This window comes from Somniosus microcephalus, chromosome 8, assembly GCF_052327205.1.
Source record: "Somniosus microcephalus isolate GS21.2 chromosome 8, FLI_Smic_1.0, whole genome shotgun sequence".
In the NCBI taxonomy this organism is placed as follows: domain Eukaryota; kingdom Metazoa; phylum Chordata; class Chondrichthyes; order Squaliformes; family Somniosidae; genus Somniosus; species Somniosus microcephalus.
The window spans coordinates 22,664,853-22,809,031 of NC_140994.1; the positions used below are offsets into that span (position 1 = coordinate 22,664,853).

Sequence of the window (144,179 nt, forward strand, 5' to 3'; positions counted from 1 at the left end):
TTGTTTAATACTCAGACCAAGTGCCTCGTAGTTTTCTTATGTCACTTCCCTTATTCGGAGCCATGATTACTGATCCATTTTTAAAGTACAATAGATTAGTATATGTTATGGAAGACAAATTAATTAAACTTCAGGGTTTGATGTTAATATGTAGTGGAGGAATGGCGGTGCAGAATGGCGGAATGGAATTGTATGATACAATGGAATGATCACGGTGTTGTAAATGTTTTTAATGTTCAATAAATAATATATTTTTTAAAAGTTTGTAGCACCCTTGCCTCTGAGTCAGAAGGTTGTGGGTTCAAGTCCCACTCCAGAGACTTGAGCACAAAACTCTAGGCTGATACTCCAGTGCAGTGCTGAGGGAGTGCTGCATTGTCGGAGGTGCTGTTTTTCGGCTGAGACATTATACTGAGGCTCCATCTGCTCTCTCAGGTGGATGTAAAAGATCCCATGGCGCTATTTCTAAGAAGAGCAGGGGAGTTCTCCCCGGTGTCCTGGCCAATATTTATCGCTCAATCAACATCACTAAAACAGATTATCTGGTCATTATCACATTGCTGTTTGTTGGGAGCTTGCTGAGCATAAATTAGCTGCCGGGTTTCCCACATTACAACAGTGACTACACTTCAAAAAGTACTTCATTGGCTGTAAAGCGCTTTGGGACGTCCAGTGGTTGTGAAAGGCACTATATAAATGCAAGTCTTTCTTTCAGGAGAGAGCCCACTCTAGAGGCCGGGTACTTTCCCCGTAGGACGGGAGAGAATACCAGAGATGGCACCACTTGGGCCACTCGATTGATATGCAAGACTGGTTAATAAAGAACAAGTTATTGTGAAACTGCTCAAGTTTATCAAATTCAGTTAAATGTCCTCAATTGCTAAATAGAACAGGGACAACGAGGAAGGAAGGGCGGCTTCTTTTGCCTTTCCTCATGAACAAAAATGTAGGTAGCAAAATAGATGTTGTGGTAAATTTTCAACTGATACTCTGAAATACCAGGAACAGCAAGAGGCCATCATACGCCATCCTTCTGCACAATAGTATGTGCAAGTGTGAAATGTGCAACTTGCAATATGCAGTTTTAGTCTGCAGCCAACAAAATGGATGCAGTCACTTTAGTGGAAAACAATGCAGAAGCTTCTTACATATAAATGTATATATAGATATGGATTTGATAGTTGTTTTTAGCAGTTTAATAATCAATGGAAACAGGAGATTGTATGAGCATGACATATTTGGCTCACACACACACACACACACACACACACACACACACACACTTATGCAAGAATGACTGGATAGCGATCAAGAAATTTTCTCCTTCCGCCGTGACCAATCCAGACAAACATAGAAGATAGGCGTAGGAGTAGGCCATTCAGTGAGATCAAGGCTGATCATCCAAATTCAATACCCTGTCCCTGCTTTCTCCCCATATCCCTTGATCCCTTTAGCCTTAAGAAATATATCCAACTCCTTCTTGAATATATTTAATGAATTGGCCTCAACTGCCTTCTGTGGTAGAGAATTCCACAGGTTCACCACTCTCCGGGTGAAGAAATCCCTCCTCATCTCTGTCCTAAATGGCTTACCCCTTATCCTTAGACTGTGACCCCTGGTTCTGGACTCCCCCGCCATCGGGAACATCCTTCCTGCATCTAGTCTGTCTAGTCCTGTTCACTGCCTAGACTCGTACATGAAGAGTGACCCACTTAGACAAGGCATGGATGACATCTTTAGACTGTCCCCAGATCATTCAGAGGAGCAAAGAATGGAAGAAAGTTAGTGAAAAATGAACGAGAACTATTTTTATGGCCTGCAGCGACATAGCTGTATTATTACAAAAAGAAAATACTGCAGATGCTGGAAATCTGAAATAAAAACAGAAAATGCTGGAGAAACTCAGCAGGTCAGGCAGCATCTGTGAAGAGAGAAACAGAGTTAACGTTTCAGGTCGATGAACTCTCAAGTGGACGTAAAAGATCTCACAGCACTGTTTCGAAGAACAGCAGGGGAGTTATCCCTGGCATAACAACAGAAAATGCTGGAAAAACTCAGCAGGCCAGGCAACATCCGTGGAGAGAGAAATAGAGTCAACATTTCAGGTTATCCCTGGTGTCCTGGCCAATATTTATCCCTCAAATCAACATCACTAAAACAGATTATCTGGTCATTATCACATCGCTGTTTGTAGGAGCTTGCTGTGTGCAAATTGCCGCGTTTCCCACATTACAAGCGCACTGAGACGTCCAGTGGTCGTGAAAGCCGCTATATAAATGCGAGTCTTTTTTCCACTAAAAGTGGAGAAAATAACTCATTTAAATGGAGGGTTTTGGGGAAGAAAGCCTTCTTGAAAACATCCACTTCTCTAATTCTACTGTATCTTACTGAACTCCACAAATAAACTCTAAAGCCTGCACATCTGCCAATGCACTTTATTATGGTCATATTTATGTTAATATACTGCAAGCCAAATGTATGTTGAATGTTTAAATGTCTTAATCCAAATGTACACTCTCGGGAGCCGCAAGCCTATATTTCGTTGTACTGCACTTGTGCACTAACAATGACAATAAAAGTTGATTTGATTTGATTTGATTTGATTATGTACAGCATTTTCATTTCCCCAAATGTTACATGGTACACAACAATCAGTCAAGAGTCAAGATTGCTACAATATGTAACAAATGTGTATATATTGACAGTTAATAGTCTTTACAAGTGAGACTGCGAGCCTAGTTACAAGTTGCTGAGGTGAGATTAAAGCCAGCAGTTAGGTAGGGGAATGAGTCAGTTTGCAAAATAAAGATTACTTTTTAACGAAACACAGGTGCCTTGGAAAAAAAATGTTTTAAAATCACATACACTCATTGTTTCACTTTAGTCAAAAGATACATTTTATACATTGACCGTATGAAACATAAAACTAATGTGGGTGAGCACGAGAGCTGGAGTTGCAGCGAGAACCGGGATGATCTTAGACTCCGTTTCCAAACTGTGCCAGTGAGTGGGATCCGTTGAATGCTCTGTCTGGGTGAGTTGAGACATGGGCGCTTAAATGACACAGAGCGGCGCGCTGCGGTCTACAATTTAAAAAAGAGGCAGGACCGCTCCTGGAAGCATTTTCTGCTGGATTGGATCAGGCGCTGAGACCCGCGGGAATCGCTCAGTAACTCTATTCATCACCGGCACCAGACACAGACAGGCTGAGCCTCACATGTGAGAGAGAGAATGGGAAAACGCGGAAGGTCCAGGAAAGACGTGCAATTATAATTGCCTGTCATTTATCTCCAGCCCTCTTGATCAGCGGCAAGCCGCCTGTGTGACTCGGCTGGGATCTTGCAGCCATGTCGCGGTTCCCTCTCAATAACATCCTCAACACAGAAGAGACTGTGCAGCAGATCAACACTTTTCTGCAAAATGTTCAAATCCTCTTGGAAGCAGCCAGTCACATAGAAAGGACCGAGAAGGAAAACGAGAGTAAGTGCGGGGCATTATTCCCGATCGTCTGAAACTTACATGGAAATATACACGCGTTAGTTTTTTTTTAAAAACACACCAAATGTTCTACTGACTCTGTGCTTTTAGATGTGGCTGGACTGCAGAACGCAGGAGAAACTGAAGTTAACTATTTAGTCATCGACTGAAACTAAAGTTTTTGTGGGATTAACGTGTCAGGTTTTTATCCTCAGCACAGGTGTGTGTTCCACAAAGAAACCAAAAACATAGATCAAATATATTTAAGAGAGTTAGGAGAATATTGCATTGCACTGTGTTTTCGGATATAAATATTTTGGAGAAAAAAGCTTAGTTTTAATTGGAGGTGAGCGGTATAGATTATTATATGAATATATAGACATTCTAAATATAATTTTTACACTATGTATTGGAAAGTTCGAGTATTTAAAATATATAATAATGGAAGGTAGAAAATAAAATCTAGGCAAGCTATAGAAAGAAAGACGACACTCCGGCATGATGTGGCCTGTATAATTAACATCTGGTCACTTGCTTTTAGCCTTTCAATAGATCAAATGTGACCAATTAGTGATTCCTATCTTCGAGTCACTGTTCTCCATTAGCGTAATGATAATATTCACAGTAAAGATTTTTAAAAATGGTTTGGACTTCTAGATCTGTTTGAAACCAGCGAATAGAATAAGGTAAAGTAAAAGCTCATTTGCTTTCGTAACTGAAAAAAAAATCACAAAATCAGCCTCGTGTTAATGTCCCGTGCTTTTTAATCTCTGAAACGTGGGAAGGCAATGGGACAAACATCCTCTGCTGTTAAACTCCCTGTCCTATCTCCCCCAGACAATTCCGTGTATAATTACACAAGAGACAATCACACACAAAGTGCAGCCCTGCAACATGAGGTGCCTTTCCTTCGAATTAATCAGGATCCCTTTGATACTTGTTTTTTATTTTAATAAAAGAAAATGTTTGGGATCACTAGCCGGCGACTCCCGCCGTCGTGTTGAATATGTGATGACAGGTAATTTTTCAGTGCAAGAGGGCATAAAATACTTGACCGCCACGTGCTTTGAAAAGCACGGGCAAGTGATACAGTCAACCAGACATGTGTTGTGTTATAATGTGCACCAGATGTCTGGGTCTCTTCCCCCCCCCCCCCGGGTAACAATGTACCCATAAACAGTCACATTTATCTGCATTCTGCACATTTGATTTTTTTTTTAAACAAATTAATTCGATTGTTTTTTTTCCTCAGTAGGACGTTACGCTTTAGTAAAATGTCACAATGACAACAGGCTAAAACAAACAATAACGCTTTTGTGCATTTAGCCCCCGCTTAAAGATGATGCACGGGAGAGATCTTTGTACCAAAAGTGCTTACTGCCCCTGGTTACCGATGAACACAAGCTTAACTTAAACCGACTCGGGCCAGTTATTAACACACAGAACCAGTGCTTCCTGTTCCTCTCAGTCCAGTCGACTCCTGATAGAATACACAATTTACTAATAACAAAGGTTGCTATATGTAATTGGGTTGGGTTGGGTGGGGGGGAAGATATATAGAGTACATTGATATATGTTTAGTGCCGTTTAGAGTTATGCTTCATCATCAAGTATAATCGGACTTCACCCAACTAACCAGGTTTTTTTTGCTTTAGCTGTTTCAAAATGACTACAAGCTAATTGCATGATTTTTCAACTGTTCAATTCTTGGCAAGTTAAAATGGTAATTGTATGCATCTCAGAAGATTGCTTCCTTACATTACATCATCAACTATTAAAATGATCCTAATGCATTAAATGTGTCATGGTAAAAAGGCCATTACTATTGATTTTGCTAGAATTCAATTGAGGAAAACAACATATTTTTGACATAATTTGTTCTTGCAAATATTACTTGCCCCCCTCCCTCCATACACTGTCCAGTCATCTCACCAGGCCATCATTTAAGTGTCTGGTAGTTTGCTTACTAGTGAGGCTGCACAACCTTGTGATATTCTGTAGATTAGCAGGCAGGCCAGAGTGTAATGGTTTTCATGCCGATTTGTGCTACTTAGCAGCGTGGATGAGAGTTGACCAAACCCAATACGGGCAGTGTTCAAGCTGGAGTACTGACCACCATCAGAACTTCACTCCAGCGCTAGGGGTTTATAAATCCAGCATCTGTAGCTACCTGGCCTCGAATATCAAAAAATATGCAACTCAAGTAGGGCATTGCTTATTCTTTATTTTTTCTTTACGTCTTGATCTACCTCTTCTCTCCTACTCTCTTCAACCTTGTTGGTGCACTACACGGTGGCCCTTAGCTAGGGGTGCATTTACACTAAGTTTAGCATTGGTGTGAGGCAAATTTATTTTTACACTAAAGCTGCATAGTGTAAGTCCAGAGTTAAGACTAGGCCTGACTCCAGAGGGGAGCATAGTGACATTCCCTATTCCAGGATTTAGGCTGCATTTATACTATATCCGTAATGTGGGTGAAGCAAAACGACATCGCACTTGCAATATAATTGAGAAACCGAAGGTGTATTTACAAAAAAAAAATATGCGCATTGGTGCCAGTGTAGTAACACTTGGGTTCATGCCTCCATTCTGAGGTCAATGGAAATAAAACATTGGGAGAGATATAGAACGGGCAGTGGGTTCGATATTGCCCAAAGTCAAAGTTTAAAAAAAAAAACTGTTTCCCCACAGAGATGAAGGGGGGGGGGGAAAGAAAAGAGAAAAATTAATCTAGGCCAGGCTTAAAACAACTCCTAGTGACTGCTCCTGAAAGCCACAGGCCGAGGCCTACAGCAGGTGCTCAGTGTCTGCAGGGCCTGAACAGACAACAAAAATGTATTTAGAATGGGAGACATAGTGTAATTGGTTGACGCACAGGTTGAACTGGTATTAATAAATCATTGTCTAAATTAGCATTTTTATTTCCTTAATTCTTCTTCTTGAAAATTCAGACTCACGGTAGGACAATACGTTCGTCAATGTGGCTAATTGGGAATCCAGATGTGGATAATTGCTTTTCTGATTAGTAAATAAAAAATGAGTAATAGACACTGTCGTTTGGCACGTGATCTCAATACTCATATTCACATAGTATACTCACGTGAACTTTAATTTTTTGTGCATTTGTTGGTAAAACGAGATGAAAAGCAGTGTGCAAGTGTTTTTTGATCAGAGTGCTTTATTTCCATAGTTGCTGAATGGTGGTGGATGTTATGTAAATATACACGTGAAGCACATTTACCTGTATTGTGTGAGTGTGTGTGAGGCATTTTCTACTAAAATTAGTGCATGTGGCTAAAGCGGTGTAGCCGTAGGTACAACCTCTGGTTAGTCAGCAATTTCTATTGGACAACACTGTCCTAGGGCACACTCCCACAGGAGCTGGCAGTCAGTCATTACTTCATCCAAGTGGCCATTCATGCAAGAGCCTGGAACGTGAACGTTGGCAGGCTATTTAACTGGAAGAGGTATTACCGCAGAGCCTGATCCTAATAAGGTTGTGGGTTCAAGTCCCACTCCAGATACTTGAGCACAAAAATCTAGGCTGACTCTCCAGTGCAGTGCTGAGGGAGTGCTGCACAGTCGGAGGTGCCGTCTTTCAGATGAGACATTAAACCAAGGCCCTTTCTGCTCGCTCAGGTGGACGTAAAAGATCCCATGGCACTATTTTGAAGAAGAGCAGGGGAGTTCTCCCCGGTGTCCTGGCCAATATTTATCCCTCAATCAATGTCTAAAAAGCAGATTATCTGGTCATTATCACATTTCTGTTTGTGGGAGCTTGCTGTGTGCAAATTGGCTGCCACGTTTCCTACATTACAACAGTGACGGCACTCCAAAAAGAATTTCATTGGCTGTAAAGCGCTTTGGGATGTCCGGCGGTCGTGAAAGGCTCTATATAAATGCAAGTCTTTTTTCTTTATTCTCACCCAATATCCACACGTACGCAATTTTTAGCAGAAGTCACTAGGTCTGTTTTTTTCCTTCTCCTGCATAGGGACAGTGAGGTTCATTGTAGTACCCTGATTGCCCATTATAATGTGAAAATCTAACTGCATATTAACATGTTTAAAAAAATGAAATTGCTTCGTCATTCCCATTTTTAAACATATTTTCTCATCCTTCAGTAGGCCAGACTAGTGTCCTCCTTCTTTCAAACCTCCAGTATTGCTGCTTCTAAAGCAGCCTTAGGAGATTTGCAAGAGTGTTCTGAAAATTGGCTTAATCCTGCAAAGAAATTGGCTAAATAGGCACATTGTGTGGCCAATTAGAGGCTAATTGCTGAGATACGTGTCTACATTGACAACTGCTTATAAACCCCCAGCTCCTGCCCCTGGGCTAAGGCCATGTTATCAAGGTCAGAAAAAACAAGCAGGACATGTCTGGCTTTCTATCCCATTTTTAAATACTTTTTTTCCTTTACATTGTTTTGGAGCTAAAGAGTGACATCTGACATATACATTGTTGTATAAACTGATTATGATTTATACATAATTTTGACAATCCATATGTACTGTGATAATAACATGAATCACAACAAAATTAAGTAGCTATTCAAATGTACATGCATTTCATTAATTAACTTCCTGGATGGAGGCTGAAGAATTACACATAACAAGAGGGCTAAAGAGCACAAATATCCACTGTGCTCCAAAGAATATCTAAAAATCACTTCCAACTCTCCAGCTAGCAAAACTTCCCATGCCATAGCAGGACCAATTAGCGAAAATATGGTTGAAAAGTTTCAATTTCCTATTGAAAATACATTTGCAGCAGGACTGGGTACAGATACAAACATTTGGAACAAAATAGTGCTCAAGAGCTGAAAACATCTCTCATTTTCTCTGCGTACACAAATAAAAATCAGTTCTGTTGTGTTTTTTTGGATGTGGGTAGTCATGGGTCACTGTTGATGATTTAGCTTTTATGTAAAATAATAATAATAATGCCTTTGAGAAGTTGTGGCTCAGCACCAGCCTGTTGACATCAAAGACACTTCCAAAAGTAAAATCAACATTTAAAATATTCACAACCTCTTTGTTGTTCATTGATTAGGTGCTCTCTTAACTATTGTAAACAGGATTCCAAAAACCACCACCAACTATGGGCTACAAATATCTTTAGAGATCACTGTCTGAAGACTTTTGTAGATATACATCACATCTCTCATACATCGCATATCATGTACGCAAACACAACATAGCATAGCAATGAGATGCAGGACCAGTTAATCTGTTTTTGTGCTGTTAGTTGAAGTTGGAATGTTGGCCAGCATCCAGAAAATGTCACAGGATCTTTAAGATCTACCTGAATCACTGGAACGGGCATAAGAGTGGTTCAGTTTAATATCTCATCTGAAGAAAAGTACAAACCTTCTGTCTAAAAGGCAAGAGTGCTGCCAATTGAGCTAAACTGCCAAATGTGCATTAGCATCAAATTTAATATAGAACTGGTATTTCCAGCATTTCCTATTTTCATTTTACATAAACTAGTGGTTTGCTTCCAGTTTTGACTAAGTAACTTTCTTTGTGTGTCAGCTGTGGCTCAGTGGGTAGCACCATTGCCTCAGAGTCAGAAGGTTGTGGGTTCAGAGACTCGAGCACAAAAATCTAGGCAGTCATTCCAGTGCCGTATTGAGGGAATGCTGCACGGTCGGAGGTGCTGTCTTTCAGATAAGAAGTTAAACCGAGGCCCTGTCTGGCCTCAGGTGGGTGTAAAATATCCCATAGCACTAATTCAAAGAAGAGCAGGGGAGTTATGTCTGGGCCAAAAATGTATTCCTCAATCAACATCACAAACAGATTACCTGGTCGTTATCACATTGTTGTTTGTGGGAGCTTGCTGTGTGCAAATTGTCTACTGCATTTTCTACATTACAACAGGGACTACACTTCAAAAAGTACTTCATTGGCTGTAAAGGGGACGTCCTGTGATCGTGAAAGGCGCTATATTAATGCAAGTCTTTTTTTCTTTTCTTATACTGATTATAAGGATAGTCCAGTCTTTGTTTTGACGGATCTAAAAATCGAGCTATCCAACTTACTGCAACAAAGTTTTCAATATTAATGCGATAGCAAAATACTGTGGATGTTGGAAATCCGAAATAACAACAGAAAATGTTGGAAAAACTCAGCAGGTCAGGCAACATCCGTGGAGAGAAATTTGAGTTGACGTTTTGGGTCGAACCCTTCTTCAAAACTGGAAAGAAAAGATAGGTCGGAGGCAGCCCTGCCTCCGATCTATCTTCTTTTCTTTTCAGTTTTGAAGAAGGGTTTGACCCAAAACGCTAACTCAAATTTCTCTCCACGGATGTTGCCTGACCTGCTGAGTTTTTCCAGCATTTTCTGTTGTTATTTCAATATTAATGCATTCGTTACCTTCAGTAACAAATTGTATTGTAGACACAAACTTCCACTTGTATAAGAGTGAATGGAACCCACCTGTGCACCCCGCAGCGTTGCTTCCGTGCAGGCTGGCGCCGCCTTTGTCTTTTAAATTTCCCGCTGCCGCACGCACGCCAGCGTCCCTGGTGACACCCGGATGCGCTCGCCGACATGTGCTTTTCACATGTTTATAGAAAAAAAAAGCCGAGCCACCGATTGGCGGCGGCTGGACCTGCAGACGTCACACAGTTGACCCCGCCCCCCATCTCCGGCGGAGCTCCACCAACCAGAAAAGCCACACGCCTTCTGTGACGTCACGTGTTGCCGGGTCGCTGGCAGATCGGGCGGGCCGGCGCGATGTCATTTGCGGGGGCATTGTGGGAATTGCAGTCCGCCGACCTCGCTCGAGTCAGCGGACGGGCGTGAAGAAGAACTACATTTCCCGGCGTGCTCTGAGCGCGGGCGGGCGAAGTGAGAGAGGGAGGGAGAGCATAGCGGTGATGGACGCCTGCGCAATGGAGCGGCTCTATGGGAGCCGTCCTCCTCGATATATCCTGAGGTAAACAAACTTGGACTGAGAGAGTGAGAGGAGGCTCGGCTGATCGCACATCGCTCGCTTTTTTCCCCCTTTTTTTAACCTTTCATTTTTTAATTTAAGTATTTTTTTTCTCTTTAAAAAAAAAATCCACCCCTTTTTACTTTTTTACATGTATGTGTGTGTATATATATAAAAAATTATATTATATATATCTATATATATAATACACACACGACCGAATTATAAATAATGAACGCAGTACAATTAATCAACATCCAGAGACTGATAGAAGCAGCCGACTATTTAGAGAGGAGAGATCGAGGTAAACAAAAAAAAACAAGAACATGCCCGGGATTTGCGAATAAAGAAATCCGATAAATTATTATTTATTTATTATATTAAAAAAAATTCAAATCGCCAGGAGTTCCAACTGCCATTAACCGCAGTGGAAGAAGCAGCAAACAGCAACAACCCCCTCCCCTCTAACGTGTACAAAAAATATCGCTCGCTCTAAATATTTACATTAAAAAAAAATAAACTGCAATAATACATCTAAAAAAACAAAAATACGAGCGTGAACTTGTTTTTTGTTTTCCTTTCAGAAGCTGAGCACGGATATGCCTCGACGTTACCCTGCAATGTCGAGGCGACGAGGAAGAAAATGAAAACCAAAAAGAATTCGAGCAATAGGTAAAACAATATATATTGTGCCTGTCTATTTAATTTCTTGATAAATATGCGTGTCATAGAAAAAAAAAGTGGATTGAAGTCGGGGGTAAATGAAAGCCCAGCGCTGTTTATGTGGTTGCCACTGACTGTACCCGCCATTTTATATATTTTTTATTTCTTTTTCAAACCCGACTGCAGCTGTGACTGAAAAGTACATCAAACTTTTCAAATACACGTAAAGGTTTTCCTCTTGCAAAAATGTGTGTGTGGTGAACAGTGCAAAGTGTTGGAGGGAAAAGAAAATGCAGTGCTAATTTTTTTATGGGGGGGAAAAAAGGGTTTCGAGCGCCATCTGTAATCAGCTGATTGTCAGATTTACAGTTTTGAAAACAGTGATGTGAAGTGTAAAAAGGGGGGCCACGGAAATACCGATATATTTCACAGGAATCTGAATTTTATCTCCTGTCCTTTTACCTGTAAGGATAGTTCATCAATTCCACCCCCCCCCGCCCCCACCCGTGAACTTGCAATGTACAGTAAAATAATTTACAGTTTAAAAAATTTAATGTACATAAACTATTAAAAATTCGAAGAGACCTAATTATTTCAGTTGTAGTTTCTTGTATGCGCTGCTTGTTAGGGAAATCGTGCGGTATAATTAATTGCAGGATCAGGGCCTTGCATTCAATTCTTTATATGTTTTAACTAGTTCTGTGGTCTCGAGCAAAATAGACATTTTATGGTTGAGGTCATGGAAATTTGTGAGTCAAATTTAATGAACCCTCATTGTGATGCACACAATTGTTTTGCTCCCCCTAAATAATATTTATTGTTTCATTCAAATAAACACAATTCAAAGAGTGGCTTGAAACTGGCTATTTTTAAGTAAACATTCAAACTGCTCACCTGTTCAATTTCTATTTGTTTAATTTTTTTGGAATCAGATGTTTCTTGCTACATGGTGTAACATAAAAAACATGAAGGAGCGTTTATGACTAAATAATCATTACTCTGTGGTATGTAGATTATGGAAATGTTTTGACTACATGCTCAAGATGAAAGGCAATATTGCAACTAAAAATAATCTGGGTTTTTTAAATTAGAGGTTTTAGTTTTCAAATTGCAATATAGTGCAAACTCAGTGCTTTATAGTACATGTCAAGACATGCATGGCTAAAACAGGTTGTGGTGTGTCTGTCCCTCCCACTTCCAGTATAACAGAGGGGTTCATTTTTCTTGGTGTAAAGGTGATGCCAAAACTTGCCAAACTCAAAATAAACACAATGCATAAGGAGTCTCACTAGTCAGGTGTCATTCACGTATGCATTTGATATTTTTCACCTCAAATTTTGCCACTTCTCCTGGGGCAGGCACTAACTTCTGCTATGGTACAGTTCAATGGGGGCTAAGTCTCATCTAAATACAGGAAACTCTCTTTTACCCGGCACCTAAATATCCGGAAATCTCTCTTAACCGGCAAAATTCAGGAGTAGGTTCAGGTAAGTTTTACTATATATTAGTAGCCATGTAACCGGGGTTCCTGGCTCTGTGGCCGTGTAACCGGGGTTCCTGCACCTGTGGCCGTGCAACAAGGACTCCTGGATCTGTGGCCGTGTAACCGGGACTCCTGCACCTGTGGCCGTGTACGGGGCTCTCGTACCTTGGTTAAGTATGCCCCTCTGTAATCCGGATTTTTTGATCAACCGGCGTCCTGTTGGTGCCGGATAAAAAAAGAGTTTCCTGTACCTCATCTGTGACCCGAGACAGTAAATGCTGTTCGCCAATTCACTGTGGCTGGTATCGTAGTTCAGATCAATCCTGCCCTCACCAAACATCCACGCAAACACTTTTCATTGAAAAACTTGAAAGCAATCAAAAGCAGCAACCACAGCTGATTTTATTCCCCTCCCTAATCCAGCTCAATTGTAGCACACCTATCAGCACCACCGTTAAATCTGCTAACTCAGCACAGAACAGAAACTGGACCAGGGATCTTCTCATCTGCAGTATGCCATACAGTGCATTTAAGTGGTAGGTGAAGCCTCAGATGATTATTTTTAGGTGCCAACTAGTAAAGTTTGAGTTCATTGCTAACTAATAAGATGGCTAAACTGATGCCTGATTATCAAAAGCTATTAGTTCAGCGTGGAGTTCTGTTGTTTTAGTTATGTATTAGTTATTCCACTGAATACTTAGAAGCTTTATGCACCATGTTCTATGGCATGACCTTTTAAGCCATTGTCTTTGGTCCCCGTCACAAACTCTAGTTCCTAGCCACCGACCCCATCCCTCTCCCTGGCCACTGTCTGAGACTGAACCAGACTGTTCATAACCTTGCCATCCTAACTGACCCTAAGCTGAGCTTCTGACCCCATATCCTCTCCATCACCAAGACTGCCTCCATAACATCGCCTGTCTCCGCCCCATCTCAGCTCTGCTCAGCTGCTGCTGAAACCCTTATCCACACCATTGTTACCTCTAGACTCCACTATTCCAACGCTCTCCTGGTCGGCCTCCCACCTTGCACCCTCCGTAAACTTGAGCTCATCCAAAACTCGCCCAATTTCTATCCTGCACCAAGTTCCACTCGCCCATCACCCATGTGCTCGCTATGGCTACTGGTTCCACCAATGCCTCCAATTTAAAATTCGCATCCTCATGTTCAAATCCCTTCACGGCCTTGCCTCTTCCTACTCTGTAACTTCTTCCAACTTTGGCCTCGTACGCAACCCCACTTCCTTCAAACCATTTGCTGTTGTACCTTTGGCAACTAGCCCCTAAGGTCTGGAATTCCCTCCCTAAAACTCTCCACCTCCCCTCCTTTAAAACTCTCCATAAACATACCTCTATGACTAGGCTTTTAGTTGCCCCTCTTCATATCTCCTTCTCTGGCTCGTTGTCAATTCATTTTGTCTTCTCTGAAGTGCCTTAGGACATTTTTCTACATTAAAGGCTGTAGAAATGCAAGTTGTTTTTCTTGTTGTTAACAAGAGACTGTAAATTTTAAAGTGAAATGCAGGTGCTTTAATGCTAAACTAATAAACTGAAGAATTGAAATAAGATTTGTTGGCTAAATTACTGTACATAAATCTTAGGTAGAGTAGGTATGGATTGGCTAACAGACTGTACCATATTATGTCTGTTATCGACAAGAAAGTATTGGGTCATAAATTCAACAACATTGCGCCAATTTTAACCCCATAAACCAATTCAGCAGAGCCTGTGCCCGATCTGCACCTTCGGGCCACTGCTAAATTGGTCGAGGCCTTTTGTTGGTGGCCTAACTCAATATTGAAATGAAGCTCCATTAGTCAAAGTTCTGACTAGTATTTCTGAGTCTTGAGCGACGTAACCAATGGTCGTAAAGGGACAGCAGGAGGCCGCTCAAAAGTCTTTCAGAAATGTTTTGTGGAGTTGAAAGGAGCTGGAATGCTACTCCTAACTCCACAACACAACTGCGGGCCATTGCTGGTCAATTGCCTCCCCCCTCCGGACTTGCCTGTGGGCCTCAGCGCTGGCCGAAATTGGTTAGCACCCGACAGGTAAGCTGCGTCTGGGCACCTGATTGACACTCGTAGCTTGCCTGAATTATGACGAGGCCCAGGAAGAAGTTAGGACGGTTCTCTCTGTTCTGAAGCACCGTTGGTGCACACCGCCAGAATACCACCTGGTTTTGGACGCTTATGAATTTAGACCCATTGAGTCGTTTATTTAATTTTCAGTCAGTTAAAGAATTTGAATGGGCTCCCCCACCCCCAGTGTCAGCCGTGGCTCAGTGGGCAGCACACTCGCCACTGAGTTAGAAGGTTGTGGGTTTAAGTCCCACTCCAGAGACTCGAGCGCAAAAATCTAGGCTGACACTCCAGTGTAGCACTGTCAGAGGTGCCGTCTTTCGGATGAGATGTTAAACCGAGGCCTCATCTGCTCTCTCAGGTGAACGTAAACGATCCCTTGGCACTATTTCGAAGAAGAGCAGGGGAGTTATCCTGGTGCCCTGGCCAATATTTATCCCTCAATCAACATCACTAAAAACAGATTATCTGGTCATTATCACATTGCTGTTTGTGGGAGCTTGCTGTGTGCAAATTGGCTGCTGCATTTCCTACTTTACAACAGTGACTACACTTCAAATTGGCTGTCAAGCACTTTGGGACGTCCTGAGGTCGTGAAATGCGCTACATAAATGCAAGTCTTATTTTTATGGCTCAGCAGGTAAATTCACTAGTGCGGTACTGAGCTGTCCAGACCAGAAAGATTCCACATTCCATCCCAAGACTGTGATCTCAGTAAAGGTGGTATTGGGATTGCTGCAGTTGGACTCCGCGCGCCAAGCTAGGAAAGGGTGAGAAATCATTCAAGGTACCTGCTTCTGAGCACTGACCAGTAACCAGTGCCATAATGAGCTTGTATGTTAGATATCAAGTGAGAGCAGGATAGGGCTGAGCTTTGATGACTAACACAAACAAATAATCTTTGCAGGCATTAGGTGAGGGCAGGATTGGGCTCAGCTCTAAAGCCCTCATCCTTGAATACCTGCTACTCATTATCAAGATTCACACATGAAGCATGGTCACAGGCTAGGTACCAGAGAGCTATTGGTGCCCTTGAAATTGTACCCCACCATGGGGCGATGACCTTTTTGTGGTGAGAAATTGTTGGAAAAAATGAATACATATTGCTTATATTGAAATACATTCTTAAAGTTCTGTTTTGGTGCACTCTTTTTTGATAGGTGATAAGTAGAGTTTATTTTGTGATATTCAACTTGTCATCCCTCAGATATTAGCTAGTTTGAACATTTGCTCAAATGATACATTCATGAATTCATCCGTGTAAGTGAATGTTTCACTTAAGTTACTTAAATAGCTCGAAGAAATCTATACATTGCTTTGTGTGTAACTCTACACTTTTGCTGCAGATCATGATGTTGTGGTCTAATCGAGGGGCGGTATGTAGCTAGAAGCCTCCCTGCTTGTTTTTTTGTTCTTGGAAGCCTTTCTTGATGACGTTCCCATGCACATTCAAATGCAAGAATGTTTTTATTCTACTGTTGACGTCTTATTGGCCATTCCCCCTGTCGCCAGGGGTAGGTGTCTTTCTCCCATGATTCGCAGCGGGACTTTGGAATTCACAGATTTCTTTTGGCATTTTGTTTCTCTGGCTATTTTGTGCTTTTATAAAAAGGAATAACATTATTAGTATTAGATTCTAACCATAGCAAACCATGCTCTTTGTATAAATAAATAGGGAAATCAACTCCCACTTCAGAACAGGAAGGTCCCACATTCAATCTTTGGTCTGTGATGAGTTATCTGATCCCAGTTGCAGCACTCCACCTGGCCTCAGCATCCCTGGTTTAGGGACAGAACAAAAATCGGTCTGAATTCCTGCCGATGATTGCTGTCCAGTGGCTCCTGCACGCGTAGATGTTATGTGAAGACAGGATCAGGCTCAGCAGTGGTGTCTCCCATGATCCAATAGCCTACTGACACTCTTTAGGTATAAGAATGGCCACTTGGATAAGATCTCTTCTCTTAGGCAGTCCCTCGGAACCGAGGATGACTTGCTTCCACATTAAAAATGAGCTCGCAGGTGACTGATGAGTCCAATGCGGGACCTACAGTCTCTGTCACACGTGGGGCAGACGGTGGTTGAAGGGGCGGGTGGGTGGGGTGCTTGGGTTGATGCTTGGCTTCCGCTTGCTCCCGGCGAAGAGACTCGAGGTGTTCAGCGCCTTCCTGGATGCTTCTCCTCCACTTTGTGCGGTCTTGGGCCAGGGATTCCCAGGTGTCGGTGGGGATGTTACACTTTTTCAAGGGGGCTTTGAGGGTGTCCTTGAAGCGTTTCCTCTGCCCACCTGGGGCTCTCTTGCCGTGCCGGAGCTCCGAGTAGAGCGCTTGTTTTGGGAGTCTCGTATCAGGCATGCGGACAATGCACCAACGTCAGTGTTCTTGCTCAGGCCAACATCCCCAGCATCGAAGCTCTGACCACGCTCAATCAGCTCCGATGGACGGGTCAGATTGGATAAGATAAAGGGCAAGTGGCACACGCGAGTCAGCACCTTCAGGAGAGAAGGGAAGAATATTGGAGGAACAAACAAAAACACAGGTTCATTAAGTTTAAATGTGACAAGTTTACAAGATAAAGATGTTTTAAAAAAGCTTTCAAAATAACTGCTAAATTTCTGTCTTGCAGATCTACACACAATGAATTAGAAAAGAACCGGTAAGTCACTTACGAAAAAGACTGTCACACACTTGTGTAAACTAGTAATGGGCATGAAGATTTTATTTTGATATATATATTAAATTGTATGTAATTTTTAATTTCTAAAACCTGAGTCATAAGATCTGACTCTTACAATACAATAAGGAAGGCGGTTACCAGTTTTAACTTTGAGAAAGGCTTTTAACTTCCCTGACAGAAGAAGCAACGTGTTTGCAAAATGCAAGTACTGTAGATGTCTGACCTACTTTAACCAGAAAATCTGTATGCAGAATACTGCTTGCCTTTTTTTTCCTGACATACTGAACTCTGATTGGGTCACATGATAGTGTTGTTGCTAAGGTGTCAGGTTACTGAGGCACTGTTAGTGAGCTCTTATAAAGTGGGAAAAAAACCTGAATGGTCACATCATTCCAGAAGCAGAATTGTTATTTACTCTACAGAAACAATCCATCATGCATCGTGCTCTAACTTTTCATTTGAATTGGTATAAGTAGAATGGTACAGAACATTGCAGTGTTCTGGGGGCCTCATTGACCTCAGAGAAAATTCACAATTTTCCAGTATTATTTTTCATTGTTGATCCATAATGTGCTGATTTGAACAAATTAACTTTTTATTCCAAATTTTTGTGCCCAAGGTGAAGGTTTTCATGCTAAGATAGTTTAGCATTAACACGCGAGCACTCCTAAATTGAAGAGTAATGCTCCCTTTATTCTGCTGCAACAGCGTGCTGCCCGTAACCCATATCTGAGAAAAGCATCCCCTGTGACACAAGATGGGATTTTTCCATTGCTCATAGCAGCCATCTTCTGGCCTCTGAGGGAGATTTTCAAATCATTGCTCATTTTTGGCACACTTGTGTTGAGGACTCTTGCTTGTTCAGACCTGGGTTGAGGCTGTCCAATCGCATTTTAGTTAGTACCAGTGCAATCACAGAAAGAGGAGACTTTCATCCAGTTAGTCTGCACACTATTTGAACTGTGTCCTGGAAGTGAAAAGGCAATGTACTAAGAGACTGCCGTCCAGTCTCTTTGGCTTTTCTATTTTAGTGAAAAATAATCTGCTGTGTGAATGATCTTTTAATAGTATTGCATCACTCACTCCCCTGCTGTGACATTTATTCATGTTCTTTAAGATTATCCAATGTTTATAAATATTTTGTTGCGGTGATGATTGCATACAATAAACATTTGGTGAGGGGTTCCATATTTGCACTCTAAATTTTAAATCATGCATCAACTTCTGCTTTCCAGAATGCACTTTGTAGCTGGGTATTTTCACAGTAATTATATTTCCATAGGCCAGTTAATTTCTATAAAAATGAAATTTTTAATGTGGAAAATAACCAGTTTTACATTATAATAAAGACAGACATGAGGGCTGGGAGAAAAATTGGTCGATAAATTGCAGCACACATCCTGGAATAAAACATTGAGTTACATATATCACACAACTCCTGATGAGTGATTTTATTTTCTGTAATTCACAGCTGAAATATAATGGGGCTGATTTTAACTTCCAGTAGTGGCGGAAAATGGGTGAAAGTGGAACAGTCGCCCATTATACACTCCGCCTGGCTTTGATGGAAAGGAAAATTGAGTGGGGTGTATAATGGGCGGCCAACAGTTAAAATCAGCCCGACTGAATCTAGCCCTAGTTATTTCATGCTGCTCTACATTGCGCAGCGGATGGAATGGTTGGTGGTTTGACATGAGTGTTACTGTGTTCTGAAGTGTGCTTGGCTTAGGGCTGCATGTGTTTGTGCAGTGCTACATTTCATCTGGTTTAAGTCCTAAACCTGGCTTATATATACTGGGGATGACTTTTCTTCTTACTGCTTAGGGGCAGTTTGCCATTACAGGTGCAAAATCCCTAACCACCAAACTCTCAAATGTTCCACTTGAGCTGGTGCAAAATGTATTATTTATTTATTTAGTTATATTTATTATATATGTTAATGACTTTACATGTTGGATAAGTCATTTTCATGAGTGCTGTAAAGTGATGGTCTGGCTATCTGAGCTGCATTTGGTCCAATCTGGAGCTCCATTACAGAACTTCATTAGAATTCCTAGGTAGTGAAGTCTATGCTTCTATTGAAAGAAAGACATTTTTTTAACAGTACTCAACCAAGTAAAGGGATGATGGATGGGTTGCAAAGAATAATGACCTTCCCTCAGCATGGTGGTAACTGTCTATTGTCAACTAACAAGAGGTAGAAAATTGATAACCTGGGTATACTTTTTAAAGCATTAGAACCAGGTAGTAAATGTATAACAAGAAATATTGCAGTATTCAGAAAGGTTACAGATACCTAATTTTGTTTTAATTAGCTTGCCTCTGTTTCCATGAAAAAGTACAGATAGTTGTAAATGTGGATTTGTAACTTCAGTAAATTATTGTATTATTATAGTTACAAAAATATTGAGAACATGGGTAGACAACCTTGTCTTAGACTTCTGCCTTCGCCACTCTCAAAGGTTGCAAGAAAGTAGCCCGGTGCATTAATGACGTGGAGGATTACATGTTCTCCATTTTACCTCTTTGCTTGGGGAAGTATCTTAACTCTGCTTGGTGCTCCCTTCTCACAAACTGATCAAAAACAGGAACTTGCCATGTGGGCTATCCTGAGTGTAACACATGCGCTATCATTGTATAACATAGCAGGGTGATTTTAACTCTCCCCAATTGGCTCCACAAGGAAACTCTAGGTCTCTGCTGTCCCAGGGCTCCTCAAACACCCCCACTCCCAGCCATGAGACCCTGCAAACGCATCCCCCCACCCCACCCCCCCCCCCTTTCCCGGACTTACCTTTCTGTCAGCAACCGTCTTCCAATGCTGGCGGGTGGCCTCTGGGTCACCTGATTTTCCTCCTTCCCTGCCGACCAGCTGCTGCTTTCCAATGGAAACGGCCAAGCAGCCGACCAACATGTGGTAAACCACTGTTTGTATTCCTGTTTGTCCTGTTTGTATTCCACTGTGTACATGCCTGGACATGCCTCGGCTGACTCCTCCCACAGGTCCTAGTATAAAGGTGACTGCTCCCCAGCCCTTTGTATCCTGGACCGGTCGACCACTCGAGGCAGACCTCCATTCTGTTGTTAATAAAAGCCTTTAGTTACTCTTCTAACTCTCAGTCTTTTATGAGTAATTGATAGCGCATCAATTTTATTAACAACATTTTTATAATGGAGAAGATCCTCACACCAGCATGCCTGGACTTAGATCATCGGGAGGCGGACTCATCCACCAAGTTTACTCACTGGCTTAAGTGTTTCGAAAAATTCCTGACCGCCTCCGAAGCAATCAAATCGGACGAGGACAAACTGGATGTCCTGACCTCCAAAGTGAACCACCGAGTGTACTCGGTCATCCAAGACGCGACCTCGTACGCGGATGCTATCAAGCTCCTCAAGGACCAGTACACGCGCCCAGTGAACGAAGTGTACGCCAGGCACCTCCTGGGGAGTCGTAAACAACAACCTGGGGAATCGACCGTGGAATACCTTCAGGCACTGTCTGTGCTTGGCCGGGCCTGTGGTTGTAAGGATGTAAAGGCCGCCGTGTACACAGAGGAACTTATCCGGGACGCTTTTGTAGCGGGCCACAGATCCAATTACACACGACAGCGACTGTTGGAGCAGAGTAACCTCGACCTCAACAAGGCCTCTGAACTCGCACTATCGTTGGATGCAGCCTACCAGGGCATGGATGCCTACTCCTCTGCACCGTGGACGCCGCGGGGAATGACAGCCTGGGACACGGTAGGACCGCCTCATAGCGCCGTGCCACCCCAGCCACACCCCAACAACGGCCCAACTACCGCAGCAGTGTCCCAAGGCCAGACAGCAGTGCCCCAAGGCCAGAAATGCTACTTCTGTGGCCAGGCAAAACACCCCAGAGCGCGCTGCCCGGCGAAAAACGCGATCTGCTCGGGCTGCGGGAAGAAGGGACACTACGCTAGCGTCTGCAGGGCCAAAGCCACCCCGAACCCCAGCAGCGCCGCGTGTGGGCCATGCGGGCCGCCATTTTGGACCTCCCCGGCCGTGTGCGAATCACCGGTTTGGCAGCCATTTTGGACGCCTCCAGCCACATGGGGATCATGGACGCCGCCATCTTGGACGACAGCCGGGACGCAGCAGGCCCCCGACACCGCCTCATCTGATACCCGCAGCGACACACCGACCCCTACGCTGGCATCCGTTACACTGGACCAAGCGAGACCGCACCAACTGGCCAGTTCCACAATGGACATTAAGGTAAATGGTCACGATACAATCTGCCTTTTTGACTCTGGGAGCACGGAGAGCTTCATCCACCCCGACACGGTGCGGCGTTGCTCTCTCCCAGTCCTGCCTGCGCAACAGCGGATTTCTATGGCCTCCGAGTCCCAGTCGGCGGACATCGGCGGCTACTGCGTGGTGACACTCGTAGTAGACGGGACCGTGTACGATCATTTTAAACTTCTGGTCCTGCCTGACCTCTGCGCTGCCGTCCTGCTGGGGTTAGATTTTCAGTGCCACCTTAAAAGTGTTACGATGGCGTACGGTGGACCCCTACCCCCACTCACAGTCCGCAGCCAGCAGCTTCCAAATTGCCCGCCGCGCACCAGGTGCAACCTCTCCACACTCAGAGTCACCCCCCCACCACTGTTTGCTAACCTCACCCCCGACTGTAAGCCCATTGCCACAAAGAGCAGGCGATACAGTGCCGGGGACAGGGTTTTCATTAAAACCGAAGTGGAGCGGCTCCTGAAAGAAGGGATTATTGAGGGCAGCACCAGCCCCTGGCGAGCCCAGGTTGTGGTCGTTAAGACCAGCGAGAAGCAGCGCCTGGTCATCGACTACAGCCAGACAATAAATCGCTACACCCTGCTGGACGCCTACCCACTCCCCCGTATAGCTGATATGGTCAACCAGATCGCGCAGTACCGCGTCTTCTCGACCATTGACCTGAAATCAGCGTACCACCAGCTCCCCATCCGCCCTGAGGACCGCCAGTACACTGCCTTTGAGGCAAACGGCCGCCTCTATCACTTCCTTAGGGTTCCCTTTGGCGTCACCAACGGGGTCTCCATCTTCCAAAGGGAGATGGACCGGATGGTAGATCAAAATGCGTTGCAGGCCACTTTCCCATATCTGGACAATGTGACCATCTGCGGCCGTGACTTGCAGGACCATGACGCAAACCTCGAAAAATTCCTCCGCACCGCCCAACTCCTAAACCTGACATATAACAAGGAGAAGTGCATATTCCGCACAAACCGCCTCGCCATCCTTGGCTGTGTTGTGGAACACGGAGTCATCGGCCCCGACCCCGACCGGATGCGTCCCCTTATGGAACTTCCACTGCCTCAAGGCCCTGAAGAGGTGCCTAGGGTTTTTCTCCTATTACGCCCAGTGGGTCCCCTACTATGCGGACAAGGCCCGTCCGCTGATCAAGTCCACCTCTTTTCCCTTGACGGCAGAGGCCCGCTTAGCCTTCCACCGTATCAAGGAGGACATTGCCAAAGCCACCATGCACGCAGTGGACGAATCCATCCCCTTCCAGGTGGAAAGCGACGCGTCCGACTTTGCCCTGGCCGCTACCCTCAATCAGGCGGGGAGACCCGTGGCCTTCTTTTCACGAACCCTCCAAGGCCCGGAGACCAGACACTCCGCTGTTGAGAAGGAGGCCCAGGCGATTGTGGAGGCTGTGCGTCATTGGAGGCACTACCTGGCCGGAAAACGATTTACCCTGCTCACTGACCAACGTTCAGTTGCTTTTATGTTTAACAACAAGCAGAGGGGCAAAATCAAAAATGACAAGATCTTGAGGTGGAGAATCGAACTTTCCACCTACAACTACGAGATCTTGTACCGGCCCGGGAAGCTAAATGAACCCCCGGATGCGCTATCGCGTGGCACCTGCGCCAGCGCGCAGATCGATAGACTACGGGTCCTCCACAATGACCTCTGCCACCCGGGGGTCACCAGGTTCTTCCACCTCATCAAGGCCCGCAACCTGCCTTACTCTATTGAGGAGGTCAGGACCATGACCAGGAACTGCCAAGTCTGCGCTGAGTGCAAACCGCACTTTTATAGACCAGACAGGGCCCACCTGATAAAAGCCACTCGCCCCTTCGAGCGCCTGAGCGTTGATTTTAAAGGGCCTCTCCCCTCCTCCGACCGCAATGTGTACTTCCTCAATATTATTGATGAGTACTCCCGTTTCCCGTTCACCTTCCCCTGCCCGGACATGACCAGTGCCACGGTCATTAAATGTCTGAACAACCTCTTCACCCTGTTCGGCTTCCCCAGCTATATCCATAGCGACCGGGGCTCATCGTTTATGAGCGACGAACTCCGTCAGTACCTGCTAACTAGGGGTATTGCCACAAGCAGGACCACCAGTTACAACCCCCGGGGGAACGGACAGGTGGAAAGAGAAAATGCGACAGTTTGGAAGGCCGTCCTGCTAGCCTTAAAGTCTAGGGGCCTTCCAACCTCCCGCTGGCAGGATGTGCTCCCCGATGCGCTCCACTCTATTCGGTCACTGCTCTGCACTGCCACTAACGCCACCCCTCATGAGAAAATGTTTGTCTTCCCAAGGAAGTCCACATCAGGGACATCGCTACCGCCATGGCTGACGTCCCCAGGGCCGGTCCTACTGAGAAGACACGTGAGGACCCATAAAACGGACCCCCTGGTCGAGAGGGTCGACCTCCTCCACGCCAACCCCCAGTATGCTTACATCGCATACCCGGACGGGCGGGAGGACACAGTCTCCATAAGAGACCTTGCACCCTCGGGGACCACAGTAACCCACTACCCACTACCACCCCCCCCCCCACGATCCGATATCCAGCCCCAGCAGACGGCAGGCCTGGGCCCCGCGACCCGCTCGACATCTACGAGGACGACACGCCTGTGCCACAGCCTACGCTGGACTCGACGCCGGAAGCTTCACTACCCCTGCCGTCGCCACGCCGATCACAGCGGCAGACAAGACCTCCGGAGAGACTCCAATACACTAACTTTTAATACACTTCACCCCGCCGGACTCAATTTTAAACAAGGGGTGAATGTGGTAAACCACTGTTTGTATTCCTGTTTGTCCTGTTTGTATTCCACTGTGTACATGCCTGGACATGCCTCGGCTGACTCCTCCCACAGGTCCTAGTATAAAGGTGACTGCTCCCCAGCCCTTTGTATCCTGGACCGGTCGACCACTCGAGGCAGACCTCCATTCTGTTGTTAATAAAAGCCTTTAGTTACTCTTCTAACTCTCAGTCTTTTATGAGTAATTGATAGCGCATCACAACAGGATTCAAATAAGGCACAGCAGTTAAAATCTGCCGAGTCTCCGACTCACGCTTCTGGATGGAATTGCCGTCCATTCCTGCTGGGAGTTCAAATCAGCTCCAGTAAATTCAAACAAAAATACATTGAACCAATTGTGGGTGCAATATAATACGATTTTACTAAAACTAATGTGTGACTTCCAGAGATTAGAGAAATAGAGATAAAGCAAAGGACTTTATATATATCTGGTTGCCAATCAGATTGGTGTTTATAGGGATGGGTATAGATTTACCATCAATCCATTTGATTTTAATTGAGTTCGCACCTTACAAAGCTGCCTTAAACTTACTTTTCTGACCACGCTTTCAATCCACTTCCCTAATTTTCCCTTCTATTTGGGTATGACATTGAACTGTGAAATGCCTTCGGAGATTTTGCTGTATTGAAGACATTATGGCTGTGAACTGTTGTTGGCAATAACTGTGGGGTCATCAGAGATGTAGATGCAATGGTTTGATCCATCAGCTAGAAGAATACTTGCAGATACCATGCAGCATAGAGCTGGCATATTCAGTGACCGTAACGGTCAGCTGTGGCCTGAAACTTGACTTCACCTCTTTGCATTATTATGCAGCACCATCTGGACTTCAGCCATAAACAAGTTTGGGTGCTGGGCTCATGCCTGCACCTTGGGTTTCCTTTTCCATCCTTTTTACCTGTCTCAGTCTCCTGCCCCTTCAGTCATGGCACAGACTGCTAATGGATTGAGATGCCGTTTAAGGCTCTAAAGTCTTTCAGAAGTTTTGCCTCCCTGTTGTGACGCTCCTCTTGAATTAACCCCATCCCTTTAAATTTGATTTGCATGCAGTTTTCCTCTCCCATTACTAGACCCATCTAAATCCGTACCTGAAAATATGATTACAAGCTGATCTTGGAAAATTGGGTGCACTTCCATTTTAATCTGTCTAAAATCTCCCTGGGAGGCTATGCTTTAGTTTCCTACCCCTCTGTCAGCACTAGACCCTACCAGGCGGTGAGCCAGCATCAGGAGTGCTCCCAGACCATGTTAATCCTGGTGCTCCTGGACACTTACCCCTGTAATCCCTGAAAAACAACCTTTCCTGTAGATTTACCAGCTAATGCAAAGCTAATTGGTTACAGTTAGCATTGTATTTGAATAGACAATACAATATTTTCTCACTCAATATTTACCCTTCTTTGGTTAGGAGGGCAGGTTGATTCAGCACATGAAGAGAAATGCAGTGTATAAGCAGAGGGCAACACTGACATTTTTTCGAGGACTTCAAAACTCTTAAACTTGTTATGCCCCTCAGACCGCCCTTCCTTTCACAATCTCGAGGCTTTTAAAACTTAAGCTTGGCATTACTTAATCATTATTTCCTGATTTACCATAGCTTTCTTCTCTTTACTATGTTCAACCATGGTAGTGTTGTACTCTACAGGCCTTGGCCCTTCACCTTGGCTTCTCAGTTTTAAAAGATGAACTCCACAGAAAGCATTGGAGCTACTCCTTGAGCTTATAGGATTTACTGAGCTATTTGGAAAGGGACCCTTTTTCACCAAATATCTTTCAGCTGAGAGGATAGGACAGCTTGAGATTTGATTTTTTCATTAAACCCTGTTGACGCTGCTTTGTGACTGGTTTAGTAAACATTGCAACTTGAACAAATGACCACAGCAATGCCTATTTTTCCTACCCTGAGATGAAAAACGATCAGAGTGCTACACAACACTTGATTAAACAACCTGGCTGATAATTTGACATTAACTGGAACTTGAACGTATACCGCTCAGCTTGGGAATTGAATGCTTAGCAACTTCTATTGGGGTGCTAGCGTAGTTGAAAGTTAGTTTCTGACCATAAGACTATATTTATGTTAATAAGAAACGCTACCTTTTTAAAAAGTATCCTTCTAAGTGTAGCAAAGTAGAGTCTGTTAGCTTTTCAGGAGGGCTTGTTGCCGTGAGTTGAAACTCTCATTGCCTCATTGATAGCATATTAAATATATGCTGCCATATTAAATTATAATAGAGACTGAAGTTGATGGGGATGGTCAGGATTATGGGAAGACCTTGTGGGTATGTGAGCTTGCATCTGGGGGGAAATGGAAGATGCCGTTTTAGACCAAGGAATATAGAAGTGAGGCTGCAACACATGTTCATAATTTGTCAGAGACCAACTTCAGAGGTGCGTGTTGAGAAAAACTGTTGACGTTGACGAGGGTTCTGCTCCTGATCGCTACCCACTGACCCCTGCTGGAAGATATAAAAATCAGGAGATCAGTTGGCTCAGCTCTGGTGTTCCCCATAATCTAAGCTTGCACTTGAAGAATGGCCAAATGCACAAGTTACTAGAGGATTGCCAGTGCCCATACCTGATAATCTATACCTCAGTATGACCCACCACCTTCAGGACAAGGAGGTATGAGTGGGGAATTGGAGGAACAATGTAATGTTACTTGGCCTTAAGTATAATTGTGCAAGCGTTTTAAAGCTTTACATTTGGTTTTTCAAAGAGCTGTCTTAAAGACTTCATTCTAATTTTGCATGTCTAGGTGAGGCATAGAGAAAAAAATAATTATACACACTGAGAGCTGCTTAGTTATTTCCAGGATGTGGTCATTGTGGTATAAACATAACAAGCAACTTAGCCCATATCACTTCCTCTTTTAAATCTTAAAGTGGGTATTTTGGTAGACCAGAACAACACAATTTGAAAAATACGCTGTCAGTTTCATGCATAGTTGGCAGGTTGGATTGCTGTCCTCTAGAGGCCTTAAAATCAGCACATTGAGCACTCTATAATGCTGCCTCTCAGCTGTCAAGCCAGTGGGATATATATCATTTATATGTTTTAGTTTAGCATTAAAGCTACAATGCACCATACTTCTAGTTTAGTTCTTAAATGCATCATTCACCAAAAGTGATGTTTTGAGCTGTTTTATGCATTTTAGCTAAGGAATTGTAGCACCATGTGTGCTATTGAAATAAAATTAAGATATTCTGCAATTGCATTTCCTGGCTTTGTTAATAAAATTTTAGCCATGACTCTGGCTTGATAAGGTTTGATCTGATGGAAAAAAATCTAAAAATCAACAATTATTATTACTGCACAGTCATTGGCCATTCTAGGCACTATTGGCAGAAGCCTGAGATCATATGCCACCTTTCCTTTTGGCTGTCAGTTGGTGTGGAGCCTGGAAAAGCCAAAAGGGGGGGGGGGGGAAATAAACTGGAGTTAATATGGGTTTGTATGCTGTCCAAAAAGCCTATGAGAGATGTTCTGGACCTCACTCCTTTGCTGGACTCTCTGGACTAGAAATTCGCCTCACGCGATGGCGCTAAACGGGTGGTATCTGATCGGCCGCCCGTTATATGCAGCGCCCGATATTTTATTCCATTGACTATAATGGAACTGAATATCCGGTGCTGCGTATAACGGGCAACTGATCCGATACCGCCTGTTTCTTGGCCCTCTTGTCTTAGGCCTAGGATTCCTGAAGTAGATTTTCTCTGACATTCAGAACTTATTATACACAATTAATACCTGGATGAATGCTGGAGTAAAAACTGTTAATTCAGATCATTGCGATTGTGCCGTTACACATTGGAAACCAAATAGCAGTGTGCCTATGCATACAAAATCTTTGTGAATCATTTGAAAAATGTCATCTAAATCACAATTTAGAAACTTCAAAGATTTATTGCTGGAAAGAGTCACGGTTGTATGGTGACGCGGGATTTTCCTCAGTTGGTTGTATCTTGTCTTCCAAGACAGAAATTAATGACTGCAATGCTCCTTTAAAATTGTTGTTTTAAGTTATATTTACTTCCTGCTGACTTTGCATAGTTTCCATCTCCTGTACTCAAGTGGCATTCATGACTTTTTCCTGCATTTGGGTTAACTATGCAAATTTAGAAACTGTTAAAAATAGAATGCTCATGTTTTGAGGCACATTTGAAAGTCTGGCAAATAGTTAACAGTAGTGTTTAACCATAGGTTTTGAAAGGACTACTGTGGGTGCTAGGGTAGCAGTCTCAGCTGTACTGAGTTGAGGAAATACTGAGTGGTAGTCAGATTGCTCCCCAAAGGGAATGAAATAAGGTGAGAAGGAGAGTCACTCCTGGCTACTTTCACACAGCCCAGTGGCTAATTTCAGGGCAACCATAACAGCAGTAACGTGTTTCTAAAGCATTCCTTATGCATAAAGAGATGTCTCTGAGCTTTACAGGGTGGTGGACAAAGAGTGGATGTTGATTAAATGGGAGAAATTGAGGGGAGGAGTTAGAAGGGGCCAAAAGCATGGTTATAGATGAGGCTTTTGAAACAGGAAGGCAGATGATAAGGCAGAGGTACTGATAGAAAGAATTCCAGAGAGTCGGGCTTGATGATTGAAAGAGAGCTACTGATATTGCTGAGGGAGTGAGGAACGAGAATTAGGCCACTGTCTGGAGCATAAGAACATACGAAATAGGAGCAGGAGTAGGCCAATCGGCCCCTCGAGCCTGCTCCGCCATTCAATAAGATCATGACTGATCTGATCCTAACCGCCAATCCACTATCACAGAACCATCTCCTGAATCTAACAGAATTAGACACACGAAATAGGAGCAGGATCAGGCTACACGGCCCCTGGGCTCGCTCCGCTACCCACAGGGCCATGACCGATCCGAACCTAGACTCATGTCCAAATTCCTGCCCGCTCCCCATAACCCTTAATTCCCTTTACTTCTAGGAAACTCTCTATTTCTGTTTTAAATTTATGTAATGATGTAGCTTCTACAGCTTTTTGGGGCAGCATATTCCATGGACCTACCACTCTCTGAGTGAAGTAGTTCCTCCTCATCTCAGTTTTGAAAGAGCAGCCCCTTATTCTAAGACTATGCCCCCTAGTTCTAGTTTCACCCATCATCGGGAACATCTTCCCCGCATCCACCCGATCCAACCCCTTCACAATCTTATATGTTTCAATAAGATCGCCTCTCATTCTTCTGAACTCCAATGAGTAGAGTCCCAATCTACTCAACCTCTCCTCATATGTCCATCCCCTCATCCCCGGGATTAACCAAGTGAACCTTCTTTGTACTGACTCGAGAGCAAGTATGTCTTTTCTTAGGTATGGACACCAAAACTGTACGCAGTATTCCAGGTGCGGTCTCACCAATACCTTGTACAACTGAAGCAATACCTCCCTATTTTTATATTCTATCCCCCTAGCAATAAAAGCCAACATTCCATTGGCCTTCTTAATCACTTGCTGCACCTGCATACTAACCTTTTGAGTTTCGTGCACCAGGGCCCCCAGATCCCTTTGTACTTCAGTACTTTCCAGTTTCTTGCCATTAAGATAATAACTTGCTCTACGATTTTTCCTGCCAAAGTACATAACCTCACACTTTCCAGTATTGTATTCCATCTGCCAAATCTCTGCCCACTTACTTAGCCTGTCTATGTCCCCTTGCAGGTTTTTTATGCCCTCCTCACTCACTACTTTCCCTCCCATCTTAGTATCATCTGCAAACTTTGATATGTTACACTCGGTCCCCTCCTCCAAATTGTTAATATAGATTGTAAAGAGTTGGGGACCCAGCACTGACCCCTGCGGAACACCACTAGTTACTGATTGCCAGTCTGAGAATGAACCATTTATCCCAACTCTCTGCCTTCTGTTAGGGAACATGCATAACATATGCTGACCGGGAACGGTAGCATAGTGGTTTGTTACTGGACTACTAATCCAGAGGCCTGGACTAATGATCCGGAGACGTAAGTTCAAATCCCACCACGTCAGCTGGGGAATTTAAATTCAGTTAATTAAATAAATCTGGAATAAAAAGCTAGTATCAGTAATGATGACCATGAAACTATCGGATTGTCGTAAAAACCCATCTAGTTCACTAATGTCCTTTAGGGAAGTAAATCGGCCATCCTTACCCGGTCTGGCCTATATGTGACTCCAAACTCTCAGCAATGTGGTTGACTCTTAACTGCCCTATGAAATGGCCTAGCAAGCCACTCAGTTGTAAAAAAAAAGCTACGATAAACAATAAGAATAAAACCGGACAGCCCACACAGCTACGACACGACAACGGCATACCTAGCCCAGTCGATCCTGCAAAGTCCTCCTCACCAACATCTGGGGACTTGTGCCAAAATTGGGAGAGCTGTCCCAGAGCATTGGTAATAATTTTCCAAAACTCCCTGGACTCGGCAAAGGTCCCGGCAGACTGGAAAACTGCTAATGTAACACCCTTATTTAAAAAGGGCAGTAGACAGAAGGCTGGAAACTATAGACCGGTTAGCCTAACATCTGTGGTAGGTAAAATTTTGGAGTCCATTATTAAGGAGACAGTAACAGGACATTTGGATAATCATAATTTAATAGGACAAAGTCAGCATGGTTTTATGAAGGGGAAGTCATGTTTGACAAATTTGCTGGAGTTCTTTGAGGAAGTAACATATAGGGTGGATAAAGGGGAACCAGTGGACGTAGTGTATTTAGACTTCCAAAAGGCATTTGACAAGGTGCCACACAAAAGATTATTGCTTAAGATAAAAAATCACGGGATTGGGGTAATATTCGGGCATGGATAGAGGATTGGCTATCTAACAGAAGGCAGAGAGTTGGGATAAATGGTTCATTCTCAGACTGGCAATCAGTAACTAGTGGTGTTCCGCAGGGGTCAGTGCTGGGTCCCCAACTCTTTACAATCTATATTAACGATTTGGAGGAGGGGACCGAGTGTAACATATCAAAGTTTGCAGATGATACTAAGATGGGAGGGAAAGTAGTGAGTGAGGAGGACATAAAAAACCTGCAAGGGGACATCGACAGGCTAAGTAAGTGGGCAGAGATTTGGCAGATGGAATACAATGCTGGAAAGTGTGAGGTTATGCACTTTGGCAGGAAAAATCATAGAGCAAGTTATTATCTTAATGGCAAGATACTGGAAAGTACTGAAGTACAAAGGGATCTGGGGGTCCTGGTGCACGAAACTCAAAAGGTTAGTATGCAGGTGCAGCAAGTGATTAAGAAGGCCAATGGAATGTTGGCTTTCATTGCTAGGGGGATAGAATATAAAAATAGGGAGGTAGTGCTTCAGTTGTACAAGGTATTGGTGAGACCGCACCTGGAATACGGCGTACAGTTTTGGTGTCCATACTTAAGAAAGGACATACTTGCTCTCGAGTCAGTACAAAGAAGGTTCACTCGGTTAATCCCGGGGATGAGGGGATGGACATATGAGGAGAGGTTGAGTAGATTGGGACTCTACTCATTGGAGTTAAGAAGAATGAGAGGCGATCTTATTGAAACATATAAGATTGTGAAGGGGTTGGATCGGGTGGATGCGGGGAAGATGTTCCCGATGATGGGTGAAACTAGAACTAGGGGCATAGTCTTAGAATAAGGGGCTGCTCTTTCAAAACTGAGATGAGGAGGAACTACTTCACTCAGAGGGTGGTAGGTCCATGGAATATGCTGCCCCAAAAAGCTGTAGAAGCTACATCATTACATAAATTTAAAACAGAAATAGAGAGTTTCCTAGAAGTAAAGGGAATTAAGGGTTACGGGGAGCGGGCAGGAATTTGGACATGAGTCTAGGTTCGGATCGGTCATGGCCCTGTGGGTAGCGGAGCGGGCCCAGGGGCCGTGTAGCCTGATCCTGCTCCTATTTCGTGTGTCTAATTCTGTTAGGTTCAGGAGATGGTTCTGTGATAGTGGATTGGCGGTTAGGATCAGATCAGCCATGATCTTATTGAATGGCGGAGCAGGCTCGAGGGGCCGATTGGCCTACTCCTGCTCCTATTTCTTATGTTCTTATACCTTTCAGCCAATGTCCCAAACTCCTCCATCACCATCCCTGGGTATGTCCTGCCCCACCGGCAGGACAGACCCACCAGGGGTGGCGGCACAGTGGTATACAGTCGGGAAGGAGTGGCCCTGGGAGTCCTCAACATTGACTCCAGACCCCATGAAGTCTCATGGCTTCAGGCCAAACATGGGCAAGGAAACCTGCTGCTGAATACCACCTACCGCCCTCCCTCAGCTGATGAATCAGTACTCCTCCATGTTGAACATCACTTGGAAGAAGCACTGAGAGTAGCAATGGCACAGAATGTACTCTGGCTGGGGAACTTCAATGTCCATCACCAAGAGTGGCTCGGTAGCACCACTACTGACCGAGTCCTGAAGGACATAGTTGCCAGTCTGGGCCTGCAACAGGTGGTGAGAGAACTAACATGAGGGGAAAAACCTACTTGACCTCGTCCTCACTAATCTACCTGTCGCAGATGCATCTGTCCATGACAGCATTGGTAGCAGTGACCACCGCACAGTCATTGTGGAGACTAAAGGGGAAAATTTCAGTTGGTTTGCACCTCCCACTAGCGCCTTAAGAGGGCGCTAATGGGGCGCAAAGCAACTGGCGCCCATGCGCGGCGATGTTTGCGCCGCTCACAAAATTAACTAGACATTTTGCGGCGGCGCTAAACACTACCGCCATGATCTCCTGCGCCGGTGACGTCAGTCGAGTGTGCAACGCCCCGGATCGGATATTGAGTGACGCCTCCTGTCTTACCGCCTGCCGCTAGCAACGACAGGTTGAGTGGAGCATTTTGCAGTCAGGAAGAGACTAGGGGAGCGCTATTTAAAGGCGACCGCTTCCTGCCTTTTTTTGTCGGTGAAATTTTTGCACCACGCATTCTGAGTTTGAGAGAGAGACCGCAGGAGATGTTCAAAGCTGTGTTAAGGAGTTTTGGGTACTGAGCAGCACTTTGCAGGTTCTTTCTGATTTTATCTTCCTTGCATCGATTTAAAAGAGAATATGGGGGCTGCACTCTGAGCTCTTTCCCTGGGCCTCTCCTTTGTTCTTTCCAACAGATTTGATGTACAGGTCTCTCCAGGCCGAGATTCAAGGCTGCAATGAGCAGCGTGTGGATGGAGAGCAAGATCGACCCTCCCCTTTAAGAACTGGCCGGCGCCAGTGTGTCTCTGTTCCATTGCTGACTGACATCACATGAGCTTCGCCAGCGCTCTGAGATAGCGCCTCGCTCCTCGGTCTTTGCGCCTTACGACAGGTGTGCAGCGCATGATTTAGCGTTCCAATCACCTCCAGGGGCGATAAAAGCCAAGTTTGTAGTTGGAGGCGATAATTAGTGGCAGGCGCTAATCTTTGCACCCGGCCGATAATTGCGCCCCAAATGGGGCGATACTGAATTTCTCCCCCTAAGTCCCATCTTCGCATTAACATAGAAACATAGAAGATAGGAGCAGGAGTAGGCCATTCGGCCCCTCGAGCCTGCTCTACCATTCAATGCGATCATGGCTGATCATCCAAACTCAGTACCCTGTCCCTGCTTTCTCCCCATATCCCTTGATCCCTTTAGCCTTAAGAGATATATCTAACTCCTTGAATATATTTAATGAATTGGCCTCAACTGCCTTCTGTGGCAGAGAATTCCACAGGTTCACCACTCTCTGGGTAAAGAAATTCCTCCTCATCTCGGTCCTAAATGGCTTACCCCTTATCCTTAGACTGTGACCCCTGGTTCTGGACTCCCCCGCCATCGGGAACAGCCTCCCTGTACTTTTGTAAGAGGCAGGAAAGATAAAATGTTGCAAATGGGAATGGCAAAAATCATACTGCATGAAAAATAGGGGCAGGGATAATTATCTGAAATTGTTGAACTCAATGTTGAGTCTGGCAGACTGCAAAGTGCCCAATCGAAAGTTCCCTCGTCTAGATCATTAATATATATTGTGAATAACTGGGGTCCTAGCACCGATCCCTGCGGTACCCCACTAGTCACTGCCTTCCTCTCGGAAAAAGACCCGTTTATTCCAACTCTTTGCTTCCTGTCTGCCAACCAGTTCTCTATCCAAGTCAGTACCTTGCCCCCAATCCCATGTGCTTTAACTTTGCACGCTAATCTCTTATGCGGGACCTTATCGAAAGCCTTCTGAAAGTCCAAATACACCACATCCACTGGTTCTCCTTTATCTATTCTACCAGTTACTTCCTCAAAAAATTCCAGTAGATTAGTCAAGCATGATTTACCTTTTGTAAATCCATGTTGACTTTGTCTGATCCTGTCACTGTTTTCCAAGTGCTCTGCTATTACATCTTTTATAATGGACTCTAGCATTTTCCCCACTACCGATGTCAAGCTTACCGGTCTGTAATTCCCCGTTTTTTCTCTATCACCTTTTTTAAATAGTGGGGTTGTAGGAACGGAGGTTCCTATCCGAATAATGAAGTCCAACGCAGTGAAACGAAATAATCAAGCTTTAATATACAAATAACTTTAACTAATAAAACTACAAGAGCAGATGTAAGCAGGTCTGTCCAGTTCCACAGCCTCTCCAAGACTGCCACTAAATACTGGAACCCGACGTCATCACGTCATCACGTTCTCCGCGCCAACTGGGGGGTCACGTGATCGGCGTCATGACGTCATCACGCGGAAATACAAGAAACTACACACAGCTTAAAGGTGCAGTCCTCAACTGCACTACAGAGTAGTTAAAGGAATGATTATTGTTCAGTGTCTCTTGGTGGCTCCGCCACAGGCGCCCCCCCAGAATTCTCTTTAACAGACAGCGTCAAACGAGCAGGAGGTTTAATGATTCTGCCCGAACGACTACGAACTTCAGATGATGGAACGTTGGAAGATGAGCCAATACTTGGTTGTGTCTGAAGCGGTACATCTGGGGTGGAGGAAACAGTAGCAGGAGGTGTAGACAAGGATGAAGCTGAAGCAGGCAATTTAATAGTAGACTGCTGAATAATTGGTCTAGCAGCCAACGGTGGTCGTCCACGACGAGGTGGCTGAGCAACAACCACTGGTTCACTCCGATCCAGATGGGCTGGTTTAAGTCGGTCGATGGAGATGGTATCAGACTTACCTCCTACTTCGACCGTAAAATATTTCTCTCCCGCAGTGATGACACGAAACGGTCCAGCATAAGGTGGTCTGAGTGTATCTCTATGAGCATCCTGCCGAATAAAAACATAATCGGAACTCATAAGTTCTGCGGAACATGAGGCCTCTGTAGGTTGTGATGCGAGGTTGGTATAGGCAGGAAATTCTTTGCCACCTCCTGATGCTGAAGGAGCTGCTGAGCAGGCGACCACGATTCTGTATGTGGAGGGAGGAAATCCCCTGGTACTCGAAGTGCTTGACCGTAGACTAACTCAGCCGATGAAGCCTGGAGGTCATCTTTGGGGGCTGTACGAAGGCCTAGCATCACCCAAGGGAGTCTATCCACCCAGTTGGAACCACGCAAGCTGGCACGGAGGGACGCCTTTAGAGACCGATGAAACCTCTCTCATAAGCCATTTGCTTGCGGATGGTAAGCGGTGGTACGGTGCAGCTTGGTACCCAAGCCCTGTGCAACTGCATTCCACAACTCTGACGTAAACTGTGGACCTCGGTCAGAGGAGATATCAGATGGCACTCCAAACCGGGCCACCCACGACGAAATGAACGCTCTGGATACGTCCGCTGTAGTAGTAGCAACCAAGGGAATCGCCTCTGGCCACCTGGTAGTACGGTCCACTATTGTCAGGAGATGCATAAAACCCCGCGAAATGGGGAGGGGGCCCACTAAGTCCACATGTACATGGTCAAACCGGCGTTCAGGCACTGGAAAAATGGCCACTGGAGCCTTAACGTGACGGTGGACCTTTGATTTTTGACAGTCCACGCAATTGTTTGTCCAGTCCCGAACGTCTAAATGCATTCCCTTCCAAACAAATTTACGGGACATAAGTCGTTGTGAAGCTCGCATCCCCAGGTGTGATAAGCCATGTATAACCTGAAAAATCTTCTTACGCCATTCGACTGGCACAATGGGCCGGGGCACTCCCATGGATATGTCACACAAGAGCGTGGTTCCTGCTGATTGGAACATAACATCGGCTACCTGCAAGCTGGAAGGCATGGTCCAATACGCCTGAACTTCAGGATCCACCAGCTGTTCTTTTCGCCAACCCGACGAAATCGATTCCCAGGTGAATTGCCTGGACTGGGGCACGCGAAAGGCAATCAGCCACAAGATTATCTTTGCCAGACACATGTCGTAAATCCGTCGTAAATTCAGATATAAATGTAAGGTGGCGCTGTTGCCGGGCTGACCACGGCTCTGCCGTTTTGGCCATTGCAAAAGTGAGCGGTTTATGGTCCACAAATACAGTAAACGGACGCCCTTCTAGGAGAAAACGAAAATGCCGGATGGCCAAAAACAAGGTCAGCAACTCACTATCAAAAGTGCTATATTTTCGCTCATTTTTACGCAGTTGGCGGCTAAAAAAGGCCAATGGCTGCCAAGTCCCGTCAACCCATTGTTCCTGAACTGCCCCGATGGCGTAATCGGAGGCACCGGTAGTAAGGGCGATGGTCGCGCCCGGGAGTGGGTGTGCAAGCATAGTTGCATCTGCCAATGCCGCCTTGGTGTCCAGGAATGCCTGGTCCATCTGTGGTGTCCAAATGATAACATCTTTACCCGACTTCCCTTTAAGCGCTTCGTACAGTGGCTGCATTAATTGGGCTGCCTTGGGGACAAAACGATGATAAAAATTTACCATCCCCAGGAACTCCTGAAGAGATTTAAGTATATGAGGCCGCGGGAATGCCGTAACGGCCTCTACCTTAGTGGCCAGTGGGACGGCGCCTTCTGAGGTGATCCTATGCCCCAGAAAGTCAATGCTGGTTAACCCAAACTGGCATTTGGCTAGATTTATGATGAGGCCATGTTGGCTGAGACGGGCAAAGAGTGTACGTAAATGAGCCATGTGCTCTTCCTTATCCTTACTAGCAATGAGAATATCATCCAAGTAAATGAAAATGAAAGGAAAGTCCCGTAACACAGAGTCCATAAGTCGCTGAAAAGCCTGAGCTGCATTTTTCAATCCAAACGGCATGCAAAGGAACTCAAAAAGGCCAAACGGTGTGATGACCGCCGTTTTGGGGATGTCTTGAGGGTGCACAGGAACTTGGTGATATCCACGAACGAGATCTACTTTGGAAAATATTGAGTTGCCAGCCAAATGAGCCGAAAAATCTTGTATATGCGGTATTGGATACCTATCCGGCATAGTGGCTTCGTTAAGGCGTCTGTAATCCCCACAAGGCCTCCATCCGCCACCTGGTTTAGGTACAATGTGTAGTGGGGAAGACCAAGGACTATCGGAGCGTCGGACAATCCCAAGGCGCTCCATAATCTGAAACTCTGCCTTTGCGGCTATAAGCTTTCCGGGTTCCAATCTTTGTGCCCGAGCGTAAACGGGCGATCCCGTTGTGGTGATATAATGCACCACACCGTGCTTCGCGACTGCTGCCGAGAATGTAGGCCTGGTGAGCCCCGGGAACTCGCCAAGTAGGCGCCTAAACCCTTCCTGCGATGGAACCGCACAGGCAACCGACCAGGAGACAGCAGTACTGCGGTGACAAGGCACCGCATGGGAAGTAGACGCATTAATGAGTCGACAATGTTGGACGTCGACCAGAAAACCATAGGCACAGAAAAAATCAGCCCCCAGGATGGCCTGTGATACTTTAGCCGTTATAAATTCCCATACAAAACGTTGACCTCCAAGAGTTAAATTAACTGTCCGTTTACCGAACATGCGAATGGCCGCACCATTGGCTGCCTCGAGGGAAGGGCCGTGACCGCCGGATTGTAGATCTAGCTTTGAAACTGGCAAAATACTGCACTGAGAACCAGTATCACACAAGAATCGTCGCCCTGTTCTGGAATCAGTAATATAGAGGAGTTTTCCTGCTGAACCGACTGCCATGGTGAACTGGGTGTGTTTGTCAGCCCCTGTCTTCTTCATCGAAGTTTGTGAGCCTGCTGGAGATTTTTTTTCAACAAAACTGCAGGGAGGACGGCAGCGTCGAGCCTTGGCGCCAAAATGGGCGTGGTACACACACCAGCCTGCTGGAGGAGGGCTGGACTTTTCTCGCATAGGAGAAAGACGCCTCGTGGCTGCGCAACTCTGCTGTGTGACCATAAAAGTCTTATCTGCCTCTGCAGCCAGCTCGGCACAGTCCGTAATCGTAGAACTGGCCAAGACTGCTGAACTGGCTCGGGTAGCTGGCAGAGGAAGAGCTCTCGAAATAAAAAACATTGGGGCTCCGAATCCAAAAGCGTGAGCATTTGGCTCATTAATTCTGATGGTTTTGCGTCCCCAAGACCGGGCATAGCGATAAGCCTGCGTGCACGCTCCGACTTAGTTAAACCAAACACCTGTAGTAAACGATCTTTTAAAGCTTCATACTTGCCCTCTACCGGTGGATTCCCCAGGATGCTGACGACCCGTGAAGCCGTGGCGCTGTCCAGAGCGGAAACCACGTAATAATAACGGGTTGAATCCGCTGTAATGTCCCGGATAGCAAACTGGGCTTCTGCCTGGAAAAACCATGCTGCTGGTTGCTGTTCCCAGAACTGCGGCAATTTAAGGGCAACGGCGTTCGTGTTCATTGTAAGTATCTCGAAGAAAGTTGTCCAACGAGCTCGGGGTCACCAATGTAGGAACGGAGGTTCCTATCCGAATAATGAAGTCCAACGCAGTGAAACAAAATAATCAAGCTTTAATATACAAATAACTTTAACTAATAAAACTACAAGAGCAGATGTAAGCAGGTCTGTCCAGTTCCACAGCCTCTCCAAGACTGCCACTAAATACTGGAACATGACGTCATCACATTCTCCGCGCCAACTGGGGGTCACGTGATCGGCGTCATGACGTCATCACGCGGAAATACAAGAAACTACACACAGCTTAAAGGTGCAGTCCTCAACTGCACTACAGAGTAGTTAAAGGAATGATTATTGTTCAGTGTCTCTTGGTGGCTCCGCCACAGGGTTACATTAGCTACCCTCCAATCCATGGGAACTGTTCCAGAGTCTATAGAATTTTGGAAGATGACCAGCAATGCATCTACTATTTCTAGGTCCACTTCCTTAAGTACCCTAGGATGTGGATTATCAAGCCCTGGGGATTTATCAGCCTTCAATCCCGTCAATTTCCCGAACACCATTTCCCTACAAATACTGATTTCATTCAGTTCCTCCCTCTCATTAGACCCTATGTTCCCCGACATCTTTGGGAGGTTATTTGTGTCCTCCTTTGTGAAGACAGAACCAAAGTATGTATTTAATTGGTCGGCCATGTCTTTGTTCCCCATTATAAATTCCCCTGATTCTGACTGCAAGGGACCTACGCTTGACTTTACCAATGTTTTTCTCCTCACATATCTATAGAAGCTTTTACAGTCAGTTTTTATGTTCCCTGCAAGCTTACCCTCATACTCTATTTCCCCCCTCTTATTTAATCCCTTTGTCCTCTTTTGCTGAATCCTAAACTGCTCCCAATCCTCAGGTTTGCTGCTTTTTCTGGCCAAATTATATGTACTCTCCTTGGATCCCAATTATATTCCCTTCCCTGGTGCAAGGGTCAAGGATGTCTCGGAGCGGCTGCAGGGCATTCTGGAGGGGGAGGGTGAACAGCCAGTTGTCGTGGTGCATATAGGTACCAACGATATAGGTAAAAAACAGGATGAGGTCCTAAAAGCTGAATATAGGGAGTTAGGAGGTAAATTAAAAAATATGCCTCATTAGGTAGTAACCTCAGGATTGCTACCAGTGCCACGTGCTAGTCAGAGTAGAAATAGAAGGATATTTCAGATGAATATGTGGCTAGAAAAATGGTGCAAGGGGAGGGATTCAAATTCCTGGGACATTGGAACTGGTTCTGGGGGAGGTGGGACCAGTACAAACTGGACGTTTTGCACCTGGGCAGGACCGGGACCGATGTCCTAGGGGGAGTGTTTGCTAGTGCTGTTGGGGAGGGTTTAAACTAAAATGGCAGGGGGTTGGGAACCTGTGCAGGGAGACAGAGGAAAGGGAAGCAAGGATAGAAGCAAAAGACAGGAAGGAGAAAAGCAAAAGTTGAAGTCAGAGAAATCAAGGGTGTAAATCAAACATGGCCGCAGTAAACAATAATTCTAATTGTTTACTGCGGCAACATACCATCCTGGAGTCTCGTTTGCGGCCGCAGAAATGCCTATCTATTCCCCTTACAATAGAATCCCCTATCACTATAGCTCTCTCGCTCTTTTTCCTCCCGTCCCATGCAGCAGAACCACCCATGGTGCCAGGAAGTTGGTTGCTGCTGCCTTCCCCCGATAAGCCATCCTCCCCAACAATATCCAGATCTGTTTGAGAGGGGGATGGCCACAAGGAACCCCTGCACTACCTGCCTGCGCCTACTACTCTGCCTGGTGGTCACCCATTCCCTTCCTGCCTGTGCAGCCTTTACCTGCAGTGTGACCAACTGATTAAACGTGATATCCACGACGTCCTCAGCATCGCGAATGCTCCAGTATGTATCCATTCGCAGCTCCAGCGCCGCAATGCGGTCTGTCAGTAGCTGCAGCTGGATACACTTCTCGCACACATGGTCGTCAGGGACACAGGAAGTGTCCCTGATTTCCCACATAGTGCAGGAGGAGCATGCCACGGGGCCGAGCTGTGCTGCCTTGACTTACCCTTTAATTAATTTAAATTAAATCAATACCACCAATTATACTACAATTAAATGATATACTCAAGGGCTCTTGTTTCCTAGCACTCCCCGCTACACAACAGAGACCTTAGAAACTATAACCACAAAATTAAGACCTTCTAAACTTTATAAACTATGAACCTTAACTGTCAAACTATAGAGTAGTATAAATACTCACCCAATCAGCTGCTTCCTCCTGCCCGCGTCACGTTTTGAATCGTGACGTGGCTCTGGAACGCCGCCGCCGGTCTGCGAGATTGGTAAGCCTCTTTAAACTCACTTTCGCGGGCTTTTTAAAAAAAATACTCACTGAGTCTCCGCTCTCACCGCTCCCAACAATGGCCTGTGAAAAAAAACCCGTGAAAGTAAGTTTAAATACTCAGAGTCTCTGCTCTCACCGCTCCCGACAATGGCATTGAGGACACCCTCCATTGTGTTGTGTGGCAGTACCACCCTGCTAAATGGGATAGATTCAGAACAGAGCTAGCGGCTCCAAACTGGGCATCCATGAGGCGCTGTGGGCCATCAGCAACAGCAGAATTGTATTCCACCACAATCTGTAACCTCATGGCCCGGCGTATCCCTAACTCTACCATTACCATCAAGCCAGGGGACCAACCCTAGTTTAATGAGGAGTGCAGAAGAGCATGCCGAGAGCAGCACCAGGCATACCTAAAAATGCGTTGCCAACCTGGGGAAGCTGCAACACAGGACTACATGCATGCTAAAAAGCGGGAGCAGCATGCTATAGACAGAGCTAAACGATCCCACAATCAACAGATCAGATAAAAGCTCTGCAGTCCTGCCACATCCAATTGTGAATGGTGGTGGACCATTAAACAACTAACGGGAGGAGGAGGCTCCATGAATATCGCCATCATCAATGATCGTGGAGCCCAGCACTGAATGCAAAAGACAATGCTGAAGCGTTTGCAACCATCTTCAGCCAGAAGAGCCAAGTGGATGATCCATATCGGCCTCCTCCTGAGGTCCCCACCACCATAGAAGCCAGTCTTCAGCCAATTCAATTCACTCCACGTGACATCAAGAAATGGCTGAGCGCACTGGATACAGCAAAGGCTATGAGCCCCGACAATATCCCGGCTGTCGTGCTGGAGATTTGTGCTCCAGAACTAGCCTTGCCTCTAGCCAAGCTATTCCTGTACAGCTATAACACTAGCATCTATCCGACAATGTGGAAAACTGCCCAGGCATGTTCTGTCCACAAAAGCAGGACAATTCCAATCCGGCCAATTACCGCCCCAACAGTCTACTCTCAATCATCAGCTAAGTGATGGAAGGTGTCGTCGATAGTGCTAGCAAGTAGCACTTACTCACCAATAACCTGCTCACTCATGCTCAGTTTGGGTTCCACCAGGACCACTCGGCTCCAGACCTCATTACAGCCTTGATCCAATCGTGGACAAAAGAACTGAATTCCAGAGGTGAGGTGAGAGTGACTGCCCATGACCTCAAGGCAGCATTTGACCGAGTGTGGCATCAAGGAGCCCTAGTAAAACTGAAGTCAATGGGAATCGAGGGGGGAAAAGTCTCCACTGGTTGAAATCATACCTAGCACAAAGATGGTTGTGGTGGTTGGAGGTCAATCATCACAGCCCCAGGACATCACTGCAGGAGTTCCTCAGGGCAGTGTCCTAGGCCCAACCAGCTTCAGCTGCTTCATCAATGACCTTCCCTCCATCATAAGGTCAGAAGTGGGGATGCTCGCTGATGACTGCACAGCGTTCAGTGCCATTCGTAACTCCTCAGATAATGAAGCAGTCCATGCCCGCATGCAGCAAGACCTGGACGACATTCAGGCTTGGGCTGATAAGTGGCAAACAACATTCACGCCACACAAGTGCCAGGCAATGACTGTCTCCAACAACATCCTGGGGGGTCACCATTGACCAGAAACTTAACTGAATCAGCCATGTAAATATTGTGGCTACAAGAGCAGGTGAGAGGCTGGGTATTGTGTGGCGAGTATCTCACCTCCTGACTCCCCAAAGCCTTTCCACCATCTACAATGCACACGGCAGGAATGTGATGGAATACTCTCCACTTGCCTGGATGAGTGCAACTCCAACAACACTCAAGAAGCTCGACACCATCCAGGACAAAGCAGCCCGCTTGATTGGCACCCCATCCACCACCTTAAACATTCACTCCCTCCACCACCGGCGAACCGTGGCTGCAGTGTGTACCATCAATAAGATGCACTGCAGCAACTCGCTAAGGCTTCTTCGGTAGCACCGCCCAAACACACCATCCTGACTTAAAAGTATATCATCGTTCGTTCATCGTCGCTGGGTCAAAATCCTGGAACTCCCTCCCTAACAGCACTGTGGGAGTACCTTCACCACACGGACTGCAGCGGTTCAAGAAAGCGGCTCACCACTACCTTCTCGAGGGCAACTAGGGATGGGCAATAAATGCCGGCCTTGCCAGCGACGCCCACATCCCATGAACGAATTAAAAAAAATATATGGTTAGAGGAGATCACGATAGGGAGAGATGAGGCTACGTGTGGATTTGAGGATAAGAATCTCTGGGGTACAGGGAGCCATTTGAGCTTGGCAAGTAAAGAGTATGATGGGGATGTGGTGTGAATGCAGACTAGAGTTCTGGATCATTAGTTGTTTATGGCGGGCAGCAGGGATAGCATTGGAGAAGTCCAGCACCAAGGGAATAATATTGGGCTTTTGCTGACAGAGGGCAGGAAGATCGGGCAGAAGCTGACAGTGTTTCAGAGGTGAAAGAATGTGTTCTGGGAGACTGATCGAATTTGAGGGAGGAAGGTGAGGTCAAGTCAAGCCGGTCAGGACGCCAGTGTTCCAAACCCCTGTGCTTGGTTGGAGATGGCATCTAGGAATGCTGATGGAGTCAAGGCTGGAGACGAAGGAGCCAAAGAGAATGGCTTCAGTTTTGCTGACACTTGGCTGGAGGAGGTTTTGGCTTATCCTCGTCTTAGTGTTGGATGGTTGTTGGAGAGAATGAAAACGGCACCAGGTTTGTTGGATGATGTGGAATAATGGAGCTGAATGACTTCACTGTATATATGAAAGCTGACCCCATGTTTCTGGATGATGTTGCCAAGGGGTAGCATATAAAAGATGATCAGGAGGGGTACAACAGAGCTGACTGTCTCCAATGTCTTCTCTTCCCATGCCTGCAATGTAGTGTCCTTGATGCAACAGGTAGGAGTGGAACCATGAGAGAGCAGCGTCATGGAGTTGGACTCGTGGAGGATTAGCAGTTCATGTAAATGACAGCTGCTGGTGGTGCTTGCTGATGGAGCTGACATTTTTGTCTGGCTGCCTTGGCACTGAACTCCCAGCCTGCCTGTAGAGGACAGCAATGTGACTTTATTATTGCTGGTTTGCACTACCTTCTTCCAGCAAATGCATTGCTAGAATGGTAAAATCACAAATGTACAGGTTATATGTTACTGCTCATCTCTGCATTGTAAATAAGCCATGATGCTGTATCACTTCTCCTGTGGCATATAATGAACCAAGCTTTCTAGGTCAAATGTCTTTGTGGTCTTAAACCAATTGTTCAGGAATTACTGTACCGTAGTTGAAATAATTACAACCTCCACTGAACCGAAGAAAAAAGAAGCAATCCTGTTGTAGGATTGCTGGGTTTTATATGGCAGCTAATTGTTTCTGTACAACATTAATACTTGATTATGGCAATGACTTGGATACAAGAACTATAAACAGCTTTTAATTTTATTTGGAAAATTCTGTAGAAATGTTCAGTTCTTTCTGTTTCCATAAAGCTAGTTTTGTAATATTCTACTTTTCATTAAAAGCTCCCTGTGTATTTCAAAAGAATATAATTGAAGGGTTAACCACAGTGTGACACTTGTTAGGGAAGGAGTAGTCTGTGCAATGTGACTGCATGCTGTTAAGCTTTTATGGACTTAGCTTTACAAGCAGAGTCTGATCTTTGCCAGCTGAAGCATATTTGAGCACACCTTTCTGAATCTAGTTCTCCTCCCAGCACCATTGTGTATTAGTGGAGTGCTGGGTTGCTAGGAAAAGAGTCATGGCAAGGCCTATTTTGTAAGATAGAATCCAGCTCTTCTGTAAAGAATACATTAAACAGTAAATGCTAAAATCTAGAAGGGAACGGATATAGGTTTGACTGAGCTAAAATGATCTGTGATGGATCTAAACAATGGGATGGGCTGCTTGAGGTTTGTAGGTTTTTTCTTGTTCCTACCTTCTTGTCATACAAAAGACTAATTATGAAACTGCAGCATAATCCTAGTCTGTGATAGAACTGAACTGGGATATTTAGCTTGAAGTTTCACCTGCTTGGAATAACAAAGCTGAAGTGGCTGCTGGTGGAGGCGGATATGTGCTGGAACAAGCATTTCAAAGGCCAATATTTAGCTTCAAACTCCAGCGAACAAATGAGCCCTGAGGCTTAGAGACTTCATTACAGCCTTAATCAGAAATTCAAACGCAGTGGGTTTCTAAGAAATGCAGGTGGTAGTATTTAATGATTTAAAACAAAAAATAATTTGCTCCTTAGTTCTACTCTCAACACTTTAGTCACTTTGTTACCTTAAAGTGTAGTTTATTATTTTCCTACAAGTACACAATATTTCAAATTGGTGTTATGAAGTCAGATTAACCAACTATTTAACAAATCAGAGCTGGACGCACTGCTAGTAATGGAGTTATAACACTGTTGCTATACACTTTTTTAAAACAGATCTGTAATGCCTATTGCATAAGGGACCTAAAACCTAGTTGGTTTGTAGAGTTCAGGTTCAGTGTTGAACAAAATGAAGAGCTGCTCTGTTTATACAATACACTTACAGGGATGTGGCTAACTGCAAACTGTGTGCAACAAAATGATACAGCTTGTATCATTGTGGTATCTTCACAGAAACAGCCAATTTTAAAAACGTATTCTCGGGGTGTGGCCATCGCCAGCAATTATGATCCATCTTACAACTGACTGGCTTGCTCGGCCACTTCAGAGAGCAGTTTAGAGTCAACCACATCGGCGTGGGACTGGAGTCACATATAGGCCAGGCAAAGTCGACAGGTTTCCTTCCCGAAGAACATTACAACATTCTCTAAAGGTTTTTACAACAATCCAACAGCTTCATAGTCACTTTTATTGGTACCAGGTTTTTATTTCCAGATTTTTAAAAACTGAATTAAAATTCTCAAACTGCCTTGGTGGTATTTGGACTCATGTTCGCTGAATTATTAGTTCATGCCTCTGCATTGCTAGTTCAGTAACATAACCACCACGCTACCATACCATTCATGTAGAAGCAAGCTTCACATTGTCTTAAGAGTTTCATTCTAAATAGTTACCATATGAAACTTGGCTCTTGGCAAGTAAAGCTTCACACCAATATCTTTAGTTTGGTGTGATTTACACTACCTTCTTGTATGGCATTGTTTGAATTTGGCTTTTATGCTTTAGTATAAAAAAGTGTTTTAATCCCTCCATGTTCTCGCGGCTCCGTATCTCCATTATCCCCTCCAGTGCTCTGTCCGACCAATGGCTGCTGTGTCTTCAGCTGCCTCGGCCCCATGCTCTGGAATTCCCTTCCTAAATCTCTCCAGCTCTCCACCTCCCTCTCCTCCTTTAAGATCCTCCTTTGTCCAAGCTTTTGTTCATCGCTCCTAATAGCTCCTCCTTTGGTTTTGTTGGGATGTTTTTCTACATTAAAGACATTATATAAATACAAGTTGTTGTTTAATTAATGCCAACATTACTGAATTGGGTCAAATGAGTTTCTCTCTTGCTTCTACCTGTTTTTTTACTCCATATCTTCCCTGTGTGCAATACCACAAGAGATTGATTAGCAGTATTTTCATGGCCTTTTTCTTTAGTTTCTCCCCATTTTCTTGGGGTCTCACTGCACAATTAACGATCCCAAGCCAAGAGGACAGGGAAGTGACTTGCTCCTTGGCCTCAGCCAGTGGTGTTTTAAAATCAGCTGCTGGGTGGTGTTGGGGAATAACTTTGAGTGACTCCCTCCAGTATTCCCTACCTATCTATGGGGAAACAACTAAACCCACTAAGCACCTCATTGGAGGGTAATTGATCTAAACATAGTTTCACCATTCCATAGCACATGAGTTATGTTATGCTTTCTTTGCTATGCTTAGATTTTAAATTTGGTAAACTTTTAATTTTAATTTTAAATAGGGTAAACGCTTAGGGCTGGATTTTCATTCAGAAGTCGGGAAGGAGGCGGGACTACAACTTTCGGGGTTGTAGTCCCGCCTCCATCGAGATGCGGCCAATCCACGCGATTTTCACTTGATTGACCTTGTTGAGCCCGCCCAGCGGGCTCAGCAGGCCAATTAAGGGCCACCCGGCAACAGGTGACATCACCGACTGCAATTTCATCGGTCTAGACGTGTTGACAGATGAAATATCAGTGTTTCACAGCTGTTTGAAGCTGTCAAACACTGACAGTCTTCTAACCTGAGTCCTTCTACGCAGACTCAGTTAGAAATCTCACTGGCACTGAAAGCTGCAGGCTGTCACTTTTGACAGCTCGCGGCCATTCTGCTTTCTGTGCCGGCTGAATGATGGACTCCCGAAGCCTAGAGGAAGCAAGGCTGTAAAGGTAAGTACAGGTAATTTAAACTTCTTTACACACTTTAGACACACCAAACACACTTACCTTTGCACTCATGCACCCATCACTCACCTGAACACCGACATCTCGACCCCTCCAAGTCCTTCAACCTGACGGCCCGACTCCTCTAACCTGGCGTGGTTTGGAGCCGTCGGGAATCCCTCACGACAACCTTCAAAATAGGGATTAGGCTAAAAACTGCCTGTTAACTACCTGTTAAAGGCAGTTAATTGGCACTAATCCCTTCCTGCCTCGGGTCGGCGGGTCCCAGTGCGGGGCGGGTACCCGCCTCCTTTGAAACTTACATGGAGGCGGGTTTTGGGCGGGATGGTGTTGGGTCCCCTGAATTCGGGATGTTAGCCCCCCGCACGCCTAAAAGCCCGCCTCACGGCACACTGAAAATCGACCCCTTAGTCTTCCTGGGTTTGTATTTCAGATTTTTCCATTATATCAGTAAAGATAAAATTTACATGAAACTAAAACGTTGCTAATTCCTGTTGAAAGTGACTTCTTCATGATGAAAACCAACTAATGTTAGCAAAAATAAAAACAGAAAATGCTGGAGATACTCAGCAGGTTAGGCAGCATCTGTGAAGAGAGAAACAGAGTTAACGTTTCAGGTCGATGACCTTTCGTCAGAACTGGAAAAAAGCAGGAAATGGAACAGATTTTTAAGCAAGTTTGGGGGCTGGGAAATGGGGGAGGGGATGAAAGAACAAAAGGGAAGGTCTGTGATAGGATAGAAGGCAGGAGAGGTTAAGAGATATTCAAGGCAGGAGGAGATGGTAATGGGACAGGTTAAGAAACAAAGGATGGCTCTAGATGAAGTGTGAAATTGCACTGGCAGAATGAAAGACAGCTGCCATGTGGGAGAGAAGAACAGAAGGCCAAACAAAAGGTGTGGATAAAAAATATATATATGATGGGGGCCGGGGTTATGATCTGAAATTGTTGAACTCTATGTTGAGTCCAGAAGGCTGTAAAGTGCCTAATCGAAAGATGAGGTGCTGTTCCTCGAGCTTACGCTGAGCTTCCATGGAACAATGCAAGAGGCCGAGGACAGTGAGGTCTGAGTGTGAGTGGAGCGGTGAATTAAAGTGACAGGCGACTGGAAGCTCGGAGTCCCCCTTACGGACTGAATGGAGGTGTTCCGCAAAGCGGTCACCCAATCTGCGTTTGGTCTCCCCAATGTAGAGGAGACCGCAGCGAATACAGTATACTAGATTGTAAGAAGTACAAGTAAATTGCTGCTTCACCTGGAAGGGGTGTTTGGGGCCCTGGACGGTGGGGAGGTGTCAGGGCATGTGTTGCACCTCCTGCGCTTGCACGGGAAGGTGCCAGGCAAAGGGGAAGGGGTGCTGGGGGTGGTAGAGGAGTGGACTAGGGTGTCGCGGAGGGAGCGGTCCCTGCGGAATGCTGAAAGGGGAGGTGAGGGGAAGTTGCGTTTGGTGGTGGGATCACGCTGGAGATGGCAGAGGATGATCCGTTGAATGTGGAGGCTGGTGGGGTGAAAGGTGAGGACAAGGGGAACTCTATCGTGGTTCCGGGAGGGAGGGGCAGGGGTGAGGGCAGAAGTGTGGGAGATAGAACGGACACGGTAAAATTTTTGCATTAATGTTAGCAGCTGTGTTGTAAAGGTTTACATTTGTGCTGTACAAATGTTTGTCCTACTATACCTATAACAGGCTGCAAAATTGTATTGATTTTAATTCCCTTATCCCCCGGCGACATGTGGTTGTTCAAACAGTTGTTGTAGTTCACATAAAACCTACTGTTTGATCAGCAGACTCCTGCCTTGATGGAATAAAGTACCATTGCCAACAAGTTAAAGTTTATTCAACTCATTAACAATTAAAAAGGGAGGTTTATTATGTGGAACCCTTCTTAAAAAAAAAATTGACCAGTTCAATTGATACTGTGGCATAGCATGTTACAGTTGCAATGTATAGTCCCCAAACATCTGGCTTGACACGGTGGGGGTCAGGCACTTCCCCATGAAGAGAGATGGGTAGATCAGAGGGAGAATTGTTGCTGGGCTGTTCTAGTATACTTCCAAGTAACTGGCTCAAGAGCAGTGTAGGCCTGGTAGGCCCTCTTGCCTAGTATTATGGCCCAAAAAGACTGGAAATAATGGAGGAAAATACTTAGATAAGTAATGAACTATGAACACGAACAAAACCAATTGGAAATCAACTTTGACATTTCAATGTTTTTCTGTTTTAGTTTTATTGAAACTGTAAATTTGTTAATATTACTGGAAGAACAGTTTAGATGAGTTTCTGAGCTTATGAGTCATATGAGGAACTCGATTTATATATACAGCTGAATTTCTCTACTTCTTTGACTACTACTGTCAGCTGATGCTGATTCAGTTCTGTTACATTGTCAGAATCAGTACTGTCATCTAATGTTAACTGCAAGCACTTCCTGGCTACAAAACCTTACTTCCTGTTGCACGTTTTTGTCACACTTGGTCGACTTTTCCCATTATAAAAACCTATGTCCACATTTATAATGAAAACTGCCTATGGAAGCCCATTTACAAAGGGACATAGACAGTCTAAGTGAGTGGGCATAACTATGGCAGATGGAGTTCAATGTTGGGAATTGTGAGGTCATCCACTTTGGATCTGAGAAAGACAAATATTTTCTTAAAATGGTGAGAGAGTAGGAGGTAGAAATTTGTCTCGGGCCCAGGTGCAAAATGGGCGGTATTTTATCTGCCGCCTGTTATACTACCTGCCCGATAGTCAGTTCCGTTGACTTCGGCGGGGCGTATAACAGGAGGCCAATGTGATATTGCCCGTTTAGCGCTACCGTCTCAGATGAATTTCTACCTCTCGGAGCTGTGGAGGAACAAAGGGATTTAGGTGCCCATGTACACAAATCATTAAAAGCTAGTGCACAGGTACAAAAAGACTAATGGTATGTTGGCCTTTATCTCAAGGGGTTGGAATCCAAAAGCGATGGTGATGCTTCAGTTGTGCAGTGTCTTGGTCAAACCTCAACTTAGAACAAGATTTTACGGCAATATATATTACAAGATTGTGATGGTATTGTGAGAGGTTGAGCCATTTATGATCAGAAGCAGAACCATACTTTTAATCAGTTTTCTTCAACTTGCTGCCTTCATTGCGTTATTGTACATACAATATGCATATACTGAGTAGCTCATTAAAAGTAAAACCTTGTTTTCTCATTTTTTTACTGTTATGCCACAGGAGTGCTAAGTGCAATTGTGTGGTAGATGCAGTGTGACGTTAAATTAAAGAAAAAGGAAAACCTAGGGCTCGAAGTACTGTCTCATGTATAAAAATATTGATTTGACATAAGTTTTACATTTCATACTCCTGCAGCATACTCCGCCAGCAGAGTGTTTTGCTAGGGTCAGGTGGTCCTGGATAGCTACCGGGATAGGCTAAAGTCATGATCTGACTGCAATTACTGCAGCCACTCGAGGAGCAGTGAGGCTCTTTTCTATCAGTAATGTCACCGCAGCAGCTTGGAAGCAAAGAGATCTGATGTGGCATGTCTGCAGGGGAGTGAAAAATGTAACGCTTTTAACATCAGATCAGTATTTTAATGCCTGTGTTTTTTGAATATTCAATGAGAAAATACCCAACATCATAAGTCACTAGGAGTGAGAAATATGCCCTTTAATTTTAAACTGAACATTTAATGAAATGAGGGAGTACTTCGAATACGTTTCTGTAAAGCAAAGCAACAAAACTCAAGGCTGCTCCGTTGCACAGCAACCTTTATTTGCCTAAATTTCTTGCAACATCTTACAAGGGTGAATACAGCATTTTTCTTTAATTTTTGAGAGTTTATGCTGTGAAGGATTACTACAATATCTTTCGAAGGTGAATACATTATAACATCTTAAATGGATGATGGAAGTGGAGTTAGATGGTTAAAAACTGGACCCTAACATGTGAAAGATTAACCGCCACATAATGGTAAGTGGCATTATCTATCAAAAGAACCACCTTCTTGCGCCACTTTCTCACCCTAGCATTGAAAGATTGCAGCCACTTTCCGTAAATTGTTTGTATCATCCAAGCAATAGAGCGGCTTTCTTAAAAGTTTTCACATTTTTAAAAGCAACGAATGTTTTTGCTTTTCCCGATCGCAAGCAGTTTCACCTTGACTGAGCTGTTTGGTTAGCATGCATCAACACTTAAAGCGTTCTTATTTCATTTTGCCACCGCTCACCTTCTCTCCTTTTTTTGCGTAGGTTTGATCAGGTAGGGCATGATAGAAAGGTCCAGTGTCGTCGCAATTGTAAATGCAGTCAAGTGGATACTCTTAACACTTCCTCAGTCCGTGCATCACCAGCGGGTTTGGCACTGAACCACTTTTTGTAAACCAGGTTGTGTCTTACTTTCCAATGGCACAGTAATCCATTTGATGCTTCATAGCTTTCCACATCAAGTTCTTTAGCAAGCTCATTAGCTTTAGCTTTCAACAGGCAGCCGTCAAGTCGGACTTTCTGAGCTCCCAAACGGTGCTTCATCAACATCGGCCATCTTACTTTCACACAACAGTTTCCTATCCTGGTTTGCTTTCCTTTTCAGAATTCTAGAAACTTGAGATTCAGAAAAGCCATGCTTCAGTGTGACTAGCTTCAAACTGTTCAAAACAGCCACCTGCTAGCACAACAACAAGTCACGCCACTTTATTGAGCCAGTTTAGAATTTGACTTTCACTCCTCCCTCCTATGCACAACACTAAAACAAGTGGAAACCAGGTCAACCCGGGTTTTAGGCACATTGACTAACGAACCCAATCAGATTGCGAGGTGAAAACCTCGGATTCAATGGCGAAAAGTTTTGTTAAAGCGCGATTTCTGCATGCCACACTTGCATATATGCAAGAATTGATATAAATGAAATTGCAATAAAACAAACTTCACAGTTGGGAAAAAATGGGACTATAGAAATGGTTGTGTTAAAACGGGAGTTGCAATTAAGCGAGTTGCAGATAAGCAGGTACAACTGAAGCTAACATGGAGTGCAAACTAATGTCACGTGGGACTGTTAGTATACTCTTGAGCTGGCTGTCTGCCAACTGTTCCTGCCTGTGTCGTCAGTGAGCAATTACGTAACACCCACTGGCTTTGGCTTTTCCTCAAACTTACTCCATTTTTATGGTAACTTGCAAGATTGTTTCCAGCAGAGAAAGGACTAAGAACAGACTTCATTCTTACCCAAAATAACCACAGCTAGAGATAAATAACTGCTGTTCAGCTAATCTCTAAAAGCAAAGTGCTGTCAATAGCAAAAGTAAACTGCTATCGCCACTGCCACTTGCATAGGTTGCCAGTTCGACTGTAACTAAAGACAAGGTAGGTCTGGTTTCTTTGGTTTTTCAACCTTGGCGTCCTATTGGACACTGAGCCTGTCCTCTCCATCACCAAGATCACCTACTTCCACCTTCGTAACGTCGCCCATATCCACCCCTACCTCAGCTAATTTGTTGCTAAAACACTCATCTTTGTAACAAACCTTTGTTCCCTCCAAACTTGAGTGTTCCTATGCTCTCCTGGCCGGCCTCCTGCTTTGCACCCTCGTAAACTTGAGCTCATCCGAACCTCTGCTGCCTGCATCCTAACTCGCACCAAGTCCTGTTCACCCTGTGTTCGTTGACCTACATTGGCTCCCAGTCCGACGATGCCTTGACTTTAAAATTCTCATCCTTGTTTTCAAATCTCTCCACGGCCTCGCCCCTCCCATACCTCCTCCAGCCCTACAACCAATGTTCCCGTTAAGCTGTGCAGCGATCTGGAAGACCCAAGCAGGCCGCTCAACTGCTTTATAATGGGGAAAAACCGCGCATGTGTGGTAATTTGAATGGGCTGCGCAGCCCCTTAAAGGGTCTGCGCACCCAAAAAAAAATTAGTGGGAACATTGCCTACAACCCTTCGAGATCTCTGCGCTCCTCCAATTCTGACCTCCTGCACATCCCTGATTTTCAACACTCCACCGTTGGCGGCCGTGCCTTCAGCTGCCTAGGTCCTAAGCTCTGGAATCCCCTCCCTAAACCTCTCCGCCTCTCTACCTCTCTCTCCTCCTTTATTAAAACCTACCTCTTTGACCAAGCTTTTGGTCACCTATCTTTATATCTCCTTATGTGGCTTAGTGTCAGATTTTCTTTGATAACGCTCCTGTGAAGCGCCTTGGGACATTTTACTAGGTTAAAGGTGCTATAAAAATGCAAGTTGTTGAGTTGTCAGCATGCCCATACAGGCCAGCAATGGCAATATCTACATTGATAGCCTGACATTAGAGATCTGTGACCAGTGACAAAAGTCACAAACTTTTGTTTATTTAGGCTTTATACAGAGCTGACTTCCCTTATAGAAAGGTTAAATAGACTTGATTGTATAAGCTGATTGGAGGATTGGTGTTGGCATAAAACCTGGCTGCATCAATAAATCAATACAAACACTTCATCAATTAAGTTTATGACCTGGGTGACCTTTAACTCAAGTCTAATCTACTGCTTCAGCTGATGATGTGTAAGGATGTAAGAATTATAGATGCAACAACATAGGGCAAACAAGCAGGCATCTGCTTTAGTGGGTTTTTTCAAACCTGACCTAATAAACTGCAAATGTTTCAGCAAGCTTCAACATTTATAATTTGTGTACTTTCATTATTGCTCAGTGCCCTATTTATGCAGTGTGGTTGCTCATGGTTCCGTAAACATCTTAAATAAAAAAGTAAAACTTTTACCCCATTTTCTCCCTCCTCTCCTTCAAACAGTGCAACTTGCTCAGCAGGCAGTTAGCTGCTGATCTGGTCTGTCTCCTCATTCAAGTTGCCATTCTTCACAAGTGTCCCCAGACAGCAGGGATGTAGTGCAGGATGTATTCTGAGCATATCCACTTCTTATTTTTGGAGGCCAGTGTATGCCCACTTTTTGGCAGCAGGTAATCGAGGATATACTGGCCTACAAATTGGGTCGCGTAGCATTATAGCCCCAAAATAGTGGCAGGAAGCACGCGCACACTTCCGACCAGAAGTGCACTGCTTGCCATATTGGATAAGGACAAACACCAGGTGCCCTTTATCCACGCCTGAAGCAGGCGTTGGGCCCCTTATTTGCATATATAACTGGCCTAACACCTGCTTCAGGTCCCCGCTCAAACATTGGTTTGCCCTGAGACAGCCAGTGTTAAAGATCGCCTGAAAGAAAAAGTAAGTTACTTACCTGTGAAGCACAATTCCAATTACTGCCGCCCCTGGCCCCGAGATCCCTAACATTTATTACTGCCGCCCCTGGCCCCGAGATCCCTAACATTTAGGCCCTGGCCTTCACTCTCCCTCCCCCGACCTCCAATCGCTCCTCAGCTAACTACGGATTGCTCCCACCCCCCAGACTCATGATTCCCCCCCCCCCCCCTCCTAGGCCTGCGATCCCACCCCGGCTACCAATCATTTACCTGTGGGCCGCTGTGGCGTTAGCACTTCCATTACTTATCTGTGAAGCCTTCTCCCACTGCACTTCTGTGCAGCACGGTGGCATAGTGGTTAGCACTGTTGCCTCACAGCGCCAGGGACCCGGGTTCGAATCCGGCCTCGGGTGACTGTCTGTGTGGAGTTTGTACATTCTCCCCGTGTTTGCGTGGGTTTCCTCCGGGTGCTCCGGTTTCCTCCCACAGTCCAAAGATGTGCGGGTTAGGTTGATTGGCTATGATAAATTGACCCTTAGTGTTAGGGGGATTAAATACGTGGGGTTGCGGGGATAGGGTGGGATATGTGTTGATGTAGGGGTTACAGGGATCGGGTGGGATATGTGTCGGTGCAGGCTCGATGGGCCGAAATGGCCTCTATCTGCACTGTGGGGTTTCTGTTCTGTTCTGTTCTTCGGTCTTCTAATGAGGTCCAAGGCCCAATATCCAGTTCTCCTTGGACCTCATCATTTGTGCGCAGAGTAGTCAACCTGCGCGAGGAGGGACGCCTAAAAATTTCTAGCCGACTGAATATGCTCATTTTATGTTTGTGGAGGCTAAGATATATGAATGAAGACTAAATATAGTTTGTTACATGAGTCATCATCAACATATCAAATACATACACCCTGGCCTAGATTTTCTGGCTCCTCCTGCTGATTTTACAGTGGATCTGGACAAGTGGGTATGGAGAATTGCCCAGGGACGTGCTCCACTGTGCCCCCACATCTGTGTGCCAGCTCCTCATTTCCTGGGGGCCAGTCCTTATGTAGGTTGGTGTATGTAAACAAAATGCAAATGAGCAGAATTGTCATCGGATGTATTTTCTGGCTTTGGTGTCATTAAAACACCAGATGGAAGAACCACCTGTTAGGCTCAGGTATTTACCGCGTAGAAGTCAGCGGAGGGGGCCTAAAAAGGATCTGGTAGCGAGGGCCTGTGAAAGTGCTCAAGGATGCTGCCTTGCATTCATTTTATAAATTAACATTTTAACGTCAGCTTGCAGGCTGCTGGCGTTTCCATGTTGCAACAGACCTACAAGATCTTATGCTACAATTTTTTTCACCCTCATTGTAACGAGACCTTCTGGTGGAGGGAGAACGCATTCCCTATGTAAATAATCATGGGACTGGAAATTTCACTAGGGTCAAGGGTGAATCTCTGCGGCAGGCAGAAGTCTCATCTTGCTGGAGATGCACCCCGATTAAGAGCAAGTAAAAAATCCCAGATCCTATATTTAATCCTCATTTAATATCTCTGATCCCCAATATCATTATATATACTATGTATGCATATCCAAAGAAGTACATCAGTTTCTGGCTTCAAAAATGCAAACAACATTGATGCACTATCAATTGCTACAAAAGACTGGAGATTGAGAAAGTAATAAACAGGCTTTTATTACCAAAGAACAGAGCATGCCTCTTGTGGTTGCCTGGTATCCAAAAGGGCTGGAGGCTTCTGAGCAGCGACCTTTATACCCAGCCATGAGGGTGGAGCCAGGGGCGGAGTCAGCTGAGGCATGCACAGACAAGTACAACAATATGCAAGAGTGAACAACAGTACTAACAGTGAACAACAATACTAACAACAGTGGTTTACCACATTCACCCCTTGTTTAGAATTGAGTCCGGCGGGGTGAAGTGCACTAAAAATTCGTGTACTGAAGTCTATCAGGAGGCCTTGTAAGCCGTCCTGAGCGTCGCAGCAGCGGCGGTGATGGTGCAGCATCCAATGGTGAACCCGGTGTCTCGTTCAGAGGAGGTGTAGCAGGTGGCGGACCCTGGGGCTGCTGCATGCCGTCTACAGGGGTCAGAGCATGGGTAATGGGAGGTAGCAATGGTGGTCTCTCAGAGGCACCCGAAGGTGCGAGGTCTCGTGCGGGGACTGTGTCCTGGGGGTAGGCAGGAGTAGCGGTGGGTGGCGAAGAGGGTGTTTCAGGAGCACCTGCAGGTGCGAGGTCTCGAATGGAGACTGTGTCCTCCCGCCCGTCCGGGTACACCACGTAAGCATACTGCGGGTTGGCGTGGAGGAGGCTCACCCTCTCGACCAGGGGGTCCGCCTTATGGGTCCTCACGTGCTTCCGCAGTAGGACGGGACCTGGAGAAGTCAGCCATGTTGGTAGCGAAATCCCCGACGTGGACTTCCTGGGGAAGGAGAACATTCTCTCGTGAGGAGTGGCATTGGTGGGTGTACAGAGCAGCGACCGAATGGAATGGAGCGCCGCAGGGAGGACCTCCTGCCAGCGGGAGGTCGGAAGGCCCTTAGATTTTAAGTTTAAAAGGACTGCCTTCCAGACTGTCGCATTCTCCCTTTCCACCTGGCCGTTACCCCGGGGGTTGTAGCTGGTGGTCCTGCTTGTAGCAATGCCTCTCGCGAGCAGGTACTGCCGAAGTTCGTCGCTCATAAAAGATGAGCCCCTGTCGCTATGGATATAGCTAGGGAAACCGAACAAGGCGAAGAGGTCATTCAGACATTTAATGACCGTGGTACTGGTCATGTCCGAGCAAGGGATGGCAAACGGGAAACGGGAGTACTCATCAATTATATTGAGGAAGTACACATTGCGGTCAGAGGAGGGGAGGGGCCCTTTAAAATCGATGCTCAGCCGCTCGAAGGGGCGCGTGGCTTTGATCAGGCTCGCTCTGTCTGGCCTATAAAAATGCGGCTTGCACTCGGCACAGATCTGGCAGTTCCTGGTCATGGTCCTGACCTCCTCGATGGAGTAGGGCAGGTTACGGGATTTGATAAAATGGAAGAACCTGGTGACCCCCGGGTGGCAGAGGTCATTGTGGAGGGTCTGTAGCCTATCAACCTGCGCGTTGGCGCACGTACCACGTGATAGGGCATCTGGGGGCTCATTGAGTTTCCCGGGCCGGTACAAGATATCGTAATTGTAGGTGGAGAGTTCGATTCTCCACCTTAAGATCTTGTCATTCTTGATTTTGCCCCGCTGCTTATTATGAAACATAAAAGCCACTGAACGCTGGTCAGTGAGCAGGGTAAATCGTTTTCCGGCCAGGTAATGCCGCCAATGTCGCACGGCTTCCACAATGGCCTGGGCCTCCTTTTCGACAGAGGAGTGTCGAATCTCGGGGCCCTGGAGGGTCCTTGAGAAAAAGGCCACGGGTCTCCCCGCCTGGTTAAGGGTTGCAGCTAGGGCAAAGTCGGATGCGTCGCTCTCCACTTGAAAAGGAAGGGACTCATCCACAGCGTGCATTGTGGCCTTCGCAATGTCTCCTTTTATGAGAGTGAAGGCTGCACAGGCCTCTGCTGTCAGGGGGAAGGAGGCGGACTTGATTAGGGGTCGGGCTTTATCCGCATAGTTGGGCACCCACTGAGCATAGTAAGAGAAAAACCCCAGGCATCTCTTCAGTGCTTTCTGGCAGTGGGGGAGGGGGAGCTCCATAAGGGGGCGCATTCTATCGGGGTCTGGGCCGATGACTCCGTTCTCCACTACGCAGCCAAGAATAGCGAGGCGCGTAGTACGAAACATACATTTGTCTTTGTTGTATGTGAGATTCAGCCGCTGGGCCGTCCGGAGGAATTTCTCTAGATTAACGTCGTGGTCCTGCTGGTCGTGGCCGCAGATGGTGACGTTGTCTAGATATGGGAAAGTGGCCTGGAGCGCGTTCTGGTCAACCATCCGGTCCATCTCCCGTTGGAAGACAGAAACTCCGTTGGTGACGCCGAAGGGAACTCTGAGAAAGTGATAGAGCCGACCGTCAGCTTCAAAAGCTGTGTACTGGCGGTCCTCAGCCCTGATGGGGAGCTGGTGGTATGCCGACTTCAGATCAATCGTCGAGAACACCCGGTATTGTGCTATCTGATTGACCATGTCAGATATGCGGGGGAGTGGGTATGCATCTAGTTGGGTGTAGCGATTGATCGTCTGGCTGTAGTCAATAACTAGGCGCTGTTTTTCGCCAGTCTTCACTACCACCACTTGTGCTCGCCATGGGCTGGTGCTACTTTCAATAATCCCTTCCTTCAGGAGTCTCGCTACCTCGGATTTAATGAAGCTCCTATCCCCAACACTGTAACGCCTGCTTTTGGTAGCGATGGGCTTACAGTCGCGGGTGAGGTTAGCGAACAAGGAGGGGGGGGGAACTTTAAGGGTGGAGAGGCTGCAAATGGTGCACGGCGGGCGATTTAAAAGCTGCTGGCTGCAGACTGTGAGTGGGGGGAGGGGTCCGTCATACGCTAATGTGACACTCTTAAGGTGGCACTGAAAATCCAACCCCAGTAGAACGGCAGCGCAGAGATGGGGCAGGACCAGAAGTTTAAAATTTTTGTATTCTGTGCCCCTTACTGAAAGGGTCACTACACAGTAGCCACCGACGTCCGCTGACTGGGCTTTGGAAGCCAAAGAGATCCGATGGCGCGTCGGCAGGACCGGGAGAGAGTAACTGCGCACCGTGTCGGGGTGGATAAAGCTCTCCGTGCTCCCGCTGTCAAAAAGGCAGGTAGTGGCGCGGCCGTTTACCGTAATATCCATCATGGACCTGGACAGTTGATGAGGGAGAGATTGGTCCAGCGTCACGGAGGCCAGCGTATGGTCGAGCGAGTCGATGTGGTCGTCAGATGAGGCGGTGGTTGAGTCCGGCTCCCCCGTGGTTGAAGTCGGAGGCGTCCAAGATGGCGGACAAAATGGCGGCGCCCACGGTCCCGATCCCCACGCGGCTGGGGGAGCCCAAGATGGCGGACAAGATGGCTGCGCCCACGGTTCGCACGCAGCGCTGCTGGCGTTAGCGGTCTTCCCTTTGCAGGCGCTAACGTAGTGACCTTTCTTCCCGCAGCCGGAGCAGGTAGCATTCTTCGCGGGGCAGCGTGCTCTAGGGTGTTTAGCTTGGCCACAAAAATAGCATTTTTGTGCCTTGGACATCGCTGCAGCAGTCGGAGGTGGCGGTCCCATGGCCCAAGATTGCGGCGTCCACGGCGCGGGGCGATGAGGGGAGAAAGCGTCCATATTTCTGTGGGCCGCGTCGAGCGAGAGCGCGAGGGACACCGCCTTTGTCAGGTCTATTTCACCCTTCTCCAGCAGCCTCTGCCGGGAGTAGTCGGACCTTAGACCCGCAACGAAAGCGTCTCGTATCAATCCCTCCGCATGTGCCGCGGCCGATACTTCCTTGCAGTCGCAGCCGCGTCCGAGTACCCGCAGTGCCCGTAGGAAGGCTTCCACCGATTCCCCGGGCTGCTGTCTGCGAGATCTTAAAAGGTGCCTGGCATAGACCGTGTTAACCGGGCGTGCATACTGCCCTTTCAGTAGGTCGATAGCCGCCGCGTAGGTCGTCGCATCTTGGATTAAAGTATAGACTTGGTGGCTCACCTTCGAGGCCAGGATTTTCAGTTTATTTTCATCAAGAGTCACGGTCGAGGCTTCCAGATACGCCTCAAAGCAACGCAGCCATTGTGCGAATTTAGTCGACGAACCCGCTTCTTGGGGGTCTAGGTCCAGGCATGTTGGTCTGAGGGCTCGCAGCAGCGCCTGCTGCTCAGCGTTTTGCGCCATCGGTTGATCAGCATCCGCAGCCAACATTTAACTTTGGTAATAAAATTGATGCACTATCAATTGCTACAAAAGACTGGAGATTGAGAAAGTAATAAACAGGCTTTTATTACCAAAGAACAGAGCATGCCTCTTGTGGTTGCCTGGTATCCAAAAGGGCTGGAGGCTTCTGAGCAGCGACCTTTATACCCAGCCATGAGGGTGGAGCCAGGGGCGGAGTCAGCTGAGGCATGCACAGACAAGTACAACAATATGCAAGAGTGAACAACAGTACTAACAGTGAACAACAATACTAACAACAGTGGTTTACCACAAACATAAAGTCACGACAACATGGGTAACCATCTTCTGGTGAAGATTGTAATGCTCTGAGGTAGTTGATATAATGAAGAGCTATTTTTATACTATTTATTATCATTGATTAATTTTGAGACCAAAGTCTAGAAATTACTGATGAATGATTAACAGATGAATGCTTAATATACTTGTGATATTCCTATATTAATTAAGGTGGTAACCTGTTTAAAATAAATTGTTTAATACCCCATACAAGGTACAATATACACACTTCTATAATTAAACCACACTACTGTTAGGAAGCTTTGGCAGGCTATTTAAACTGTAGGAATGGCACAATGAAGCCAGACCTGTACTTCCCCAGAGTATACATTTAGATGCTTTTCATTAGGGGTTACTGGATAGTGATCAAGAGCACCTTCTATTGCAATGACACAGGGATCTCCCTACTGCCATCCAGCTGAGAATCAGCAAACTCAGCAGAGACCAAGGCTCAGATCTTCCTAGTCTCAGTGATACCACATCACAAGTTGTATTTGCCCACTGAACCATCAGAGTGGTCATAAAAGCACTTGTTATATATGCGACTGATGTTACATTTGAGTGACTTCTGCTAGCTCAAAAGACAAATCTGAACAGTGCCCAATCATTGTGAACAAGTCTGACTATTAGGATCTGTGTTCTAACAAATGAGAAATCCAAGAAAAGGGGTAGACAAAGTTAAGTAAAAGTGTTTTGGATTTAAAAACCCGCATTTATTTATTTGCAATAAACTTTAAAAAATCTTTAGGTAAAAATGGTGAGAGTGGCGATTTGCAGTGTTTTGGCAGAATGAAAACTGATTTTGGTCAAAACATTAAATGGCATTTTATTTAACTGAAATAACTTGTTTGCAAAGTTTTGCATTGTGCGGTCTTATTAAACGTGAACTTCTATCAACCTACTCTGAAATTTTCCTAGTGTTTTAGTTCTTCTGATCAAAGACATAGGCCAGAATTTTGCCGGTGCTCAGCGGACGGGATCAGTGGTGGGTCGGCAATTAAATGTGAATTGATTGACAGTGGGTCGAGAACCCGCTGTCAAATGGCGCACACTTGCCTTCCCGATGTCAGGTTTGTTGGCGCTGAGCAGACCCGATGGGCAGCGGTGGGGGAGCCAATTTAAATGATTAGTGTCTTGTTTTCAGCCACTTAACAATGGTTTTAAACTTACCTTTTGAATTTGACAGCTTGCTCACGGGTTTCACGCTGTTGCTAGACCACGTCTGTGAAGCTGAGGCAGGAGGTCAGTGCCTGATGAGTTGACCGCTTAAAATGTCAAGTAAAAGCTACCACCTGACAGAGATATCTTCCCTCAGCCACAAGCTCTTCCTCACTGCATTTCCACAATCAGATTCAGCATGCTGCAAGTCTCCATCCAGTCTGACCTCATTACCTCGCTCACCATTGACAGATCGCTTCACCTGCCATCTATTCCATCAGCATGGGTGCCCTTTATACTCTCTCACCTTGGTCCTCAGAATCCCACCATGATCAGCCCCAACACCAGCAGCACCAGGCACACCAGCAGCACCAACAACAACACCAACCTTCTCCGCAATCACCTGATGCTGCACAGGACACAGGGCATCAGCACCCGAGCACATTGCTGCCCCGGAGGCCAGGGATGGCCTCCCCATGGCCACATTTACTTCACTTGATGCTGTACACCCTGGCTGCCACATGTGGGGGGGTGGCTGGTGGTGGTGTTTCACCATTCACTGCAACTCACTAAGCCACTTCCAAAGGTGCACACAAATCTATCCAAGAACAGAAAGTGTTGAAAATAACAGAAACTTTACATGAACATTGGCTAAAACACCCAAGTGACTACCCTTGTGTATTGTTAGTTGGTATGATTGCACTAAGATGAGGGGAGGCTAGTGAGATGGGGATGTGATAATAATGTAGATAGAGAGGGATGGGTGGAGGTACAAGGTGTGAGTAAGGATGTGCAGGAGTAGGGTAGGGAAGGCAGAGTGATGGGGATGTGATGAGTGGCACAGCAGGATGAGATTGAGTGTGGCTTTGTACTAACGTTTTGTGATCTAATGAGATCATTGAAAGGATTGTGCCACTGCAGCCTGGTCCTCCTGACCACATCCCTGCTTGTGCCCTGCTGTGCAGTGTGCAACCAGGCTGTGTTGATGTCCTGGGGAGGTCTCTTCCACCCATGGGAAGGGAAGAGGACCTCCCTGCATGCTGTGATTCTCTATATAAGCATATGGAGGGAGTCATGGAGAGCCTGGGTGCAGCCCTGCACCTCTGCAGTGCTTGTCAGTGTTTACAGCACTTCAGTACTGTAGAACACTGACGGCACAAATATCAAACTAAATTTGGGCATGTTCCCTTTAAGGAAACTGGCTGATGACATGTCATGAATGACGTCACCAGACCCGCTTCCTCTAATTGGCTGGGAAACTCGCTGGGCGGGCTTAACAAGCCCAATCAATGGAAAATCATTTCAGAGGCCGGGAAGGAGCCAGCCGCGGGGCCGAGGCCCGCCACTGACATCGCCCGCCACGGACATCGCCCGCCAAGGTCAGCAAAATCCTGGCCATAGAAATAGTTCACTACAATTCTACATTAGGTTCTATGCAATTTTATACATTATGGACAAAATATAACCGCATGTATGATCCCAAAAGGAAAAAATGTCCATGTGTATTAAAAGTTCTGAACAGTCATTGCAAACTCATTAAAATAGTTATTTATGGAATCCGCTTCCACCAGCTTTTCGAGCGTTCCAGATCCCGACAACTCCGAGTGACAAAAGTCCTCCTAATCTCCCCTCTCGATCTTTTGCCAATGATTTTGAATCTCTGACCTCTGGTTATTGATCCACTCACCAGAGGGAATCATTTTTCTCTCTCTACTCTATCAGAACCTCTCATTATCTTAGGTAACCTTCTCTTTTCCAACCTCTCCTCATAACGGAAGTCCCTCATCCCTGTTAACACCCTGGTAAATTTCCTCTATACCCTTTCTTACATCTTTCCTGAAGTGTGGGGCCCAGAATTGGCCACTATTCTCCAGCTGAGGCCTAACCAGTGATTTATAAAGTTCGAGCATGATCTCTTTACTTTTATATTCTATTCCTCTAATTATAAACCCAAGTAACCCATACGCTTTTTTAACCACCTTATCAACTTGCCCTGCCACCTTTAAGGATTTGTCTATATGGACACCAAGGTCTCTCTGCTCATCTACACTTTTCAAAGTCGTGCCACTTATAGTACACGAAACTCTCGGTTAACCGGCAAAATTCAGGAGTAGGTTCAGTTAAGTTTTTCTTCCTATTAGTGGCCATTTCTTGATTCTTGGCTGTGTAATCGGAGGTTCCTGCACTTAACAGGGACGCTTGGTCTGCGGTCAGGCTTCTTGCAGCTGTTGCTAAGCAACAGGGAAGCTTGGATTTGTTGCTGTGTACGAGCTCTCGTACCTTTTAACTATAACTCTCTGTAATCCGGACTTTTTGATAAACCGGCACCACGCCGGTCCCGTCTGTGCTGGATAAAAAAGAGTTTCCTGCATACTGTCTTTCCATATTAGTCCTCCCAAAGGGCATAACTTCACAAATAAAAACAGAAAATGTTGGAAATACTCAGCAGGTCAGGCAACATCTGTGGAGAGAGAGAAACCGACATTTCAGGTCAATGACCTTTCATCAGAACTGGAAAAAGTTAGAGATGTAACAGGTTTTAAGCAAGTGCAAAAGCAGGGAGAGGGGAGGGGGGAGGGAGGGGAGGAGGGGAAAGAACCAAAGGGAAGGTCTGTGCTAGGGTGGAATGCAGGAGTAATTAAATGACGATGATGGTGCAAGACGAAAGGAGGTGGTAATGGGACAATAGAAGAAACAAAATATGGGTTTAAAGGACCTGAAAATGACAAAAACAGAATCATTACCAGTAACAGCTGTCTGAAAAAATGGGAGCAGAGGTTATGATCTGAAAATGTTGAACTCAATGTTGAGTCCGGACGGCTGTAAAGTGCCTAATCGAAAGATTAGTATTAGTAACCAAGCTTTTGGTCATCTGCCCTAATAGCTCCTATGTGGCTCAGTGTGAAATGTTGTTTTATGTAACGCTCCTGTGAAGCGCCTTGGGACGTTTTACTACGTTAAAGATGCTATATAAATATAAGTTGTTGTAATAGTTTGTAACATCATTCCTGCAGGTTTATCAAGAAATAATCTGCAGTTGATTTCAGGAATTTCTGTATTTGAAATGTATAACAGAAATTAATCCTTAATTAATTTGTCATTGAATCATTAAGTCATAAATAGGATATCTAATGTGAACTTGACCAAGTGGTGCACTTCATACTTTGTACGACCATTAAAGTTCTACAGAAAATCAAAGCTAATGATAAGGCAACAAAGCAAATGCTGACATTTATTTTTGTCCTGAACTTTATTAGATGGACAATTGACATTAGGCATTGTCTGAAACAAAATATTAGTAGTTGTTCTGCATTTAATGTCAGTGAATATTCCATGAATTAAGTTATTGACTGTTCAATTGTTAAAATTAGCCTCTAGTTACTGTATATATTTTTATTGGCTTACTGTTGGATTGAGTATGAAGCAAGATCACATACTGTGTTTTTGATTACAGGCGAGCACACCTTCGTCTCTGCTTAGAGCGATTGAAGGAACTTATACCACTGGGATCAGAGTGTACCAGGCACACTACACTTGGTTTACTCAACAAAGCCAAAGCACATATTAAGGTAAAGCAAAATACTACAGCTGCATTGTTCTATGTCAGACGCTAATAAATTCTTGACATCTTTCAGTTTCTTTTGCAATATGTCATTTCATCTGTAATCATAATTTTAACTTGAGACAAGTTTTTTTTAAACTTCTTTAATTACATTAGCAATTTTAATCTTGCTACAAATCAACTAAATTATATTATTATTATTATAGAATGTTATTCCAATGGATCTTTTGACATTCATGAGAAAATTATTAACTATTACCAAGTTCCAGTTTCTAACACATTTGATTAAAGAAGTACTGTTGATGCAAGCTGTTTGCAAGCAGCTGTCTCCTAATCACGGTAATGGGATTCCACTATACTCGATGTCCACACACACATGTACAATATGCTAAGTTCATGACCTGCCTATAGTCACTGCTGTGAATTCCTCTGGTGTTGTTTAGCTTGGCACTTCACTCCTTCGATTAGCTTGCTCTATAGAAGCTAATTGATCATTTTCTGTTTTACTCCGTTGCAGAAACTTGAAGAGCTGGACAGAAAGTCACTGTACCAGATGGAGCACCTGGAAAGGGAACATCGCTTTTTAAAGAGGAGACTGGAACAGCTACACGGTCTGCCAGAGAATGAACGAATACGAATGGACAGCATAGGGTCCATTGTCTTCTCTGATCGTTCAGATTCAGATCAAGGTAGTGTTTCAGAAACAGTTTCTGTTGCCCACAACCATTTTATGTTGAATAGTGATCAGAGTAATGCCATACAGTGATGCATTTCATCACATCTAAAACCCACAATAATCTTGGCTGCTCATGATAATCATAATCCATTGCGTGACAAGATCATCATGAAGGAGCTGAAGCTCGTAATGAGGCTTTTTAGAAGGACTAACAAGGATATATTTTCAGCAACAATAAGCTTATTTGTATGTTGTACTTTCTGCCATGCATTTGCATTATTATGCCTATTGCTTCTCTTGTGGATGAAATGAGAACTCTAAGATGGGCGTGTAGGTTTTTCATGTAATTTAACTATGTCACCTGCAATATAAAGTGTTAGGAAGCATACTGCCCTTAAACTTTTTCTCCCTGTAGTGTATGTATAGCAGTTAGCTGAATCAGGTGCCACTTGTAAGGGGTAATTTTACAAAGCTGCGTTTCTGGTATTGAGCATTGCTAGATGGAGTATGAGGCCACAGAGTTGGCACTAGTGTTCTAGGCTTACCCTTGGCATGTTTCTGTCTAGCCAGACTCCACGCCATGAGCAGAGCTTCTCAAATTACTCTCTAATGCAAAGATTTAGACCTGTGAACAAAAAAGCTATAAAATTATTTTGCTAGTTAATTTAAATCTCGTAAAAACAATTGCTATATCTGGCAATGTTACCTGATACAGTGCTAATGATCTTGCTTTTGCTTGTTTCCAGAAGAGATTGAGGTGGATGTTGAGAGCACAGAGTTCTCCCATGGAGACATGGACAATATTAGCACTTCCAGCATCAGCGACCTTGACGACCACAGCAGCCTCCAAAGTGTTGGTAGTGATGAAGGTTACTCCAGCTGCAGCATAAAGCTGTCCTCATCAATATAGACAGGAAGACCCTGAAGCTACCTGCAGATAAGATATGTCTGAGGGATCACAATATGACAAGCTACTTCAGCTTTGGACTTTTTGGGGGGGGGGGGAATAGGTTAAGGACATGTGCTTGTACTATAATACTTATGCACAAGGCACTCACCTAGTACTGAGATAAATTGCATTGTTTTGAGGAAAGAAATAGCACATAGTGCATAGCATTGTGGGTACAAAGCGTGACCACTATTCAGATGGTTTCTTCGTGTATTCGCAGATAATCCATTAGTGTCAATTCAGTTGGAAAATACAAGCCTTTAAAAAAAAAAAAAAAATTAAAAAAAATTGCACTTTTAAGCTGAAGAGCATCTTGTTGTGTAGCCCAGAGTTCCGATGTGATTTGATCAATGTCAGAAAGTTTGTGACTTCCTGACAGATTGTTTCTAACCTGCACTTGGAGGTCTTCATTTCCTTTATAAAACTCTCAGAGATGTTCTCTTTGTGGAGACCTCACCAATCAGATTGTTTAAGAGTCTGTTTACTGTAAAAAAAAAATAACTACCCCAAATAGAGATTGAAGAACACTTTACCAAATTGGTAATTTATGGCTGATTTTATTTGGTGTGAAAGAAACAAAAAGTGTATCTCAGGCCCTTTGATTCTTTAAGTTTTATGAAGTTAAATCTTAGGGACTGTGTTCTCCTTTTTGTTTTCATTTTTGTTTGTGCTAATGTTGTGCCTTCTAAGTTGTGCATTGTGTTGTCATGAAGTTAGTGTCTCTGTTATCTATTTGTCCCTGCATGTATTCAGAGCGGCTTAAAAGTAGTTCAATCGTAATCTTTTTTTCTTCGCTTCCCTCCAGCCTTGGTTCCATAATAGAATGGCCTGATTACTGTAAGGATAACCTGACCTCCCCGCCCCCTTCAGAAGCAGCAACTTGAAGCCCTCAAACCAATAAAGTTATTAAATTAGCTTTGCAGGAATAGAAACCTATCAGCTTTGTATCTGTTCTAGCTGTTGGCATATGTGCACATTGCAGCATACTGTTAATGGTATTTTTATAGAAAGAAGTGAAAGGTTCTATTGTTGCTATGGTCAAATCCAATGTTGGTGTTAACTATAGAAGCATTAGCAGTAGATTCAGATCGACAGCCTGCATATATAGAGGTGCATCTTGTTAAACTGAAATTTAAAAACCACTAGGGACTATTAGGCAGAGGGTCTGTCTGTGCTTGAAATTAAGATTTGCCTGTAGCTAAGCTCTAGTATTAATCATTTTAAATCAGAAATATTCCAATTTTTGTTTAAAAGAAGAAAAAAAAAGGTCACTTTTTCATTTAAAACATCCTGGCTGTTCTCTTTGCTACAAGTTGCGACTTGATCTTTTTGAGATGCCTTCCCCTGGAAGCCTATCACTACTCTAAGGCTCCTGGAGAAGTGCCTATCAGGAAATTGCAATCACATTGCACAGTGTTTCATCCATTAAAATTATTTGACCAAAAATCGTGGGCAGTACGCCCGTGATTTGCCAATACTGTATGTGCTCTTGACGGGTGAGGGTTCTGTGCTGGAAGCATGCGTTTGTAAAATCAACCAGTTCTCATTTTGGGAAATGATAATCATTTCTCAAAATAAGTACTTTGTATTTCAGTTGAATACAAAAGCACTTCCATATAATCAAACAGCCCTTCAATTTTATGCTATAATTACAAAGTTTTTCAGGTCATGAACCATGTGTAGGTCATTGTGTTGGGTGTAGCTTAGATAATTGGAAGTGATAATTCAAACATTTATTTTAGTTGAGCTCCAACATGATTTCCAAATCCAAATTTAAGTAACTTAAAGCTATTAGATTTTTTCCTGCTTTGCCTATTTCAGATGAATTTTAGAAATTTGGATTTGGAATATCTGAAGTAGATCTGAACTTTAAGTAAATCTGAATGGTCATCCTTAGTATATTTGTTTGCCTCTTTGAAGGGAGAAATTGTTACAGGTTACAGTTTTAACTGGACTTGTATGAATATTTACAAAAGCAATGTTGCTGAAATACATCAAATTGCACTAAAGGCAAGGCATGTTACCTACTGCATGTGTTTTTCATAGAGTTCTAAACTAAAGCCATGAACAGAAGCCAAAAAATTATTTCACATTTGAAGAAACTCTGAAAATTTTACAATCTTTTTTCATATTACTAAAAACATTTACAACCGGCAAGAATTTAATTCTGGTGCTACTCAATGCTAGTTAATTGGGACACAATGATTGCAAAATTTGAAATTGCTACTTGGTAGTGTATATTTACTATTCTTACCAGCCCTATTTGGTTTAGTTAGTTAGTTACCGAGCTCATATGGCCAATATGCACATCTGGCAGCTTTGCAATATATTTTATAGCATGCTCACACATTTATTTTTGTTTCCTTCTTTGCCACTTTTCTGAGAAGTGAGCAGAACCTGAATGTAAAACAAAAGGCAGCTTTTTACCAGAACACTCAGCTACAGAATCCTGTATGGACTGGTGTGTATGTGCTGATAGACCAACAGCGATTCCTTGTCTATTTCTGGGGTTACACTTAATAATGTACAGCAACTTCCACAGGTCTACACCACGTGACGTATCCTATAGATACTGCCTGAATCTGAATACATTGATGACCAAAATCCTGGAAGTTGTATGCTTCTTACTTTCACTTGTCAAGGCCATTTCGAAGTAAACCTGGAACTAGCTGGTTGTCATTCAAGCACCTTGCAATTGAGGTAGTACATTACCATAATCTTCTTAAAGGGTAAAGTAAATTAGCCTGGACTGGCAGATTCAGTTCATATTACTAGAGTTCTTGTTGATGAGATTTGACTTTAGTAATATGACTTAACAACTTTGAATGTTGAGCGTTCAGTAATGCTGGAGCAGATCTTTGAATTTTGTCAAAAGCCACGTTTAGTGCAGCAGCTACGTGTTTTAATATGTATATTCAAATCTCTCGACAGACCACTTAACCAGATCCAGTTACTGCGTACATTCATAAACGACTGCTACATAAAATTCCTGTTACCCATGATTTTGTTGCATGTGTACAGAAGATTGACAGGAATACAGGCAGTTTGGGATTCAGTCAGAAATTAATGGAATGGGTCAAAAATTTAGCTATCATAGTTATAGGTGAGAACACGAAGTCTAATGAAAGGCACAATAGTACCAAAAAAAGCCTTAAATTGCAACATCACTGTGATATTGTAAAAAAGAAATACACAAAACTATTTCAGTGCAGTATTTTATGTTGATGCTGTTAGATTGATATAATGTGCAAGAGCATGTGATGCCTCTCCCCTTACTTTCAGCAGTAACTGCCAGCAATAATTACTTGGCAACAAATAATGATTATTAATATTTCCCAAGTGGTTTCAGTTGTAGGTTACTTGCATGATGGATTAAATTGATTGGCTTATTGAAGAAACAAAGGTGAAAAAGAAGCTGCTGATTGGTTAATGGTACTAACCACAGAGTTTAATATTCACAAAGTAAGCAGTGAGCAGAGCTTTGTACTGCTATTGATCACACAATCTTCATACTTAATACCAATAATAATTCTTTGTATCACTTTTACTTCAGATGGTTATTTTGGAAAGAACGTCTTTTCCCCCCTGTCTTAACAGATGTCACTGCATAGTATCTATATTTTAAAATACAAAAACTGTGCTGCTGGTTTTACAGCAGCCCTTTGCAACTGTTAGCCTGTTCTAGGCTTGTGCAGTTATGCACTGAATTGATTACTATATCTGGTTACATTCATACAACAACATATGCATTCCTACTTACTGAGAATAGTCTAGTCCTTCCCCAAGTGTGAGTACTGTATTGAGTATTTTTCATTTGTTACACCCTTCATGCCACAATGTTCAAACAGGCAAAATTACATGTACAGTGTATTTTTAGGACAGATGTACATAATCTTCCCATTCCTGTGTCATCAAAGACATCCCATAGTTGACACTTTTTCCCCCTCCCTTATTGTTACACATTGCATCTGTAAACTTTTGTTAATTTACACCAGCTGTCAACTTACACATTGAATGGAGAAAGCCCTGATCCATTATTTAGAGTTCACAGATAATGCTTCAGGTGCATTTTCTTGACAGTAACTTTGCCTCCTACAAAATATCTTCCAGTTTAAACAGTGTGGGGAAAAAATTGATGGCTGTAATTTTTCATTTTTGCAGAGAAGGGTTGAAACAAAAAGGTTGAAAAATGTTAATAAATTGATTTGTGCTCTCCCTGCACTTCGGGAAATAAGCAGAAAGGCCTACACCGAGGATTGCTCTCAAATTAAACTTGGGGAAGTAAATCAAACTGACACAAATTCCAAGAACTGTACCAGTCTTCTCCAGTATTGGGGCAGGATCAGATGCTGTTACCCAATGGCAGACTGCTTCATCTTGACAAAGCAATGTGTTCTCCCTTTTAGTGCAAGCCCACAGTGAGGTACAGACCTTTACATTAGTTTTGATACCCTGTCAGGATGTGGTTCCGTTTAATCATCTAATGGTGTTATACACAGGGTCACAAGTGCCCAATGATTTCCTGCAATTTCATTAACTGTCCCACTTACAGATTCAGTAGATTGTAAGTATAGTCAACTGATCGCCTGACTGGTTTGTGTTTTCTAACACATATATACTTCATTGGCTATAAAGCCTGGGAATGTCCAGAGGTTGCGAAAGGCTCTTTTTAATGCAAGTTTTCTTTCTGTTATTCAGTTAATATAAAGAGAGTTTCTGCATTCTTCACCGTCCCTCAATGCAGAGAAACAAAGACAGCAGAAAATCTCACCCAAAATGCCGCCATAGAAGCCATTTTAAAATTGATACAATATTGGCATAGGTACAAATCCCGAAAAAACATGCAAGAATCCTTAATGCAAAACAGGACTGGTCCTCAAATCCATCACAGTCGGTCTCCAGAATGCAACCTGAACAAAGCAGTTTAATGCTTATGCATTTTACACCTTGCCCACTTGACTTCCAAGTGAAGTTTGTATGGTATGAAATACATGGCAATTAATTAACCCCATTAATCTCCGTTCCTTAAAACTGGCTTTGCAAAAACTTGAATCAATCTTAGTAGCTCAAATTTTCACCAGGTATTGGTTATCTGCTACTAAACACCTAGCTGGGTGAAATGTCAGGTAAGACAGCTAGCTGTTATAGAAGCTAGGTGACATATGGGGATTCAAATACTAAGCACAGTAAATTCTTTCAAACAGTTTAAAATACCCATATAGTGAGATGCCCCCAAACTCACTGCACAATCTATATTTTTTGCCACAGATTTTGGTTGGACTTGCCATGGAAATTGGTCTCGAGGTGCCACAGAATTCTTTGGTTAAATATCATCCTTGCTACAACATGCCAAATTACATTTGACAAGTAGTCCCTCTCCTAAAATAGTACTAAACGAGGTTTCTTGCAGATCACGAATATGTCTAATGATCAGAAATAACTGGAGACAGCTACTTAGGCATATGGTGTAGGAAGGACACGATTGCATGGTGCCGTCCTAAATTATCTCAAAGGTGCCCACATGATTCTGTTCCCTCCTCTCAGGATAGATGACCTGCCCACAATGGTTGGAATTTATCTTTATGTAGTGATTGTTCCTCAAATTAAAGATAAATTATTTTCTTTTAACCTGTTATTAGTTTCCCTACATAGATCATTGAAAATAGAATGACAGAAGCTATATTGCACCCATGTCTCCCCATTTGTAGCTCCTTCATAAGTACCTTGAAATTGGCTGAATCAAACACTGAATAATAGTCTGACACTGTAAAATTTTGATATAGTACAACACCACTGTAGGCTACATCTCCTCCCCCTATTTAGTTTCCTGCCATTCATTATTATTTATATCTTAACATATTCCTGGATATACATAAACTGCATTTGCGATCTTTGAGATGGTGCTGTCACCCAGAGTTTACACTAACAATCTTGGTTCACTAAATGTAGCCATGATTTTCAAATAAACTCTTTCCTCCCTCCATACCTCCCCCCCCCCCCTCTCCAAATCAAGGAATATCATATCATGTAGCACCTTCAGAATTTGCCTCAAACTTGCAATAACTTTTGCAACTATGGATTCAAAACAATAATTAGGTAGCACTGCCAGCTCTCTATTGCTTGGCTTGTTGGAGCACGCACAGTTGTCATTCATCTAAACTTTTTAGGCTTCATTACTTCCACATTCTAGAAAGTGGGACTTGTTCATCTTACTAAAGTGGCTTAAACATACATCTATGCATAAAGAGATTTTAAGACTGTTTGTGAACTCACTTTCAAGAGTATAAATGGGTTTTCTATTTCAGAAAAAAAAAGTAAATGAAATTTAAAAAAATTAAATCCTCATCAAACTAAATGTACCTCAGGTCAATGGTCTGTACCCTATCCTAGCTACAATACTGTGCCTATCCACATTAACCTGCCAACTTCCAATTAAACAGATTTCACTTATCAAATCTCATGATCTTTTTCATGAAATTATATTAACAAAATATACTTTTGGCTTTTACCTCAGCAGTAGGGAATTAGGAGGCAAATACTGTATATATACACCATAGCTATAAACAACAGCACTTACCCTGCATTATAATCCACTTAAAGCATCTAGATACACTTTCACTGTTCTTCTCTCCCCCACTCCCCCCAGTTAGCAACTGGGCATATTGGATTCCAAAAGCCAGCATTATTTGGGCATAAATTAAAAATTGTCAGTACTGATCAAGTCCCTCTCAAGTCTGTTGTCGAATGGAGGAAGTAGTGCTCGAGTCTAGATTTTTAACATATTTGGGCAGCTCTATTCATGGGTATCTACAGACTTTTTTTTAAATCACTTGAAATGAACAGTGGCATAACTACGTGTACAATATTCATTGTGACGATAGAAATTAAAATGGCACTGTTGTCATAGTGTAGGTGCTATTTATAATCTCAATATATATTGGTTTAACAGTTAATTATTGATAACCATTTATAGCCTAAATGACACGCTGCAAAGTGTACAAAATGAGGCTTGTAGCAAGTCTTAAGTAGAATGCAGTGCGAGGGAAAACAGGACAAATTGATTTTAAGGAGGTAGACTGTCCATTCACAGTGTGAATACCCAACATGTTTGTGTGTAAAGACCGAGTTCATGCTGGTTCAGACAAATAGCACACTTGTTCCCTAAGCTTCTCTGATTTTAAAAGTTGCTTTATCTTTGTGTTTGTAGATAAACCTCTATTATTTACCTCTTGTATAAAGCATAAAATAAAACTTCATTTTGTGAAATACTGGATTTATCATTAGTTGTGCCACCTACATTGCTAAAATCTATTAACAGTGGAAGAAGTGACGACATGCAAGTTAATCTGGAAGGAAATGTATGTACTTTACTATTTAAGAACTAAAAAATACCAAAAAGGAAGTGTTGTTTTTGCATTTCAGACATACAGGTACTTCACTGCATTTCTTCTCCAGGTCCCATCTTGCTGCACCTGACTTTCCAATCTCCAATTCATAGATGGGATGCCAGTTTTGGAACTGATAGCACAACAGATTTTCTCACACTATGCAAATTTTCAACATGGAGTTCCTGACACTTATTTCTCCCGATTTACTGACTTGAGTTTTGTGTAGAACTGAGTGTCGTACAACAGAAAAGTTCCTCTCCAGCAACCTGGAGTGCTGATGACCATACACCACCATTCCTGCAGTAGCAGAACCAATCGGCATACTCTAGTTAAATAAAATGGCAATCCAAATGTTACATTTACATCTATGTAGCAATTGATTATAAACATTTCCCATTCATTCTGAAAGTATTATGCTAAACAGATGAGCGTTCAAGACACTCCAAATTTACCAATTTCAATGACGTGTTTTTGTATTATTTATTTGTAAATGCCCATTGTTGATTTGGTTAGCAAATTAAATTAAGTCGACAGCATCTTCCAACAAGTTTGTTTTTCATTCTGTATCTAGTTTGAGTGATTTGAAGTGCATTTTCATTTTTGGCAGTGGAAAAGTGTCCCCCAAGAATCACTAGATTTCATAATTAACAGTTTGCGTAACTGTTAAATGTACCAGTAAATGGGTTCATTAGAACAGGGGTACTCAGTTGAAGGACCTCTTTTCAAATGGATTAGTAATCATGGGCCCATCTAAATTGTAATACTATATAATACTCATTAAAGTGCTGCATGTAAAGAGTGTTTAAGAAAACAGGTATTTACGTACAGATATCAGTGAGCTGGGTGTGCCTGCTTCTCACTGCAGCTCGTCGAGCCTTGGTGTGATGTTTGACGATGACGCTCCCCTCTCTTGAACAAGGCTGAACTCATCTGGCACCCACCACCAGCCTTGGTAACTGTGGGTCAACCTGGCGATCTTTGTGCCACGCTCAGTGCTGCACGTGGCAGCTGCACTCCACGCCCACCTCGCAACAAGCCCGGCTTCGGCTGTCGTTCATTCGTTTACTCTCGAGCACAGATTTGCCAATCAATGGAAACAATCGTTCACTATTTACCCTCAAAACATTTCATAACTTTGAAAATGTGTTAGATCCCCACATAATCTTCTCTGTTCCAGTAGAAGTGTCCTAATATTTTATGCCTTTCTTCATAACTAGAATCATGCTAGTTAATCTTAGTTACAGCATTCCTATGGCTCCAATATATTTCTGATAATGGGGTACCCAGAACTGCATGCAAGCACTGGGATAAGAAAGGAGAAAATGAGAGCTACAAATAGTATAACTGAGCAGCAGAAAGAAAACCACAAACAGCAGAGAAATAAGAGAGATTAAAAGAAAAACTGCAAGGATACCTATTTTACAAGTGACATTTGGTAAAATTAGTAAACCTCCAAAAATGTATTTTATTTCAAAACGGTACTGGCTGCAGAAATTCTGGAGTGTGCTTATTGATTTCACAATAAACGTTTGCATCAATGCTGAAAGGAGATGGCGACTAACATGCCCTTTGTTTCGCTGCCTTTGGAAGTTATATTGCACATTTGAATGAGAGGTTTCGCTTCACAGGAGTCGAATTTTCTTTTACTAAGTGTTCAGATCAGATTACCAGTGACAAAGTAGTTTGACATCACACATCTGAAGCAACCCAGGCAGTTTGCTTTTGTCCAGTATCTGCTATTCCCAAGTCCCTAATATATATTTGCGCAAAGCCACCTTGTTTAAAAGATCCTCAGGAAGGTTGGGATTAGTACATGAGTGAGAATGGATGAAATCTTTGGTTAACATTGGTTGCAGGATCCTGTCCAGCTGCTGGCGAGCCAAGCTGCCACAATCCTCCAGACCAGTCCTATTAAAAATTGCCGTTTGGATAAATCCCCTACTCGCAAAGCACTTTTACATTATTTCGCAGACTCCCTGGAAAGTCTCTACGGACCCGTTTGAGAACCACTGCATTGGAAAGTGAGTAACCAGGTTTCCTCTCAATCCTTCTGAAGTCCAAATAAAAAGTTTGAAGATTAAGTTTTTTCCCTGGACATAAAATAAGACTTTCTGAAGTTAAAATTGGCAAATTTGGCATGTCTCGAAACTCCCCATCTTCTCAACACAAAAGTCTCAGCAGGGATAGGGAAAGTTTAAAATCAATCGCCACATAATCCTAAAACTAGAATTATACCTCCCTCCATCTTTTCTCCCTTCTACAATCATAAGGCTTTTAAATACCAAGATTGGCATAAACTATTTGATTTATTTTCTTCCCTACTCTTCTCGAATTATGGGTCTTGGCCTTTCACCCCAGTTTCCCAATGAATAAAATACTTCAAAAAGTATAGAATGTTACATTAGTTATAATTGTTCTTTTGGGGGGGGGGGGGGGGGTGGGGCAGGGAAGACTCCCACCCTAGTGTCCACAACCATCCAAGGGGTAAACAATTTCATCCAGGCATCTGCTGCTCTGATGTTATCCCCTTGGGACTACTGCAGGATGGGACGACTCCCTCCAATTGTTCATTTCCCAAAGCCACTCTTCAAGTTAAGAGTGAAAACTCGGCGTGGGACACTGCAAGCACAAACTAACCTTTCACAGCACTGTATGATATTACTCAACATCTTGCTTCACTCATTACTTTGAAATTTATTTTTAAAATAGAAAATACACAGGAGTGATTTTACATTTTTTTTATTTGTTAAAATTGCCCAATTATACATACAAAACAAAAAAAACTGTTCAATTTGTAAAAATTACACTCTTCCTCAAAGAGGAAGATCGATTTATTAAATCCTCCACCTGCCTCAGTAATGGATGGTAACTATACACATTAATCAACTTTCTGACATATACCTGGTATCTCACAGCTACAACTTTGTGCTGATACACCAAATGAACTTGCCAAAAAAACTATTAAAAGTGCACTAATGTAATACAACATTGACAAAAGAAAATAGGAAGAAATACGTTATCTTGGAAATACTTTATACAGGTGCTAGTTACTGTGGCATAAGATGCCGCACATTGTATTTGGATGTGTCTTGATACTGAGTCATCGGTCTGTCTGCTATTCCACATGTGCCAACTCCAACTTTTCCAGTCACGCTCTCTGGTGAAGCAAAAATGCTTTTCTTTACCTTTAAAACAAAATGAAGAATCAATACATATGGGCTCCAAATAGCTTTAAAAAAAGCATATTATACTGCTAATTAGAATGATAAATCCATCATCCACATTTTTTGTCCATTTCCATTTTACATTTGGCCTGTTAACAAAATTCTCATCACCAAAACAGCATACAGTACCAGACTCAATAGCACTTACATGTACATTATATATACATGCACAGTTATGTTCTCACTCTAACAAGTGGTGAAAGACGACTAAAAGATACAGCTGTTTAAATCACATGGTTTGATCATGGCAGCCTGGCAAAATAAAAGTACCAAAACAGAATAAGCTTGTCTTGCAACTCATTGCAGTCCCTGTGTGTGGACATTTAAGAGAACAAGGTAAACACTTAACAAGTGACTCCGTTGAAAGAAAAAAGTTTTCAAAATCAAAAACAAAAGATGTGTCAGAAATGTTTACTTGTGATGTTTTTGGCCCTGGTAATGCAGCATGACTGAGCAGCAACTTAGTGCATCACAAAGTGGTGGAAGACATCCGGTGCACAATTTTGTATACGGTGAATATGTCACGGAGACACACCATTTAGTGGCAAAGTGCTTCTTTACAGGTAAGAATGGAATAAATATCTACGTCAATTCTGCATTTCAGAGTACAAAGGGGACACTAATTACGAACAGTTCAGCACTGGCATTTACAACATCAGCCTTGCAGCCAAACAAGAATATTTGGTGAAATTAGGTAAAGATTCCCTTTCGGTACTTGACGCCTAGCGCTGTGGTTAACTGGGAAATTTAAGTATGAATTCTGGCCAGGTCCAAATCCTGATCAGCAGCTGGAACAAAAAAGGTTCAGTGGCAGTGAAAAGGGGAGTGAGTGGCAGTGAAAAGGGGAGTGAGTGGCAGTGAAAAGGGGAGTGAGTGGCAGTGAAAAGGGGAGTGAGTGGCAGTGAAAAGGGGAGTGAGTGGCAGTGAAAAGGGGAGTGAGTGGCAGTGAAAAGGGGAGTGAGTGGCAGTGAAAAGGGGAGTGAGTGGCAGTGAAAAGGGGAGTGAGTGGCAGTGAAAAGGGGAGTGAGTGGCAGTGAAAAGGGGAGTGAGTGGCAGTGAAAAGGGGAGTGAGTGGCAGTGAAAAGGGGAGTGAGTGGCAGTGAAAAGGGGAGTGAGTGGCAGTGAAAAGGGGAGTGAGTGGCAGTGAAAAGGGGAGTGAGTGGCAGTGAAAAGGGGAGTGAGTGGCAGTGAAAAGGGGAGTGAGTGGCAGTGAAAAGGGGAGTGAGTGGCAGTGAAAAGGGGAGTGAGTGGCAGTGAAAAGGGGAGTGAGTGGCAGTGAAAAGGGGAGTGAGTGGCAGTGAAAAGGGGAGTGAGTGGCAGTGAAAAGGGGAGTGAGTGGCAGTGAAAAGGGGAGTGAGTGGCAGTGAAAAGGGGAGTGAGTGGCAGTGAAAAGGGGAGTGAGTGGCAGTGAAAAGGGGAGTGAGTGGCAGTGAAAAGGGGAGTGAGTGGCAGTGAAAAGGGGAGTGAGTGGCAGTGGAAGGGGAGTGAGTGGCAGTGGAAGGGGAGTGAGTGGCAGTGGAAGGGGAGTGAGTGGCAGTGGAAGGGGAGTGAGTGGCAGTGAAAGGGGAGTGAGTGGCAGTGAAAGGGGAGTGAGTGGCAGTGAAAGGGGAGTGAGTGGCAGTGAAAGGGGAGTGAGTGGCAGTGAAAGGGGAGTGAGTGGCAGTGAAAGGGGAGTGAGTGGCAGTGAAAGGGGAGTGAGTGGCAGTGAAAGGGGAGTGAGTGGCAGTGAAAGGGGAGTGAGTGGCAGTGAAAGGGGAGTGAGTGGCAGTGAAAGGGGAGTGAGTGGCAGTGAAAGGGGAGTGAGTGGCAGTGAAAGGGGAGTGAGTGGCAGTGAAAGGGGAGTGAGTGGCAGTGAAAGGGGAGTGAGTGGCAGTGAAAGGGGAGTGAGTGGCAGTGAAAAGGGGAGTGAGTGGCAGTGAAAAGGGGAGTGAGTGGCAGTGAAAAGGGGAGTGAGTGGCAGTGAAAGGGGAAGTGAGTGGCAGTGAAAGGGGAGTGAGTGGCAGTGAAGGGAGTGAGTGGCAGTGAAAGGGGAGTGAGTGGCAGTGAAAGGGGAGTGAGTGGCAGTGAAAGGGGAGTGAGTGGCAGTGAAAGGGGAGTGAGTGGCAGTGAAAGGGGAGTGAGTGGCAGTGAAAGGGGAGTGAGTGGCAGTGAAAGGGGAGTGAGTGGCAGTGAAAGGGGAGTGAGTGGCAGTGAAAAGGGGAGTGAGTGGCAGTGAAAAGGGGAGTGAGTGGCAGTGAAAGGGGAGTGAGTGGCAGTGAAAAGGGGAGTGAGTGGCAGTGAAAAGGGGAGTGAGTGGCAGTGAAAAGGGGAGTGAGTGGCAGTGAAAAGGGGAGTGAGTGGCAGTGAAAAGGGGAGTGAGTGGCAGTGAAAAGGGGAGTGAGTGGCAGTGAAAAGGGGAGTGAGTGGCAGTGAAAAGGGGAGTGAGTGGCAGTGAAAAGGGGAGTGAGTGGCAGTGAAAAGGGGAGTGAGTGGCAGTGAAAAGGGGAGTGAGTGGCAGTGAAAAGGGGAGTGAGTGGCAGTGAAAAGGGGAGTGAGTGGCAGTGAAAAGGGGAGTGAGTGGCAGTGAAAAGGGGAGTGAGTGGCAGTGAAAAGGGGAGTGAGTGGCAGTGAAAAGGGGAGTGAGTGGCAGTGAAAAGGGGAGTGAGTGGCAGTGAAAAGGGGAGTGAGTGGCAGTGAAAAGGGGAGTGAGTGGCAGTGAAAAGGGGAGTGAGTGGCAGTGAAAAGGGGAGTGAGTGGCAGTGAAAAGGGGAGTGAGTGGCAGTGAAAAGGGGAGTGAGTGGCAGTGAAAAGGGGAGTGAGTGGCAGTGAAAGGGGAGTGAGTGGCAGTGAAAGGGGAGTGAGTGGCAGTGAAAGGGGAGTGAGTGGCAGTGAAAGGGGAGTGAGTGGCAGTGAAAGGGGAGTGACATTCGCTACATGCTCAGTGAGTCTGCAACCCAAAATAACAAGTTTCAGACAAGCTAGCGAGGAAGATGAAGAACATTTGAAACGCTCAACACAGTTCTCTCTCTTACCACCCCCTACCTCCCAATATGAACTTCCTTTTATCTAAACCAAAAATGTCACCCAAAATGTGGCCGAAGATGGAGACAGGTACAAGTAGGTTCAGTCCCAATGTTTCTCTACAGCTACCGCAGGAATATAATAAAGAATATATATTCCATGGGGTGAAAAGGTCACAGAAGTGCGACAAGTTACTTTATTTCACTGCCAGTCCTTTTAAAGTGCACACAGACACATTACAGCATTAGAAATAACTTGCTAAATTAGACAACAGCAGCCAACGGGCAAGAAACATTGCAGGATATCTAATTAGAAAAAACAAAAATGGGAAACTGCAAAAGAGGTCAGAAAACCAAAAGCAAGCATATATAAATTAAATAAACCTAGTATTTTAAGTGAAAAGCACATTATATAGTTCATTTTGCTTGCTTACTTTAAAGGGAAGTCACTGTAAATGGAATAATAGATAAATGCATCACATAGTGTAGACAGAAGATCTCAGGTTAAATCATTGGGCAACAGGTGAGGAGCAACATTTGGGCTCAGTGTTACTGGGTTAAGGAAAAATAAAATCTAAAGTTCCCCCACCCAATTGCTATTGCAAGGCCCCTGCTGGAAGTGTACAAGGATGTTGGGTGAAGAGAGCATCACGCTTGGGTACGATGCCACCGATCCAAATGAAAAGTGACCACCTGAATGACATACCAGAGGCAAATAGATGTAAACGGATACGATTACAGAGACATGGCTGCAGGGTGACCAAAGCTGGGAGCTGAATATCCAAGGATATTTGATATTTAGGAAGGACAGGCAAAAAGGAAAAGGAGGTGGGGTGGCGTTGTTAGTAAAAGGATGAAATCAGAGCAATAGTGAGAAAGGATATTGGCTCAGAAAATCAAGATGTAGAATCAGTCAAGAAGCACCAAGGGGCAGAAAACATTGGTGGGAGTTGTTTATAGGCCTCCAAACAATAGTGGTAATGTAGGGGATGGCATCAAACAGGAAATTAGAGATGCATGTAACAAGGGTGCTACAGTAATCATGGGTGATTTTAATCTACATATAGACTGGCCAAACCAAAATACCAAACCAAGCAATAATACTGTGGAGGATGAATTCCTGGAGTCTGTACGAGATGGTTTTTTAGACCTGTACATTGAGGAGCCAACTAGGGAACAGGCTATCCTAGATTGGGTATTGTGCAATGAGAAGGGGTTAATTAATAATCTTGTTGTGCGGGGTCCTTTATGGAAGAGTGACCATAACATGATAGAATTCTTCATTAAGATGGAAAGTGAAGAAGTCCAATCCGAAACTAGGGTCCTAAATCTAAACAAAGGAAACTACGAAGGTATGAGGAGTTGGCTATGATAGATTGGGGAGCTTCATCAAAAGGCATGACGGTGGATAGGCAATGGCTAACATTTAAGAAACGAATGCATGAATTGCAACAGTTATACATTCCTTTCTGGCGCAAAAACACAAAAGGAAAAGCGGCCCAACCATGGCTAACAAAAGAAATTAAGGATAGTATTAGATCCAAAGAGGAGTCATATAAAGTTGCCAGAAAAAGTAGCAAGCCTGAGGATTGGGAGCAGTTTAGAGTTCAGCAAAAAAGGACCAAAAGATTGATTAAGAGGGGAATACTAGAGTATGAGTGTAAATTTGCAAGGAACATAAAAGCGAACTGTAAAAGCTTCTACAAGTATGTAAAAAGAAAAAGATTAGTGAAGACAAATGTAGGTCCCTTACAGTCAGAAACGGGAGAATTTATAATGGGGAACAAGGAAATGGCAGAGCAATTAAACAAATACTTTGGTTCTGTCTTCACAGAAGAGGACACAAATAACTTCCCAGAAATGCTAGGGAACCAAGGGTCTAGTGAGAGCGAGGAATTAAAGGAAATTAGTATTAGTAAAAAATAGTGCTGGAGAAATTAATGGGACTGAAAGCCAATAAATCCCCAGGGCCTGATAATCTGCATCCCAGAGTACTAAAAGAGGTAGCCATGGAAATAATGGATGCATTGGTTGTCATCTTTGAAAAGTCTATAGATTATGGAACAGTTCCTGCAGATTGGAGGGTGGCAAAAGTAACCCCACTATTTAAAAAAGGAGAGAGAAAACAGGGAACTACAGACCGGTTAGCCTAACATCAGTAGTAGGGAAATTGCTAGAGTCTATTATAAAGGATGTGATAACAGGACACTTAGAAAATATCAACTGGATTAGACAAAGTCAACATGGATTTATGAAAGGGAAATCGTGTTTGACAAACCTACTGGAGTTTTTTGAGGATGTAACTGGTAGAATAGATAAGGGAGAACCAGTGGATGTGCTGTATTTGGATTTTCAGAAGGCCATTGATAAAATCCCACATAAGAGGTTAGTGTGCAAAATTAAAGCACATGGGATTGGGGTAATATACCGGCATGGATTGAAAAATGGTTAAGTCAGGAAACAGAGATGGCAGGCGGTGACTAGTGGGGTACTGCAGGGATTAGTGCTTGGGCCCCAACTATTCACAATATATATCAATGATTTGGATGAGAGAACCAAATGTAATATTTCCAAATTTGCTGACGACACGAAACTAGGTGGGATTGTGAGTTGTGAGGAGGATGCAAAGAGGCTTCAAGGCGATTTAGACAAGTTGAGTGAGTGGGCAAATACATGGCAGATGCAGTATAATGTGGATAAATGTGAAGTTATCCACTTCGGTAGGAAAAACAGAAAGGCAGAGTATTATTTAAATGGTGATACATTGGGAAATGTTGATGTACAAAGGGACCTGGGTGTCCTTGTACACCAGTCACTGAAAACAAACATGCAGGTGCAGCAAGCAGTTAGGAAGGCAAATGGCATGTTGGCCTTCATTGCAAGAGGATTTGAGTACAGGAGCAAGGATGTCTTGCTACAGTTATACAGGGCCTTGGTGAGACCACACCTGGAATACTGTGTGCAGTTTTGGTCTCCTTACTTAAGAAAGGATATACTTGCCATAGAGGGAGTGCAGCAAAGGTTCACCAGACTGATTCCTAGGATGGCAGGGCTGTCGTATGAGGAGAGATTGGGTCGACTAGACCTGTATTCACTAGAGTTTAGAAGAGCGAGAGGGGATCTCATTGAAACGTATAAAATTCTGACAGGCTGGATGCAGGGAGGATCTTTTCCCTGGCTGGGGGGGGTCTAGAATGAGGGGTCAAAGTCTCAGAATACAGGGTAGGACATTTAGGACTGAGATGAGGAGAAATTTCTTCACTCAGAGGGTGGCGAACCTGTGGAATTCTCTACCACAGAAGGCTGTGAAGACCAAGTCACGGAATATATTTAAGAAGTAGATAGATTTCTAGACACAAAAGGCATGAAGGGGATGGGGAGAGAGCAGGAATATGGTATTGAGATAGAGGATCAGCCATGATCATACTGAATAGCGGAGCAGGCTCGAAGGGCCGAATAGCCTACTCCTGCTCCTATTTTTCTATGTTTCTATCAGTACCCCCGAAATCATGTGCGTCAGAACCTTCATGGGGGAGGGGAACGACTAGAGGGGAAAATTGGCAGAAAAATACAGGTCCTGCAGAAATATAACAAAGCTGCACAGTGCCTTTTTAACTGCACAATACACACCTGTCCTTTTTTGTTCTTGGAATAGGCTCTGTTGTTAAACTGTTGCCATTTTACTTTTTGTTCCTCTCGCTCCTGTTCAAGCTCCTTCATTCTCTGGGCCTTTTTCAATGCTTTCTTCTTCTTATATTCCCTCTGTTGGGCCACCATTTCTTTCCTGTAAACAGCCCAACACAAAAATCACTAAGTAAATGGTATATAACTTAATGTTTTGTTTCCCATGCATTAGAAACAAGAACCTTGGTTTCAGCTTAAAAAAAAATACACAAACACATTTAGCCGAAGGCCAGCACTCACTTTGATTTGGGTTTGTCGCCACCCAACTCCTCAGAATCATTTCCTTCTTCAACGGGTTTCAGGTTGGTCAAGGGGAGCACATCAGCATTACCGTATCCAGAAAAGGTGATGGCAGCCGTACCATTCTCCTGGTCAATCTCTTCAATCTCCGCTTCATACAATCTGCAAGGAAGTTAGGGCTGTAAGCATGTGAGTAGAGGTTTGACAATCAGGCCCTACAAGCCTCTAATCAACTTCTATAACATTAAAAAAAAAGTAAAGTTAAATTGATTTGTTACAAATTATGCTTCACAAATCATAGGTAATGTTTTATTGAAAACCAAAGCTGCAAGTTTTTCAATTTGCTATCAACAGATGTTGGTGAACACTGAGGAGTTTTAGATTTTGACAATATTTCTGCCAGTTTAGCAAAATCTATGTACAGTAATGTAAAAGCAAAATACTGCAGATGGCTAGAAATCTGAAATAAAAAGAGAAAATGCTGGAAATATTCAGCAGGCCAGGCAGCGTCTGTGGAGAGAGAAACAGAGTTAACGTTTCAGGTCGAAGACCTTTTGTCAGTGAGTTCTGATGAAAGGTCATCAACCTGAAACGTTAACTCTGCTTCTATCGCCACAGATGCTGCCTGACCGGCTGAGTATTTCCAGCATTTTCTGTTTTTTATCTATGTAATGTAATATAATATATGTTTGGTTTCAACCATTTATTAAACATTAATATAAGTGGCTCTAATTATCAGGGCAAATAAAACAGTAAAGCCACAGTGACCGTTTTAGATGAGCATATATAGGGCACCAGAAAGTGTGTGGCAGGTGAAATGTCAATGCTGCTTGCCTGACAGAACAGGCTGGAATGAGAATATACAGATGCTCAGTGATACGTGAAACTCTCGTAAGTTTCCACCAGAGACAGTTTGAAAAGTCTGCACAAGCAGCTCCCTTCTCAGGTGGATATAGGCCACCAGGTATGGCCAAGGACCACAATGTTTCATGGACAATAAAAAGCAGGATGCAAGAGCAAACAACACCGTGGGAGGATTCTAACCGGGTGGCTACTTTTGATAGTGAAATCTGTGGGAGGACCTGCCAATTTTGCATTGGCCTTTTTAGTCATCAGTGCACCCGCAGAAATCAGGAACAAATCAGTAATGGAGACACCTACCTGGCAGTCAGCATCAGACATGATAGATGACTACCAACTACCTGCTGCTAAATTTACCGGTCTTGGGTTCTCCAAAACCAAAGAAACTAGTATTGAGGTCACGATGTGCAAACAGCAGGTTTGCTTGATAAGCACCTGTAGCAAGCTTGTAGTACAATTACCGTCAGGATTAAAAAAAAAAATTCCTCTACCTTAACTATTATTACAGGTTAAATGTGATTGACCCAAGTGACAAATTCCAGAATAAATCTCAAAGAATCTCTTACCATTTGCTACTGTTCTATTGATGTATTGTTAGAGAGTTCTACACTTACTGTCCATCCTCATTCCAAATGGCCATACATTTGTCACCAGTCTTCCATTTGTGACTGGCCACGGAATTTGCTGAGTTGTCCGCATTGGCTGCAGCAACAGAAGGCTGGTTTGACAGCAGGTCCTTGGTCAGCTCTATAACTTCCTGTAAGACATGCAAGTAAATATAGGGCTTAGTGCTGCTTTTTTTTTTTTTTAAAGTATTAAACCATATCTTACATGCTTGGATCTAGTTTCAGCACCAAGCTAGTTTAGTCAACATTTTATTCAAACGAGGAAAGGTAAAGAAATGGTTAAGCTGCAAACTAAATTTCACTGCCCCATAACTAATGAAACCTTATCTCTCCCTCTTTATTCAACACTATCCGTTGATCACTTGATACAAGGATTAAAACCAGGAACTTTGACTTAACACTGACCTATGCCTCTGCTTGTGGTCTCTCTCATGAATTGGTGAGAGCAAAGGAAAGCAGTGTTTGAGCATAAAGTTCAGTTTTCAAATCACCATAACCAGACAATTAAAAAAAATTCTAATATAGAATTTTCTCAGAAAATATGATTCTTTATTTAGGACTTTTACCAAGGAAAGAATTCAATTGACACCTTTGCTGCAATCAGAGAACGGAGACCAGAATACTGGTCCCCGTTCTAAATCCCACTGTACTTTACAATAAATGTGAATGGTATTGGTACGGGACCAGTTTAGGTATTTAAAATTGATTTGATTGGTACATGTTGGTATTAGTTTACCCAGGTCTCAAAATTGCTTTTCACATTAAGTAGATGTAGTGTAGCCCACAAAGTGCAATCATTTAGCTTCAAATTGCCTTGGCTGGGGCTTTTTCCACACAACAGATTTAGATAGCAACTTGTTAACATCCAGAACTGCTGTCTTGTCTCAGGCTGTTATGATTCACAATATATAAATGGGCATTCCCAATCCAATCCAAAGTCCTTCTCTGCACTCTCCACCTGTACCTAGAACTAGATGGAAAGCTATCCTAGCTGGAAACCAGTTAGCACCAGCTACTTTACGACTTTGCCAACTCCTAGGATTTTGGCCAGTTCAACCCATGTACATAAGTCACAAACCTGCACATTTCTCACCTCGGACTAGTTTCGGCTAATGTTTAATGTTGTCAAGTCCTCATCAATGCCTTTGTTACCTCCACACTCGACTATTCCAGTGCTCTCCTGGCCAGCCTCCCAGCCCTCTGTATCTCCGTGACGTCCTCTGGCCCTTCAACCTTCCACGATCTCTGTGCTCCTCCAATTTTGGCCTCTTGCACATCCCCGATTTCCATTGCTCCAACATTGGCGGCCATGGCCCGGAGCTCTGGAACTCCCCCTCTAAATATCTCTCTCCTTTATGTCACCCCCTAAAACTTACCTCTTTGACCAAGCTTTTGGTCACCTGTCCTAATAGCTCATGTGGCTCAGTGTCAAATTATGTCTGATAATCGCTCCTGTGAAGCGTCTTAGAACGTTTTACTATATTAAAAACGCTATATAAATAAAAGTTGCTGTTGTAGTAAAGACTCCAAGTTCATGATAGACATTTTACAGCCTACATTCATCAGAGTGCAATCAGTAATGCACTCAGGGTTCGTCTAGGCTGCATTTACACTACAACTACTAGTGGGGCAAAGCAGATTTGCTTTGCACAGATGCTAAAGCTGTAGTGCTACTCCAAAGTCAGGGGACGGCCTGACACTGGAGCAAAGCCAAGCGAGACTCCCTGGAGGAGAGAGTCTCACTCTACTTGACCCGCCTGTGGATTTACACCACAACTGAGTGGCCGTATGAAGCAACCTGAAATGCTGATGCACAATACTCCCCATTATGTCACACAAGATGGCCCTTACTCAGACAGGACCAGCCATTTTGAAAATCGATTTATTGATAAGTGAAGACAAGATTTAGACCCACTTAATTTCAATTTCTAGCTGTTACACATGCCCCCTCTAAGCAAAGATTCGCAGCTGGTACAATCTCCTGCAATTCCTAACAAGCGGGTACATTAGGGGAAGATTGCCACACCCACAGATACGCTTCCAGCAGTAGATACACCCACAATGGCTAATTTGCACCAATGAGGTAAATTATCAAGTTAAAAGGCAGTGCTTGAGGAGCGGGAATTTCTAAAATAGACATAAAACAGGAATGATGAGCATTACTGTTAAGATTCCAATCTTTAATCTCATTAATGGTGTAAATAATATTTGAGGGCCGAGTCACAGATCTAGGAAGATTAAACTTCTCCACAACCAATAATTTGCACATTTATAATAAACTGTCACAAATCACGAGAGGTTTTTTTTAAAAAATAGCCAGAAAGAGACCGGCTAGTAGTGGGAGTATGGCTAGGGGTAGCGACCAATAGGCATGATCAAAGAGGCGGGTTTTCAGGAGGCTTTTGAAAGAGCAGAGGTGTAGCAAGGTGGAAGGGTTTGGGGAAAGCGGTCCAATGTGGGAGCTGAAGATTCTGCAGCTGAAGTTGGAGGAGAGGGATGGCGGATGCAAGGAAGGCCAGGGTAGGAACACTGGACTGCTGCAATACAGAGCAGAAGGTTGTTGTAGAGGTTGGGAGTCGCAAGGCCATGGAGGGACTTTGAAGTTGCCGCCTAAACAAGTAACATTCTATATGGGGGGGGGGGGGGGAGAAAGAGAAAACTTAAATCGGCCAATTTCAAATAAGCAGAACTAGGAGGTTCACTAGAAAAGTAAGCTGGGACATATGACCTGAAGCTACATGTATCCTCATCTATCCTGTTACGTAGTCAGCAATCCCTCAAACCACGCTTCCATTAACTGCCCTACCCCATGCCTTTGCTGTTAAGTTTGTTATGGTTTCCCCCCCCACCCCCTTATATATGCTCAAAGTAGGAGTCCATAACTTGATGATCTGCAGCCATCTGGGTGAGGGTCCCTGCTCCAATACTCTTAAACCCTTTCAGCTGGTTATGTTATCTCTCACTTTGTCTTAATGCTTGAATATGAAATTCTCACCAATAGGTAGTGTGTGTGTGTATCTACCCTTGGAGATCTATCATTACCTATATTATTCACCTCTGTTGTAACTACTCATTGTGAGTGAAAGAGACTCTACCAGTTGCAGACTGGCCCCTACATGTGTGGATTTGAGTATGAACAAACTGTAGACTTCCATCATTTTAGATTTTTCAAGTGATAAGAACCAGTGTATTTTTTTGGAAACTATGAAGCTAGAAGGGTGGAGGTGGATTGTGGCTCATGTTGAGGCTGTGGGGAAGCTCCTGGTTCTACCTTGCCCAATGGATTGAAGGGTAAAGGAAAAATAGATTTATTTGCACTTTGGTCACCCCTGCTAGCAGCGGTTTTCAAAGTGACATTGACAGGCAGAATGTACCCCAGGTGGGTCAAAGGGAGAAAACAATTTCAAGGAAGTGTCACCTTAATGAATGCACATCCCAACTACACTTAAAGCAAAAATAGTATATATTTTTTTTGGAAAAAGAAAAATCTTGCTCCTCTTCCACAAGCTCCTACCAGCCAACCATTTTAAGGTTCAAGCTTACCAGGGAACCAGGTGTTACTGAGTTTGAATACTGCTGACATCCCATTGTCAATCTCTTCATTCCTGCATTCCAATCACTGCTGGAGGCACTTGTTGGCTAATCTCATGGCCGATATTAGCTCCCCGGTGAGTTGGAGACCTGGAATAGCAAGTTTCCAAAGGGAAATGGCGGTGGAGTTGTGGAGGAATACAGGACACTTAAAAAAAAAAAAAAAAAAAAAAAAAAAAAAAACTCCAAATGTGATGGGAAAGTGCAGAAATATTTGCTCGTACATTCACTTTCTCCTTTAAGATCAGGACACTAACAGGGCTCGACAGTAAAGGTTTACAGGGTCTGGACATCAATAACATTAACAGACAAGGAATGCTAGAGACAACTGTTCAGCAAGCCACTTCGCCCCTTCCCAAATCATGCACGAAATCCCCCAACTGATCCACTGCCCTCTATAAAACAGAACCACAGCAAGAGATACTTTCTACTGGGAGACAAAGACAAAGCTACCCCAACCAGCCATGTGTTCTGAAATGGGGCAATTAACACAATAGCAGCAAAGCATAAATGGAAATCAGAGGCTGGGGAAGAGAAATCAGAGGCACAGGATAAGCAGGAAGGTAAAGCAAGTCAGTTGTCTCTATTAGTTTATCTGATTAATAGTAAATCCAAGGATCAAAACATGGCTCTTTATTCCTGGTGTATCTGTGCAGCAATAAAATGGGAGGGTTTGGTTTTAATTAACAAAAATATAGTCAATATATATATAGTCATGTAAATCTTGCTGGGCACTTCCCTCAAAGGCTTGTGCTAAATATAGGCCACAGTTTAGCAGTACTGCTAAACTGAGAGCTATATTTACCCATGCATCTACCATGCTATGGAAGGATTTCCTATTTACAACACCAGCTTCAGGAAGGGCTGTATGTTGTACAGGAAACTTTGTGCTATCCGGCATCGACGGGACCGAGCTGCTGCCGCTCCCTCAAAACTGCCGTACACTCCAGAGCTAATGTTGAAACATACGGAGATTTTCATCAACAAACCCTGTTGCTTAGCAACAGCCTCTAAAAACAGTCGGCAAGCGTCTCTGTAGCATCTCTAGCTGAAGCTGTTGCTTAGCTACAGACGTTGCAGAGCTTGACTGTTCAAAAAAAGCAAAGAAAAGAAACAAAAAGAATAAAAAACGGCTCCTGATTTTTCCCAGTGGCTTGAGCTTGCCGGACGGTTCGCCTCCGGATAACACAAAGTTTCCTGTATCTAGACTTTTGCAGAGCACCATCTTGTGGCAGGAAAGAGACTACATTAACATACAACATTAAATCGGGGCTTCTGAAGTTGGACAAAAAGAGCAAAAAACTGCAGATACTGTAAATCTGAAACAAAAACAGAAAATGCTACAAACAATCCACAGGTTAGACAGCATCTGCGGTGAGAACAGACAATTTAATATACGGATTGTCACACGAAACGTCAACTTGTCTGTTCTCTCCACAGATGCTTCGAACGTTGGATACTGGGTTTGGACACCACACTAGTTACAGGAAACTCTCGATTTACCGGCACCTAAATAACCGGAAATCTCTTAACCGGCAAAATTCAGGAGTAGGTTCAGGTAAGTTTTACTTCATATTAGTGGCAGTTCCTGGATCTGTGGCTGTGTAACTGGGGTTCGTGCACTTGTTGCTAAGCAACAGGGAAGCTTGGTCTGTGGCCGGGGTTCTTGCACTTGTTGCTAAGCAACAGGGAAGCCTGGATTTGTTGCTGTGTACGGAGCTCTCGTACCTTTTAACTGTACCTCTGTAATCCGGACTTTTTGATAAACCGGCACCATGCCGGTCCCGGATAAAAAAAAAGTTTCCTGTACCTCCCATAACATGACTACTCTATTTTCTTACATTAGATAACCACAGGATCCTTAATACCACTGTGCATGACAAATCAGGATGTTGTTTTCATGTGTAGCCTCACAAATCTTTTGATACTAAGAATTGCAACAAATAAAAGGTAACATTGAAGTACAGTACAACACTGTTACATAAGCTGCACCATCGGCAGCTAGTATGGGACTGGCCTACATTGGCTCCATTTAGAAAGTGCCTTGCTAAATATGTGGGGTTGGAAAATGGATCCAAAGCAACTGAAGTCTGGCAAGGATTCCTCACTCAGTTCAATGTACACCAAGTTTTGCTGGCCTCTACCCAAGGTATCACTACAGGTAGACTATCCTTTATCCGAAAACCTCGGGACCAGCCGTGTTTCGGTTATCGGAAAATTTCGGATTTCGGAAGGTATTTTATAAGACTGGGAAATTTGTCGGGGGTGAGTCGGCAGTGGGGGTCGTCGGGAGTCGGCGGGTGTCCGCGGGGGGGGGGGGGGGGGGGGTCGTCGGTGGGGGTCGGGGTCGTGTGCCACTCTGGTCATGTCGTGCGTGCGACTTACGCTGAACGAAAAAACCTTCGGTTTTTAGAGGGTTTCGGTTTTCGGAAGTTCGGATAAAAGGTAGTCTACCTGTATATGTAAATATTTCTATTTGCAAGGTACTGTCTCTCTTACTTTGTAAAGGCCACCTGTTCATATAACTCGGAAATAATACCCCGGGAAAATGAAACCAAATGTTACTGGGAACCGGTGCCACTAACATACAGGTAGATTTGATAATTAATAGATATCTCCAACTACATGCAGACTAAAGTTTTCTGTGGTATGCCTAAGAAATGAATCTTAATTCATTTAGACTGGGGTTTGAAAGCAGACTAGACATCAGGAGTGAAACCAATGTTTTAGTGGGAAATAAAATCCTGTTAACTATTTTAGCCAATTATATCTATTTAAATCCATGTGCAACCGGTGACTAGGATTAATACTTACTCAGAACAAGATGCAGAGTCCATTTCCACCTGAAATCAAACATGGCGTGTATCAACTGTGAAAAAAAGATGTAAAATATAGAAGTACTACAGTCTGATTTCCCCTGAATGTGATATCATGGTAGCTTGGATTATGACGGATTGCAACAGGCCTGATGTTTCGATTATACAATAATATCTAGAGTATGCTACTTTTAAAAAAAAATAAAGGAGGATGGATGGTAAGAGAGGGAGAGGAACTGGTACATCCTTGCAGCAATTGTGGACACAGTGACCCCAACAGCAAATACATACATAAACCTTAAGGCTTTATCCAACTAATGGGTGGTCGAGCACATTGATGATCTAATTTACCAAGCCTCAGAATTGTAGGATGTGGGTTCGCACGAAGCAAATCCCTAATCATGCACATGGCAGCAATGAGAAGTGTTAAGACAAAGGTTAAACACTTCCTCACAGGGCAAGAAAAAAAGGCAGACACCTAACTGTAGATTACTTCTGCATCTCTCATTATGCACATAAAACAGCTGTATGACAAGGTGCCCAAGATGTGGCAACCTAGGGAACTGATACATGAATTGCTTTTAATACAGGAATTTAACTTTTTCTTCTATTCCTCTTATAGTGCTACTTTGTGGAGTCTTGCATCCATTTGCTGCATACACAGTCAGAAAGATGGAGTGACTTAGAACAAGTTGATTCACTTCTAGCACACAGACTGCAAATTAGTGTCTCGAGATTGGCGCTATGCCATCTGTTCTCCCCTCACCCTCCAATCTCAGCTGTGAATTTACAAATTCCATCTACTTCCTGCAATATAGGGTACGATCGTGTAGTGGTTATGTCACTGGACTTGTAATCTAGAGAACGCAAGTTCCAATACAACCGTTTGAGAATTTGAATTCAATTTTTTTTTAAATCTGGAAATAAAAATGTGCCATCAGTAAAAGTGAAGCATGAAGCTGCCAGATTGTTGTAAAACCCAATTGGTTCACTAATGTCCTTTAGGGAAGGTAACCTGCCATCCTTACCTGGTCTGGCCTATATGTGGCTCCAGTCAAATACCGACGTGATTGACTCTTAACTGTCCTCTGAAGTGAATTTAAATCTAACTGCAGTTCAGTAAGGCAGCCCAGCACCACTTCATCAAAGTAACTCGGGATGGGCAATAAATGTCAGCCTTGCCAGTGATGCCCACATCATGAGAATTAATTTAAAAAATGGAGGAGATGGGTACAGGACTCTACAATTTACTTTCAAAAATGAAGTCATGAGTTACCATTTCAATAACAGAGTAATATGGTCACACACGTGCAAAAATATAAAAAGGAACTTCTAAATAGACTTCAAGGTTACGTTGTGCATTTTTCTCAATAGTGAAGTTCAGAGTTCCACTTCTTACTGCCAGATTAAAGCACTGCGTGTAAGGAAGAGTTTTCTATTAAAAAGGGGGCCAATTACAATATCTGACAGTTGACAGGATGGAAGGCAGGGGAAGGCGGCACCAAGTCCCAGGCAGTCGCACAGTCAAACTTAACAATACGACAATGGTCCTTAAAAACTCGAGTGGATTTTGTGCATAAAGTGTATATGGTGACAATACCAAAACACAAGCAGAGAAAGGAAGTCATGCAGACTCCAAACTACCTTTCTGGTACCTCAGGTTTCAAAACACCTGCCTCACTTTATCTTTAATAGTTTATTTCTGCTAAATAGTCACCATGCATTTGCAGAACGGTAGGGTGCACTGTTTGCACTTCGAGCTAGGTGAAGAATCCTTGTGGACTTGAGCTGCTTCTATACTCGGATTGTTTGAGTTAAAATTGCGAGACGCTGGCTTAAAGAGCCAGCTCCCAGTGTTTACACTAAATCTGCCTCCCAATGGCAGAGTTGTAATCACAGTTTATCATCAGTCAATGGGTCTGCCATTCTGATAAGGGAACTGGATTTAACAGTCGTGTCAGTCTCCTGGAATCCAAACTAACACGGAACCAGTATAAAAGCGGTTTTAAATTGTCCAAAAGTCTAATTAGATGGATGCCCTGCAGTAAGACAATTTGCATCAAGACTTATGGATCAAGTCACACACACATCGTACATTCCCAAGCTACACAATTAGTAATGTGCAGTATTCAAACCAAGGAATCGTAAATCAAGATGTAAAACACGAGCAATGTTCTCTTTAAGCTGCACAGCGCTCCAGGGAACCCGCACAGCCGGCTTTTCAAGGTAAAAACCGCACATGCGCGGTATTTTGAATGGCCCGCGCAGCCCCTTAAAAGGGGCCGCATGGCACCACAAAAAGAGGGAACACTGAACACAAGGACCTAATGTTTTTCACTCCAGCCAAAATGCTAACACTTGATAATTATTTTGCTTTAAAAAAAAAAAAAAAATCACATCATGTTGGACGCTTTGTGAATGAAGAGTTTTGTTCATTTTTTACTTTTCAGTTGCAGAGGCAATCACTCAGCAGCTTACTCTTCTGCTGAAAGCAACACGTGTGAATGTCTTTGGGAAAGTGATCCTACATGATAGGAATTTTATCCTGCTTGTTCCAACTCTTTCTCCACGTGCCAAAATATATTCTTCTAAATTTCAGATGGCTGACATTAACGGTGTGCTTCTAATTAGGAAACTCCTGGGCTGGCGGTACACAATTTTCATATTTTAGTTGTAGAAAGACAGTGAAACACTGACTCAAGGCAATGTTAGTAACAGCTACCCACAGTGCATATTACGTCCAACATTGGGAGAGCAAGACAACCAATCACTATATTCTCCACAGGCAGAATCATCCATTACTTGTGGCAAGAAGTTGTTGCAAAATCAGAATACTTCCGGTATTAAGTGATTTGATTTCTTGTTTTTTGTTTGGTTCTGGTTACATAGATAGATGGTTTCCACAGTGATACATTGGAAACACATTCTTCCTAGTCCCACACAATCATCCTGTTCAGTAGATGTTCTTCCGCAGTTTGCTTTTATTAATAAAGATAGATGTGCTTTAACCACCTTATTGTTACACCCTATTGCTTCACTAAAAATAACATTTGCTCATTAATAAACTGGGGGCAGGGAATCTTATCTTTGCGTTGAAAATGTGTATTAAAAAATAGAACACCAACCTGCAAATCCTTTTGTAACTTAAGGAGATCTTCATTGTCTGCGTCAGTAGACAATGCAGCTTCCACTTGTTGGAGTTGTGCCTTATAACTGGCCAGCTGCTTTGCCAGCTCATCTGACATCTACAGAAAACAACAATTCAATTAGGCAGAAATACCAACCTGCCAAGCCTCAGTTAGTGAATAATAATTTGATTTTTTATGTACATCTACACACTACTCCTAAAGATTAACACAGGTCTACAATAAATGTCACTGCTAACACTCCTAAAACATTCAGCCCTGGTAAATATGAGAGTACTACATAGAATTTACAGCACGGAAACAGGCCCTTCAGCCCAAGAGGTCCAAGCCAGTGTCGATGCTCCACACGAGCCTCCTCCCACCCTACTTCATATCACCCTAGCAACATATCCTTCTATTCCTTTCTCCCTCATGTACCTATCTAGCTTCCCTTTAACTGCATCTATGCAAATGCATCTATGCTATTCGGCTCAACTACTCCATGTGGCAGCGAGTTCCACATTCTCACCGGTATTGTCCGATAATCAATTCCAACAACTCAAAAATGAAGTTAAACAAACAGGAAAATTTGAATTTCTTTTTATAAAAGAGAGTTATGGATACAATTTAAAAATTTGCCTTCTGGATCATATTGTCCAAGTTTTCCCAAGAACCATTGGGAAGTTGAAAAGATAATTTTTCCCACCTCCCCATCCATGAAAAGGGTGCATTTTTATTTTAACAGCTTCTTTGCACCTCTCGAGAAATACTAGCGTACTACATTACAACAGTGACTACACTTCAAAAAGTACTTCATTGGCTGTAAAGCCAGTATTTATCCCTCAATCAGCATCACTAAAACAGATTATCTGGTCTTTATCACATTACTATTTGTGGGAGCTTGCTGTGCGCAAATTGGCTGCTGCGTTTCCGACATTCCAACAGTGACTGCCTCAAGCCTACTATTCCTCTGCCTCAACTTCCTTAGTGTCAGCTGTGGCTCTTGCCTCCGACTCAGAAGGTTGTGGGTTCATAGTCCCACCCCAGGGACTTGTAGCACATAAAGCTAGGCTGACACTCTAACGCAGTGCTGAGAGAGTGCTGCTCTGTCAGAGGTGCCGTCTTTCAGATGAGATGTTAAACCCAGGTCACGTCTGCTCTCTCAGGTGGACTAAAAGATCCCATGGCACTATTTTGAAGAAGAGCAGGGGAGTTCTCCCTGGTGTCCTGGCCAATATTTATCCCTCATTCAACATCACTAAAACAGATTATCTGGTCATTATCACGTTGCTGTTTGTGGGAGCTTGCTGTGCGCAAATTGGCTGCCGCGTTTCCTACATTCCAACAGCGACTGCACTTCAAAAAAGTACTTCCTTGGCTGTAAAGCGCTTTGGGACGTCCGGTGGTCATGAAAGGCATGATATAAATGCAAGTCTTTCTTTACTATGGATACTAAGGGAATCAAGGGATAGTGCAGGAAGGTGGAGTCGAGGTCGAGGATCAGCCATGATCTGCTGGAACACAGCAGCAGGATCAAAGGACCAAATGGCCTACTCCTGCGTCTAGTTCTTATATCTCAAAGCACTTCGCAAAATTACTTATGTAGGCTAATCCAAAATATATATACACATACACAGAAACATAGAAGATATGAGCAGGAGTAGGCCATTCGGCCCCTCGAGCCTGCTCCGCCATTCAATGAGATCATGGCTGATCATCCAAACTCAGTACCTTGTCCCTCCCTGCCTTCTCCCCATATCCCTTTAGCCTTAAGAAATATATCTAACTCCTTCTTGAATATATTTAATGAATTGGCCTCTACTGCCCTCTGTGGTAGAGAATTCCACAGGTTCACCACTCTCTGGGCGAAGAAATTCCTCCTCATCTCTGTCCTAAATGGCTTACCCCTTATCTTTAGACTGTGACCCCTGGTTTTGGACTCCCCCACCATCGGGAACAGCCTTCCTGCATCTAGTCTGTCCAGTCCTGTTAGAATTTTATAAGTTTCAATGAGATCCCCTCTCATTCTTCTAAACTCCAGCGAGTATAAGCCCAATCGACCCAATCTCTCCTCATATGTCATTCCTGCCATCCCAGGTATCAGCCTGGTGAATCTTCGCTGCACCCACTCCATGGCAAGAACATCCTTCCTCAGATAAAGCGACTGAAGGCACCTACTGAAGGCACATCACAGCGTCCTAAACCTCAGTGTAAATTGTATTTATTTCTCACACAATTTATTTTTGAGTATTATTTTCCCTTTCACCCAACAGTTCAGAGTAAAGCTGCAAAAATTCAGGTTGAATCAGCTTCCCCTGTCCTCGTGTGCAGACTAAATCCACCCGCACTTGACAAAACAGAACAGATAAGCCCCAACCGGTGAGTGGCTGCACACGAGCTGCCGGCGCCGCTTGTGATCGCCAGATCCGGTTCTAAACCCTGCTCGCCAGCTAACACCAGATTATTTTTTTAATATTCCCGCAAGGAGCTCAAACTATGATGGTTTTCGCGAGGATTAGTTGGGCTTCAGTTGGCGGCCAACTGCAGCGGGCAGATCGCGATCGCCCCGCCTCACCAACCCGCCTCTCCCCTCCTGCGCGGCCGGCCCTCGCCGCCTGGCCGCGGGCAGAGCCTCAACGCCCAGGCGCCAGGCCTCGGGCCTAGCTACGCACTTCAAGCGGCCGCTTTGTGGGCCGCGATCGGCGACCATCGGTCGGCCCCTCTCCTCCCGCCGGCTTCCGATCCTTTACTCACATTTACACCAACTCCGTTCAAATCCCCGGGCTTTATGGGTTTTATTATTTTTTAATTTAAAAAAAAGCGGTCGCTGAAGCGGACGACGATAAATCCCCCCGCCCGCGCCGCCCAGCCCACCTCCCGCGAGAACTCGGTGACGTCACACAACACCGCCCGCCCCTCCCCCGGGGGCGTGGCCACACACGGAAGGCGGGGCCCGTCAATCATTCCGAGTGACAGCTAGAAACAAGATAGGAGCAGGAGTTGGCCATTGGGCCCCTCGAGCCTGCTCTGCCATTCAACAAGATCATGGCTGATCCTCTACCTTAACTCCACCTTCCCGCACTATAAAGAAAGAAAGACTTGCATTTATATATCGTGCGCCTTTCAGGACCACTGGATGTCTTAAAGCACTTTACAGCCAATTAAGTACTTTTTGGAGTGTAGGAAACACAGCAGCCAATTTGCGCACAGCAAGCTCCCACAAACAGCAATGTGATCATGACCTGATAATCTGTTTTTTTCTTCTTCTTCTTAGGCAGTCCCTCGGAGCCGAGGATGACTTGCTTCCACATTAAAAATGAGTTCTCAGGTGGCTGATGAGTCCAATGCGGGACCTACAGTCTCTGTCACAGGTGGGGCAGACGGTGGTTGAAGGGGTGGGTGGGTGGGGCGCTTGGGTTGACGTGCGCTCCTTGCGCTGCCTGCGCTTGGCTTCCGCTTGCTCCCGGCGAAGAGACTCGAGGTGTTCGGTGCCTTCCCGGATGCTTCTCCTCCACTTTGTGCAGTCTTGGGCCAGGGATTCCCAGGTGTCGGTGGGGATGTTACACTTTTTCAAGGAGGCTTTGAGGGTGTCCTTGAAGCGTTTCCCCTGCCCACCCGGGGCTCTCTTGCCGTGCCGGAGCTCCGAATAGAGCGCTTGTTTTGGGAGTCTCGTATCGGGCATGCGGACAATGTGACCCGTCCATCGGAGCTGATTGAGCGTGGTGAAAGCTTTGATGCTGGGGATGTTGGCCTGAGCAAGAACACTGACGTTGGTGCGCCTATCCTGCCAATGGATGTGCAGGATCTTGCGGAGGCAGTGATGGTGGTACCTCTCCAGTGCTTTGAGGTGCCTGCTGTACATGGTCCATGTCTCTGAGGCATACAGCAGGGCGGGTATCACTGCTGCTCTGTAGACCATGTGCTTAGTGCCGTGTTTGAGGTCCTGGTCTTCAAACACTCTCTTCCTCAGGCGACCGAAGGCTGCACTGGCACACTGAAGGTGGTGTTGGACTTCGTCATCAACGTCTGCCCTTGTTGACAGTAGGCTCCCGAGGTATGGAAAGTGGTCCACGTTGTCCAAGGCCTTGTCGTGGATTTTGATAATCGGGGGGCAGTACTGTGTGGCGGGGGCAGGTTGGTAGAGGACCTTTGTCTTATGGATGTTTAGTGTAAGGCCCATGCTCTCGTATGCTTCGGTGAAGGTGTTGACGAAGGTTTGGAGTTCAACCTCTGAGTGAGCGCAGACGCAAGCGTCGTCTGCAGACTGTAATTAGACGACAGAGGATGGGACAACCTTGGATCCGGACTGGAGGCAACGGAGGTTGAACAGTTTCTCGTTTGTTCTGTAAATTGGCTCCACTCCAGTGGGGAGCTTACTGAGGGTGAGATGGAGCATTGCAGTAAGGAAGATCGAGAAGAGCGTTGGTGCGATGACACAGCCTTGTTTGACCCCGGTTCGTACATGAATTGGGTCTGTGGTGGAACCGTTGGTCAGGATCATGGCTTGCATGTGGTCGTGAAGCACGCGGAGGATGGTGACAAACATTTGAGGGCAGCCGAATTTGAGGAGGACACTCCATAATCCCTCATGGTTGACAGTGTCGAAGGCCTTTGTGAGATCAAAGAAAGCCATGTACAGCGGTTGGTGCTGTTCCCTGCATTTCTCTTGTAATTGACGTGCGGTGAAGATCATGTCCATTGTGCCCCTTAGTGGGCGGAATCCGCATTGCGACTCTGGGAGGAGCTCTTTGGCCACTGGGAGAAGGCGATTGAGGAGAATTTTTGTGATGACTTTCCCTGTGGCAGACAGCAGGGAAACTTCTCTGTAATTACCGCAATCGGACTTGTCACCTTTCTTGAAGATGGTCACAATTACGGCGTCTCTGAGGTCCCCTGGCATGCTCTCCTCCTTCCAGATAAGAGAAATTAGTTCATGAATTTGCGCCAGTAGTGCTTCTCCACCATGCTTTAGTGCCTCGGCGGGGATTCCATCTGCTCCTGAGGCTGTGTTTATTATGTTGGTTGAGGGATAAATATTGGCCCCAGGACACCAGGGATAACTCCCCTGCTCTTCTTCAAAGTAGAGGCCATGGGATCTTTTACATCCACCTGAGAGAGATTACTGTTGTAATGTGGGAAACGTGGCAGCCAATTAGCGCACAGCAAGCTGCCACAAACAGCAATGTGATAATGACCAGATAATCTGTTTTTGTTACATTGACTGTACTATCCCCACATCCCTCGATTCCCTTCTTTTCCAAAAATTTATCGACCTCTGTCTTGAATATACTCGGCGACTGAGCCTCCACAGCCCTCTGGGGTAGAAAGTTCCAAAATTTCACCGCCCTCTGAGTGAAGAAATTTCTCTTCAGCTCAGTCCTAAATGGCCGACCCCTTATTCTGAGACTATGATCCCTGGTTCTAGAATACCCAGCCAGGGGAAACATTTTCTCAGCATTAACACTGTCAAGCCCCTTAAGAATGTTATATGTTTCAATTAGATCACCTCTCATTCTTCTAAACTCCAGGGAATATAGGCCTAGTCTACTCAATCACTCCTCATTGGACAATCCCCTCATTCCAGGAACCAGTCTGGTGAATCTTCGTTGTACTCCCTCTATGGCAAGTCTATCCTTCCTTAGGTAAGGAGACAAGAACGGTACACAATACTCCAGGTGTGGCCTCTCCAATGCCCTGTATAATTGCAGTAAGACTTATTTACTCTTATACACTAATCCTCTAGTGGTGGTATTCCCCTGGCAGCTGCCAGTTCAGACCAGAACCAGTTACACACAGATTGAAAGAAAGACTTGCATTTATATTTCACCACCTCAGGACATCCCAAAGCACTTTACAGCCAATTAAGTACTTTTTTTGAAGTGTACTCACTGTTGTAACGTAGGGGAATGGAGCAGCCAATTTGCACACAGCAAACTCCCACAAACAGCAATGTGATTTTTTTTAAAATTCATTCACAGGATGCGGGCGTCGCTGACAAGGCCAGCATTTATTGCCCATCCCTAATTGCCCTTGAGAAGGTGGTGGTGGTGAGCTGCCTTCTTGAAACGCTGCAGTCCGTGTGGCGAAGATACTCCCACAGTGCTGTTAGTGGGGGAGTTCAAGGATTTTGACCCAGCGACGATGAAGGAACGGTGATGTATCTCCAAGTCTGGATGGTGTGTGACTTGTAGGTGGTGGTATTCCCAAGCGCCTGCTGTGCTTGTCCTTCTAGGCAGTAGATAATAACCAGATAATCTGTTTTAGTGATTGACGTAATAAAACTCACTACACACTTGGTTTGAGCATAAAGCAAGGCTTTAATCAACTTGTTTCAGAACATGGAGGTCTAGTTGTCCTTCACTAGTTCCTGTCTTACAAAATGTCCCTGGCAAGCTGGGCCCACGCCCGAGTATTTATACTCCTTGGACGGCGCCACCAGCTGGCCATCCAGTGGTATTTCAAGAGTAGTTTCTTGATGATGAGATTTATAACAGTGATATTGATTGAGGGATAAATATTGGCCGGAACACCAAGGAGAACTCCCCTGCTCTTCTTCAAATAGTGCCATGGGATCTTTTACGCCCACCTGAGAGGACAGGCAGAGCCTCGGTTTAACATCTCATCTGAAAGGCAGCCCCTCCAACAGTGCAGCGCCCCCTCAGCACTGCACTGGAGTGTCAGCCTAGATTTTTGTGCTCAAGTCTCTGGAGCGGGACTTGAACCCACAACCTTCTGACTCTGATGTAATAGCAGAGCAGTTGGAAAGCAGTGACTGGATCGGACCAGGTCAACATGGATTTACAAAAGGTAAATCATGCTTGACTACTGGAATTTTTTGAGGATGTAACTGGCAAAATAGATAAGGGAGAACCAGTGGATGTGGTGTATTTGGACTTTCAGAAGGCTTTCGATAAGGTCCCGCATAAGAGATTAGCGTGCAAAATTAAGGCACATGGGATTGGGGGCAAGGTGTTGACTTGGATAGAGAACTGGTTGGCGGACAGAAAGCAAAGAGTTGGAATAAACGGGTCGTTTTCCGAGTGGCAGGCAGTGACTAGTGGGGTACCGCAAGGATCGGTCCTAGGACCCCAGCTGTTCACAATATATATTAATGATCTGGACGAGGGAATTGGATGTAATATCTCCAAATTTGCAGACGACACAAAGCTGGGGGGGAGGGTATGCTGTGAGGAGGATGTCGTGAAACTCCAGCACAATTTGGACAGGTTGGGTGATTGGGCAGAAACATGGCAAATGCACTATAATGTGGATAAATGTGAGGTTATCCACTTTGGTGGCAAAAACAGGAAGGCAGATTATTATTTGAATGGTAATAGATTGGGAGAAGGGGAAGTGCAAAGAGACCTGGGTGTTCTTGTACACCAGTCGCTGAAGGTAAGCATGCAGGTGCAGCAGGCGGTTAAGAAGGCAAAAGGTATGTTGGCCTTCGTAGCAAGAGGGTTCGAGTACAAGAACAAGGATGTCTTGCTGCAGTTGTACAGGGCCTTGGTGAGACCACACCTTGAGTATTGTGTGCAGTTTTGGTCGCCTTACCTGAGGAAGGACGTTCTTGCCATGGAAGGAGTGCAGCGAAGATTCACCAGGCTGATACCTGGGATGGCAGGAATGACGTATGAGGAGAGATTGTGTCGATTGGGCTTATACTCACTGGAGTTTAGAAGATTGAGAGGGGATCTCATCGAAACCTATAAAATTCTGTCAGGCCTGGACAGACTAGATGCAGGAAGGATGTTTCTGATGGCCGGGGAGTCCAGAACCAGGGGTCATAGTCTAAGGATAAGGGGTAAGCCATTTAGGACTGAAATGAGGAGGAATTTCTTCACCCAGAGAGTGGTGAACCTGTGGAATTCTCTGCCACAGAGGGCAGTGGAGGCCAGTTCATTAAGTATATTCAAGAAAGAGTTGGATATATTTCTTAAGGCTAAAGGGATCAAGGGATATGGGGAGAAGGCAGGGACCGGGTACTGAATTTGGATGATCAGCCATGATCTCATTGAATGGCGGAGCAGGCTCGAAGGGCCGAATGGCCTACTCCTGCTCCTATCTTCTATGTATCTATGACTCAGAGGCGAGAGTGCTGCCAACTGAGCCACAGCTGACACTCTCAGGTTGAAACGCATATAAACACACGTTGGGGAGGGTGGGGCGATTTTCCCATATTCCACGAAGTTGGAGAATTATCCACAGCGCTGATTATTTTTAATGCATCAAATTACAATCCAAAGTGATTTGACTCAATCTCCTGAGTCAGAGTTGACAAGTTTGCCTATTTTGAGTTTAAGAACATAACCAATTTTGATGTGTCTTACTATAAAATTAAACGAAGCTGTGCTTAAATTGGTTTGCAATTTGTGCCACTTTATTTTAGTCATTACCCTGGCTCCTAATATTTACTCCATTTTGGCAACCTTGTGAAAAAATTACAAATGTAAAGAAAATATATAAACAGAAATGAACTCTTCTGCTTGCCCAGGTGGATGTTCTGCATATTAGTGGCACCCCCAAAACACATTTTACAGGAGGGACAAATAAGCAACACTGGAAAGGACCGCTAAATATGTGCAAGTTCATTGCCTGGCTCAGGTGGTGACACTCACGCCTCTGGGTCAGCAGGTTGGGCCTTTGGGCCCTACTCCTGACCATAGAACTTAATCTCCTCAGCCTCCAATGGGAAACTGACATGTCCTCACCTGCTCCTCACTTCTCCGATTCCCTCATTTTATGTGAATCACCCAGTATCTAAGTTGGTTTGTAGAAGTGAGGAAAGAACAGAGGGATAAACAGATACAGATATCAAGGAAAAGAAAGACTTGCATTTATATAGCACCTTTCATGACCACCGGGCATCCCAAAGCGCTTTGCAGCGAATGAAGTATTTTTTTGAAGTGCAGTCACTGTTGTAATGTAGGAAACGCGGCAGCCAATTTGCACCCAGCAAGCTCCCGCAAACAGCAACGTGATAATGACCAGATAATCTGTTTTTGTTATGTTGATTGAGGGATAAATATTGGCCAGGACACCGTGGATAACTCCCCTGCTCTTCTTCAAAATAGTGCCATGGGACCTTTTAGTCCACCTGAGAGAGCAGACGCGACCTGGGTTTAACGTCTCATCCGAAAGACGGCACCTCTGACAGAGCAGCACTCTCGCAGCACTGCATTAGAGTGTCAGCCTAGCTTTATGAGCTACAAGTCCCTGGGGTGGGACTATGAACCCACAACCTTCTGAGTCCGAGGCATTATTATGCAAGATACAGCGATAGTGAACCCCTGAACCATTGTGTGCAAGAGGCTTGTGCAGGATGTCATATTAGAGGGTTAACAGTGTTTTGATATCCTTGGTTCCCAAGAAAGAGAAGGAACAGTTGCCTGTCCATTACCTTGCCCACCCTCATCAGGTCATTGAACTTTCTCCAGCACTAGTCTGCAGTTCTGTGGGTGAGAGAGGCAGCATCCAGCAGTCTTTCCCTCATGCTACATTGCATCCAGGAGTGTCTGAAGGTCAGATTCATTAAAGTCTTGCACTGTCCTTTTCTGTCTCCTTCGAATTGCCTGTTCATTTCTTTGGGTCCTGCTGTCTACTCCTCCAATTGAAGATATTGGCCCTGAAATTGAGGTCAGTGGCGTAGCTAAGGAGTGCGCCGCCGACCTCCGAACGAAATCCGCACTTACATTGTGTGAAGCCCCAAGCGAAAACTTGCTTTGAAACGCTGCGGATCCCACGGACGCTCCGTTGTGCGTAAGCGTATCTAGGATCACATGGGGCGGTGCTCCTTTCACTAGCCAATCAGGAAACATACAAAGCCCCGTGTATTACAACTTGTAAATTAAACGGTGTGATACTAGTTATATTTGTTTGACAAGTACAGTAATTGGCTTTAAAAAGCACAAGGAATACTTTGGCGTAAGTACAGTTATTTACTGGAAGACTCTGCAAGATTAAAAAAAAATTAAACGATGTACAAAAGGCTGATATTTAAAGATATTTAGTAGACGAGAAACATATATGTATAACTTCAAGTGTAGCCATTGACCAAATAATATTACCCATAATTACTCCTGGGTAACTAGAAAACTTGTTCAAAATGTAGCTGCACAGTCAAAAGCAGTTTTGACTAAGTTTTGATAACAAACAGCCCCAGACTGCGAGTGAAGGTTAAATCATTAAATAACATATTATAATGCTGTATAGAACTTAGAATTCGCTTAACAAATCTATAAACAAGATAACACTGAACATGGCAAAGTTGGTGGAAAAATACTGGAAAGGCGGGCTGCTACCTTAGTCTGAGTGACAATGGTATATTGACCATTAAAACCAATTAAAAAAGGTGATTTTGTTAAAAACCATATATGGACACTGGCCAAACCAACTTTTGATAAGAAAAGGGTTAAAACCTCGATACCCAAAGAACAACTTCACACAGACGTACTGTGAGGACAAAGGAACAGACTTAAGATGACGTCATCTGTGTCCGAGAGGTTCCAGAGACCCAGGGCTGCGAGCTACTCGTTAAAACTATCGCCTAATATTAAGTATATTATGCTTAATAAATCTTGATCTAGTGCTCAAACATACTGGCTGCTGCCTATTGATGTCTTGTCCAAGAACTCAGAGATCGTTAAGATCTTACAACGATCACATCCCTCAAACCGAGCCTTTACAGTTGCCTGGTAGGTTCTTTCACGTGTTCGTTTTACAATTTTCTGATGCACAGTAGATAGGCAATTAGCCCAACTTTTCGATTTCATTGAGGACTTGAAAGTCGCAGCGGATCATCTGTCTATTTGGAACTTGACAAATCGCAAGTTCAGGATTTAGCGCATGCGCAAGCGTACTCTGAAAGTATGCCATCATACCGACCGCAAATTCAGGCCTATTCTTTAAAAGTGCTGCAAAATTGCAGATGAGCCATTTACTACCATTAACTGACATTACATTCACTACTTGCCAGGCTAAAATGTTCAAGTCATTCCTGCTTTTTAAAGACTGCAACTTAAGTTTCCATCCCCTCCCCGCCCCCAACCCCCCTGCACCCCACCTCCCCAACCCAGTGTACTCTTTTTGATTGGACCAAAAAAAAAAAAATCTGTAAATTAATCAAACTTTAAATAAACCTTAACAAATCAAATTAAAATTTGGTTGTCCAAATTGATTATGCACTCCAGTCCCCGCGGTGCCCACCGGCCGCGGAAGTACTCAAGCGTGCCGGCGGACACCGCGTGCTCCATCTCCAGGGCCACCCAGGCGCGAACATGGCCGCGGAAGAGAGGCAGGCAATCTGGCTGAACGACCCCCTCGACTGCCCGCTGCCTGGACCAATTAATGGCTTTCTTAGCCAGGCCCAGGAGCAGTCCTACGAGGAGGTCCTCCAACCTGCCCGCTCCCCTCCGCACCGGGTGACCGTAGATCAAGAGCGTGGGACTGAAGTGCAACCAAAAATCGAGGAGCAGCCCCTTCAAGTAATGAAAGAGGGGCTGCAACCTACATAAACTCTACATAAACATGAAAAACGGACTCCTCCAGGCCGCAGAAAATGCAGGCGGCCTGGGAGTCCGTGAACCTATTTAAAACAATATTGCACGGGACTGCTCCGTGCAACACCCTCCAGGCCAAGTCCCCCAACCCAGTGTAGCACTTGTGTGTCACACTGGAGTTGCGCTCAAGCAATGCCAGTGGGTTTAGAAGTCCTGACCTGGAAGTGGAACTGAACTTTGTACTTAACTATTCAATTGCATCCATGCATCAGGGAAGGGGAGAGGCAGTAAGTAACGTGTCCACATTTTACCCGGCAATTCTTTGGGGAAGGGTAAAAATATTGAGGGAAAAATTCGGTATCGCCCCATTTAGGGCGCCATTATTGGCTGTGCACAAAGTTCAGCGCCTGGCACTAATTATCGTCTCCGACAGCAAACTTGGCTTTTATCGCCTCTGGAGGTGATTGGAGCGCTAAATCAGGCGCTTCACACCTGTCTTAAGGCGCAAAGGCCGAGGAGCGAGGCGCTACCTCAGAGCGCTGGCGAAGCAAGGAAGGGCAAATCAAAATAAACCTGCAAAGTGCTGCTCAGTACCCAAAACTCCTTCACACAGCGTTGAATCTCTCCAGAAGTCTCTCTCTCTCTCTCAGAATGCGTGGTGCAAAAATGTCACCGACAAAAAAAGGCAGGAAGCGGTCGCCTTTAAATAGCGCTCCCCTAGTCCCTTTCTGACCGCAAAACGCTCCCCTCAACCTGTCGTTGCTAGCGGCAGGCAGTAAGGCAGGGGGCGTCACTCAATATCCGGTCCGGGGCGCTGCGCACTCGACTGACATCACAATCTGCCGGCGCAGGAGTTCGTGGCGGTAGTGTTTAGCGTCGCCACAAAATGTCTAGTTAATTTTGCGAGCGGCGCAAACATCGCCGCGCCCGGGCGCTAGTTGCTTTGCGCCCCATTAGCGCCCTCTTAAGGCGCTAATGGGAGGCGCAAACAACTGAATTTTCCCCCATTAAGCTTTATTAAAAAAATGATTGATAACGTTAAAGATCTGTCACAGTGACAAATCCCTACTACAAAGTGTGGTTGTGGTTTTCATTTATAATACAGTAGTTTTGAAGTGTCTCTCGCAAAAAGACATCAAGTATTTAGAATAGAATGCTGCAATTTCCACAACCCACCTAATAAGACTATTGTTCATACTTATCACCAGCTCCTTCCCATTTCCTTTTTTTTCTGGGGATAAGCATAACCTACGTGGACTAGATTGTGATTTCTGAATACCGTTTGTGTGTGTGAACAAAGGAACGTTATTGTGGTTTTTACATTTTCACTTCCTCTGTGGTAACCAGGCACGAAATGTTTGAAGAACAGTGACTCAACCTAGAATGACATGCAGCGGTAGAACTGTGCTGTGCCCCCACGTTTCCCAGTATGATGACTATTGTGCTGACAGAGTACAGACATGACACCACAGAATGAGAGGAAATTGGGGAGAGGATCCACCGATGCACCTCTTAGCATTGGTAAGGGTCTAGGATCAGCTGTATCAGCATCACGGAAGTGAATGCTCGCTTTCTCGGTAGTTGCCCCTCCTACTTCACCATCTCCAACTCCCTCTACGCTCTACCTTCCCAGAACGGCAGGGCTTCCTATTTGTTGCGGGTGAGAGAGCATTTCTTTTATAATACAGGAAAGGCATTTGAGGTATTCCTTGTCCTATTATTGTGGCCTGTCTTCTTGAAAAGGAATGGATAAACAATATTATTACCTTTGGATACCATGTAATTCTGTGAAATACAGACAGCAGAAAGCAGCCGGGTGTACGTGAAAATGAGGTGCCAACCTGGTGAAGCTACAACACAGGACTGCATGCATGCTAATCAGCGGAAGCAGCATGCTATAGCCAGAGCTAAGCGATCCCACAACTAACAGATTAAAGCTCTGCAGTCCTGGCACATCCAGCCGTGAATGGTGGTGGTCAATTAAACAACTAACGGGAGGAGGAGGCTCCATGAACCCAGCATGTGAGTGCAAAAGACACGGCTGAAGTGTTCGCAACCACCTTTACCCAGAAGTGTTCAGCGGATGATCCACCTTGGCCTCCTCCTGAGGTCCCCACCAGCACAGATGCCAGTCTTCAGCCAATTTGATTAATTCCACGTGATATCAAGAAAGGGCTGAGCACATTGGATACAGCAAAGGCTATGGGCCCCAACAACACCCTGGCTATCGTGCTGAAGACTTGTGCTCCAGAACTAGCCTTACCTCCAGCCAAGCTGTTCCAGTACAGCTACAACACTGGCATTTACCCGACAAAGTGGAAAATTGCCCAGGTATGTCCTGTCCACAAAAAGCAGTACAAATCCAATCCGGCCAATTACCATCTCATCAGCCTACTCTCAATCACCACTAATGTGATGGAAGGTGTCGTCAACAGTGCTATCAAGCGGCACTTACTCACCAATTACCTGCTCACCGATGCTCAGTTTGGGTTCCACCAGGACCACTCGACTCCAGACCTCATTACACAGCCTTGGTCCAAACATGGACAAAAGAGCTGAATTCCTGAGGTGCAGTGAGAGTGACTGCCTTTGACATCAAGGTAGCATTGGACTGAGTGTAGCACCAAAGAGCCCTAGTAAAACTGAAGTCAATGGGAATCAGGGGTAAAACTCTCCACTGGCTGAAGTCATACCTAGCACAAAGGAAGATGGTTGTGGTTTTTGAAGGTCAATCATCACAGCCCCAGGACATCGCTGCAGGAGTTCCTCAGGGCAGTGTCCTAGGCCTAACCATCTTCAGCTGCTTCATCAATGACCTTCCCTCCAACACAAGGTCAGAAGTGGGGATGTTCATTGATGATTGCACAGTGTTCAGTTACATTCGCAGTTCCTCAGATAATAAAGCAATCTGTGCCCACCTGCACCAAGACCTGGACAACATCTAGGCTTGGGCTGATAAGTGACAAGTAACATTCGGGCCACACAAGAGCCAAACAATGACTATCGCCAACAAGAGAGCGTATAACCACCTCCCCTTAGCATTCAATGGCATAACCAATGGCTGGAATCCATTATTAAGGAAGTGGTAACAGAGCACTTAGAAAATCATAACATGATTAGGCAGAGTCAACATGGTTTTATGAAAGGGAAATCGTGTTTGACAAATTTATTAGAGTTTTTTGAGGATGTAACTAGCAGGGTAGATAAAGGGGAACCAGTGGATGTAGTAAATTTGGATTTCCAAAAGGCATTCGGTAAGGTGCCACATAAAAGGTTGTTACACAAGATAAGGGCTCATGGGATTGGAGGTAATGTATTAGCATGGATAGAGGATTGGTTAATGGACAGAAAGCAGAGAGTTGGGATAAACAGGTCATTTTCAGATTGGCAGGCTGTAACTAGTGGGGTGCTGCAAGGATCAGTGCTGGGGCCTCAGCTATTTACAATCTAGATCAATGACTTAGATGAAGGGACAGAGTGTAATGTGTCCAAGTTTGCTGATGATACAAAGCTAGGTGGGAAAGTAAGCTGTGAGGAGGACACAAAGACCCTGCAAAAGGATATAGACAGGTTAAGTGAGTGGGCAATAAGGTGGCAGATGGAGTATAATATGGAGAAATGTGAGGTTATTCACTTTGGTAGGAAGAATAGAAAAACAGAATATTTTTAAATGGTGAGAAAATATTAAATGTTGGTGTTCAGAGAGATTTAGATGTCCTCATACAGGAAACACAGAGTTAGCATGCAGGTACAGCAAGCAATTAGGAAGGCAAATGGCATGTTGGCCTTTATTGCAAGGGGGTTAGAGTGCAAGAGTAAGGAAGTCTTGCTACAATTGTACAGGGCTTTGGTGAGGCCATACCTGGAGTACTGTGCACAGTTTTGGTCTCCTTATCTAAGGAAGAATATACAGTACTTGCCTTTGAGGCGGTGCAACAAAGGTTCACTAGATTGATCCCTGGGATGAGAGGGTTGCCCTATGAGGAGAGATTGTGTAGATTGGGCCTCTACTCTCTGGAGTTTAGAAGAATGAGAGGAGATCTCATCGAAACATAAAAGATTCTGAGGGGGATTAACAGGATAGATGCTGAGAGGTTGTTTCCCCTGGCTGGAGAGTTTAGAACTGGGGGTATAGTCTCAGGATAAGAGGTCGGCCTTTTAAGACTGAGATGAGGAGGAACTTCTTCACTCAGAGGGTTGTGAATCTTTGGAATTCTCTGCCCCAGAGGGCTGTGAATGCTGAGTCTTTGAGTAGTTTCAAGGCTGAGATCGATAGATTTTTGGACTCTAGGGGAATCAAGGAATATGGAGACCGGGCGGGAAAGTGGTGTTGAGGTCGTAGATCAGCCATGATCTTATTGAATGGTGGAGCAGACTCGAGGGGTCGTATGGCCTACTCCTGCTCTTAATTCTTATGTTTTTATGTTCTTATGAAGCATTGTCGAATTCCCCCACCACCAACATCCTGGGGGTCACCAGTGATCATAAACTGGACCAGCCACATAAATACTGTGGCTACAAGAGCAGGTCAGAGGCTGGGTATTCTGTGGCGAGTGACTCACCTCCTGACTCCCCAAAGTCTTTGCACCACCTACAAGGCACAAGTCAAAAGTGCAATGGAAAATAGTCTCCACTTGCCTGGATGAGTGCAGCTCAAACAACACTCAGGAAGGTTGACACCATCCAGGACAAAGCAGCCCGCTTGATTGGCACCCCATCCACCACCTTAAACATTCACTCCCTCCACCACCGGCGCACTGTGGCTGCAGTGTGTACCATCTACAAGATGCACTGCAGCAACTCGCCAAGGCTTCTTCGACAACTCCTCCAAAACCCGCGACCTCTTCCACCTAGAAGGACAAGGGCAGCAGGCACATGGGAACACCACCACCTCCAAGTTCCCCTCCAAGTCACACACCATCCTGACTTGGAAATATATTGGCCGTTCCTTCATCGTCACTGGGTCAAAATCCTGGAACTCCCTCCCTAACAGCACTGTGGGAGCACCTTCACCACACGGACTGCAGCGGTTCAAGAAGGCAGCTCACCACCACCTTCTCGAGGGCAACTAGGGATGGGCAATAAATGCTGGCCTTGCCAGCGATACCCACATCCCATGAATGAATAAAAATTAGCCCATGATGCACAATCAACTTTAGTTGTATTATTATTCTTTAAAGCAGACTTTCATGAAAAGGTGGTTACTGAATTAGTAATTTCTATTTATGACTCTTTTCCTTTAAGCTCCCCGTGGCATATACAATTCCTCAGCCGGGTAAGGATGGGAGGAGGTCACGGACATGACCTGGCATTGGAGCTTAAAGGAAAAGAGTCATAAAAATAAAAATGTTCTAGCTATAAACTGTCATCAAATCGATTAAGTAAAAATGTCAATCTGTATTAAATATGTCTAAGTAATACATTTGTATCCTGATTACAAGTGAATCTATCATCAACTGTATAACAGGAATTCGCAGCAAGTTTACATTTCTTTGATGCGCCAGTAGAGGGGGATATTATTCACAAAATAAATGGCTAACCTGAGGATTAAGAGCCGGCTTGACTGGGTTTCCAGTTCGGGTGAAAATTCAAGTGGTAAAATGGCACAGCAGGATTCGCGGCCAGCGACTAAGAAATGGGCTGACCCTGCATAATTTCTGGGGTCAGCCCAACTTTAATATTTCAGGTGAACTCTCACTCTCTTTGTGTGGGGAGGGGGGTTGGGGGTAAATTGTATGCCCTGTCGAATATAAAAGCCTGCAACAGCTTAAAGAGGCCATGCCATTAAAAATTGCTTTGCTGGCATTGCTTCCATTGACTTACCTCAGGAACGCCCGCCAGCTCCGAGGAAGCAGTATACAAGCTTCTCCACAAAGTAAGGCCACGGAAAGCTGAACTGCTATAGAATACAGTCTTACAGCACAGAAGGAGGCCATTCGGCCCCTCATGCCTGTGCAAGCTCTTTGAAAGAGCTACCCGGTCAGTTCTTTCCCCATAGCCCTACAAATTTCTCCGTTTCAAGTATATATCCAATTCCCTTTTGAATGCTACAGTTGAATCTGCTTCCACCGCTTGGGTGAAAGAGAGACACAGGCCTTGAAGGAGTACAGCAGAACAGCAGTAAAAGAAAGAAAGACTTGCATTTATATAGCGCCTTTCACGACCACCAAACACCCCAAAGCGCATTACAGCCAATGAAGTAATTTTGAAGTGTAGTCACTGTTGTAATGTGGGAAACGCAGCAGCCAATTTGCGGTCAGCAAGCTCCCACAAACAGCAATGTGATAATGACCAGAAAATCTGTTTTTGTCATGATGATTGAGGGATAAATATTAGGCAGGACACCGGGGATAACACCCCTGCTCTTCTTGGAAATAGTGCCATGGAATCTTTTACATCCACCTGAGAGAGCAGACGGGGCTCCGGTTCAATGTCTCATCCAAAAGACAGCACCTCTGACAGTGTAGCACTCTCTCAGGACTGCGCTGGGAGTGTCAGCCTAGACTTCCTACATTACAACAGTGACTACACTTCAAAAGTACTTCATTGGTTATAAAGCACTTTGGGACGTCCGGTGATCATGAAAGGCGCTATATAAATGCAAGTCTTCCTTAAAAAAAAATTTTTTTGCTTAAATCCCATGGAGTGGGACTTCAACCCACAACCTTCTAGACTCAGAGGTGAGAGTGTTACCAACTGCGCCACTGGCTGACAGTAACGGAGGTGGGGGGGGGAGGTTACCAGTGCAGCAAGTGGCACCATGCACAGAAAGTCGGTGCCCCAAAAAGTTTAATGACCTTACAAGCACAGGCAGGTAAGAGAAGTCAGCTGCACTTATCAAGAATGCACTGTACAAAAAATGTCAGCCACTCAGTGACTCTGTGTTAAAGTGTTTACCAGCACTGATTGTCCAGGAAGCAGTACTGTGCCCTTTTACACGCCCATCCTTCACCTCAAAGTGCTCCTTCCCTTGCAGCCTCCTATACAGTCACCATGCTAAAAGTTCATGCGGCGTCTAATTACATGGTGCATCACAACTGTTCTGGGTAGCTTGCTGGCATCTGAATTCAGCAGAATCTCACGGTACCCAAAGGTAATTTTTTTAACATTCTTTTTCAATTAGAAGACATCCCATAATAACATGAGGAGAAGCACCACTGATGGGCCCCCTGACCAGGGGCGACATTTGCCTTTTGGAGGGGGAGGGGTACCCTACATTTTACTAGACAACAATACTAAATACTACCTATTTAATCTAGTGTTAAATCAGGAAGGAGCCGACTTTCAATATGACGTACATAGACTACCAAAGCAATTTTGAGGTACCAATGCGTGGGGCGTGCGCTGTGCATGTTCGGCATGGAGCAACCTAATCAACGGTCCGTAAATGGACCACTGCAGGCCATTCAGAGAAAGGTAAGTCTAAGTTTTTTTTTGGAGATATTTCTGGGGCTAGGAGGAGCGTGAACTGCTGTCTTGCCTGCACCCCGCCCCACGATTCCTCCCCCACCCTAATCGATGAGCTGCGTCGGCGGGAATCTCGAGCGGCAGAGCGGGGCTATAAAAGTCCCAGAGACCAGGTAAGGCCTCACAGCGTCAGCGGGAAACTCGAGCGTCAGAGCGGGGCTATAAAAAGCCCCAGAGACCAGGTAAGGCCTCAGTGCGTCGGCGGGAATCCTGAGCGGCAGAGCGGGGCTATAAAAGGCCCCAGAGACCAGGTAAGGCCTCACAGCGTCGGCGGGAAACTCGAGCGGCAGAGCGGGGCTATAAAAAGCCCCAGAGACCAGGTAAGGCCTCAGTGCGTCGGCGGGAATCCTGAGCGGCAGAGCGGGGCTATAAAAGGCCCCAGAGACCAGGTAAGGCCTCACAGCGTCGGCGGGAATCTCGAGCGGCAAAGCGGGGCTATAAAAGGCCCCAGAGACCAGGTAAGGCCTCACAGCGTCGGCGGGAATCTCAAGCGGCAGAGCGGGGCTATAAAAAGCCCCAGAGACCAGGTAAGGCCTCACAGCGTCGGCGGGAATCCTGAGCGGCAGAGCGGGGCTATAAAAGGCCCCAGAGACCAGGTAAGGCCTCACAGGGACGGCGTGAATCTCGAGCGGCAGAGCGGGGCTATAAAAGGCCCCAGAGACCAGGTAAGGCCTCACAGCGTCGGCGGGAAACTCGAGCGGCAGAGCGGGGCTATAAAAGGCCCCAGAGACCAGGTAAGGCCTCACAGCGTCGGCGGGAAACTCGAGCGGCAGCAGCGGGGCTATAAAAGTCCCAGAGACCCAGGGAAGGCCTCACAGCGTCGGTGGGAAACTTGAGCGGCAGAGCGGGGCTATAAAAGGCCCCAGAGACCAGGTAAGGCCTCACAGCGTCGGCGGGAAACTCGAGCGGCAGAGCAGGGCTATAAAAGGCCCCAGAGACCAGGTAAGGCCTCGCAGCGTCGGCGGGAATCCTGAGCGGCAGAGCGGGGCTATAAAAGGCCCCAGAGACCAGGTAAGGCCTCACAGCGTCGGTGGGAAACTCGAGCGGCAGCAGCGGGGCTATAAAAGTCCCAGAGACCCAGGTAAGGCCTCACAGCGTCGGCGGGAATCCTGAGCGGCAGAGCGGGGCTATAAAAGGCCCCAGAGACGAGGTAAGGCCTCACAGCGTCGGCGGGAAACTCGAGCGGCAGAGCGGGGCTATAAAAGTCCCAGAGACCAGGTAAGGCCTCACAGCGTCGGCGGGAAACTCGAGAGGCAGCGGGGCTATAAAAGGCCCCAGAGACCAGGTAAGGCGTACCAGTCTCCAGTCTGGGAACTCGGAGGGAAGGAGAGAGGTAAAAAGTAATCCAAGTGTGATGCCACCAGAAAGCGGGTAAGTGATTGGTTGGTGAGTATTTCTCCCTTTTGAAGCTTAAATCTCTTTGGTTTATAGTTTCTAAGGTGTGATATTCACCATCTAGAATCGGGGCAGAGGGTATTTAAGAATAATATTAATAAATTTAATTAATTACATAGAATGGGAGATCAGGTGATGTGTTGCTGCTGCAATATGTGGGAGCTGGTGGACACCATTGATGCTCACGGTGATCACATTTGCAGTAAGTGTTGGCTGCTCGAGGAATTCCGGCTCCGTGTTGAAGAGCTGCAGTCCGAGCTTCAAACACTGAGACACATCAGGGAGGGGGAGAGTTACCTGGACTCTGTGTATCACGAGGTATTCACACCAATTAGATTAATTAATTCAGATGTAGTCCGTGGCCAGGGTCAGGATGGTGTGACTAGAAGTGAGGCAGGTACGGGGATCCAGGAGGTAGCGTTGGAGGAGCCGCAGCCCTTGCACTTGTCCAACAGGTTCGAGGCTCTTACTCCCTGTGAGGTTGGGAACAGGGACTGCGGGGAGGATGAGCAACCTGGCCACAGCACCGTGGAGCAGGGGGCCATTCAAGTGGGGGGAGTTAAAAGAAATGTTGTAGTGGTAGGGGATAGTATTGTTAGGGGGATAGATAGAGTTCTTTGCAGCCGAGAGCGAGGGTCCCGAAGGCTGTGTTGCCTGCCCGGTGCCAGGGTTAAGGACATCTCCTCTGGACTGGAGAGAAACTTGGAGTGGGAGGGGGAGGATCCAGTTGTCGTGGTCCATGTTGGTACCAACGACATAGATAGGACAAGGAAGGAGGTTCTGCTGAGGGAGTTTGAGCAGCTAGGGGCCAAATTAAAAAGCAGAACCACAAGGGTAATAATCTCTGGATTATTACCCGAGCCACGAGCGAATTTGGCTAGGGCAAATAAAATTAGAGAGTTAAATGCGTGGCTCAAAGACTGGTGTGGGAGAAATGGGTTTTGCATCCTGGGACACTGGCACCAGTACTGGGGCAGGAGGGAGCTGTTCCGTTGGGACGGGCTTCACTTGGCCAGTGCTGGGACCAGAGTCCTGGCGGATCATATAACTAGGGCTGTAGAGAGGACTTTAAACTAACTAGTGGGGGGGAGGTTCCTAGAGAGCAAATAATAAAAATGACAACAGAGAAGGTCATAGACTTAGGTAGCAGTGGGGAAATTAAAAACCAGAGCGTGTCAGGAAGGGGCAGAAGGTATGGAGTAAAAGGTAAAGTAATAAAAAGGGCAAAAGCAGGAACTAAGTGTCACAAAACATATTTGAAAGTTCTCTATCTGAATGCACATAGCATTCACAACAAAATAGACGAGTTAATGGCACAAATAATTACATATGGGTATGATCTTGTGGCCATTACAGAAACATAGCTGCAGGGTGACAATGCCTGGGAATTAAACATACCAGGTTATTTAACGATCAGGAAGGACAGGCAGGAAGGAAGGGGAGGTGGGGTGGCTATGTTAATAAAGGAAGGAATCACTGTAATACAGAGAAATGATATTGGGTCAAAAGATCAGGATAATGAAACAGTTTGGGTGGAGGTAAGGAATAATAAGGGGAAAAAAACACTAGTGGGCGTAGTCTATAGGCCTCCGAACAGTGGCAACTCTGTTGGACGGAGTATCAATCAGGAAATAGTTGAGGCTTGTAATAAGGGAACATCTATGTGGTAAACCACTGTTTGTATTCCACTGTGTACATACCTGTACATGCCTCGACTGACTCCTCCCACGAATCCAGGCATAAAGGTGACTGCTCCACAGCCTCTTTGTATTCTGGACCGGTCGACCACTCGAGGCACACCTTCATTCTCTTGTTAATAAAAGCCTGTTAATTACTCGCTTAATCTCAGTCTTTTGAGTTATTGATAGCGCATCAATCTATAATTATGGGGGATTTTAACTATCATATTAATTGGACAAATCAAATTGGGCAGGGCTGCCTTGAGGATGAGTTCATTGAGTGTATTAGGAATGGGTTTCTTGAGTAGTATGTAACTGAACTGACCAGGGGGCAAGCAACCTTAGATCTGGTCCTGTGCAACGAGACAGGATTAATTAAAAATGTCCTAGTAAAGAATCCCCTTGGAATGAGTGACCATAACATGGTTGAATTCCATATTCAATTAGAGGGTGAGAAGGTTGGATCTCAAACAAGCGTGCTAAGCTTGAATAAAGGAGACTATGAAGGTATGAGAGCGGAATTAAGTAGAGTGGATTGGGAAAATAGATTAAAGGGTAAGACGATACATGATCAGTGGTGTACATTTAAGGAGTTATTTTACAACTTCCAAAAAAAATATATTCCACTGAGAAGAAAAGGGTGTAAAAGAAAAGACAGCCATCCGTGGCTAAGTAAAGAAATTAAGGATAGTATTCGACTAAAAACAAGGGCATATAAGGTAGCCAAATCTAGTGGGAGGATAGAGGATTGGGAAAACTTTAAAAGACAGCAAAAAATAACAAAAAGATTGATTAAGAAAGGGAAGATAGATTATGAAAGTAAATTAGCAAAAAATATAAAAACAGATAGTAAGAGTTTTTATAGTTATATAAAATGAAAAAGGGTGGCTAAAGTAAATGTTGGTCCCTTAGAGGATGAGACCGGGAAATTAATGGTGGGAAATATGGAGATGGCAAAAACACTGAATGAATATTTTATATCAATCTTTACAGTAGAAGACACTAAGAATATCCCAACACTGGACAAACAGGGGGCTAAAGGGGGGGAGGAGCTAAACACGATCAAAATCACTAAGGAAGTGGTACTCGGTAAAATAATGGGACTCAAGGCGGATAAATCACCTGGACCTGATGGCTTACATCCTAGGGTCTTGAGGGAAGTGGCGGTAGAGATTGTGGATGCATTGGTAATAATTTTCCAAAACTCCCTGGACTCGGCAAAGGTCCCGGCAGACTGGAAAACTGCTAATGTAACACCCTTATTTAAAAAGGGCAGTAGACAGAAGGCTGGAAACTATAGACTGGTTAGCCTAACATCTGTGGTAGGTAAAATTTTGGAGTCCATTATTAAGGAGACAGTAACAGGACATTTGGATAATCATAATTTAATAGGACAAAGTCAGCATGGTTTTATGAAGGGGAAGTCATGTTTGACAAATTTGCTGGAGTTCTTTGAGGAAGTAACATATAGGGTGGATAAAGGGGAACCAGTGGACATAGTGTATTTAGACTTCCAAAAGGCATTTGACAAGGTGCCACACAGAAGATTATTGCTTAAGATAAAAAATCATGGGATTGGGGGTAATATTCTGGCATGGATAGGGGATTGGCTATCTAACAGAAGGCAGAGAGTTGGGATAAATGGTTCATTCTCAGACTGGCAATCAGTAACTAGTGGTGTTCCGCAGGGGTCAGTGCTGGGTCCCCAACTCTTTACAATCTATATTAATGATTTGGAGGAGGGGACCGAGTGTAACATATCAAAGTTTGCAGATGATACTAAGATGGGAGGGAAAGTAGTGAGTGAGGAGGACATAAAAAATCTGCAAGGGGACATAGACAGGCTAAGTAAGTGGGCAGAGATTTGGCAGATGGAATACAATACTGGAAAGTGTGAGGTTATGCACTTTGGCAGGAAAAATCGTAGAGCAAGTTATTATCTTAATGGCAAGAAACTGGAAAGTACTGAAGTACAAAGGGATCTGGGGGTCCTGGTGCATGAAACTCAAAAGGTTAGTATGCAGGTGCAGCAAGTGATTAAGAAGGCCAATGGAATGTTGGCTTTCATTGCTAGGGGGATAGAATATAAAAATAGGGAGGTATTGCTTCAGTTGTACAAGGTATTGGTGAGACCGCACCTGGAATACTGCGTACAGTTTTGGTGTCCATACTTAAGAAAGGACATACTTGCTCTCGAGTCAGTACAAAGAAGATTCACTCGGTTAATCCCGGGGATGAGGGGATGGACATATGAGGAGAGGTTGAGTAGATTGGGACTCTACTCATTGGAGTTCAGAAGAATGAGAGGCGATCTTATTGAAACATATAAGATTGTGAAGGGGTTGGATCGGGTGGATGCGGGGAGGATGTTCCCGATGATGGGTGAAACTAGAACTAGGGGGCATAGTCTTAGAATAAGGGGCTGCTCTTTCAAAACTGAGATGAGGAGGAACTACTTCACTCAGAGGGTGGTAGGTCCATGGAATATGCTGCCCCAAAAAGCTGTAGAAGCTACATCATTACATAAATTTAAAACAGAAATAGACAGTTTCCTAGAAGTAAAGGGAATTAAGGGTTATGGGGAGCGGGCAGGAATTTGGACATGAGTCTAGGTTTGGATCGGTCATGGCCCTGTGGGTAGCGGAGCGGGCCCAGGGGCCGTGTAGCCTGATCCTGCTCCTATTTCGTGTGCCTAATTCTGTTAGATTCAGGAGATGGTTCTGTGATAGTGGATTGGCGGTTAGGATCAGATCAGCCATGATCTTATTGAATAGCGGAGCAGGCTCGAGGGGCCGATTGGCCTACTCCTGCTCCTATTTCTTATGTTCTTATGTTCATATGTTCTATGCCCGCTGGTTCAGTGCTTGCAGCCTTCTGATCAAATGCTAATGAGGCCCGGCCCTGAAAATGGCCCGAGCCTGACACTGAGTTTATTCGGTGTGGTGGGGGGCAGCACAGTCACACTGCCTGACTGATTGTCTGCCCGGTATTAAAATCAATGCCATTTAGCCTCTCTATAATTGGCTTTTATAGACAAATCGTACAATCCCAACATATGTAATGTAAGGCTGCCAGGAGTTGCCTCAATTATATACTCGGTCCGTTACTGGCGTGTGCAACTTCTTTGATTCATTTATTAGAAATTTTGAAAGCTGCCGATATGCAGATGACCTTTGGTGTGAAAATGAATAATTAAGAAAAGTCTGTTGCAGTTGGCTGGAGTTGGCTTTATCCGAGGCAGTACAATATTCAGAGTATATTGAATTTGCCAAATATTTTTCAGACAGGAACACTTTTTTTTATTCATTCATGGGATGTGGGCATTTATTGCCCATCCCCAATTGCCCTTGAGAAGGTGGTGGTGAGCCGCCTTCTTGAAACGCTGCAGTCCATGTGGTGAGGGTACTCCCACAGTGCTGTTAGATAGGGGAGTTCCAGGATTTTAACCCAGCAACGATGAAGGAACAACAATATATTTCCAAGTCAGGATGGTGTGTGACTGGGAAGGAAAATTACTGCTCAGAACTACTGACCCAATCAAATTTTCAACTATTTGATATTGCCACCATTAATAATTAGATAGAATGTCAGTCCACTGCCGATATAAATAGATATGTTCCTGTTTTTAAGTAGGCCACGTGAAGAATTTTCCTTTTGAATATGGAGAAGTACTGAATAACACTAAATCTGTCAGATCCCTGGGATAAGAGGGCTGTCCTATGAGGAGCGATTGAGCAGATTGGGCCTATATACTCTCTGGAGTTTAGAAGAATGAGAGGTGATCTCATTGAAGCATATAAGATTCTAAGGGGGATTGACAGGGTAGTTGCTGAGAGGTTGTTCCCCCTGGCTGGTGAGTCTAGAACTAGGGGGCATAGTCTCAGGAGAAGGGTTGGCCATTTAAGACTGAGATGAGGAGGAATTTCTTCACTCAGAGGGTTGTGAATCTTTGGAATTCTCTACCCCAGAGGGTTGTGAATGCTCAGTTGTTGAATATATTCAAGACAGAGATCGATAGATTTTTGGACTCTAGGGGAATCAAGGCATATGGGGATCAGGCGGGAAAGTGGAGTTGAGGTCAAAAATTGACTGGCAGAACAGGCTCGAAGGGCCGTATGGCCTACTCCTGTTCCTAATTCTTATGTTCTTATGTTCTTTATCCCTTCTCTACAATAACGGTTGTTTTTCGGACTGGAGGAAGGTATACAGTGGTGTACCCCAGGGGTCAGTACTAGGACCACTGCTTTTCTTGATATATATTAATGAGTTAGACTTGGGTGTACAGGGCACAATTTCAAAATTTGCAGATGACACAAAACTTGGAAGTATAGTGAACAGTGAGGAGGATAGTGATAGACTTCAAGAAGACATAGACAGGCTGGTGGAATGGGCAGACACGTGGCAGATGAAATTTAATGCAGAAAAGTGCAAAGTGATACACTTTGGTAGCAAGAACGAGGAGAGGCAATATAAAGCAAAGGGTACAATTCTAAAGGGGGTGCATGAACCTGGGGGTATATGTGCACAAATCGTTGAAGGTGGCAGGGCAGGTTGAGAAAGTGGTTAAAAAAGCATATGGGAGGGATCCTGGACTTCATAAATAGAGTCATAGGGCTTGAATTTCCAAGCTCTGTGGAGGCAGGTTTGGAGGCGGGAGTGGGGGGAAAATTGCAGAATCGGGGGGCACGAACCCTTCCCGCCCCCAACCCGCCTCCATGCCCGTTTCCCAGGAGGCGGGTACCCGACCTGTGCTGGGAGCCACCTCCCCGAGGCGGGAAGGGGATTAGTGCCAATTAACTGCCTGTTAACAGGTATTTAACAGGCAGTTTTTGGCCTAATCCCTATTTTTAGCCCTGAAGTGTGGGCTGCCCAATGGCTCCAAACCACGCCAAGTTAGCGAGGCGGACCGTCGGGCTGAAGGCCTTGGAGGGTTCGAGATGTCCGGTGTTCAGGTGAGTGATGGGTGCATGAGTGCAGAGGTAAGTGTGTTTGGTGTGTGTAAAGTGTTTAAGTAAGTTTTACTTACCTTTACTTACTAATGCAGGCTTCCTTCCTTCAGGTCTCGGGAGTCCCTCATCTAACCGGCACAGAAAGCAGAATGGCTGCGAGCTGTCAAAAGTTGCAGCATTCTGCTTTCTGTTCTGGAGAGATTTCTAACTGAGTCTGTGGAGAAGGACTCAAGTTAGAAGTCAGATTGTCAGTGTTTAACAGCTTCACAGAGCTGTCAAACACTGATATTTCATCTGTCAAAAGCTCTTGACAGATGAAATGTCAATCCCTGACGTCACCTTTAACCGGGCGTCCCTTAATTGGCCTGCTGAGCCTGCTGGGTGGGCTCAACAAGGTCAATCAAGGGAAAATCGCGTGGGTTGGCCACAAATCGATGGAGGTGGGACTACAACCCAAAAAGTGGGAGTCCCGCCTCCATCACGTCCCCATTGACAAAATCCAGCCCATAGAGTACAAAAGCAAGGAAGTTATGATGAACCTTTATAAAACACTGGTTCCACACTTTAGGAAGGATGTGAAGGCCTTAGAGAGGTTGCAGAAAAGATTTACAAGAATGATTCCATGGATGAGAGGCTTCAGTTATGTAGATAGACTGGAGAAGCTGGGGTTGTTCGCCTTAGAGTAGAGAAGGTTGAGAGGAGATTTGAAGGAGGTGTTCAAATCATGAGGGGTCTAGACAGAGTAGATAGAGAGAAACTGTTCCCATTGGCGGAAGGCTCGAGAACCAGACAACACAGATTTAAGGTGACTGGCAGAAGAACCAAAGGCGACATGAGGAAAAACATTTTTACGCAGCGAGTGGTTAGGATCTGGAATTCACTGCCTGAAAGGGTGGTGGAGGCAGATTCAATCGTGGCTTTCAAAAGGGAATTGGATAAGTATCTGAAGGAAAACAATTTGCAGGGCTACGGGGAAAGGGCGGGGGAGTGGGACTTGCAGAGAGCCGGCACGGGCTCAACGGACCGAATGGCCTCCTTCTGTGCTGTAACCAGTCTATGATTATATGATTCCATGATACAGGAAACTTTGGTTTATCTGGAGGTTAACTGTCCGGAATGCTCGAGCCACCGGCAAAAATCAGGAGCCGTTTCGTTAGGTTTTTTTTCTTTTCGTTGCTTTTTTTTCACCAGTCAGGCTCTGCAAGGTCTCGCTGAAGCTATTGCTAAGCTACAGAGACGCTTGCAAGGTACGGCCGACTGTTTAGAAGCTTTGTTGCCAGATACGGAGCTCAAAATCTCCGTATGTTTCAACATTAGCGCTGGTTTGTCCGGCAGTTTTGATGGGACGGCAATAGCTCGGTCCCATCGGTACCGGATAGCACAAAGTTTCCTGTAATTAGTTGTCTTTTCTTTTACAGTACAGTGAAAGAAGGAAAGAATTTGCATGCATAGTGTCTTTCACGCTCAAAAGTGCTTCAAGCTAATAAAGTACTTATAAAGTGTTGGCATTTTTGTAAAATAGGTAAACGCAGCAGGCAATTTGTGCACAGCAAGGTCCCACAAACAGCAATGAGATAAATGGCCAGATAATCTGTTTTAGTGATGTTGGCCAGGACACCAGGGAGAACCTCCCTTCTCTACTTCGAATAGTGCCGTGGGATCTTTTACGTCCACCTGAGAGGGCAGACTGGACCTCGGTTTAAGATCTTGTCCAAATGACGGCACCTCCAAGAGCACAGCACTCTCTCACTACAGGACTGAAATGTCAGCCTAGAGTATGTACTCAAGTCTCGGGAGCAGGGGCTTGAGCCAACCACTGTCCCGACTCAGAGAGAGGCGAGGGTGCTGCCCACTGAGCCAAGGCTGACCCTGGTGCTGCTGTAGATGGCAGCTCTATAATGTAAATGAGATGGAGCTACCACTGCTGGAGTAAGGTCGCCAGTCCTCCAGGATTGCCCTGGAGTTTCCAGGAATTGAAATTCTGTGTCATTTTTCAATTTCTTTGAACACTTTCATTTATTTGTCAAAAAAAATATTGGAGATGCGAAAAAAGGCTGTTTATTGGACGGGGCAGCAGAAGGCGGGAAGTCACGTGATGAAGCCTCCAGGATTAGGTCCAACCAGAGTTGCTAACCCTATGCGCGAGCTGTGTCAGCTGTGGCTCAGTTGGGCGCTTTGGGACGTCCGGTGGTCGTGAAAGGCGCTACATAAATGTAAGTCTTTCTTTTTTTTCTTTTTTTTAAGAGGTGGAAGTGGTTTTTATTTTGCCCGTGGTCCTGGATGCAGGAAGGCCACTGGTGGAAAGCGTAGACGATGTCATATTTTGTTTCTGACTGCTTGCGGCCCAAGCGCTGAGTCTGCCTGTCGAAGCCAGTGCCGCATCCTTTCGCATTGCCGGCCTGAGCAGATCAGCAGCCGTTGGGGAAAGACCGCAATCAGAAATAAAGTGCGGATTCACAGTTTCTCTGTTGCCAAAAGCGCTTGGAAAGCCATCTACAATGCAAATGCAGATGATTCCACAGTGACTGGTAGGCCCAGCATGCTCTAGAGCCATGGTCACAACAAACTCCCCATGAGCTGTAGGAGGATGTAAAATTGGAGCCAATCCTTTCCACAGCTTCACCTGCTGCCGTGAAATGACAATTACCTTCCCTTCTGGTTCCTGCTAGACTCAGTGGGGGGGATTTTAACTCAGGTGCGGGATGGTGTCGTGTTATCCGAATTTCGTGTTTCCCACACGAATCTAAATGGATGTGGGAGATTGATGCAATTTTAACTCAATTGGGCAATTGATTTCCAACGTGTGGGAAGCCTTTGCAAATGGGTTTTTCATGACTGAAAATCGCCTCCAATGACGTCATCATTGCTGCTGCATTTAAGGTCCGCAGCAAGCCTTGCTTCTTCTGCAGACTGCCAAGCTTCTTGACTGTGCAGTGTGAGGGAGCTGCAGCAAATATGACAAGCGGGAGGGCCAGATCAGCTCCTCGCTTTGACGAGGTGGCACTGCAGGCATTAGTGGATGGGGCTAGGGCCAACAGGGAGGTCCTGTTCCCTTCATCAGGGAGGAAGAGGCCTCCCACTCAGACCAAGGCAGTGTGGATGCAGGTGGCTGAAGAGGTCAACTCCTTGGTGTTGTGTATGTACCTTTAAGAGAGAACTGATTTTATACTGCAGTACCGGCAGTGACCACCCCTGTATATAAAGCCATAGCAGGCTTCTGTACTTCAGTCTTAAGTTACCCTCTGTTCAGTTGCAAGCACGAGCAGAGGGAGCAGCCAGACTTTGGAGAGTGGATTAAAGCACGAGCAGAGGGAGCAGCCAGACTTTGGAGAGTGGATTAAAGTGGTGGTCCCCTGACCAGGAAGAGGAGGAGAACGTTGGACCACCACCACCAACTCCACCATCATTACATCAACTGAGGTGCCTGGAGAGAGAGGACAGAGGAGGAGAAGGAGAAAGGAGGCCTACATCAACATCAACCAGGGGAGAGGCCTTTCTATCACTGCCTCCCCAAATTGGCCTCCACTTCAGGAGAGGGGGAGAGGGGAGAGAAACCAACTGCTTGAAAGGAGGGAAGAAAACTTCATCCGGAACATCTACAGGTGGGTGTTATTTGGGGCACTCTCCCAAGACTTTGTATTTTAGGTGGGGGGAGAAAAGAAGAAGCAAGGCCGGATCATCAAGGGGTGTAGTGTGTGTGTGTGTGTGCTCTTGTTAAAAGCTAGGCCACACACACCACTAATTAGCATCCCTTCTATTGCCTGCCCTGGGAGAGCTTGGAGCTGCCCAAGGTGAAGTCCTTAATTTAATTTAATTACATCGTTAAGACCTGTTGCAGGACTAAGCCTGGGCTTCTCCAGCTTTTCCAGGTGAAGACGTCTTCTCCCCCTGCCAGAAGACCACCATCACCAAAGACTTTTTCCATCGGAGAGTGCAACCCTGCCTACACCCACCCACCATCCTGAGTGGCAACACTGCCCTTTGCGGCCTCCCTCCTTCCCACCCCCCCACCTCTCTCTCTTTGTCTCTCTCTGCCTGTCTTTCTAAGGCACCTTAGTTTCATCTATTTTATTAATTGCCAATTGAGCAGAGGGGCGAGGGCTCCTCTCCCAATTTAAATCAATAAGGAGAGAGGTGTGTCCTCATTTTAATCAGCTCCCTCTGCTCAATAGAGGACAAAAAAATATATATATACACCGAGGCCATTAACACCTTCAGGCCTGTGACTTGGGGTGAGTGTAGCCCTTAAAAAAAGCACCCCAGAATGGCGACTGCATCTTCGCCGGTGGCGGGGCCAGCCGGGACCTATGCGAGAGTGGTAGCCACAGCCACAGCTGCTCCCGCTGTTCCTGCTGCCCCGTCACCTTTTCGATTAATAACAAAAAAGCTTGGGGTGAAGAGCTACACTCACCCCACTATGACCATCGAGGCCTGCGTCAAGGCCATGGCTGGGGTTGTCGGCCCCTCAGCCATCGTCGCGGCCTCGAAAATGTATGGGAAGGCTGTGTTCTTCCTGGGGTCGGAGCGGGCGGTGTCCCTGGCTGTCGCCAAGGGGCTCACCGTGGGCGGGACCTTCCTGCCGGTGGATCCTCTCGAGGCCACCGCGCAGAGGATCATTATTTCCAACGTCCCGCCCTATGTTCCTGGTGAGCTCCTCCTTCCCCATTTGCGACAACTTGGGGAGGTGAGGTCGGGGATCACGCCCATCCCGCTCGGCTTCCGGGAGGCCAGCCTTCGCCACGTCTTCTCCTTCCGGCGCCAGCTGTTTATCCAGCTGGCGCGGGAGGAGGGCACTGAAGGGGCGTTCGTCGTCCTCCATGAGGGGACCGCCTACCGCGCCTTTTGGACGTCGGACGGTGTGAGGTGCCATGCCTGCAGGGAGGTGGGGCACATCAGGAGGAACTGCCCTGCCTCCAAGGCCGCCGGATCATCTCGTGCGGCCGAGGCTGGCGCCGCCGCCGCCGCCCTTCCCCCCGGATCTGCCCGCGCGTCAAGTACGTCTGATGCGCGGTTGACGTCGGGGGCCGATGCCACCAAGGCCTCCGGCGGGGGGGAGGGAGCGTGTCCGGCCGGAAAGAAGGCGCGGGGAAAAAAGAAGCACCTTAGGGCAGGTCCCCCCGTGGATGGTGAGCCCTTGCCCCTTGAGCCCCTTACACCCGCGCTCCTCGCGGTGTTGATCAGGGCAGATGTGAGCGGGAGGGGCCCCGTGCCCGAGCCTGTGGCCGCAACCGCCGCAGCGGTAATGCCAATACCTGCGGCCGGGCTCGGGCCCGAGGAACCCGACCAACCTGCTCCGCCGGAGGGAGTCGAGGAGGAGGCCTTTGCAGACATGGAGGTCTCCCTCGCTCCCTCCGTGCTAAAAAGAAGGCGCGACCCCCTGGATGAGGAGGAGGACCGGGAGGAGGAAGGTCGTCGCCCGCCGCGGGTACTGCGCCCCCCCGCCCCCCCAGCGCTGTCGTCATCACCAGCGATCGGCAGGGGTCGCCTGTCCCTCGGGAGGCTGAGGCAGATGTGTCTGTCCAGCACGTGCCTCCCGGGGATGGGGATGAGACCCTGCCCGTGGGGGGGGTTGCGGAACAACCCGCGGCAGTAATTGAAGTTGACCTTTTATCGGTGTCGTTACCCCTCGCCGGGTCGGGCAGCCTGGGGGCTGGGTTGGGCGAGCTCGAGGATAATGAGCTCGCCCAATGCGACCCGGACGTCTCCCAGGGGATGCTTGTCCTAGTAGAGCTTTTAATTCAAAACCCCCCGTCCGCTGGGTTGGAGGTTGGTGGCGGGGAGGAGGATGGCCCCCTGGCTGCGTCTCTGGTGCCGGACGTACTGGAGGAGCTGGAAATTGTTGTTTCTCCGGTCGTTCCGGCGTCTGAGGCGGAGGGGAGCTCTGAACCGCCGCCGTCTTCTGGCCCGGCACCCCTAGAGGAGCCCAGGGAGAAATCCTCTGCCGCCGATCCTGGGGGTGGGATCCGGGCGGAGGCGGGGCTGGCTGGCGCGGCCGAGTCGTTCGCTTCGCACTGCGCGGCGGACGGGTCGGCCGCTGGTGACGACCCCCTGGAGGAGGATGGGGACTCGGTGATGGGCACGGAGGACGATTCGGACTCCAGCGCCGACGTGGCGATGGATGACCTCGTGCCCCTTGCCGAGTCTCCCCTCATTTCCGTAAGGGAATTTTATGGCCACGTGCCTGGGTCAGCGCAATAAGGTCCGGCTGGCCCTCGACAGGTGGTCGGAGCTGGCGCTGCTCATCGATTCCGTCCGCGCCGCCGTTAAGATCTTGGGCGCGGACGAGGGTGTGAACCCGCTCGAGCTGCGTCGGCTCACAACGTTTCTCACTGGGCTGCTGAGGAAGTGGCGGCAGACCAGCGGCTGCGCTTCCTCGCCCCGTTAGGTGTAGGTAGAGGTTGCACTATGCTTCTGACATGAAGATAACCATAGCCAGCCTCAACATCAACGGCAGCAGGGAGGCGCGCCGCAGATTCAATAACTTCTCGGTCCTTCGGGACGGGAAGTATGCGGTGTGCTTCCTGCAAGAAACCCACACCGTTCCGGGAGACGAAGCCACGTGGCTCCTGGAGTGGCAAGGAGGGGTCAGCATGAGTCACCTCTCCAACAATTCCAGTGGGGTGGCTATCTTGCTGGCCCCGCATTTTCAGCCGGAGATCTTGGGGGTCAAGGAGCACGTGCCGGGCCGCTTGCTCCAGGTCACTGTTCGCCTGGGGAGCGTGCCGCTCCATCTAGTGAACGTGTACGCCCCTCAGACCAGTGCGCAGCAAGTGCGCTTCTTCGAAGAAGTGTCCGCTCTCTTGGGCTCCATCGACGTGGGCGAGTGCGTCATCCTCGGGGGCGATTTTAACTGCACCCTCGAGGCGAGGGACCGTTCGGGTCCCCCGCGAAGCCCGGCGGCGATGGAGAAGTTGAGGGACCTGGTTGGGTCCTTCGACTTGGTGGACGTCTGGCGAAATCTCCACCCCGACTCCAGCGCCTTCACTAGCGTAAGGTCTGGGGGAGGAAGGTCCAGAATCGACCGCCTCTACATTTCCCGGGCGTTCGTCTCCTGCGTTCCGGCAGCTTCCATGCGGCCGGTGCCGTGCACGGACCACCACCTGGTGTGGGCGGAGCTCGCTCCGCTGCGCGCGCAGGGGGGGTCCGTGTACTGGCATTTTAACAACCTGCTGCTGGAGGACGCACGGTTCCGGGATTCGTTTCGTCGATTCTGGGCCGACTGGAGAAGGAAGCAGGGGGGCTTCCCCTCCTTGAGGCTATGGTGGGATGTGGGCAAGGCTCACATCCGTCTCTTCTGTCAGGAGTACGCGAAGGGGTCGACCAAGAGGCGGGAGGCCCGGGTCGGGCGGTTGGAGAAGGAGGTGCTCGACCTGGAGTCCCGTCTCGGTCAGGTCGTCGAGGACCCGGCCCTGCGGAAGGTGTACGAAGAGAAGAAGGGCGCGCTGAAGGACCTGCAGCTCGTCGGGTCCCGAGGCGCGTACGTGAGGTCGCGGATCCAGCTCCTGCGGGACCTGGACCGCGGCTCCCCCTTCTTCTACTCGCTGGAAAAAAGACGGGGGGTCCGTAAGCAGCTCTTGGGGCTGCTGGCCGACGACGGATCTCTGGTCTCGGATCCGGAGGGAATCAGCGCGGAGACCCGCGCCTATTACGGGGCTCTGTTCTCTCCGGATCCGTCCAGCGAGGATGCGCGCAGAGTTTTGTGGGAGGACCTGACGAAGGTTGGCCCGGAGGGCGCCGAAAAATTGGACGCTCCGCTAAGTCTGGCGGAGCTGACCGGCGCCCTCCGCCAGCTCTCTAGGGGAAAGTCCCCGGGGCTGGACGGGCTGACCGTGGAGTTCCACAGGGCGTTCTGGGACGTCTTGGGGGGCGACTACGCGCGGGTCCTGGGGGAAAGTTTGGCGACCGGGGAGATGCCCCTCTCTTGGCGCAGGGCGGTCATTGTCCTGCTGCCTAAGAAGGGCGATCTCCGCCTCCTTAAGAACTGGCGCCCGGTCTCCCTCCTCAGCACGGACTATAAAATCTTTGCCAGGGCCATGTCTGCTCGCCTTGGCACCGTGCTGGCCCACATGATCCACCCCGACCAGTCCTACACGGTCCCGGGCCGGACCATCCACGATAACATCCATCTGGTCCGGGACCTGGTCCACCACTCCCAGAGGGCTGGTCTGTCGGTCGCCTTCCTTTCCCTGGATCAGGAGAAGGCGTTCGACAGGGTGGATCACGAGTATCTCTTTGGGACTCTGCGCGCATTCGGGTTCGGGGCGCATTTCGTCGCCCGGATCCGACTTCTGTACGCCGCTGCGGAGTGTCTGATTAAAGTTAACGGGTCCTTGACGGCGCCCCTTCGCTTCGGGAGGGGGGTGCGTCAGGGATGCCCCATGTCCGGTCAGTTATATGCCATTTGCGTGGAGCCTTTCCTGCGCCTCTTGCGGAAGAGGTTGACGGGATTGGCTCTGCAAGGGCCGGGCGTGGAGGTGGTCCTCTCGGCTTACGCCGATGACGTGCTCCTCACGGTCACGGATCCCGCTGACTTGCGGAGGATGCGGGAATGCCAGCAGATTTACTCGGACGCATCCTCCGCCAAGATCAACTGGGAGAAATGTTCCGGACTCCTGGTGGGTCAGTGGCGGGTGGACTCCCTGCCGGAGGAGTTCAGGCCTTTCGCCTGGAGCACCACGCACCTCCTCTATTTGGGAGTCTACCTTAGCCCTGCCGAGGACGCTTGGCCGGCGAACTGGCAAGAGCTGGAGGCCAAAGTCACCGCTCGCCTAGGACGCTGGACAGGACTGCTCCGAGTGTTGTCCTACAGGGGTCGAGCGCTGGTCATAAACCAGCTGGTGGCCGCCATGTTGTGGTACCGGTTGGTCACTTTGATCCCTCCCCCTGCGTTTGTCGCCAAGATTCAGAAGAAGCTCATCGACTTCTTCTGGGACAAAAGGAAGCACTGGGTCTCTGCCGCGGTTCTGTGTCTCCCGCTTAGGGAGGGCGGTCAGGCGCTGGTGTGCCTTCGCACCCAGGCTGCGACTTTCCGTCTTCAGACGCTGCAGAGATACCTGTACGTCGAGAATCCTCCGAGATGGTGTGCGCTGGCGACGTTTTTCTTCCGCCAGCTGCATGGCCTCAATTACGACACGCAGCTCCTGTTTGCGAAAGTGGGCAGCAGGCGTGCCGGCCTGCGGGAGCTGCCTGTCTTCTACCAGGAACTACTATGGGTTTGGAACTACGTCGCTTCCAGGCGGAGCTCTCCCCCGTCAGGAGCGGCGGCTCTCCTTCGGGAGCCGCTGCTCAGGAATCCGCACCTCCACGAACACGGGTTCGGGCGGCTGGCGGAGGGTAGGGCTGTGGCTGGCAAGGTGACCAGAGTCGGGGACCTGCTCGATGGCGGAGGAGCGGGCTGGATGGCGCCGGAGGAGCTGGCGCGGCGCCTGTCCTGGGCCAACGTCCAGCTCGCGGTCGAAACCATCGAATCGGTAAAAGCGGCACTGGGCCCCGACTCCACTAGGTGTATCGAGGCGGCTCAAGCACGTGGGGCGATCCCGTCCGAGCTTACCCCCGTTCGGACGGAATTCCTCATCGGCGCCCGGCCCCGAAACTCCCCTCGGGAACCGGCGCCTCACAACTTGAGCCGTCTCGAGGAAATACCCTCCGTGCCTTTTCATTCCGCGCGGAGGGGTTTCCTGTACGGGCTGCTCCTGCACACTCCACTTTGCCATCTTCGTCTACCGTCCGGACACGCCTTGGCGTGGCGTTTTGCTGACCGGCGGTAGCGGAGGTCCCCAATGGAGGGCTCTCTATGCGGGAGTCCTCCCTTGTTCCATCGGGGACTTGGCCTGGAGGGTGTTGCATGGAGCGATCCCGTGCAATAAGGTTTTAAGTAGGTTTACGGACTCCCAGGCCGCCTGCATTTTTTGCGGCCTGGAGGAGTCCGTGTTTCACGTTTATATGGATTGTGAGAGGTTGCAGCCCCTCTTTCACTACTTGAAGGGGCTGCTCCTCGATTTTTGGTTGCACTTCAGTCCCACGCTCTTGATCTACGGTCACCCGGTGCGGAGGGGAGCGGACAGGTTGGAGGACCTCCTTGTGGGCCTGCTCCTGGGCCTGGCTAAAAGAGCCATCAATTGGTCCAGGCAGCGGGCGGTCGAGGGGGTCGTCCAGCCGGATTGCCTGCATCTCTTCCGCGGCCATGTTCGCGCCCAGGTGGCCCTGGAGATGGAGCACGCGGTGTCCGCCGGTGCGCTTGAGTATTTCCGCGACCGGTGGGCGCCACGGGGACTGGAGTGCATCATCAACACGGAAAACCAAATTTTAATTTGATTTGTTAAGCTTTAGTTGAACTTTTGTTTATTTACAGTCGAATTGTTTTTTTTTGGGTCCAAATAAAAGAGTACCCTCTGTTCAGTAAATACCTGTTATTATTGTTCTCCTGCAGTCCGTGTATTATTTAGACTCGGACACTACATTGGCGACGAACAGGTTCGAACTCACCTGCAGTACTGCATCACCTCACGGGGATCTTTCCCTGAGAAGAAGCTTCTTGGAGGTCGAAGTCAGAACAACGGGCGTCGACCGCGGGCAACCGCCCAAGGATCCATCGGAGTTCGGAGAGTTGCAGGAGAGGCTGTGGAGAGCTGGGCTTGGCTCCCCAGTCAAGGTGTTCCAGCAAATCGTGCTGGTAGCAGGAAGTGCGCTGCCCCTTCCAGACTGCGGCGGGCTCAAGCTCGATCGAGCGGCTCTGCAAAGGGGCCGTGCAGCGTCGTCGGGAGAAAAAGAGAGAGAGAGAGAGGGTGGAGCGCACAGGGCGCGGTCGGTGCTCAAGAACCGGGCAGCGTAGCGAAAATAAAACAAGGGGAAGGAAAAGTGAGATGCGCCGAAGCCGCGGGTCGCCGCCATTACCCTGCAGAACGCTAGGAGCAGCGTGGCAGCAAGGGGAAGAAGGAAAAGCGCGGGAGGCGCCATTTTATCCCATTGGGGAAGAAGGAAAAGCGCGGGAGGCACCATTTTAGTCCATTGGTGAAGAAGAAAAAGCGCGGGAGGCACCATTTTAAATCACCCAAGATGCCGAAAAGTGGCAGTATCACTGCTTTCGACAACGAGGTAGAAGACTGGACCACGTATGTGGAAAGAATTGAAGTGTACTGCGAGGCAAATGAGGTGGCCGATGGAAAGAAGGCGTCGGTATTATTAAATTTGATGGGCGCGAGAACGTACGGCCTATTGCGGAATTTAATTACCCCAGCTAAACCAATGGAGAAAAGTTTTGAAGAGATTGTTAATATCTTACAGGAACACCTAAACCCTACACTGCTGCTGATAGCAGAACGATTCAAGTTCCATAAAAGAAACCAGCACAAAGATGAGAGCAATGCTGACTATCTTACGGAACTACGCAAGTTATCGAAGCACTGCCAGTTCGGAGCAGGACTGGCAGACACCTTACGGGATAAGTTTGTCTGCGGGCTCCAGAGTGAAGGAACCCAGAAACGACTACTTTCGGAAAAGGACCTGATGCTAGAACAGGCTTTCAGCGTGGCAGTATCCTACGAAGCAGCAGCACGGGGAGCTGCGGAAATACAACAGAAACCACAAGAATACAGCGCTAACGAAATGGCGTATGGAGCAGAAAAGTGCTATCGCTGCGGCAGAACAACCTATGATCAGAAGGACTGCTGGTTTAAGGACAAAGTATGCAGGCAATGTGGGAAAATGGGACACATAGCAAGAGTCTGCAGGTCGGGAAAGAAAACCAACACTACAAGAACTACTAAGGAAAAGTACAAGAAAGTAAAGAAATTGACAGACAGTAGTTCGGAAGATCAGGAGAGTGATAAGGACTCCGGGAGCAGGCGACTAAGTTGTCTAAAGTTACACAATGTGATCGCAAAGGAGGATCACCGAACCATTTGGGTCACCCTCATGATAGCAGGGTCCCCAGTAAAGATGGAATTGGACACAGGATCATCCCTAACTGTCATGAATCGACGAGACTATGAGCGGCTATTCTCACACATACCCTTGAAGGACACGTCCATTGTACTGAAGACATACACGGGGCAAAAAGTCTACCCCAGAGGAAAAATAAGGGTGCCAGTTGAATACAACGGCAAGGAAACACAGAAGCTGTATCTATATATACTACCAGATGGAGGACCACCATTATTGGGACGTGAATGGATCCGAAAAATACAATTGGATTGGCATTCTATTCAGGCGCTAACTGTGGCTGATAAAAAGGATGATGACGTCACACCTGGACGACTGTCAAAAATTCTAACTGACGCGAAAGAGGTGTTCCAACAAGGACTTGGGACTCTAAAAGGAGTAACGGCAACGATAAAAATCGAAGATAACGCAAACCCAAAATTTTTTAAAGCCAGACCGGTACCTTACGTGATCCGCCCAGCCGTTGAAGCAGAGCTGGAGAGTCTGGAGCGTTTGGGTGTGCTGTCCAAGGTGGACTGGAGCGAGTGGGCTACACTCATCGTTCCTGTAATGAAGAAATCATTGAGCAGCACGCCTGGGGAACTGAAGAATGTTCGCATCTGTGGGGACTTCAAGGTAACTGTGCAGGACTGGGTTCACACAGTACAATATCCACTTCCACGGATAGAAGATATTTTCACCTCACTATCTGGAGGGAAACGCTTTACAAAGATTGATCTGGCCCAAGCGTATCTACAAATGGAGGTGGAAGAAGCATCTAGGAAATACCTCACGATAAACACTCACAAAGGCCTTTACCAGTACAATCGACTGGTATTCGGGGTAGCATCAGCCCCGGCTATTTGGCAGAGGGCGATGGAACAAGTCCTGCAAGGGATCCCGGGGACCCAGTGTTATTTGGACGAAATCCTGGTTACGGGCAAAAATGACAGTGAACACCTTGCCAACCTGGAGCAGGTGCTCACGAGATTACAGGAATATGGGCTACGAGCCAACTGCCCCAAATGCGAGTTCTTCAGGAGACAAATCTCGTATTGTGGCCACAAGATTGATGAGGAAGGGTTGCATAAGCCGCCGGACAAGATTGAGGCTGTAGTCAAGGCTCCAGCACCGGAAAATGTGTCGCAACTGAGATCGTTCCTTGGGTTGGTGAACTACTACCATAAGTTCTTGCTGAATTTATCTACAATTCTGCACCCACTGAATGCCCTACTGCAAACTGGAGTAACATGGAAATGGAGTGATGAGTGTAAGCATGCCGTTCAGAAATGTAAATGCTTAATCACTTCAAAAGAAGTATTGGCCCACGACAATCCAACACTACCGATTCGGTTAGCATGTGATGCGTCTCCCTACGGCATCGGAGCGGTGCTGTCACACAAATTCCTTGACGGTTCAGAGAGGCCAATAGCCTTTGCGTCGCGCTCGTTAACCTCAGCCGAGCGTAACTACGCCCAGATTGACAGGGAGGCCCTCAGCCTGGTGTGGGGGGTGAAGAAGTTCAATCACTATCTGCACGGGCAGAAATTCACCCTACTGACTGATCATCAGCCCCTGGTCTCCATTTTTAACCCAAAGAAGGGCGTTCCGGTGATGACGGCGCAACGGCTGCAAAGATGGTCACTTTTTCTAGGGGCACATCAGTATGACATAGAGTACAAGGGTATGAAACAGCATGGAAACGCTGATGGGCTGTCGCGCCTACCGTTGCCTACGGTAGAGGAAGCACCTGCAGTGGACCCTGTTGAGATATTCCATGCGACCATAGTCGAATGTCTACCTGTTACAAACTCAAGTATAGAGAAGGAAACCCGAAATGACCCGACACTCTCTCGGGTCTATGATTTGACGGTGAAGGGATGGCCAGCACATGGCGACTCACTGTTGCCAGCATTCTCGCCAAGGAGAGAACAGCTGTCAGTATGCCGGGGGACCTTGATGTGTGGATCCCGAGTGGTAATTCCACCCAAGTTGAGAGATAGAGTGCTCAATGAGCTTCATGAGGGTCATCTGGGAGGGGTAAAAATGAAGAGCCTAGCCAGTGCGGTTGTGTGGTGGCCGGGAATCGATAAAGAAATCGAGGATATGACCAAGAGATGCACAGGATGCCAGAAGGTTCAAAACGCTCCACCACAGGCCCCGCTGCACCCATGGGAGTGGCCCTCATCTCCATGGCAACGGGTACACATTGATTTTGCTGGTCCATTTATGGACTCAATGTTCCTAATCGCTGTGGACGCCCATTCGAAATGGCCAGAGGTCATCAAAATGTCCTCCACCACCACGGAGAAAACTATTGCAGTCCTACGGACCATCTTTGCCAGGAATGGCTTGTCAGAACAGATTTGCTCCGACAATGGGCCACAGTTTGTGTCCGAGGATTTCCGGAGATTTCTGAGGAATAATGGGGTGAAACATTACACATCTGCCCCATATCATCCAGCCACAAATGGATTGGCTGAGAGGTTTGTTCAGACCTTTAAAAAGGCAATAAAGGCAATGTATAATGACGACATACCACTACAACACAAGGTGGATAATTTCTTGTTTGCTTACCGGAATGCGACACATGCAGTCACCAACCAAGCTCCAGCCATAATGTTCTTCAACCGAAGGCTAAGATGTCGCCTGGATTTGCTCAAACCAAACATAAGACGAGATGTTGAGGATAAGCAATTCCAGCACATAAATGAGAAGCCAACCAGGAGCTTCAAGATAGGGCAACCAGTCTTGGCCCGCGACTACCGAACAGAAAAATGGCAGCCAGGAACGATATGCACACAGCAGGGACCACTAATGTACACAGTGGACGTTGGAGAGAGCATCGTGAGACGCCATGCTGACCAGATTCTAGAGTCACAGGAACAAGCCAAACACATACCACGAGCATATGCACCTGGTAATCAACCCGAAGTACAGATTGCGTCTACCTCAGAAGCAGTGGTATTGGAAGCTGATGAACCAACCAATGACATTGAGCCAGAATCGACTCCGCCGCAAGAACAGGATACTCGAGAAAGGCGCTATCCAGTCAGGATCAGGAAGCCTCCTCAAAGACTGAACTTATAAATGATTATTTCAGTTGATGTATATAGTACAGAGAAAATTGTAAATGTAATTAGTTATTATTTCGTTGTTAAATGAATGTTATGCACTGTTTATCTAAAAGGGGAGGAATTGTTGTGTATGTACCTTTAAGAGAGAACTGATTTTATACTGCAGTACCGGCAGTGACCACCCCTGTATATAAAGCCACAGCAGGCTTCTGTACTTCAGTCTTAAGTGACCCTCTGTTCAGTACCTCATTCACAGCATTGCTGTCTGTGCAGCTGCAAGCAGAAGGAGAAGGAGCAGCCAGACTAGGAGAGTGGACTAAAGTGGTGGTCCCCTGACCAGGCAGAGGAGGAGAATGCTGGACCATCACCACCTCCACCTCCACCATCATCACAGCAACTGAGGTGCCTAGAGAGAGAGGACAGAGGAGGAGAAGGGAGGCCAGCAACAACACCAACCAGGGGAGAGGCCTTTCCTATCACTGCCTCCCCAAATTGGCCTCCATTCTAGGAGAGAGAGGAGAGAAACAACCAACAACCACCAACTGTTTGGAAGGAGGGAAGAACAACATCATCTTTCAGGTGGGTGTTATTTGGTGCACTCTCCCAAAGACTTTGTATTTTAGGTGGGGGAGAAAAGAAGAAACAAGGCCGGATCATCAAGGGGTGTCTGTGTGTGTGTGTGTGTGGCTCTTGTTAAAAGCTAGGCCACGCACACCACTAATAAGCACCCCTTCTATTGCCTGGCCTGGGACAGCTGGAGCTGCCTAGGTGAAGTCTCTAATTCCATTAATTGCATCGTTAAGACCTGGTGCAGGACTGAGCCTGGGCATCTCCAGCTTTCCCAGGTGAAGACATCTTCTCCCACTGCCAGAAGACCACCTTCAAAGACTTTAATTTTTCATCGGAAAGTGCACCCCTGCCGACACCCACCCACCCACCATCCTGAGTGGCAACGCTGCCTTTGCAGCCTCCCTCCTTCCCACCCCCCCCTCTCTCTCTCTCTTTGTCTTTCTCTGCCTTTCTCTCTGAGGCACATCATTTCATCATTATTTATTAATTGCCCATTGAGCAGAGGGGAGAAGGCCCCTCTCCCAATTTCAATCAATAAGGGGGAGAGGTGTGCCTTCAATTTAAACAGCTCCCTCTGCTCAATTGAGGACCAAAAAATACCTGAGGCCACAATTAACACCTTCAGTCCTGTGACTTGGGGTGAGTGTAGCCCTTTTTAGAAAACACCCCAGAATGGCGACTGCAACTTCGCCGGTGACGGGGCCAGCCAGGACTTATGCGGGAGTGGCAGCCACAGCCACAGCTGCTCCCGCTGCTTCTGCTGCCCCGTCACCATTTAGATTGATAACAAAAAAGCTTGGGGTGAAGAGCTACACTCACCCCACTATGACCATTGAGGCCTGCGTTAAAGCCATGGCTGGGGTTGTCGGCCCCTCAGCCATCGTCGCGGCCTCAAAAATGTATGGGAAGGCTGTGTTCTTCCTGGGGTCGGAGCGGGCGGTGTCCCTGGCCGTCGCCAAGGGGCTCACTGTGGGCGGGACCTTCCAGCCGGTGGATCCTCTCGAGGCCACCGCGCAGAGGATCGTCATTTGCAACGTCCCGCCCTATGTTCCGGGTTAGCTCCTCCTTCCCCACTTACGTCAACTTGGGGAGGTGAGGTCGGGGATCACACCCATCCCGCTCGGCTTCCGGGAGGCCAGCCTTCGCCACGTCTTCTCCTTCCGGCGCCAGCTGTTTATCCAGCTGGCGCAGGAGGAGGACACCGACGGGGCGTTCGTCGTCCTCCACGAGGGGACCGCCTATCGCGTCTTTTGGACGTCGGACGGTGTGCGGTGCCATGCCTGCAAGGAGGTGGGGCACATCAGGAAAAACTGCCCCGCCTCCAAGGCCGCCGGATCATCTCGTGCGGCCGAGGCTGGCGCCGCCGCCGCTCCTCCCCCCGGATCTGCCCGCGCGTCGAGAACATCTGATGCGCGGTTGACGTCGGGGGCCGATGCCACCAAGGCCTCCGGCGGGGGGGAGGGAGCGCGTCCAGCTGGAAAGAAGGCGCGGATAAAATCAAAACACCTTAGGGCGGGTCCCCCCGTGGAGGGCCAGCCCTTGCCCCTTGAGCCCCTTACACCCGCGCTCCTCGCGGAGTTAATCGGGGCAGACGTGAGTGGGAGGGGCCTCGTGCCCGAGCCTGTGGTCGCAACCGCCGTTGCAGAAACGCCGATACCTGCGGCCGGGCTCGGGCCCGAGGAACCCGACAAACCTGTTCCGCCGGAGGGAGCTGAGGAGGAGGCCTCTGCAGACATGGAGGTCTCCCTCGCTCCCTCCGTGCTAAAAAGCAGGCGCGACCCCCTGCAAGAGGAGGAGGACTGGGAGGAGGAAGGTCCCTCCGAGCAGGGGGAGTCGTCGCCCGCCACGGGTACTGCGCCCCCCCCCCCCCCCGCTGTCATCATCACCAGCGATCGGCAGGGGTCGCCTGTCCCTCGGGAGGCTGAGGCAGATGTGTCTGTCCGGCGCGTGCCTCCCGGGGATGGGGACGAGACCCTGCCCGTGGGGGGTGGGTCGCGGAACAACCCGCAGCAGAAATTGACATTCTATCGGTGCCGTTACCCCTCGCCGGGTTGGGCGGCCTGGGGTCTGGGTCGGGCGAACTCGAGGATAATGAGCTCTCCCAATGCGACCCGGACATCTCCCAGGGGCTGCTCGACCTGTTAGAGGTTTTAATTCAAAACACCCCATCCGCTGGGTCGGAGGTTGGTGGCGGGGAGGAGGATGGCCCCCTGGCTGCGTCTCTGGTGCCGGACATACTGGAGGAGCTGGGAATTGTTCTCTCCCCGGTTTCTCCGGTCGTTCCGGCGTCTGGGGCGGAGGGGAGCTCTGAACCGCCACCGTCTTCTGGCCCAGCACCCCTAAGGGAGCCCAGGGAGGAATCCTCTGCCGCCGATCCTGGGGGTGGGATCCGGGCGGAGGCGGGGCTGGCTGTTGCGGCTGAGCCATTTGCTGCGCACTGTGTGGCGGACGGGTCGGCCGCTGGTGACGAACCCCTGGAGGAGGATGGGGACTCGGTGATGGGCACGGAGGACGATTCGGACTCCAGCGCCGACGAGGCGATGGATGACCTCGTGCCCCTTGCCGAGTCTCCCCTCATTCCCGTAAGGGAACTCAGGGATTTTATGGCCACGTGCCTGGGTCGGCGCAATAAGGTCCGGCTGGCCCTCGACAGGTGGTCAGAGCTGGCACTGCTCATCGTGTCCGTCCGCGCCGCTGTTAAGATCATGGGCGCGGACGAGGGTGTGAACCCGCTCGAGCTGCGTCGGCTCAGAACGTTTCTCACTGGGCTGCTGAGGAAGTGGCGGCTGACCAGCGTCTGCGCTTCCTCCCCCCGCTAGGTGTAGGTAGAGGTTGCACTATGCTTCTGACATGAAGATAACCATAGCCAGCCTCAACATCAACGGCAGCAGGGAGGCGCGCCGCAGATTCAATAACGTCTCGGTCCTTCGGAACGGGAAGTATGCGGTGTGCTTCCTGCAAGAAACCCACACCGTTCCGGGAGACGAAGCCACGTGGCTCCTGGAGTGGCAAGGAGGGGTCAGCATGAGTCACCTCTCCAACAATTCCAGTGGGGTGGCTATCTTGCTGGCCCCGCATTTTCAGCCGGAGATCTTGGGGGTCAAGGAGCACGTGCTGGGCCGCTTGCTCCAGGTCACTGTTCGCCTGGGGGGCGTGCCGCTCCATCTAGTGAACGTGTACGCCCCTCAGACCGGTGCGCAGCAAGTGCGCTTCGTTGACGTGGGCGAGTGCGTCATCCTCGGGGGGGATTTTAACTGCACCCTCGAGGCGAGGGACCGTTCGGGTCCCCCGCGAAGCCCGGCAGCGATGGAGAAGTTGAGGGACCTGGTTGGGTCCTTCGACTTGGTGGACGTCTGGCGAAATCTCCACCCCGACTCCAGCGCCTTCACTAGCGTGAGGTCTGGGGGAGGAAGGTCCAGATTCGACCGCCTCTACATTTCCCGGGCGTACGTCTCCTGCGTTCCGGCGGCTTCCATGCGGCCGGTGCTGTGCACGGACCACCACCTGGTGTGGGCGGAGCTCGCTCCGCTGCGCGCGGGGGGGGGGTCCGCGTACTGGCATTTTAACAACCTGCTGCTCTGTTGCTGCAGGATGCGCGGTTCCGGGATTCGTTTCGTCGGTTCTGGGCCGACTGGAGAAGGAAGCGGGGGGGCTTCCCCTCCTCGAGGCTATGGTAGGATGTGGGCAAGGCTCACATCCACCTCTTCTGTCAGGAGTGTGCGAAGGGGTCGACCAAGAGGCGGGAGGCCCGGGTCGGGCGGTTGGAGAAGGAGGTGCTCGACCTGGAGTCCTGTCTCGGTCAGGTCGTCGAGGACCCGGCCCTGCGGAAGGTGTACGAAGAGAAGAAGGGTGCGCTGAAGGACCTGCAGCTCGTCGGGTCCTGAGGCGCGTACGTGAGGTCGTGGATCCAGCTCCTGCGGGACCTGGACCGCGGCTCCCCCTTCTTTTACTCGCTGGAAAAAAGACGGGGGGTCCGTAAGCAGCTCTTGGGGCTGCTGGCCGACGACGGATCTCTGGTCTCGGATCCGGAGGGAATTAGCGCGGAGATCCGCGCCTATTATGTGGCTCTGTTCTCTCCGGATCCGTCCAGCGAGGATGCGCGCAGAGTTTTGTGGGAGGACCTGCCGAAGGGCAGCCCGGAGTGCGCCGAAAAATTGGACGCTCCGCGAAGCCTGGCGGAGCTGACCGGCGCCCTCCGCCAGCTTTCTAGGGAAAAGTCCCCGGGGCTGGATGGGCTGACCGTGGAGTTCCACAGGACGTTCTGGGACGTCTTGGGGGGCGACTACGCGCGGGTCCTGGGGGAAAGTTTGGCGACCGGGGAGATGCCCCTCTCTTGGTGCATGGCGGTCATTGTCCTGCTGCCTAAGAAGGGCGATCTCCGCCTCCTTAAGAACTGGCGCCCGGTCTCCCTCCTCAGCATGGACTATAAAATCTTTGCCAGGGCCATGTCTGCTCGCCTTGGCACCGTGCTGGCCCACATGATCCACCCCGACCAGTCCTACACGGTCCCGGGCCGGACCATCCACGATAACATCCATCTGGTCCGGGACCTGGTCCACCACTCCCAGAGGGCTGGTCTGTCGGTCGCCTTCCTTTCCCTGGATCAGGAGAAGGCGTTCGACAGGGTGGATCATGAGTATCTCTTCGGGACTCTGCGCGCATTCGGGTTCGGGACGCATTTCGTCGCCCGGATCCGACTTCTGTACGCTGCCGCGGAGTGTCTGATTAAAGTTAACGGGTCCTTGACGGCGCCCCTTCGCTTCGGGAGGGGGGTGCGTCAGGGATGCCACATGTCCGGTCAGTTATACGCCGTTTGCGTGGAGCCATTCCTGCGCCTCTTGCGGAAGAGGTTGACGGGACTGGCTCTGCAACGGCCGGGCGTGGAGGTGGTCCTCTCGGCTTACGTCGATGACGTGCTCCTCACGGTCACGGATCCTGCTGACTTGCGGAGGATGCGGGAATGTCAACAGATTTACTCGGACGCATCCTCCGCCAAGATCAACTGGGAGAAATGTTCCGGACTCCTGGTGGGTCAGTGGCGGGTGGACTCCCTGCCGGAGGAGTTCAGGCCTTTCGCCTGGAGCACCACGCACCTCCTCTATTTGGGAGTCTACCTTAGCCCTGCCGAGGACGCCTGGCCGGCGAACTGGCAAGAGCTGGAGGCCAAGGTCACCGCTCGCCTAGGACGCTGGACAGGACTGCTCCGAGTGTTGTCCTACAGGGGTCGAGCGCTGGTCATAAACCAGCTGGTGGCCGCCATGTTGTGGTACCGGTTGGTCACTTTGATCCCTCCCCCTGCGTTTGTCGCCAAGATGCAGAAGAAGCTCATCGACTTCTTCTGGGACAAAGGGAAGCACTGGGTCTCTGCCGCGGCTCTGTGTCTCCCGCTTAGGGAGGGCGGTCAGGCGCTGGTGTGCCTTCGCACCCAGGCTGCGACTTTCCGTCTTCAGACGCTGCAGAGATACCTGTACGTTGAGAATCCTCCGAGATGGTGTGCGCTGGCGACGTTTTTCTTCCGCCAGCTGCACGGCCTCAATTACGACACGCAGCTCCTGTTTGCGAAAGTGGGCAGCAGGCGTGCCGGCCTGCGGGAGCTGCCTGTCTTCTACCAGGAACTACTAT

At 46.4% G+C, this 144,179-nt stretch overlaps 2 protein-coding genes across 7 annotated transcripts; one reads left to right on the plus strand and one right to left on the minus strand.

The window, feature by feature from the left end:
• Positions 1 to 3,045: 3,045 nt before the first annotated feature.
• mxi1 (max interactor 1, dimerization protein) lies at positions 3,046 to 75,373 on the plus strand. 4 transcript variants are annotated; one of them, XM_085994342.1, is made up of 6 exons: positions 3,046 to 3,480; positions 10,998 to 11,085; positions 17,260 to 17,289; positions 65,717 to 65,831; positions 66,342 to 66,513; positions 67,250 to 75,373. In XM_085994342.1, the coding sequence occupies exons 1-6, from the start codon at positions 3,348 to 3,350 to the stop codon at positions 67,408 to 67,410; spliced, it is 699 nt and encodes a 232-aa protein (XP_085850468.1). In that variant the 5' UTR covers positions 3,046 to 3,347; the 3' UTR covers positions 67,411 to 75,373. The 4 variants fall into 4 exon arrangements, with proteins under 4 accessions (XP_085850468.1, XP_085850467.1, XP_085850469.1 ...); XM_085994341.1 differs by having other exon boundaries at positions 3,071 to 3,480; positions 67,247 to 75,373; XM_085994343.1 differs by lacking the exon at positions 3,046 to 3,480 and adding an exon at positions 10,441 to 10,717 and having other exon boundaries at positions 67,247 to 75,373.
• A 2,187-nt stretch (positions 75,374 to 77,560) lies between these two features.
• On the minus strand, positions 77,561 to 98,898 carry smndc1 (survival motor neuron domain containing 1). 3 transcript variants are annotated; one of them, XM_085994348.1, is made up of 7 exons: positions 96,004 to 96,094; positions 92,877 to 92,931; positions 90,015 to 90,152; positions 86,460 to 86,602; positions 84,985 to 85,146; positions 84,691 to 84,844; positions 77,561 to 78,022 (listed from the first exon to the last, which is right to left on the minus strand). In XM_085994348.1, exons 3-7 carry the CDS (start codon positions 90,072 to 90,074, stop codon positions 77,885 to 77,887), a joined length of 657 nt encoding a protein of 218 aa, XP_085850474.1. In that variant the 5' UTR covers positions 90,075 to 90,152; positions 92,877 to 92,931; positions 96,004 to 96,094; the 3' UTR covers positions 77,561 to 77,884. The 3 variants fall into 3 exon arrangements, with proteins under 3 accessions (XP_085850474.1, XP_085850471.1, XP_085850472.1); XM_085994345.1 differs by lacking the exons at positions 90,015 to 90,152; positions 92,877 to 92,931 and adding an exon at positions 98,758 to 98,898 and having other exon boundaries at positions 96,004 to 96,123; XM_085994346.1 differs by lacking the exons at positions 90,015 to 90,152; positions 92,877 to 92,931 and adding an exon at positions 98,676 to 98,737 and having other exon boundaries at positions 96,004 to 96,123.
• Positions 98,899 to 144,179: the final 45,281 nt, after the last annotated feature.

Bases quoted from the DNA above. Each gene is read 5' to 3' on its own strand.
- mxi1 (XM_085994341.1), top strand. From the start codon at position 3,348: ATGTCGCGGTTCCCTCTCAATAACATCCTCAACACAGAAGAGACTGTG. The intron at 65,832-66,341 runs GTAAAGCAAAAT...ACTCCGTTGCAG, and splicing joins AAGCCAAAGCACATATTAAG to AAACTTGAAGAGCTGGACAG. The intron at 66,514-67,246 runs GTAGTGTTTCAG...GCTTGTTTCCAG, and splicing joins TCGTTCAGATTCAGATCAAG to AAGAGATTGAGGTGGATGTT.
- smndc1 (XM_085994345.1), bottom strand. From the start codon at position 96,123: ATGTCAGATGAGCTGGCAAAGCAGCTGGCCAGTTATAAGGCACAACTC. The intron at 85,147-86,459 runs GTAAGTGTAGAA...ACTTCCTTGCAG, and splicing joins ATTTGGAATGAGGATGGACA to ATTGTATGAAGCGGAGATTG. The intron at 84,845-84,984 runs GTGAGTGCTGGC...GGCTGTTTACAG, and splicing joins GGCGACAAACCCAAATCAAA to GAAAGAAATGGTGGCCCAAC.